The 126553-nt window shown below is 35.4% G+C and overlaps 3 protein-coding genes across 8 annotated transcripts; 1 reads left to right on the top strand and 2 right to left on the bottom strand.

Annotated features, from left to right (window-relative positions):
• Positions 1-23626: 23626 nt before the first annotated feature.
• LOC128988884 (zinc finger protein 98-like) lies at positions 23627-37809 on the bottom strand. Of its 2 annotated transcripts, XM_054410635.1 has the most exons (3): positions 37690-37809; positions 37273-37422; positions 23627-25076 (listed from the first exon to the last, which is right to left on the bottom strand). In XM_054410635.1, exon 3 carries the CDS (start codon positions 24683-24685, stop codon positions 23726-23728), a length of 960 nt encoding a protein of 319 aa, XP_054266610.1. In that variant the 5' UTR covers positions 24686-25076; positions 37273-37422; positions 37690-37809; the 3' UTR covers positions 23627-23725. The 2 variants fall into 2 exon arrangements, with proteins under 2 accessions (XP_054266610.1, XP_054266618.1); XM_054410643.1 differs by lacking the exon at positions 37273-37422.
• Positions 37810-54580: 16771 nt separating this feature from the next.
• On the top strand, positions 54581-87947 carry LOC128988866 (bifunctional 3'-5' exonuclease/ATP-dependent helicase WRN-like). 3 transcript variants are annotated; one of them, XM_054410598.1, is made up of 18 exons: positions 54581-54742; positions 58594-58719; positions 61191-61297; positions 65856-65999; positions 66415-66561; positions 67423-67511; positions 68619-68726; positions 69349-69548; positions 73865-74002; positions 74160-74295; positions 78549-78725; positions 79068-79285; positions 82110-82239; positions 82731-82808; positions 83898-84057; positions 84756-84897; positions 85514-85607; positions 86292-87947. In XM_054410598.1, exons 2-18 carry the CDS (start codon positions 58704-58706, stop codon positions 86785-86787), a joined length of 2580 nt encoding a protein of 859 aa, XP_054266573.1. In that variant the 5' UTR covers positions 54581-54742; positions 58594-58703; the 3' UTR covers positions 86788-87947. The 3 variants fall into 3 exon arrangements, with proteins under 3 accessions (XP_054266573.1, XP_054266564.1, XP_054266583.1); XM_054410589.1 differs by having other exon boundaries at positions 54581-54776; XM_054410608.1 differs by lacking the exon at positions 58594-58719 and having other exon boundaries at positions 54581-54776.
• Positions 87948-89004: 1057 nt separating this feature from the next.
• LOC128988849 (protein transport protein Sec24C) lies at positions 89005-124167 on the bottom strand. 3 transcript variants are annotated; one of them, XM_054410569.1, is made up of 19 exons: positions 124026-124167; positions 116748-116887; positions 112892-112986; positions 110653-110811; positions 108287-108475; positions 107403-107630; positions 106378-106557; positions 105660-105855; positions 105049-105164; positions 103525-103728; positions 103027-103233; positions 101237-101363; positions 100787-100947; positions 100039-100218; positions 99043-99244; positions 98174-98368; positions 96453-96644; positions 89752-89945; positions 89005-89363 (listed from the first exon to the last, which is right to left on the bottom strand). In XM_054410569.1, exons 2-19 carry the CDS (start codon positions 116884-116886, stop codon positions 89223-89225), a joined length of 3105 nt encoding a protein of 1034 aa, XP_054266544.1. In that variant the 5' UTR covers position 116887; positions 124026-124167; the 3' UTR covers positions 89005-89222. The 3 variants fall into 3 exon arrangements, with proteins under 3 accessions (XP_054266544.1, XP_054266552.1, XP_054266535.1); XM_054410577.1 differs by lacking the exon at positions 124026-124167 and adding an exon at positions 123849-123962 and having other exon boundaries at positions 107403-107627; XM_054410560.1 differs by lacking the exon at positions 124026-124167 and adding an exon at positions 123849-123961.
• Between the last annotated feature and the right edge of the window lie 2386 nt (positions 124168-126553).

Genomic DNA, 126553 nt, shown 5'->3' with positions numbered 1-126553 from the left:
CGGAATGCCATGTTAATTTCAATTCCGCTCTCCGTTGTCCGCTCTCCGCTGGCCGACTCCGCGTCTAGGAAAACCCAGCTTTACCCTACATATTATTGCACTTGCGATTAATTAAATCGCAAGTGATCTTAGTCGCAAGTGAAATTAGTGTTAAATCGATTATGTAAGGGAAAACGTTTTTAATCTTAATTGGTTTGCATTTGCTTTCAAAACGTGATCGGAAATGGTTGCGGTATTTGTAAACAACATTCAATGTAAACATATCAGTGACAGCTAGAAGAAATAATCTTGATTTGAACAGCTGTTCGTTATTTCATAGAAGAATATGTGCTAAACATTGGGAGAAAACTTTACAAAAAATCGTACAAAATTGGGTTTTTAAACGTCCGTTATTTTATTTACAAAGTGGTGACGCCATATTTTAATGGCTAAAGACAATTTCGCCAATCCAGTGAATACATTAAAATGATTTGGAACTTGATATGTACTCTCGTTTTTCAGGAGTAGGCCGCGTAAAATGGCTCTTGGGTCGTAACAGACATGAAGACGGACAGAAATTTAGATGAGACTTTCGGTTTCTCTAATGTATAAAACGTAAAAATAACCTAAAAGTTTATGATTCTGAGCAATGTACAGACAAAACTCTAATCCTATACTCTAATACGAGCAATGTTTGCTTGTATGCTTGCTTGCTTGCTTGCTTGCTTGCTTGCAGAAATATCTCGAAAACGGCTCCGACGATTTTCTTCAAATGTTGTAAATAGTTTATTTCTGGCCTAAAAACGAGTTTACTGCAGTTAGAACTGCCAACAAAAATCTAATTACGTAGAAAAATGAAACTGAAAATTACATTTTTTTAACATTAGTCTTATGGGTTGCTAGGTAACCATGTTGGATGAATGAAATAACAAGGATAAAGTAAACAAAAGACTTGAAGTTGCAGCATGTGTTCATAAAAGCCAACTACCCACAATATACTAGCAAATTACAAATACAGTACAAGAGGAAAAACATCACTTGTTAATATTTAGCGAAGATTATACTGAAGATTACTCGATACATTGTAGTAAAGGGCAGCAGTGCGAAGTCTGGGATCTGTTTATGACGATTAGATTAAGGTATCTGCAATCCTAAAATGCTATGGGAAGGAAGGAAAACAGGTCCGCGACGTAGGAAGTGGTGGTGGAAGTAGTCAAGGCGAGTAGTCTGGAGTGTAGGAACTGTTTATGACGATTAGATTAAGGTATCTGCAATCTTAAAATGATATGGGAAGGAAGGAAAACAGGTCCGCGACATAGGAAGTGGTGAAGGAACTGTTTATGACGATTATATAAGGGTATGGGTAATCCTAAAATGCTATGGGAAGGGAGGGAAACATGTCCGCGACGTAGGAAGTGGTGGAGGAAGTAGTCAAGGCGAGCTGTCCAGAGTGAGGAAACTGTTTATGGCGATTAGATAAGGGTAAGGGCAATCCTAAAATGCTATGGGAAGGGTGGGAAACAGGTCCGTGACGTAGGAAGTGGTGAAGGAAGTAGTCAAGGCGAGCTGTCTGGAGCGTGGGAACTGTTTATGATGATTAGATTAAGGTGTTTGCAGTCCTAAAATGCTATGGAAAGGGAGGAAAACAGGTCCGCGACGTAGGAAGTGGTGAAGGAAGTAGTCTAGGCGAGTTGTCCGGAGTGTTGGAACTATTTATGACGATTAGATTAAAGTATCAGCAAACCTAAAATACTATGGGAAGGGAGGAAAACAGGTCCGCGACGTAAGAAGTGATGAAGGAAGTAGTCAAGGTGAGCTGTCCGGAGTGTGGGAACTGTTTATGACGATTAGACTAAGGTATTTGCAATCCTAAAATGCTATGGTAAGGGAGGGAAACAGGTCCGCGACGTAGGAAGTGGCGAAGGAAGTAGTCAAGGCGAGTAGTCCGGAGTGTTGGAACTGTTTATGACGATTAGATTAAGGTATCTGCAATCTTTAAATGCAATGGGAATGGAGGGAAATGGATTTATTTATCTCCAATACTAAGGTGCTTTCAGAGTGAACTAATGATTTTCTCCGAGCAAAGCTCGGTCCCCAGGTACTTTTATTTATATAGATGCACTAAAATACTTTTAAACAAGTTGAAAAATTTTGTTTAACAATAAAAGTAAAAAATGAGTTTCTATGAATAGTAAGAGTAAGTCAAATAAGAACTTTGTACAAAATAAAAGTCATATTGATTCATTAGTTTCGTTAAGGTATTCAATTACACTGTAATATTTCGTTTTATTAGTCAGAAAATCAGCAAGGCTGCTTTTAAAAGATGTATTATGAATTAATGTTTTTAGTGTTGTGGGTGGTTTATTAGACAGATATTTTCCCATTTATTTATGAGTTTTCTTCTGCAAGCTTCAAACGGTGTTTTGGGTACAGTATTGAAGATTATTCTTAAATCAGGTGTTATAAATGTGGTCAACGTTTTCACTATTATAGCCATCAAAATTTGACTGCACCGCTAACAATGTTTTGTAAATTATTAAATTTGGAAAAGTCATAATATTCAACAATATTCTAAAAACTGTTTTGCATGAAGATTTCCATGGTAAAAAGATCATAATATAATTTATTTTTATTTTGAAAATTCTTTCAATTTCAAAGGCAAATCCTCAAAATCCAATTCCATATTGCGCTATTGAGTAAAAATATGCATAATACAGCATGACAGAAGTTTTTTAAATCTATGGAATTCCTTAAGCACAATATTTAAAAACAAGCTGAATTTAATTTTTCTATACAGCCCTAAAAATGTTACATTATCATCAGTTGCTTGAGCTTGATCGATGATTGCAACTGATTGAGGTGTACAAAATCTTAAAAATTTGGTTTTCTCTTAATTCATTTTCAACCCATTGATCTCAAACCACTTCCCCAATTCGGTAAGGCTTTCTTCAATTTTATGTTTTAATTTAACATTGTTTTTTGTTCTAACTACTGTAGTAGTATCATCTGCATATAGAATTAGGTTATTTGAAACAATTTTTTGGAAGATCATTTATATAAATAAAAAATAGAAGTGAACCCAAAATCGAACCTTGAGGCAAACCCTTTTAGATTTTTTGCCATTTTTAAAACGTTTTTATTAGTTCGCTTTCTTGTCCGGTACAAATTTTGCAATCAATTTTATACTAACTTCCCGATGAGCTAGAGACTTGAAACTTGTAACATAGCTCACAAATGGAAGACAATGCAATATTATATCATTTAATTTTCATATTTCCCTTGGGCTACGCCCCATGGGCTTGTTTTTATTAGCTCGCTTTCCTACAAATTTTGATATCAATCTTAAACAAAGTTCCCGATGAGCTAGAGATTTGAAATTTGAAACATGGCTCACAAATGGATAACAATGCAATATTATATCATTTAATTTTCATATTTCACTTGGGCTACGCCCCTCGTGCTTCCAAATTTTCCATGTTTACATTTTGAAAGAATGTAAATATATCAATTAATTTAAGTCAGCTGTAAATACTTAAATTTGACAGTTAGAAGAGCAGAGGTTAAGAGGTACAGGTTATGCTCCCAAGAGATTCTTTCTACAAACAAACCGGTGGGGCACACGGAAGATTTCTAAGGTGCCGTTTGACGTCACTAACTGCTGCGTCTGAAGAAACAATTTTATAATTTTCTATTATTAAATTAAACTGTCATAACCTAACCAAACGTGCTGATAATGGAAAAATCGAATAAAGGTTTACTGATCTAAAAAATAGTTTTGTTCATAAAATAAAATTATAATTGTCTAAAATTCATTTTTATAGTCTTTTAATTATAAAATTAAACTGTCATAACCTAACCAAACCAACCAAACTTGCTGATATGAAAAAATTGTTGATAAAAAGTTAGTGCTCCCGCCGGCGGGATTCGAACCCAGATATCATTCGGATTATCAGCCCGCAACGCTATCCACTGCACCACCGAGGCCGATGGCTGAAACTGTATCGTTGTGGTATTGGTGTTCCCTCAAAGTGACGTCAGCAGTTAGTGACGTCAAACGGCACCTGAGAAATCTTCCGTGTGCCGTTTCGCAAACCGGCATTTCAAAATAAAGATAAACAATCTGATTGCATATATAAAGGTGTTTGTAATGTCAACTAGCTGTGTGCCCGTTCTACGCACGGGGATATTATAGTAGTCATTTGAATGTGACAATAATCACACAATGTTGGGTTTTTGGACATTTGTAATTTTATTTCTTAAGTAGGTAGGCCATGTATTCTATGGAAAAGTACCGGTATCAAGGATCGTCGTCGAAAAGGTTGTTATGAATAAATAGGTAGGCGTACGTACCCAAGAGATGGGCTATGGGCCTATTGGCTGTATGGTCCAGCGATTGCATCACACGGTGAGTAGAAACAGAAAGTGACACATTGGAAAAGCGAGTTTAGCATCATCCGTATACCTCTGTTACAATCACCCACTGCAGTTGTGATTTTTTACTTTACACTTTACACAATCACCATTGAAGCGCCGTCAATGAGTGGAAACCTTGTTTGTAAGCTATTGACGACGATCATTAAGTATCCCAGCCCTATACAATACTGATTCAAGGTCTTCTTTCTGGTTATCAAAACTCAAGAACTATTTTATACACAAAGAATTTCTGGTTCCTGACCTGGATGATGCCTAGTTATTTAATTTTATTTACGGTTACACTATAATATTGCACTTGCGATTAATTAAATCCGTTATGTAAGAAAAACGTTTTTAATTTCACTTGGTTGGGATTTGCTTTCAAAACGTGATCGGAAATGGTTGCGGTATTTGTAAACAACATTTTTAACATATCAGTGACAGCTAGAAAAAATGATCTTGATCCGAACAGCTGTTCGTTATTTAATAGATAAATGATTATGTGTTAAAATTTGATCGAAAATTTGACAAAAATCGCACAAAACGTCATTTTTTAACGTCCGTAATTTTATTTACAAAGAAGTGAGGCCATATTTTAATGGCTAAAGACACTCTTGCCAATCCATTGAATACATTAAAATGACTTGGATCTTGATAGGTACTCTCGTTTTCATGGAGAAGATTGCGTAAAATGCCATCTTGAGTGTTACAGACAGACAGACAGCAGACAGACAGACAGAAATATAGATAAGACTTGTTTCTGCTTCTTTAATGTATGAACCGTAAAATAGCCTAAAAATATATAATTCTGACCAATGTATAGACAAAACTCTAATTTTATTTATATAGATTGCTATTTATTTAGTATAGTATAGTCTATATCTATAAAATCCAATGTATGTTTGTTTGTATGTTTGTCCTTTATGGACTCCAAAACCGCTCGACAGATTGTAATGAAGATTTCAGGCATTATTAAGCATTATTCAAGGATGGTTTGTGTGAAGTTTGGTGCAGATCCGTCAAAAGGGCTCCGCCCCAGTGGCTCTGGAGTTTCCCATGTTAACCTTATGAGTACTCATATTTAAATGGAATTAAAGAATCTTAACAGCTGGTTCAACTAAACTATCTGATTCTGTGATGTTCAATAACATTAAAAAGTTATTAGGTTTACCAACAGGGTGCAGCACTATATTTTTTAAGCTATGAGAATAGCTAATTTGCAACCAAAATGTGAGTCTGAAGGCAAGTGAGCGCAGCGAACGAGCTTCAACCTAAAGATGAGTGAGCGTAGCGAACGAACTTCAACCAGGACGTGATTGAGCCATGCGAACGAGCTCATCTTGAAAATGAACGAACATGTGACATAAAACCACAATAGGACAGGACGACGTCTGTCGGGCCAGCTAGTATTCTATAAAGTTAAAGTAAACAATAAATTAAATAGATTGATATATTTATAGTTAGTTGGTAGGCCATACATTCAATCTAATACATAATTATATGAAAAGAAACTTAAATAAACCTTACATTTCCCACATGCCTCTGTCTTAATCTTATACAGATGCTTGAAATAGATTTAAAATCCACACACATTAAAAACTAAAAAGTAGAAAATATTTTATAAATAAAAATAACTTTTTAAAACAAAACGTTTTTAAACGCACTAAAAAGTAGAAAATAATTTATAAATATGTGGAGAGTATAAATACTTGTAAGATTGAAAACGAAAAACGTGGGGTGCATGCAATTGATAATAATACATTAGTTCAATAGGTGAAGGTAATTGTAAATTATCTATTGCATACTCTCCACATATTTATAAATTATTTTCTACTTTTTAGTGTGTTTAAAAACGTTTTGTTTTAAAAAGTTTTTTTTATTTGTAAATTATTTTTTTGCTCTTAAATTATCCTTATAACTGTTCTCTCATGGCGGTTATTTAGGTAAGACTTAAACCATGATTCTGAATTTACAGAAAAGGGATATAGGTTAACTCTAGTTTTTTAATGAGGATATCATGATTGACACAGTCAAACCCCTTGGATAAGTCACAAAACACACCCATTGTGCTATGTGACCCATCCAAGTCCCATGACATTTCCTCAACCAAGTCTGAGAGTGCTCTCCTCTCAGACCCTCTACCTACACCCTTTATAAACCCAAACTGCTTGTTACAAAAAATATTGTTGGTTTCCAGAAATGAAGATATTTGAAAAGAAGCACAATTTTCAAAAACTTTTGAGAATGTTGGTAAAAGAGAAAACCGGATGATAATTGTCTAGATTTTGTCTCTCCCTACTTTTGGTTCAGCATGTATTTTTAAAAGTTCAAGAAAAATACTATTGAGGAATGATTGGTTTATACCCAGATAGCAACAGTCCTTGATTCAAGGGCAACTTCGTTCTTGAATTTTGCTTAAAAATTTAAGTTGATATTTTTGGGTTGATTCAGGACTGTTCCAAGGACAGCGAATCGTGTTTGGTACTCCAGCTCCTGTTTATTGCCTGATTGTTCCTTGTAGCTTCAACGGTTGTTTACCGACGCCACCGCAACGCAGCGCTAGCGGTAGCGCTCCCCCTAAACTACCCTCGCCTCAAGCTCAACTGCAACTCCGCCATTTGCAATATAGCAGTCTAAACCTAAACTTTAACTTAGTCAATAGTCATCGCTTGAACTCTCCTGCTCCTCAGATCTCTTTTTGTTTTAAGTTTATAGTTATTCTAACTCAGTTAAGTGCTTATTGGACTTTTCAATTCTAAACTAAAGGTAAGTTCTTCAAATACAACTGTATTCATTATAAGAGTTCATTATTTCACTTGCTACAGGAACAAAGTTACCATCTAGGCTACTCCTGTCTCTAGGCTTTGATTTTGTCATGTATGAATTTGATCCTAGGATTATTTTCAATCCAACTAGAAACCGTTCACATGTTACATTGATTGTTTTATAAATTACTCACTTATAATTGTAATAATCACAGGCCTAATTTAGGTGAAAGTAGCCATAGCTAACTTCTTTAACCTCAAATAAAGTTAATCAAGCGCCACTATTTTCAGTGTAACTTAACTTTCGACTTTTATAACTAAACTAAACTTAGACCTATACCTATTTTAATATCCCACATGCGAGACTGTGACCTAGCCTGTGTGTATATTTATTAGACCTACAACTTACAGTGTGTAATTTATGTTAAGGCTAGGCTAGGCTATATTAAGCTATGTTTTGATTCATAAATGTTTTAATTTTTACAAGGTAGCCTGAGTAAGGCTTTTAAATATTGGCCTAGGCCTACCATAAAATGATAAATAAATCCCTATACATATTTGCATTTAAGTAGCCTAAGTTACCGTGGGTAAAAATTGTACTAGGGACCAGTAGTCTAGTCTTAAATGAATGTAAATTAAACACAGGGTTACTTGTTAGGCATCGTATAGGCCTATGTAACTTACATGAATGCCAAGTAAAAAATAGGTTCGGTAACTTAACCTTTAGCCTACTAGGCCTTACTGAAGTTATAGCCTATCTACTCTAGGGGGTTGAGGTAGGCTTCATGCAAAGTCTAGAAGTATCGATGACAATTAGGCTACAACAGCCGAAAACAGCAATATCGGTAGGCTAATAGTAGGGCCTATTGGCAATAGGAAGTCTTGAATCCATTTCAAATATTGTCTGTCATACAATTCGTTATAGGCCCTGTCCGTAATAGATAACTTATGTGTCTTTTTAGTTTAGGCCCACGGTATATGAGAACTTTCATTACATTCATCCGTGACCACGGCGTCATACCGACGATCGCAGGCCTAAGACCTGCCACAGTTAAGCTTAAAGAATTCAAACAAATAAAATAATTTATCCTCTTGGTATAACATGTAAGAACAATGCATAAGTTATAATATTTTAAGTTATTTTTATTTTATGGAAAAAAAACATTAGCCTAAGACCATCTAATTGAAAAGCCCTCTTCTCTTTTAATATACCGACAGTAACCCTTGAGCTCACATGTAAACTATATACATCTCCCTAAGAACTTACTCGGCTTTTAACTTAAGGTTTGTTTCAATTTTGATTGCCCTTTTAACACTTAAAGTGCCGTTGACATGTTTGAACATGAAAATTGCATTTATTTCAATGTTAAGCAATGGCGGGAATTCCCGTCATCAGCGCCCAACGTGTTAACTGTCAATGGGGTTAAGGGTACCCTATAGGCCTAACTTAGACCAATTGTTAATAATAATTTTTATCGTTGTCGAGCATTGCGATTCTTAAATTTTGTATTAACTTAGGTACCTTATTGAATGGTGCTAGGCTATGAAATTAACACAAGAAATAAAGATTAGAGTTGTAAGGTGAACTTATTCCTTAAAGACTTGTGCTACTAAAATAACTCTCTTTAAACTCAGTTGGTGCCTGTCCGTCTCTTTCAATGAAATAATTATGTTATCATGAGAATCTTTGTATGGTTGTTGAAATAGTTATTTAACTTCATGATGTAATTTTAACAATTTAACGTAAAAAATAGGTTTAGAGTAAATGTGGATAACACAAACATTTAACTTCAGCTACAGTTTCCTTATCGGTCCACATCTCACAACCTCTAATAACTTGGGGTTTATCTCTACTGAAAAATTCAAGTTTAAGACACCAGTCATGATAGGGGTGTGGAATTTTTAGCCATTCAGGGGTTTCTATTCCAGAAAAACTAGATCTGTGCGACATATGGTGTTAGTAGTTGCAGACATAACAAGATAAATTTCAGACGCTTAAATTCCCCCCCCCCCCCCCCCAATACCCCGGAATCCCAAATCATTTAGTAATACTTGGATGCCAAATGTTTTATTACATGTATTAGCGTACATTTAAATGTTGTAGCCTCTGATTGAGAACCTCTAAATTTTGCTGTTTGGTTGTTGTTGTAGATTAAACTTATATTTGTCTTAATGTTGCAGTGGCTGCAAGAAAGAACTTTTCTGAGGCTACAGAGGCATCAATAAAGACGTTGATTAGTAATTGGCTACAGCAAGCCAAATTCAGGACGAGCAGGAGGTATATTTCTTATTATTATCTGATTGCAACTTTATTTACATTCTAAGCTATGAATTGTATTGTTAACTAATATGTGTCTTTTACAAGCAATGAATAAATAAGCGGAATAAACCAATTTAAAACTTTTAGGTTAGGGTAAGGTAGTTTACCGTAAAGTGGGATTATTTATTGCCGCTGAGTGTGTTGTGTAACATTACAGTGATGTGGTCAATGAATATTCCTAACTAATATGTGTCTTTCACAAACAATGAAAGTCCCACAAAGCTTGAGTTTGTGTCGCACATGCTTAGTCGGAATAAACCAATTTAAAACTTTTAGGTTAGGGTAAGGTAGTTGACAGTAAAGTCGGATTATTTATTGCCACTGAGTGTGTTGTGTAACATTACAGTGATGTGGTCAATGAATATTCCTAACTAATATGTGTCTTTCACAAACAATGAAAGCCCCACAAAGCTTGAGTTTGTGTCGCACATGCTTAGTCGGAATAAACCAATTTAAAACTTTTAGGTTAGGGTAAGGTAGTTTACCGTAAAGTGGGACTTATTTATTGCCGCTGAGTGTGTTGTGTAACATTACAGTGATGTGGTCAATGAATATTCCTAACTAATATGTGTCTTTCACAAACAATGAAAGCCCCACAAAGCTTGAGTTTGTGTCGCACATGCTTAGTCGGAATAAACCAATTTAAAACTTTTAGGTTAGGGTAGGGTAGTTTACCGTAAAGTGGGACTTATTTATTGCCGCTGAGTGTGTTGTGTAACATTACAGTGATGTGGTCAATGAATATTCCTAACTAATATGTGTCTTTCACAAACAATGAAAGCCCCACAAAGCTTGAGTTTGTGTCGCACATGCTTAGTCGGAATAAACCAATTTAAAACTTTTGGGTTAGGGTAAGGTAGTTTACCGTGAAGTGGGATTATTTATTGCCGCTGAGTGTGTTGTGTAACATTACAGTGATGTGGTCAATGAATAGTGTTCCTAACTAAAGTCCCTCAATGCTTAAGTTAAGAACCTGTCATCTTTAACCAGCCTTATGGTCATAAGATTTAAAACTACCAAAAACCCTAACATTCACATTTTTTCACATAGTAAAAATTTTGATTTTCTCTAATAACATTGAAATGCTTGTTTCAGGAAGAAAGAAGTAGCCCCAGCTCTGGACCACGATTTGGATTAGGTTGGCCGCTGTATATACCTTATTAACTCTATTATTTTTTATTGTTTTATAATAATTTTCTAATAAACATTATATCTATCAAGAACAGTTAATTTTGTTTTAATTCTTACCAGCACACTTCTCTGTAATTTACTTTAGTTCCAAAAGATGAAAGTAAAGTAAAAGTGTAAAAATGGTTATACAATTTTTGTTATGTTCTAATTATTTTAACAGTTTTATGGATTAAATATATTTTTTATTATAGATAAAATTATATTTTATAACATGCTGAGTGCCAATTTTAAGATGCAAAGTCAAAAAATATATCATTGGGCAGAAAATACTTTTTATATAATCAAAAAGAAATGATATATAGCCAGTAAAGTGAAATAATTTTCAGTGTAAAAATGAAATATATCAAATGGTGGTTGATAAAAAAACTTTATTTACCTAATAAAATTACTTAAGAAATATTCCTCTGAATTAATATTTTATATACTGACCATTTTTATAAAAACATTAGAGTATTATACTAGATTATGAAAAAGTTATAAAAAGCAGTAAGTATTGAACTAACAATTCCATATGTTTCAAGCTATTGTGTGGTTTTGGTTATTGAATTTACTCAGTTACATCTCATGAAAATTAGGTGGAAATTTAAACTAATTTTTAAGACATGTAACCAAGTAAATTTTGATTAATTTTTCCAATAAAATTCAAAATTGAAAAAAAAAATCATCCTTGGTTCAGTCAATAATTAACCTTGTTTATGCCTTGGAACTTGAAATTTCCCTTGAAATCTGCTTGGTTTTGAGCTTGGAACAGGCAATAAAATTCAAGGCTGTTTCAACCCAAACCTGTGTTGACTAGGATGCTTGAATCAGGCCTGATTTCGCCTTGATGTCTTGAATATTATTCCTTAATTCAAGGTTGGTGTCTTGAAAATTGAGGGTCAATTCAGCCAACAAACAACCAAATTTTGCTATGTGGGAATGATAGAGAGTGGTTCCGCAATGAATTTAGCAGCAATTTTGACCTAATTTAATGGTATTTCATCCCAGCCTGATGTCTTCTTGTTCTTGAAAGATTTAATAATTTTAAAAACATCTTCACACCAATAAATTGAAAGTCAAATTTTGGGGTCTTTGGTCTGCTTTTCATCTATTGATTTTATTGTCAGTTGTGCCGTCTCATTCCAAGAAGAGGAAAATCAAATTTGGTTTGTTATATTTTTTATTAAAATATTCTGCAATTTCCTTTTCATTTTTAATGGATTTGTCAGCCAACTTGATATTAGGAAAAGTAGGCTGACTCTTTCCCAAACATAATTCACCTTTGATAATAGCCCAAGCAGCCTTACTTTTATGTTATGAGTCTTTTATAAATTTTAGCATTACATGATTTCTTTGATTTATTACATACTTACTTGTCTAAAAAACGTTCTGTACTCTTTAACATAGAATTAAATGAAGTCAATATTATTTGACTCTTTAGCCTGTCTGCTTAGTACAGTACGGTCCACGAGAGTCTGCAGTTGAGGGAGGAGCCTATTTACGACGTGAATTCAAAGGAGCCAATGAGGACAGTGTGGTGTTGCCAAATCTAATAACCAGCTGATTTGAAAATATTGTTTAGTATATTTTAATTAGTGTTGAAAAGTAGTGAATGGGTGATGTTGCAACGTCGCGCTAGTCCAGTATTGTTATTGGCTGCCGCCAACTGCAGACTTTCGTGGGCCCTAGTATTAGTCCAGTGAATAGAGGTATGTTAACTTACAAACGGTCCGGTAAGTCTAAATTTTTTATATGTTGTCTAGGATGGTAAATAGGCGTTTAAAATGAAAAATGCACAATTCTCCCCCCTCCCGCCACCATATTAGAAAATCGAAAGAATCGGTACTTTCTAGAGATTTTCGCCTATGTCTCCGTTTTGGTGCGTTTTAGCGAAAGATATGTAATGTCAATGTTGTATAAAATTAAATTTCTTATAATATAAGTATAACGATTTGGTTCTAAGACTTATGGATACGAAAATATTTAATTTTTTACACTAAAACGTTAAATTTTTCTGTTATCTTGCCAAATCTCTATTAGTCCAAGCAAACTAAAATACCCCCGCCGCAGCAAACCTGCCGTCTAAGCGAATTTCCATTTGGCCGAATTGATTTTCAATTGATCTATTTCAATAACATTATTAGGTTTAACGAGTAACTAGGTTTGCTGCTACAAGGAAACTAATAAAGTAGTGTGTTTTTAGTAAAATATTGATAGCTTACTATAAAATAAATAAATTTGCCAAGTTTGATCAAAATATATCCATAAACAAGCAAACTACAACATTTTACAATATTCTCCATAAGAATAACATGGGAATTTTAAATTTCCCATTTTTTTAGTTTTCTCCGTAACCAATAACCGTACAAAAACACTTTGATATACTGAATTGTTTGTTTTTTTTAAGCTCTTTAAGAAGGTTTAGAGAAAAATTGGGAAATTTTGTGTTTTGAGGGTAAAAAGTGAGAAAAACCAATTTTTACCCCATAAAACCCCCCATAAAACCCTGTTCCCATGGTCCGATCATGCTGGATCGCGAACTCATTCAAGTTTATCCCGCCTTACACCTTCAAACCAAATTTCATCAAAATCGGATAAAAATTACTCAAGTTATCGTGTTCACGGACACATATATATATATATAAATCTATATATATATATACCTATATATATATATACATATATAAAAATTTGAACGAATGGTGTTTTTGGCCTCTGGGGACATTAAAATGAAAAAGTAAATCGGTCCCGGGCCTAAGTCTTACCATGAGACCTACGGTAATAGCTACTTCCCTATAGGGAAATTCGCTAAAACGGACACAGGGAACGTTAAAAAAAATTGCAAGAAAACGTTTTATGGTTTTATTTTGTAGTGTTGGGTCTGCAGAGTGACATACTAAAAGTTGCCAAAAATCGGTCCACAGGAAACCTCCTAAAATCTCGATTAAAAATGACGGCTTTTTCCAACAGTGGACAAATTAGAAAAATATATACCACATGCATATTTTATTCAAAATTCTTTGAGATATTGACTTGGGATGACCACCGATGTTTATCGGGTAGGTAGTACTTCATTTCGATAGGGCTCATTTTTGGCCGCCATCTTGGATCCGCCATATTGGATATAAATAAAAAAAATTAAAAGTAATGATAACGTTGTGACACATCATTATAACTAGATTTTCACGCTGATTTCAATGCCGAAATCCGTTTTTAAATATCTGTTTCTCTTCTCCATACTTCTTATAGACGTTTCGTACTTTGAATATTTTTAAAGATAATTTTTCTTATATCTCCAGTTCTTATCAACGCTTGCAGTTCAGTCTAGCCTTTAAATGTTCTGTGATGCTTTCATTTGACATATTGATCATTCAAATTGAACGAGTTGGCAACGAGATACGATCCCCAATACAATATTAAATTTAACTTTTTTTTTTAAATATTTTGTTGGGTATTAAAAGATTTATATCTCACGTTGTTAATATGTCACAAAGTTCTTTGTGGTCTCAAATTACTCATTTATTGTTTTGATTTAATTTTATTAATCATTTAATAAAATCTGACAAATTTAAAAATGAGAAGAGTGCCTTCATTTAACATAAAATTATTTTTATTTTGAAATTTGTCTTTAGTTAAATACTTATATCCCCAATTATAAATAACTCAAAAAACTCTTTATGGTCTTAAATAATTTGTTAAAATATTGACTTTTATTTTAGCTCAAGATTACTTATTGATTGATATTTATAATTATGTCTTAAACCAAAGACAAATTTCTAAATAAAAATAATTTAATGTTAAATGAAGGCCCACGACTCCCTTTAGATTAGTCAGATTTTATATAGTGATTAATAAAATTAAATCCAAACATTAACTAAAGTAATTCAAAATCAGAAAGAACTTGGTGTCGTATTAACAACTCGAGATATAAATCTTTTTTTATAAAAAGATTTATATCTCGAGTTAAAAGAAATATTGAAATATTGAGTTAAAAAGTTAAATTTAATATTGTTTTGGGGATTGTAGCTTGTCGATAACTCGTTCGATTTGAATGATCAATATGTCAAATGAAAGCGCTTACATCACAGAATATTAGGCTAGACTGAACTGCAAGTGTTGATAATAACTGGAGACTGGAGATATAAGAAAAATGGTTTTTAAAAACATTTAAAGTATATATATAGATATTTAAATATCTTAGTATTCATCTTCGTGTTACTATAAAATTTTAGAGAAAATGCTTCCTCAAACTTACTCTGGAAATTTTGAAAAAAAAATTAACAGGTAATTTAAAAACAGTTGTTATAACAGATACTTCCGACTTGATAGCTTGTATCCTTTTAAAAATATATCAATATTTTTCTTGGAAAAAAATATTTTCTTACATTTTTATTTCAATTTTTTATATAACTTTATATTGATTGATTTCACTTGAAAATATTTATAAATAAGGCCCTTAAATTGCCAGCAGGTTTGTATTTTACTATTTGTAGATATATTGTCGTGTTACAACTCATGTAATTAGCCTTTACGACACTCGTAGAAGTTAGGGCCTGACTTAACGGGAGGCATAAATGAGGCAACGTTGACATCATAGTTTAGTTCAAAATTCCTCCGTGAACAGCGCTGTAGTAGAGAGCACAGTAATTTTTATGTCACTATTAATGTAAACTATGAAATTAAGAAAAATTATAAAATGAATCTTATAATTTTTTAAATTATAAAATTAAACTGTCATAACCTAACCAATCTTGCTGATAATAAAACAAATCTAATGAAGGTTTACTAAACAAAAAAATAGTTCTTTTCATAAAATAAAACCATAGACTAACCAACACAAGTAGACTTCTCATCCCATTGTAAATTTTGAAGCACGTTTTTCGTGTCTAGTTCATGTACGTGACACAAAGGCGCTAGTGTCGATGAAACTTTGTTTCCATTATTTTAGGGTTAATTTCTTGATTTGTGCTTTACTGTTTGGTTATATAACTAGGGGACAAGTTATTGTTTATGATTAGATTGTATTATTTGGTTAAACGAGGTTTTAAATGGCTGTAATAGCGGGAAACAAATTGTAAACAAAACACGACCTCAAACCGTACATGAACTAACAATAAAATTGTCTTCAGCTGTTCCATAAGGATGAGAAATCTACTAAGGGAGTATGTTTTATCTATGATAAAACTATAAATGGCTTAAATTTAATTTTATAAATAAAATATTATAAAATTAAATTTAAGCCTGTCATAACGTCATAACGTAACCAAACCAACCAAACTTGCTGATAATGAAAGAAATGTTAGACAAGAAGTTAATGCTACCAGCGGAATTTGAACCCGACACCTTCAGATTACCACCCAGGAACAGTTCCACTACACCACCGAGGCTGATGACTCAATACCGTATCGTTGCGGTAATGGTGTTCCCTCAAAAGAAGAGATCTACAGCTGACGTCATCGAAGGCTCTTCTACACCTCCCTTGAGTAAATACCTAGAAGTTACCTCCTGTCGTAAGACTCCTTACGCGATCGTTATGTAAACTACATACTACTGTACTAAATTTACATTCCATGATTTTTTTATCTTAGGTGAAGAAGAGCACACCATTCAAACATCTACTTTAGAGTTAGAAGTTTTATTGTAAACAAAAACAATATGGCACCCACTAAAATTAAACTTGGAAAAGTTTTGCTGTGGCCGTGGTTGCTCATAGGTACATTTTTTAAATTACAGAATTCAAAAAGCTGTTTTTATATACTTTGCTATGCACACCGCCGCAACTGGCCGTTTGGTAAGCACATCGAGTTAAATGACAGTTTTTACCTAACCCGCCATGTTAAACTTCCCTATCCCAAGCGTGATGTAAAGTATCAAAAACTCACTCGGTGATGTAAAAAAACCCATTTAAATAACATTGAGTGCTTAACTTAAAAAATATAACTCTATGGAGCCAACGACGTTCAACGCTAGAAATCAGCTGTGCGCTTGAATGTTATTGTTATGCTTTAAAGTATTTTCCTACCTAACCTAGCTTTTGTTAGTAAAAGAACGTTACTGATAGAAGATGAGTGAAATGGATAATGAAAAATATTGTACGTAAACCCATGTATATTGTCGGGTCAGGTAAAATCTTGTACGTTACACGTTACGCAAGAGCGTGTTTACATCACTTAGGTGAATTATGCAACTCGCTTCCGCTCGTTGCACAACATTCACCTGCGTGAAGTAAAAACGCTCTTACTACACTTGTAATGTAAATAGCTATTACACACGTTGCAATGTAGCGGTGGCTTAGATGTACAGCGGCCAACTATAAGTCGCAGGAACGTTCGGCCTCATTATGCATTTTGTTAGGATGACTTCATAAACGGAGGCAGTCGCCGAGCGTTACGTGTTCTATTGAGCTAAATGGGATCATTGTTATCCACAGTGGCAGTAAAAAGTGTCACTTTTTTATGTTCTCTCATAATACATTGAATCAAATGGGTGCATTTTTCATGGTGTCAGTCATACTTTCCATACTCTACATTGTATATTCTCCATACTGGGCTAAGCTAGGCAAATGTATGGATACGTATCATCTTAGTCTCTGCTCTTCCCACTTCTGTCTTGCCTTTGCCTTATTATAATTACTGTCCTCTTGTGTTAGACTTTGGTTGGTGTTGTGCAGCACTTTGAGCTTGAGCACTTGAAATTGTGTATTCATTGGCCAACTGTCAATTAGACTAACTGTATCGAAAGAGGTTTAAATGATTGAGAGGGGGGAGGGAGTGATTTGAGTGGTTGAGGGGTAAGGTTTTATCATTGAAAATGATCTATACAATAACATTTTGTTTGTTTAATGTTTTAAATTTAATTTCTTAATAAATATAGGTTTAACTAATTAACATGTTTTTACATAGCATTTCTGTATTTTATTATTTTAACCTCCATTCATTATTTACATACAGCCAAGAATGATAATTTGGTCTTGAATCCACTCCGCGGAGCTAGTTTCTTGTATTCTGGCCAGTACTGGTGAGTTCTAGGAGTCAATGGTTCTAGCCAGCATTGGCCGGTTCTGGTTCAGGTTCGAACCTGGTCAGTACTGGGCCATAACCTCGGCAGTACTGGCCAGAATTATATTTCCACATGGGACACCCTCTATAATTTGAATGTTATGACAATTTTGCCATTAATGGGGTATCTTTTTGGAGAAGCTTGCAATTTTGAAAATATAAAGCCTAATCGATTGACACGTTCCATTATAAGCAAAATTGTAAAAAAATATATATTTTGCGGAGTTCTTCACTTATGCAATTATTTTTTTTTATTTCCCCAGTGTCAATGCGGGAGACAATAAAAATAAAATACCAAAACTCATACGCCCTTTAAAATACGTACCGGTACCCTGGTTTGTTGGCATAGTATTGATCTAATGTAATAAAAACATTGATCAACTATACATGAGATTGTATTTTGATATATGCTATTAGCACGGACCCAATTTTAATCTATTGTGTTACTTAGTGAATTTAATTTTATGAGGTCCCCCAGTTCAAAAAGCTGCATGAGTATATTTGTCAATCAGTATGGTAAACTGCGAAACTAGGCCAAGGGCACACTAAAAAATAGTAATAAATGTATTTGCCTGTGCCATAGTTCAATCAAGCATAGATAAAACCTACTCCCTTAGTTGCTTAAGTCTATGGTTCAAGGGACTTACATTTTATTAAATGAATGAATGCATTTACACTCTTACCATTGATTGTAAAAATTGTGATGCAAATTTTAGTTTTACCAATTAAATAAATCGATATCATATCACTTAAGTATTGTAATGATATTAGATTTTAAAAATCTAAATTTTGGTCTTAAGCTAATAAAAACCCCCTCTCAACGGGATCTACTACAGTAGCCTACATTAAAATTCATGGCATTGCCATTGCCATGATTCATGAAATATATTGCATCAACAGTTTTCGAGTTTTCTAAATATAGGTTAGTCAACATCGCACTCAGGCATGAATAGAGCGGAGGCTGGTCTATACCCCCCCTCCCACCCTGGTGGGAATTTTTGAAATATACATTTTTGTGCTCGTATTGACACGTACTTTAAGATTTTTGGTGTTTGCCACTTGTGAATTACAGCATGTTCCAGAAAACACGAAAATATCATGATAGTTAGAATACATATACATAAAAAAAATGTTTTTCTTTTCCGATTTCGTTTGGCTCTTCTACCAGACCGATTTTCATGATTGAGGTCTCAAATTAAAGGTATTAACGTACAGATTGCACATCATGCATCGGCATATATTTGTCTACAGTCCCACTTGGCTTATACGTAAACGACATTTTCTCCGCATTGATTTCTTGTAGGAGTTAAATTTGGTTTTTCTTTTCAGAGTTCGTTTGGCGCTTCTACCCACCCGATTTTCATTATTGTGGTCTCAATCTCAAATAGATGGTATGCACGCACAGATTTCACATCAAGCATCAGTATATATTTATCGACAGTCACACTCGGCTTATACGTAAATTAAGTTTGTCCCCCATGTATTTCTAAAGGGAGTTAAATTTGTTTTTTGGTTTCCGAGTTTCTTTCAGGGCCGGACTTACCTATGGGCGAAGGGGGCGAACGCCCGGGGCCCCTGGGCCAAGGGGGGCCCCGACAGGGGCCCCCTTTGTACAGTAGTTTTTATTAATAACTTCGAAAATTGATCAGACACTTACCAAATGGCCTTCTTTTGTAACAGCTTTATTTTTATTTTCGTTATCCTATGTTTAAGGTTATTGTAAGGTGCATTTTAAGGCATTACTAGGAATGAAATTCTTGACCCTAAGGGACTTTTTCTCAGAGTTGCACTTGGCCCCACGCTTATAGTGCGTTCACACAGCCGTGGCACCTGAGGGATTAGGAGGCCCCAAGGGTTTCCATGGGGTGTCCTAATCCGTCAGGTGCCACGGCTGTGTGAACGGAGTATAGGCCTGGTTTACACGAGCATATGTGCTAGGCTGTGACGGACAAGTTTCAGTTTCAATGTCCTACCTCGCCCGAACGTACGGCCGCGGCGAATGAGTTTAAGGGGGTCCCGCGCTTGGGACAAAAATACAATAAATATGAAAACTCTTGTCCCAACGTAGAACGTAACTTGTAAAATTGTGTTGTGTTAAATGGAGATTTACTGGAGTTCAAATACTTTTTAAAATAAAAACATTGCTCCGTTTATGTTTTATTAAATGTTATTCTTTTCTTTTACCTCTAAGTATATACCAATAAGGATTTTAAGGGGTAGAAGTATATTATCTGTTCAATTTAAAGGTTTTGTAAAATAGTAATTAATTAATTTATGCGTCAAAATTTTGATCTCCAATTTAGTTATTGGAGTCAAAATCATATAGCACCAGTAAGATTTTTTAAATCTATATAGACACTTTAAAACAACTAGAGTCGTCTGATGTTAACAAAAAAATTACATTTATTGGGATTGGGCGAGCGTTGACGACTGAAATCAAGCGAATAAGCAGAAGCAGGTGCAACAATAAATGATAATGAGCTGATAAGGGATCCTGTCTAGTCCTGTCTGTCTCACGCACGCGCATACACACACATAAAATGCCTTATCGCCTATCCAAAACAATTTAAATCACTTTATTCACTTTACTCCCATAGTTTGTCCTTTGAGACTATTGGTCACGTCAAGTTGGTTGAAATTGTCTTATTTTTGTGTTATTTTATTGTAATTCTGCAAACTAACAGTACAAAAAAAAGCTGAAGTGAGTAATGTGGTATTCAATGCTATGTTTGAGTTGTATTAATCGATATTGGATCCATTTAAACATCTTTCAGTTATAAATAGTTAGCTTGTGAGTGTTTATTAGACATTGCAAGATTTTGCTCGTCAATAAAAAACTCAAACTTGAAAGTCCTTAATGGTACTTTTCATGCTAGGACTTTAACATATTATAAAATCAAGAATGCCATAGGTACCAAAACCATTATGAAAATAAAATAATCACACCTATATTGTAGTAATATTGAAAAACCATACAAATCGACGGCAATAATCGATAATTGAAATACGTAATAAACAAAAATATATCAATACTTATAATCCAAATATATGATGGTAGCCTACCATGCTACCATACCAAATATGCCGTCACTAGTACTACAAAGCAACACATTTTTATTTTTTGTGTAAAAAATTAAAATATGCTGTATATAAAAATATGTTAAAATAGTTATATTTTAAGAAAAATTTTTTATATAGAACTTATTGCTTATTTGGCCTTAAATTGCTCTATTTGAAGCCTAAATTTAGAAATTTTTCCCGGGGGAGGACCCCCCAATCCCACTGGAGGACCCCCCCCCCCCCGAACTGAAATCCTAGGGCCCCATCGGAAAATTTGCCCGGGGCCCCTGAAGTCCTAAGTCCGGCCCTGGTTTCTTTGGCTCTTCTACACGTCCGATCTTCATGATTGAGGTCTTAAATTGGTAGTATGCACACATATATTTAACACCAAGCATCATTGTATTTTTATCTTTTTTATTACTCGACCAAAAAACATGGATTTAATATATTTTTTAATTCGTATTTCAAATTAAATTGTACGGTATTTTACCATTTATAATTATATAGGCTAACCCTACATATTTTGGTATAAGAACCTTCAGTTAAATACCGGCTTGCATTTAAGATATTAGTTATTCAAATCGGACGGGTTTCAAGCAAACGAAAGGTAAACATCGGACATAAAAAAAAATTACAAGGTTTTTCTATGATTAAATATCAATAGCTCCAGTATTTTTTAGGTTTTTTTTATATGTTTTAGACTCAAAATAATCAGTCAGTTATAGGCTTTAATTTGAGCTATTGATCGTTTGAATCAGTTAAGTTTAAAATACTGTATTACACAATCAAAAATCATAAATTTGATTATTTCTCGGATATGATATTTAACGCTGCAGTGCAGCATGGGTCCTTTTGTATAGATTTTTTAGTTTGTTTTGATTTGATTAGTTGATTCCTGTGCGTAGGACGGGCCCACAGCTAGTTAGAATTTGAAACTGCAAGTATGGTGAGGTGAAGTCATCAGATTGTTCTCAGTGACATGCAAGCAAATGAAATGAAACGAAGTGAGCAAAGTATTTTGCAAGTACTGTACTTGATGCTTTTGAACAATGCATTATTCTGCTTGAAGTTGAAAACCGTGATCAGAATTCCTAGATGGTCTGTTATCAGCTGGAAGAACTGTACCCGAATCGGTGGAAGACAATTTACTCAATGTAGATAATCTAGGGAAAGCTGCATGCAAACAGATTAGTTGAGATAAGACCTTTAAGAAATATTTCTCTGGAGTTTTACTGCTGTCCCAGGAACGTGATATTAACCTTGAGAAGCTGATGACATACCTATTAGATCCAGTACCATGGGCATCAGCCACTGTCGATGGATGCCCAACAAAACAGAAAAGGCCAAACTGCTCCATGCTTTGGAGAACAAGGGTACATACTAGACGAACCTCCCAAGATTGAAGAATGTGTGTACCTATGTAATTGACGGTATGGCTTACTTTTAGGTTCTTACTAATATTCCAGAAACCTCTGGTGAACTAGCACAGATTGCCTTCAGCCGTTTTCCGAAATTCAGCAGGATATACTTTATTACAGATACCTATTTAGATGTATCTATTAAAACATTAAAAGAGAGGAGGGTATTTTGAGAAACGATTTAATGAGAGGTCCAAAGTCCTAGCTAATGGTAAAAATAAGGAACAATGGGTTAACCTGCTAAATAATGAATGGTCTCAGCACAAATATGCATAGATTCAAACAAGCTTCAATACATGTTTCTAGGGTAATGTAAGGTTCTTTTTGGTGATATTTTGAAATTCACCTCCCACCCGCAAACAGGGTTGCTGAGAGTAACTTAAATTTTTTTAAATGGCAACCCATATCAATCAGCACATTATTTTAAAGAGATTTAAAAGATAAAATTATTGTCACAAATCCGATTTTGATACGAGGAAAACAAAGTTTTAGACGTTAATTTTACTGAAACCTTACATTCCAGTAAAATTTACGTCTAAAATTGCTCAATAAAATTTATTTAATTTAAATAAAATCTCTTTCCTAGAGGTACTCGTTAAATCTAATGTTATTTAAATAGATTTAATTTAAAATCAATTCAGGCCAATTTGAAATCCGCATTGCCTGCAGGTTTACTGCAGCGGGGGTATTTTATTAACTTTTTTATTTTCATTTGAAGCCTTTGAATACATACTAAAGAAGTTCATAAAAAAATATTGCACCAGTAATTAACGCAGGCTACCCTTTTGTAATTTAAATAAAACAGTTTTTAAATTTAACAGTTTTTCTTTATTTTCCGGAATACGCTGTAATTTAAAAGAAGTAAACAACTGAATTCTTAATCTGGTAGGTAATACCAACAAAAAAAAGTATAAGTCATAAATTCCCACAGGGGGGGGAGGGTTTCATATTGGTGGCTCATGGTCTACCAATGTATCCTACATGTTTCTAAAGTCAATTATCAATTTACAAAATGTTTCACACCAATTTAACTTGTAAGAACTCTTGATGGTGTATGATTAAGTAAATGTCTATTGTAATCAGTTTCGCAAGTTCAGAATATCCGCATGTTTTGAACTTATAAGGTCGCACTCCAGGATAAATCAAAATTTATATTGCTTGATTGCACGGTTGGTTTTAAAGGATTTTCCATACGTAGTTCCACATAAAGTGCACTTGCAAGGTCATTCTACGGTGTGAAGGCATATATGTCTCTTCATATGGCCACTTGTTGTGAAGGATTTTCCACATTTAGTGCACTTAAATGGTCGCTCTCTAGTATGAACCAAAGTGTGTCTCTTCATCTTGCTATTAGTTGTGAAGGATTTTCCACATTTCATGCACTTAAATGGTCGCTCTCTAATGTGAACCAATGTGTGTCTCTTCATCTTGCTATTGGTTGTGAAGGTTTTTCCACATTTAGTGCACTTAAATGGTCGCTCTCTAGTATGAACCAATGTGTGTCTCTTCATACTGCTATTGGTTGCGAAGGATTTTCCACATTTAGTGCACAATGCGCTCTCCAGTGTGAACCAATGTGTGTCTCTTCATACTGCTTTTGATTGTGAAGGATTTTCCGCAAATAGTGCACTTATGAGGCCGTTCTCCTGAATGAACTAATGCATGTGTCTTCATATAACCACTTGTTGTGAAGGATTTTCCGCATATAGTACACTTATGAGGCCATTCTCCTGAATGAATTAATGCATGTGTCTTCATATGGCCAGTTGTTGTGAAGGATTTTCCACATTTAGTGCACTTAAATGGTCGCTCTCTAGTGTGAAGCAATGTGTGTCTCTTCATACTGCTACTAGCTGTGAAAGATTTTCCACATTTAGTGCACTTATGAGGCCGTTCTCCTGAATGAACTAATGCATGTGTCTTCATATGGCCTTGGCGTATAAAGGATTTTCCGCATATAGTACATTTATGAGGTCGCTCTCCAGTGTGAACCAATGTATGATTCTTCATAGTGCTACTAGCTGTGAAGGATTTTCCACATATAGTGCACTTATGAGGCCGTTCTCCTGAATGAACTAATGCATGTGTCTTCATATGGCCTTGGCGTATAAAGGATTTTCCGCATATAGTACACTTATGAGGTCGCTCTCTAGTGTGAACCAATGTATGACTCTTCATAGTGCTACTAGCTGTGAAGGATTTTCCGCATGTAGTACATTTATGAGGTCGCTCCCTATTGTGAACCAATGTATGAATCTTCATATAGTTATTGGTTGTGAAGGATTTTCCACATATAGTGCACTTATTAGAACGCTTATCAGAATGTAACACTGAATGAGACTTTATTTGATTTAATTGAATAAATGTTTTCTCACACGTCAAACATTTAAAGGGATGCTCACCTGTATGTACATATATATGATTCTTCATTTTCCTTTTTGTAGAAAACATTTTTCTACATATTGGACACTTAAGAGGAAGATTTTCAGTGATTTTAGACATTTTTACTTCTGCACTTTTTGACTATGTGAAGCTTATAAATGAAGCTAGTTATATAAGGACATAAAATCCAGGGACAGCACATAAATTTTGAATGAAAAACTCAATTATGAATCCTATTATATCTTCAACACTCTACTCCGTCACTACAATAGTCCAATATCAGCTGTTAAATATGCAGACAACAATCCAGTGTCCATGTCGGTCCTTCATAACCTGGTCCAGTCTACTTCCAGTCCTGTATATAATTTATCTTTGAAAAATCTCTTCCTCAAAACATTTTATTGATATGAGATATATGATGATATACTTAAGCAATTTTTAGCTTGTATTAAATGAGATGCCCCAAATTGAAGTTTCTTATCCTTATGTCTGGGAAAGTGTATTGCTGCATCTGAAACATCCATATTTTATTATATATTATTCAGTATTCATTAAAGGCTGATCAGTGTGTGTGTGTGGGGGGGGGAGGGAGATTGAAGATGAAAATGTCTTGAAAACAACAAATGAAAAGAACTTCTTCTTTTGTTGGAGTTACTGATCTGTGAAAGAATTTTTCAATTATTCGGCCAACAAAAAAATTATGACTTTGGCACATCAGCGCTTCCAGTGAGACTTCTAAGTACAGTTAGTATCAAGTATAAAGGGAGAAACGTATGATTTTTATTATCTAAATATGAATTCAGAGGATCACTTCATTTGTCTGAGTATGTTAAAAATTACAAAATATTAAGAAAATCAGTTGTACGAGATTTGTTTGAATAAATAATAATATTTGGTTGAATCAACTGTCCAAGTTTTCATGTGTCCTTTTTTAATAAATTATATTAAAATATCAGTTGTCCGAGGTTTGTTTGGATAAATAATACTGTAATATTTGGTTGAATCATTTGTCCGAGTTTTTTTTTTTTTTTTTTTTTTTTTAGCGAATTTCCCATATAGGGAATAAGCTATTACCGTAGTACTCATGGTAAGACCTGGACCCGGGACCGATTTACTTTTTCGTTTTGAGGTCCCTAGAGGCCAAAAACACCATCCGTTCAAATTCATATATATATGTGTTATTAGTAGCCCTAAACATGCAAGAAAATAATATATATATATATATTTATATATGTGTACGTTAGCGCAATAACTCAAGCAAAAATCATCCGATTTTGATGAAATTTGGTACAAACGTGTAAACCTACGTTTATTTGAACGAGTTCGCGAACCAGTATGATCGGACTATGGGAACAGGGGTTTATGGGGGAAAAATTGGTTTTGCCCATTTTTGACCATAAAAACTTAAAATTTAGCAATTTCTTTTCAAACCATTTTGTAGAGCTTAAAAAAACAAATAATTTAGTGTATTGAAGCGTTATTATGCGCCTAATGGTTACGGAGGAAATTCCAAAAATTGGTCGATATAAAATTCCCATGTTATTCTTATGGAGAATAAGTAAACTGTTGTAGTTAGCTCGTTTATGAACATATTTTGATCAAATTTGGAAAATGACTTCATTTCATACTAAACTATTAACATTTTACAAAAAAAAACTTTTTACCCTCCCTGTTGCAGCAAACCTAAGTACTCGTTAAACTAATGTTATTTAAATAGGGAATAAATGTGAAATTTTAAAGGAGACATTTTAGTGTAGATCCAATCAAAGCAAATGGGAATTTGCTTAGTCTGCAGGTTTGCTGCGGCGGGGGTATTTTATATTAAAATATCAGTTATAAACAATTCAGTTGTTTATAACATTAAAATATTGTTGTACTTGAGTTGATAGGATTTTAAATTAAATAGAAGTGGAATTTTACTTTACTTCCATCACTGCACAAGATAGGTGAAGATAAAAGAAAATAACTGTAACAAATAGGTACTTTAAGTTTTAAGTGAAAATATTTTACACAATAACTTAACATTAAAGTAGACTCCCTCTTATCCGGACATCGGTTAAACCGGACTACACTCGGCGGAAATGACATCTCTTTAACCGGACAATTTTTATCAGCACATCGGTTTAACCGGACTAGATCGGTAGGAAGTGGATGGTACTGAAATGACTGTTCTCGTGGGAAAGATTTGAGACCAGTGATCAAATACGTAATAATCATTATTGGTCTAAATACGTAATAATCATTATTGGCTTATACAGTATGCATTTAAACGGTCCATTTTAGTTTTTGGGGACGTCGGTTTAACCAGAAGAACCGTTATCTGGACTGCCCTTGGTCCCGAGGATAAGAAGGAGTCTAAGGTACCGGTACAGCTTTAAACGGATTAAAACCTTACTTATAGAAATTAGAAAATAAAGCTTATGGCCTCAAAGTTATGGCCAACATTTCAGTAAGTTGTATACAGTTTATACTGAGTGTCCTGACGTTGTAGGTCATCAAAATAGACATTCTGAAGTAGTAAAGAAAAAAAACTCTTGTTATAAGTTTGTGGGACTATAAATAATGTAAAAAGTTTTGTGTAAAATCTATATACAGGGTGACAATTCAGTCTTAGGACGACTTTATAACTTTAAAACGAAAAGATATATCACAACCAAATTTGGCTTATCATTGCTGGTAATAGTAAGCTTCTCGTTTGAGTACATGATGATCGGGAGTGAAAATTTAAAAACGTACGTTTTCAGGAAAAGCACTTTGCAAATTCGTTTCCCCTTTTTTCAAAACTTTTATTATTTTTTTTATTTCATTAACATTTGGAAGTTTCATAAAATGTCCATGGTAACACAATATCTTTGGTAGTTTCTTTTTAAAAGAGCATCTTTAGTTGAAAAACACAAAATCCTGTCACGACCATAACGGACGTTTAAATGAATATTAAAAATAGTTAATATTATTTGTATAACTATGTTTTGCTATAAACTAATTTACTTTTATGACCATTATACAATAAAAAGGTCACTGAGCTTTTGGTATATTTGGTCTTTCTAGAAAAAAATAAAAAACTCAAAAAATTGAAAAAAGCCAACAAAATCTTTTCAAATTTGTATAACTCCGAAGAAACTTACCTGAGACCCGAAAAATCGTTATGTTTGTATAGAGGTGTGCTTCTTTTGTGTATAAAACATTGAAATATGACGATATTTTAATTTTTGAAATTTTTATGATCGAAATCATAAGTGTGATGGTCAGGGACAAGCAGTACGGTCGTGAATTGTCTGGAATAATCTAAATCTTTCTAAACAATCCTTCAATTATCCTGTTAGTTATAATAAAAATATGTGTTTCAATTGAACTAAACTGTTCAATTTACAATTATATTAAAGTTATTGTCACGACCAAACACACTATAATCCATAATGCTGGATTGGTCGTGAAAAACCCGCGATGGTCGTGAAACTTTGGTCGTGAAATTACGTGTTATTTGGCTCTGTTCTGGCGGTAGCCCTGCACCTCATGTTCGAGGATACAAAGTGGACTTCTACGTTAATCTAGCAATTGAAATATCTTATAAACAAAAATTAACACCATGTCTACTTCATCGAATGACTACGTACGGTCATGGACACACCAAAATTACAAAAAACACAATCTTTCCTTTATTAATCTTGTAATTCCTCCTTTCAACTCGAAATGACCGGCACTAGAATCCTGACGTACACCCCAAACTAGTCTCTAAAACCAACTGACTCCATCGACGCCAGGCTTGCCACTGTCGTGCTCCAAAGTTCAAAATTTTTCCCAAATGGTCGTGACGCCAAATCGAGGGACAGACTTATTTTGTCATGGTAGTCAGTTTGTAATGACAATAAAATTATAATATGCTCCTTTTTTGTAATTTTAATAACCATTGATGACATAAAAATATGGCTTTATATATTTTGGCATTAATAATTAGTCTAAAAACAGTGTGAAAGTTGGAAAATGTACCCTAGGGACACGTCATGGTCGTGAATTTCGAGACTTTAAAAATACGAAAAAAATACCTAGAACCTATTTAAAACCAAATAAATGTGTGTAACATGTTGCCCCCATCCCAAAAAATATTAAAACACATAATAATAAACTAATAATAAAAAATAATCAATACCGGCGTAAGGCAAGGAGATGGGATGTCACCAATGCTGTTTAACATCGCCTTAGAAGCATTACAAAAAGTTAAATCCTCAGACATAGGCATAAAAATTGGAAAAACATTTAATATACTAGGTGGCGTTCGCAGAGGCATCCACAAAATTGAGCGGAGTCATCGAGGGTTTATGTTATATTGTTTTTGTCATACTGCAGTAAAAACAGTCGTCTATGCGTTGCAGGTCTAAAGTAGCATTTTTACTCTCTAGGGAGTAAAAATAGTTTTTAGCCTCTATGGAGTAAAACATCAGCTGTTGTCAACTCAGTTGTAAATTTGAATTGTAAACGATTGCATGTATCTAAAATATGTATCGATTCGTGCTTCGTAATCATTTTAACCTAAAAAGTCTACAGTCTCTTCCCATAGCATTTTAGTATTGCAGATACATTCATCCATTCCCACACTCAACACTGCTCACCTTTACTACTTCCTTCACCACCCCCTACGTCGTAGACCTGTTCCCTCTCTTCCCATAGCATTTTAGGATTGCAGATACATTAATGTAATTGCCAAAGACAGTTCCCACACTCTGCATTGCTAGCCGTACTAATTGCTTCACCATTTCCTACGTCATAGACCTGTTTCCATCCTTTCTCATTACATTTAAGATTACAGACACATTTATCTAACTGCCCAAACGGTTCCCCTACTCTGCACTGCCAGCCTTTAATACTTCCTTCACCACGTCCTCCGTCGTGGGTGATGTTTCCTTCTCTTCTCATCGCATTTTAGGATTGAAGATACATTAATCTAACTGCCACAGACGATTCTCACACTATGCTCATACTTCACTATTTCCTAAGCCACTTCCTACGTCGTGGACATTTTTCATCACTTGCCATATCATTTTAGTATTTTAGATACGTTAATCTAATTGCCACAAACATTCCCCACACTCCGCACTGCTACCCTTTACTACTTCTTTCTCCATTTCCTATGTCGTGGGCATGCTTCCATCCCTTCTCATGGCATTTCAGCTTTGCAGATACAAATGGTTTCCAGTTCCCACATTCCACACTGCTCGCCTTACTACTTCCTTCACCTCTTCCTACGTCGTGAACCTGTTTCCCTCTCTTCCCATAGCATTTTAGGATTGCAGATACCTTAATCTAATCGTCATAAACAGTTCCCACAGTCCGGACTGCTTGCCTTGACTACTTCCTTCACCACTTCCTACGTCGCAGGCCTGTTTTCCTCCCTTCCCATAGCATTTTAGGATTGCAAAAACCTTAATCTAATCGTCATAAACTGTTCCCACACTCCGGACTGCTTGCATTTACTACTTCCTTCACCACTTCCTACGTCACGGACCTGTTTCCCTCCCTTCCTATAGCATCATAGGATTGCAGATACCTTAATCTAATCGTCATAAACTGTTCCCACACTCCGGACAGCTCACCTTGACTACTTCCTTCACCACTTCCTACATCGCGGACCTGCTTTTCTCCCTTCCCATAGAATTTTTGGATTGCAGATACCTTAATCTAATCGTCATAAACTGTTCCCACACTCCGGACAGCTCACCTTGACTACTTCCTTCACCACTTCCTACATCGCGGACCTGCTTTTCTCCCTTCCCATAGAATTTTTGGATTGCAGATACCTTAATCTAATCGTCACAAACAGTTCCCACAGTCCGGACTGCTTGCCTTTACTACTTCCTTCACCAATTCCTACGTCACGTACCTGTTTCCCTCCCCTGCCATAGCATCATAGGATTGCAAATACCTTAATCTTATGTTCATAAACAGTTCCCACGTCCCGAACAGCTCGCCTTTACTACTTCCTTCACCACTTCCTACGTCACGGACCTGTTTTCATCCCTTCCCATAGCATTTTAGGATTGCAGATACCTTAATCTAATCGTCACAAACAGTTCCCACAGTCTTGACTGCTTGCCTTTACTACTTCCTTCACGACTTCCTACGTCACGGACCTGTTTCCCTACCTTCCCATAATATCATAGGATTGCAAATACCTTAATCTAATGGTCATAAACAGATCCCACGCCCCGGACAGCTCGCCTCTACTACTTCCTTTACCACTTCCTACGTCGTGGACCTGTTTCCTTCCCTTCCAATAGCATTTTAGGATTGCAGATGCCTCAATCTAATCGTCATAAACAGTTCCCACACTCCGGACAGCTCGCCTTGACTACTTCCTTCACTACTTCCTACGTCGTGGACCTGTTTTCGTCCCTTTCCATAGAATTTTAGGAATGCAGATACCTTAATCTAATCGTCATAAACAGTTTCCACACTCCATACTGCTACCTTTACTACTTCCTGCACCACTTCCTACGTCACGGACCCAAGCTAGTGTCGTCATTTGATTATATGTATTATCCATACCGTTTCTGTCCTTATATCTGTGGAATAATGCTATCAGCTATTTCCTTATTTACTGCATTCAAAAGTCAACAGCTGATCATATGTCTTTGTTTATGTGTCAAATACTGCTTCCATAAGGATTACATTGAAACTTTGAGACCCAGTGGGGCGGATTCCTGAGAGACTATTTTAACGCCATATAGATGTTGGCACTCACCGATATGGTCTTTATCACCATGCAAAATTTCAAAACGATTGATTCAGCCGTCTAGGAGGAGTTTGCGTATTACGAAATGCACAAAAGTCGACGTATAAGAGCTTCGCTCGCTTCGCTCGCTCCGCTCAACTAGCTTTTGCAGATGATGTAGCCATAATGGCACACAACAAGGATGATCTCAGAGAATTAATTAGAATATTAGTAGAAGAAACAGGAAAATTTGGCTTAAATATTAATGACAGTAAAACAAAATTCATGAAGTGCGGAAGATGGGATGGTAAAGAAGAAAATGATGAAGATGATGATGATATCTTACAGATCGAGAGCCACTCTTTTCAGAAAGTAAATAGTTTTCAGTATCTAGGAGTCCTATTATCAGACAACAATAATGAAGAATTGGAAGTAATAAACAGGTTAAATTCGGCTAACAGGTCCCTCCATGCATGCAATAGATTGTTAAGCTCAAAATTATTATCCCACAACACCAAATTACGTATTTATAAAACAATAATAAGACCGGTTTTACTGTATGGCTCAGAAACATGGGCAATGAGCAAAAAAATAGAAAAGAAAATTATAACATTTGAAAACAAGGTTCTCAGGAAAATATATGGCCCGACGCTCGAAGATGGAATATGGAGAATGAGACACAACATCGAGATTAGAGAGCGCTATAAAGACCCTGACATCATAGCGGAAGTCAAGGGCAGAAGATTGAGATGGTTTGGTCATATTTCGAGAAGAGAGGAAGACTCCACTACGAGAAATGTACTTGATAGAAACCCCGAAGGCAGGAGACCACGAGGCCGTCCCAAACTTAGATGGAAGGATCAAGTACATAAAGATGTAAGAAGACTGGGAAGGAGTGGAAATGACACCAAAGACAGAGACATCTGGAGGCAGTGTGTGGGCGAGGCCAAGTACCTCTTAGGGTACCAGTGGCCACTCCAGTAAGTAAGTAAGTAATAATAAACTAAAAATCCAGTATCTACAAAGTAAAAGGCCAGGGACATGAAAACGTACGTTTTTAAATTTTCACTCTCGGATGTCACCTTTAGGGGATTTATGAGTATTCATGTTTAAAGGGAATTAAAGAATTTAGTTAGCTGTTTCAACTAAAAAAATTGGTTCTATGATCAATCAATCAATCAATCTTACTAATATTATAAATCTGAAAGTTTGTGTGTTTGTGTGTTGCTCAATCACGCATAAACTACTAGACGGATTGGGCTGAAATTTGGCATGATGATAGCTCACATTCCCGATTAACATTTAGGCATATTCTTATCTAAAAAACACTTTCAGGCTCCGCCCCAGTGGCTCTGTAGTTTCCCATGTTGACCTTATGAGTAATTATATTTAAATGTTATTAAAGAATCTTAACAGCTGGTTCAACTTAACAATTTGACTCTGTGATGTTCAATAGCATTAAAAAGTAAATATGTTTACCAACAGGGTGCAGCACTTTTTTTTTAATTTATGAAAAAAGCTAATTAGAAACCAAATGGTGAGTGAGCGTAGTGAACAAACTTTAACCTGGAGGCGAGTTAGCGTAGCAAACGAGCTAAACCTGAAGGCAAGTGAGCACAGCAAACGAGCTCCAACCTAAAGGTGAGTAAGCGTAGCATTTGTCTGAAGGACTTGATTGAGCAATGAGAACGAGCTCATCTTGAAAATAAATGAGCATTGACATAAAACCACATTAGGACAGGACGACGTGTGTCGGGCCAAAAAGTTGTGGTACATGCACAATGAGAACTTTATTTTTATTTTTATTTTTTTTGGTTTAGGAGCAGTGGTAGAACATCAGGGCTATGGTAGATATGTATGCTACACTAGGATGCCTTATCAATTAAAAGACCAAATTTTCTTAGACCGTGTCCTCTTCCATAACTGTAATAAGCATTTTATACTTATATGCTAACCCTCTATGAAGGACGGGTACTCTGCTATATCAATATTATAAATCTAAAAGTTTGTGAGTATGTGTGTGTTGCTCAATCACGCATCAACTACTGGACGGGTTGAGCTGGAATTTGGCATGATGAAAGCTCACATTCCCGATTAATATTTAGGCATATTCTTACCTCAAAAATCCTTTCGGGATCCGCCCCGGTGGCTCTGTAATTCCTCATGTTAACCCTATGAGTATTCATATTTAAAGGGAATTAAAGAATTTAGTCAGCTGTTTCAACTAAAAAAATTGGTTCTGTGATATGCAAAAGCACTATAATTTTTCTGCATTAATGAAAACAGCTAATTTTAGCCATTGACTATTTGAACCAAGCAGCAACTGTGATATGCAATGAGAACTGCCAAAGTTGGACTCTTTACAGTTATGTTTATGTTTTTAATTTCATGAATAGTTTGTGATATTTTGAAAATGTTTAATAATTTTTTTTCTCTGTTGTTTAGGTGAAGTGGTAGAACATTAAAGTAAAGTTATGGCTATGGTAGATGTGAAATATTAAAGTATAGTGTAAATTTAACAAAGCAAATTTTATCAAAATGTGTCCTCCCCCATTGCAAATGCAAAGCTTGAGTATAACTGCAATAAGCATTTTATACTTATATGCCAACCCCGTACGAAGGACGGGTACTCTGCTAGTAGGAAGTAAGTTGAAAATCTTAAAGGTAAGCATAGGTTATGAAAATTGTAAGCGTAAACATGGGTCGATATGCACATCAAATTAAAGGTATTTATTAGTAGAATACAATGCTACATTACAAATTTGAGCTCAAAAGAACGAATGAGTAAAAAATAGCAGCCATTTTAAGATTCAAAATGGCAGATTCAAGAAATATTTGAATGGTTGCCATTTTTTGGCTCGGTTGTCCATCCAGTTTGCAGCATAGTTTTTAGTTCAACAAGACCTACAATTTATGTACCGTACATATCAATCTATGCTTACCTTTTAAGATTTTCAACTTACTCCTTATGCGCCGTCCCGCATAGGTGACATCCGATCACTGTATGGACTTTTCAAACGCTTCTGGAAGTGGATAAACGCCTCCCATTATCAAGTGAAAAATTACTAATGCTCCATTAATCTAAATTAATTGGCCCTCAAAAGGTGGCTAGTCACAAAAACTTCTTGCTGAAAGGTCTGTGTTTGACTTGCTGGTTCGTTGTTTGCAAGCAACGTTAAACTGTGACATATTTTCAATGTGTCTGGTTTCGTAGTGTCATGCAACGCCAACTCAGGACAACTTAAAAATGTGTCCGTGTTCGTCGTTTGTATGCAATGTTTAACTTGAACTTATTTGAATGTGTCCATGTTCATCAATGTCTATTTTCATCGTTGTCTAATTTAAGCGTTGTCTGTTTTATCGTTGTCCATGTTTAACGTTGTCCAACTTCGTCATCGTTCCGTATAAATAGTATTCTGGCCAAAAACATTATGCAAGCTACGCAAGGACAGTTAATGCATAAAGTGTAAATGAAGAAGTTCTCCCTTGGTTCAATTTCAGTAGCCACATATGGTTTGAGGGGAAGTTTTTTTCTGCTTAATGCATGTTGCAGCTGATTGACATTTAGACAAATCTCAGCGGTTGAGTTATGTTTTAATGGTATGATAACGCGGAGGGATAGATTTCTTCTTCTAAAAGTAAATAAACTTTGTGAATGGAGTTAAATAATGTATATTGACATTATGGCATTCTCCTGTTTTTTTTTTGTGAGTTCACAAACCCACTTACAAGGTTAGTTTTTTTAGTCTGGCGATAGCAAAGATTTCTTTAAAATTTTTAATTTGGGGGCAACTAGAGATCGATCTGATTGGGAACGTCGGCTACTTAGCTCCCTTTGAGACGAACTCCAATTGATTATATGCAGAGTTAAAGATAACCAGACTATAAATGTTAGAAATGTTGTCCTCTCTATTATCTTGCAGCCACAAAACGAGTAAAGGTTGGTAATCTTGGACTTGACTATATCTACTACAAAATGGCAATGGCCATCGCTCTAAATTTCATATTTTAAGAGAGTCTGATTGTTCAAGTATCTACGAAATAATAGTGTTCACTGAAACAATTATATCACCAGAAATATTCACTCCTGAGCTAGGTCTTCAAGATTTTAATGTATTCCGGTGCGGTAGATCTCTAATGACGAGTCTCAAGACGGAGCTCGTAGAATTTCATGTCCCTGCTAGAACCCGCTCTCTTCAGACCTTCTTAACCCTAGGACTACCCTGACCTGATTAATGCTAAAATGCTCGGTGCCTTGGCAATTTTGGCCATTTCGCAGAGGTTTTTTTTAACAGTTCGCAGTGCCTAAAGTACTATTGATAACCTAGTCATATCCATACTTGTTTTGTTCAGAAAAGAAAGGAGATTAAGAATCAAATATAATTTCAGGAATTCCTGTTGGTGGGTTTTTTGCATAATGTGCAAATTTTTGAACTTTTAATTGGTACTTATTTAGGAGCCAGACCCCAGCTTAAACGTTCTAAAATCACTTTAAAAAAACTATTCTACGACATCAAAAATACAACCTTATTAAAGACTAGCATAGTACCCGTCCTTCGTACGGGGTTGGCATATAAGCTTAAATTGCTTATTGCAGTTATACTCAAGCTTTTCATTTGCAATGGGGGAGGACAAAGTTTGATAAAATTTGCTTCTTTAAATTGACGGTATATACTATGGTATTACACATCTACCATAGCCATAATGTTCTACCTCTTCACCTAAACAATAAAGAAAAATAAAGTATCACAAATTTAAAAAAAATCACAAATTATTAATGACATTAAAAACATAAACATAACTATAAACAATCCTACTTTGACAGTTCTCATTGCGTATCACAGTTGTTTGTTGCTGCTTAGTTCAAATTAGCTGTTTACATAAATGCTAAAAAAATATAGTCCTGCACCCTGTTGCTAAATCTTATAACTTTTTAATGCTTTTGTATATCATGGAACCAACTTTTTTAGTTGAAACAGCTGACTAAATTCTTTATTTCCCTTTAAATATGAATACTCATAAGGTTAACATGGAGAACTACAGAGCCACTGGGGCGGAGCCCGAAGGGATTTTTGAGATAAGAATATGCCTATATGTTAATCGAGAATGTGAGCTTTCATCATGCCAAATTTCAGCCCAATCCATCCAGTGGTTTATGCGTGGTTGACCTTCAAATACACAAACAAACAAACACACAAACTTTCACATTTATAATATTAGTGAGATATTTTTGCTTTTATTACTGATTAAATATATAAACAATAATCCCAACTCACAAAGGTAGGGGGCTGGTGAACATTCGGAGTTTTGGGTGGGGAAGATAAAACGTGGTTAACCATGGGGAGAAAAGGGTAATTTGACGGGTAAAAGGGTAATTTATAGGTAATTTCTCAGTAAGAATGGGAAATTAGTCTCTATAAATGGGTACTTTCCTTTGCCGGCGATGACGAGGAGCAGAGCCATCAGAGACAGGAAGACAATCAGAATTGTATTGTACCATATGTCTTATCGGAAATTTAATTTTTTTTGTTTTTAAATACTGTAACTACTTTACTTCTTTACAATTGCTCGATTTCGAGCAACATGTACACTAGTAAAAAAAAAAAACTATAACAAAGTAAAAATACCCCCTCCGCAGCAAACCTGCCGTCCAAGCAAATTTCCATTTGCCTGCAATTAATCTATTTATATAACATTAGGTTTAACGTGTACCTAGGTTTGCTGCTACAAGGAAACTAATAAAGTGTTTTTAAGTAAAATAATTATAGCTTAGTATAAAATCAATAAATTTTCCAAGTTTGATCAAAATATATCCATAAACAAGCAAACCACAACATTTTACAAAATTCCCCATAAGAATAACATGGGAATTTTAAAAGTTTTCTCCGTAACCAATAATCGTACAAAAACACTTAGATATACTGAATTATATATAATTTTAAAACTGAGCTACGTAGGGGGGGACTAAGTTAGACACTTTGATTTCACTCCAATATATTACTTGCTGAATATCCTCCGAAGCTAGATGTGTCTTTTTTACATCATCTGGGACACAGCGGTATTATAGGCTAGTAAGATTATGCCATTGTAAGTTAATTTCCTTGAGATATCACTTCGCCCGCAATCTTATTGCTTCAATATTTCCAGAGAACTAAAAAAAAAGTAAGTTTGGTTAGTTAGGTTAGGTTATGTCAGTTTAATTTTATAATAGAGATATATATTTTAAAATATCGATTATAAGCAATATTTTCAATCTTTATTAGCATAATCCAGTTATGAAACTGTACCCAACGTTAATACTAAATACTGATTGAAATAATCTGTTCAATTAAGATAACAGATGACTTAGCTTAGGCCTAGTTAAGTTAGGAAAGGGCCTAGGAAGGACATAAGTTACACTTAACCTCAGTTTACTTACCAATTACACAGTAAGTAATTGACATTAAATTTACATTTAACCACAACTCAGGGAAGATTTTATAGACACAAATATAGTGAAATCACTGCATTAAAATTAAAATATCAACAAAACAAAACAAATCTGGTTACTGTTCGTATTTTTAAAATCACCCTAACCGGTATTTACTCAGGGGAGGTATAGAAGAGGCTACGATACGATGACAGCTGAGGGCTTCTTATTAGCTGAGGGAACGCTATTACCCACGGCCGAGGCGGCCGTGCTATTACCGTAGTACAAGACGTTCAACAGCCATCGGCCTCGGTGGTCTATTGGTTAGCGTGCCGGGCTGATATACTGTAGGTCCCGGGTTCGAATTCCGCTGGTAGCATTAACTTTTTGTCCAAGATTTTTGTATTATCAGCAAGTTTGGTTGGTTTGGTTTGGTTATTACAGTTTAATTTTATTATTAAGTCATTATAAAATTTTAATTGAGCAATTTCTAGTTTTATTTAATAAACAGAATTATTTTTCCGATTACTAAACTTTTGTTATATTATTTCTTTATCAGCAAGTTTGGTTAGTTCGGTTAGGTTATGATAGTTTAATTTTATAATTAAAAAATAGTAAAATTGAATTTGAGGCATTTATAATTTTATTTTATGAACAGAACTATTTTTGCGATTAGTAAACCTTCATTGCCAAAGTGCTCTCTACTACAGCGCTGTTCACGGAGGAGTTTTGAACTAAATGCCTCATTTGTACCTCCCCTAAGTCAGACCCCTCCTAACCCTCCTAATTCCTAATCTACCATCTGGATTCTGGCTGGACTGGATCTAGCCTATCTTCGTCACTAATCTAATCTTTAGTAATCTTCTTACTCCACTCCACTCCACTCGAGTCCACTCCAGTCCAGGGACCGACGCACAATGTTTATTTCAGCTGCAGATTTTTAATACGGACAAAATGAGTTTAAAAATTGTAAATAAAAAAAAACTTTATTATAGGCCTAAAACCAAAAAAATATCAAATTAATTTTTAATTATAAAATTAAACTGTCATAACCTAACCTAACTAACCAAACTTGCTTATAATGAAAAAATTGAATGAAGTTATACTAATCGAAAAAATTAGTTGCGTTCATAAAATAAAACTATAAATGCCTTAAATTCAATTTTAAAATTTTTTTATTATAAAATTAAACTGTCATAACCTAACCATACTTGCTGAAAATGAAAAATTGAATGAAGGTTTACTAATCGAAAAAATAGTCCTGTTCATAAAATAAAACAAAATAGCTCAAATTCAATTTTATAAGGTTTTAATTATAAAACTAAACTGTCATAACCTAACAACTCTACCCAAACTTGCTGAAGCAAATATCTTAGACAAAAAATTTGTGCCATCGATGGGTTTCGAACGTTTCGAACCTGATGGTACCATCAGAATCTCAGCCCAGCACGCTATCCACTAGTCGTTGTTCCTTTGTCAGCCAATAGAATGCTCTCATTTTCTCCGTATTAAAAAAAACTGCAGCTGAAATAAAAATTGTGCGGGACGCACGGACTCAGCATTTTTATTTGGTTTTGTATTTGTAATTAAACTTGCCAAATTTGTCTCATTGAGCCTCTTGCCAGATGTAGGGTTAATAAGTAAATAACTTTATATTGCAATCACAATCACGTTAGCTTTTTTCACAGTTTATTATGTTGTTATCTATTGCCATAGTTTATTATTGTTATGTATAATAAGTTTATTAATGTTAATTATTTACAATTTTGTCATTTTGATACTTATTACACTGTTTGTTATTGATGTTAATTATTCACACTGATTGTTATTGTAGTTAATTTACACCGTTTCTTGTTATTGTTGTTGATGTTAATTACTCATTGTTATTGTAGTTAGTTAATTATTTACACTGTTTCTTGTTATTGTTATTAATTTTTTCACAATGTTGCATTTGATACTTTATCCATACTGGTTATTATTGTTATCAATTCATTCACAATGTTGTAACTGTTGCAATTTCACTCAAACTGTTCACCACCACCACCAAATTTCTTACGCAGTTATTAATGTTTTCTATTGTATTTGTCTTGTTGTATGCAAGTCTTGTCTAATGTGTTATTTTGTAAAATGGTGATTGCCGTCGTAATGAATAAATGAAATCATAATGTTGACATATTTTTGTTTACAATCAACAAAATAACAGAATGACGCCATCTTGATATTGCCTCTAATTTGACAGGTCCCACCAACCGATCACACGGCCAACCTAACAACACAAAACTCTGAAACAAAACGAGCAAAAACAGTGGTACGTTTTTTTAAACACAGAGTGGTTACTCCAGTTATTATTATAGCTCAGTGTTTAAATCACGAATAAATATGTTGATATTTGACATAGAGTGATGAGAGTCATAGGAGAAGGAGAAGAATACGCACTGCCCTTATTAAGGTCTTCGCCGTCCAAAAAAAGGGCAGAGTGCCTCAACTGCCTACCACCACTCCCCATTCATGCAGAGGAGTCTTCCGGGAGAACAACATTTTAACTTTGCTTTCTAAATTCATCTTCAGAGCAATAAGCAGTAAATCATCTGAAGTATATTCCATCAGGTTGGTCAATGTCAAAGATGTCCACCTAGGCATGGAGTAGATCTTCGTTGTCGTTATCCATGTCATGTCATCGTCTGACCCTCTCTGCAAAGAATGAAAATTTTTCGGGGCCCTATAATAAGCTTCCTGAAGAAGTAAAGCAGTGAAGTTATAGGTTGGGTTCTAAAGGTTTTGGGAAACAGCTGAAAACCTATTTGGTACGTGGAAGGCGAGTTTTATAGTATCGAAAAATTCTTGTCTGCCTAATCTCATTAAACATAGTATTATTTATTATTCTTATATTTATTATTTGTTTGTTTAATTCTTCTTCAGAATAAAATAGACTTAACCAATTATTTTTTGTTTTGCTTTAAAAGCTACTAAACTACTCCATATAGTGTACTGTATTTGACGATTAAGATGTGCATTGTATCATTTGTACCTAATTAATGAATAAAATATGTCTATATGTTTAACGTGTTTGCATAATTTTACATTTTGGAGTTTATTTCCGTTCGATTTAATTACACTGTACAGAGCATTGGTTGTGGGGGCACGTTATTCTCCACCCGTTATTAGCTGGCGATAGCTGTCTTCACGATCGTTTCAAATATGTATGACTCTCATCACTCTATGTCAATTATCCAACATATTTATTCGTGATTTAAAACTGAAATAACTAGAGTAACCACTCTGTGTCTTACATCTATTTTTCTGTAAGTATAACGTAGTCTTCATACTGTGCCATCTAAATGGCCTTTGTAGCTATTTGATTTTTTTGTTTATGTCTTTATTTGTTAATGTACTATAATTTATCTTTGACTTGTGTTTTGCAGCATGTAATCAACTTTATTGACGTATCCAAATCACTGAGCTATATTAATAACTGGAGTAACCACTCTGTGTTTTAAAAACGTACCACTGTTTTTGCTGGTTTTGTTTCAGAGTTTTGTGTTGATAGGTTGGCCGTGCGATTGGTTGGTGGGACTTGTCAAAGGTGCCGTGTTTCCCCCGGACGTGCTTGAGGCGGACAGTGCGTGAGGCGGACAAAACTGGTTCGGGTGGGTAATTGAGTGGACGTCTCCCTGCATCTACCCGGCTCGCGGGGAATATCCCCGTTACCGAATCGTCCGAGGAATTATCGTGTTTTGCCTCCCAGCAGTTCTTTCAACCACACCTAAACTACCTACTCTGATTTTGTAGGTTAATAGCTAAGAGACTATGTTTTATCTATAATTTCTAATAACCCAATTACAGTACCTAACACGTAGGCCTAGTCATATCTGGTTACTCCCCGTGGACGTCCAAATTTTTAATGTTAACATTTTAGAAGCGTTAGACAAATCTTTAAACTCTAAAATGCTGTGGAATCTTCAATTTAAATTTAAGACGTGAATAGGTCTATGTGTTAATTTAGGATTTGTAGATTTATATGTTCAGGATTTGGCGTTACCGTACTCATCTAAAATGTCGACACGTTTAACACGTGCCGCGGTCATTGCCACAGACCGAAGTATACATTTGAATCTTACACATAGACCGGCTGTCACTTGGATAACAGTACACACAGACCACGGGCAAAACCCTGTAAAACAGTGATCATTTACATTGAAATACGCTACAATTGTGTTTGTGAATAATTTATTCTTGGCTGTTTCTTTGTTTGTACTTTTTAGCGAATTTTCCATATAGGGAATAAGCTATTACCGTAGTACTCATGGTAAGACCTGGACGCGGGACAGATTTTTTTTTTCATTTTGAGGTCCCTAGAGGCCAAAAACACCATCCGTTCAAATTCATATATATATATATTTATATATTAAATATATATATATATATATATATATATATATATATATATTATTTTCTTGCATTTTTAGGGCTACTAATATAATAAAATTAAAACATATATAACAAAGTCATGAAAAATAAAATAATTACTAAAAGGGTACTTTGTTATATATGTTTTAATTTTAATATATATATATATGTGTGTGTGTGTGTGTGTGTGTCCGTTAGCACGATAACTCGAGCAAAAATGATCCGATTTTGATGGAATTTGGTACAAACGTGTAAACCTACGTTTATTCGAACGAGTTCGCGATCCAGCATGATCGGACCATGGGAACGGGGGTTTACGGGGGGTTTTATGGGGTAAAAATAGGTTTTTCCCATTTTTGACCCAAAAAAACATAAAATTTAGCAATTTCTTTCCAAACCATTTTGTAGAGCTTAGAAAAACAAATAATTTAGTATATTGAAGCGTTATTATGCGCCTAATGGTTACGGAGAAAATTCCAAAAAATTGTAAATTTAAAATTCCCATGTTATTCTTATGGAGAATAAGTCAATTGTTGTAGTTTGCTTGTTTATGAACATATGTTGATCAAATTTGGAAAATGTTTTTATTTCTTACTAACTATTAACTTTTTACAAAAAAAAAACAGTTTTACCCTCCCTGATGCAGCAAACCTAAGTACTAGTTAAACTAATTCTATTTAAATAGAGAATAAATGTTATATTTTTAAGTAGACATTTCAGTGTAAATCCAATCAGTCAATTGGAAATTCGCTTAGTCTGCAGGTTTGCTGCGGCGGGGGTATTATAACCTTACACCTAAACCTTTTTATACAGAAATTGAGATAGCACGCGTTATGGCTTTCCTATCGTAATACTCGTTCCAGTCGTTCCATACGATGAAACTAACCGAAACATTTACGATTCTAAGCAGTGCACAGACAAAACTCTAATTTTAGCGAATTTCCCATATAGGGACTAAGCAAAATTCACCCTAGGTCTCATGGTAAGACACATGTAACACATGGTAAGACTAGACCCGGAACCGATTTACGTTATCGTTTTGAGGATAACTAGAGCAAAAATGATCCGATTTTGATGACATTTTGGCACAAACGTGTAAACCTACGTTTATTCGAACGAGTTTGCTAACCAGTTTTATGGGGTGAATAAAACTCCAGTCCAGGGACCGACGCACAATGTTTATTTCAGCTGCAGATTTTTAATACGGACAAAATGAGTTTAAAAATTGTAAATAAAAAAAAACTTTATTATAGGCCTAAAACCAAAAAAATATCAAATTAATTTTTAATTATAAAATTAAACTGTCATAACCTAACCTAACTAACCAAACTTGCTTATAATGAAAAAATTGAATGAAGTTATACTAATCGAAAAAATTAGTTGCGTTCATAAAATAAAACTATAAATGCCTTAAATTCAATTTTAAAATTTTTTTATTATAAAATTAAACTGTCATAACCTAACCATACTTGCTGAAAATGAAAAATTGAATGAAGGTTTACTAATCGAAAAAATAGTCCTGTTCATAAAATAAAACAAAATAGCTCAAATTCAATTTTATAAGGTTTTAATTATAAAACTAAACTGTCATAACCTAACAACTCTACCCAAACTTGCTGAAGCAAATATCTTAGACAAAAAATTTGTGCCATCGATGGGTTTCGAACGTTTCGAACCTGATGGTACCATCAGAATCTCAGCCCAGCACGCTATCCACTAGTCGTTGTTCCTTTGGTAATGGTGTTCCCTCAGCCAATAGAATGCTCTCATTTTCTCCGTATTAAAAAAAACTGCAGCTGAAATAAAAATTGTGCGGGACGCACGGACTCAGCATTTTTATTTGGTTTTGTATTTGTAATTAAACTTGCCAAATTTGTCTCATTGAGCCTCTTGCCAGATGTAGGGTTAATAAGTAAATAACTTTATATTGCAATCACAATCACGTTAGCTTTTTTCACAGTTTATTATGTTGTTATCTATTGCCATAGTTTATTATTGTTATGTATAATAAGTTTATTAATGTTAATTATTTACAATTTTGTCATTTTGATACTTATTACACTGTTTGTTATTGATGTTAATTATTCACACTGATTGTTATTGTAGTTAATTTACACCGTTTCTTGTTATTGTTGTTGATGTTAATTACTCATTGTTATTGTAGTTAGTTAATTATTTACACTGTTTCTTGTTATTGTTATTAATTTTTTCACAATGTTGCATTTGATACTTTATCCATACTGGTTATTATTGTTATCAATTCATTCACAATGTTGTAACTGTTGCAATTTCACTCAAACTGTTCACCACCACCACCAAATTTCTTACGCAGTTATTAATGTTTTCTATTGTATTTGTCTTGTTGTATGCAAGTCTTGTCTAATGTGTTATTTTGTAAAATGGTGATTGCCGTCGTAATGAATAAATGAAATCATAATGTTGACATATTTTTGTTTACAATCAACAAAATAACAGAATGACGCCATCTTGATATTGCCTCTAATTTGACAGGTCCCACCAACCGATCACACGGCCAACCTAACAACACAAAACTCTGAAACAAAACGAGCAAAAACAGTGGTACGTTTTTTTAAACACAGAGTGGTTACTCCAGTTATTATTATAGCTCAGTGTTTAAATCACGAATAAATATGTTGATATTTGACATAGAGTGATGAGAGTCATAGGAGAAGGAGAAGAATACGCACTGCCCTTATTAAGGTCTTCGCCGTCCAAAAAAAGGGCAGAGTGCCTCAACTGCCTACCACCACTCCCCATTCATGCAGAGGAGTCTTCCGGGAGAACAACATTTTAACTTTGCTTTCTAAATTCATCTTCAGAGCAATAAGCAGTAAATCATCTGAAGTATATTCCATCAGGTTGGTCAATGTCAAAGATGTCCACCTAGGCATGGAGTAGATCTTCGTTGTCGTTATCCATGTCATGTCATCGTCTGACCCTCTCTGCAAAGAATGAAAATTTTTCGGGGCCCTATAATAAGCTTCCTGAAGAAGTAAAGCAGTGAAGTTATAGGTTGGGTTCTAAAGGTTTTGGGAAACAGCTGAAAACCTATTTGGTACGTGGAAGGCGAGTTTTATAGTATCGAAAAATTCTTGTCTGCCTAATCTCATTAAACATAGTATTATTTATTATTCTTATATTTATTATTTGTTTGTTTAATTCTTCTTCAGAATAAAATAGACTTAACCAATTATTTTTTGTTTTGCTTTAAAAGCTACTAAACTACTCCATATAGTGTACTGTATTTGACGATTAAGATGTGCATTGTATCATTTGTACCTAATTAATGAATAAAATATGTCTATATGTTTAACGTGTTTGCATAATTTTACATTTTGGAGTTTATTTCCGTTCGATTTAATTACACTGTACAGAGCATTGGTTGTGGGGGCACGTTATTCTCCACCCGTTATTAGCTGGCGATAGCTGTCTTCACGATCGTTTCAAATATGTATGACTCTCATCACTCTATGTCAATTATCCAACATATTTATTCGTGATTTAAAACTGAAATAACTAGAGTAACCACTCTGTGTCTTACATCTATTTTTCTGTAAGTATAACGTAGTCTTCATACTGTGCCATCTAAATGGCCTTTGTAGCTATTTGATTTTTTTGTTTATGTCTTTATTTGTTAATGTACTATAATTTATCTTTGACTTGTGTTTTGCAGCATGTAATCAACTTTATTGACGTATCCAAATCACTGAGCTATATTAATAACTGGAGTAACCACTCTGTGTTTTAAAAACGTACCACTGTTTTTGCTGGTTTTGTTTCAGAGTTTTGTGTTGATAGGTTGGCCGTGCGATTGGTTGGTGGGACTTGTCAAAGGTGCCGTGTTTCCCCCGGACGTGCTTGAGGCGGACAGTGCGTGAGGCGGACAAAACTGGTTCGGGTGGGTAATTGAGTGGACGTCTCCCTGCATCTACCCGGCTCGCGGGGAATATCCCCGTTACCGAATCGTCCGAGGAATTATCGTGTTTTGCCTCCCAGCAGTTCTTTCAACCACACCTAAACTACCTACTCTGATTTTGTAGGTTAATAGCTAAGAGACTATGTTTTATCTATAATTTCTAATAACCCAATTACAGTACCTAACACGTAGGCCTAGTCATATCTGGTTACTCCCCGTGGACGTCCAAATTTTTAATGTTAACATTTTAGAAGCGTTAGACAAATCTTTAAACTCTAAAATGCTGTGGAATCTTCAATTTAAATTTAAGACGTGAATAGGTCTATGTGTTAATTTAGGATTTGTAGATTTATATGTTCAGGATTTGGCGTTACCGTACTCATCTAAAATGTCGACACGTTTAACACGTGCCGCGGTCATTGCCACAGACCGAAGTATACATTTGAATCTTACACATAGACCGGCTGTCACTTGGATAACAGTACACACAGACCACGGGCAAAACCCTGTAAAACAGTGATCATTTACATTGAAATACGCTACAATTGTGTTTGTGAATAATTTATTCTTGGCTGTTTCTTTGTTTGTACTTTTTAGCGAATTTTCCATATAGGGAATAAGCTATTACCGTAGTACTCATGGTAAGACCTGGACGCGGGACAGATTTTTTTTTTCATTTTGAGGTCCCTAGAGGCCAAAAACACCATCCGTTCAAATTCATATATATATATATTTATATATTAAATATATATATATATATATATATATATATATATATTATTTTCTTGCATTTTTAGGGCTACTAATATAATAAAATTAAAACATATATAACAAAGTCATGAAAAATAAAATAATTACTAAAAGGGTACTTTGTTATATATGTTTTAATTTTAATATATATATATATGTGTGTGTGTGTGTGTGTGTGTGTGTGTGTGTCCGTTAGCACGATAACTCGAGCAAAAATGATCCGATTTTGATGGAATTTGGTACAAACGTGTAAACCTACGTTTATTCGAACGAGTTCGCGATCCAGCATGATCGGACCATGGGAACGGGGGTTTACGGGGGGTTTTATGGGGTAAAAATAGGTTTTTCCCATTTTTGACCCAAAAAAACATAAAATTTAGCAATTTCTTTCCAAACCATTTTGTAGAGCTTAGAAAAACAAATAATTTAGTATATTGAAGCGTTATTATGCGCCTAATGGTTACGGAGAAAATTCCAAAAAATTGTAAATTTAAAATTCCCATGTTATTCTTATGGAGAATAAGTCAATTGTTGTAGTTTGCTTGTTTATGAACATATGTTGATCAAATTTGGAAAATGTTTTTATTTCTTACTAACTATTAACTTTTTACAAAAAAAAAACAGTTTTACCCTCCCTGATGCAGCAAACCTAAGTACTAGTTAAACTAATTCTATTTAAATAGAGAATAAATGTTATATTTTTAAGTAGACATTTCAGTGTAAATCCAATCAGTCAATTGGAAATTCGCTTAGTCTGCAGGTTTGCTGCGGCGGGGGTATTATAACCTTACACCTAAACCTTTTTATACAGAAATTGAGATAGCACGCGTTATGGCTTTCCTATCGTAATACTCGTTCCAGTCGTTCCATACGATGAAACTAACCGAAACATTTACGATTCTAAGCAGTGCACAGACAAAACTCTAATTTTAGCGAATTTCCCATATAGGGACTAAGCAAAATTCACCCTAGGTCTCATGGTAAGACACATGTAACACATGGTAAGACTAGACCCGGAACCGATTTACGTTATCGTTTTGAGGATAACTAGAGCAAAAATGATCCGATTTTGATGACATTTTGGCACAAACGTGTAAACCTACGTTTATTCGAACGAGTTTGCTAACCAGTTTTATGGGGTGAATATTGATTTTTCCTATTTTTGACCCCAAAACACAATTTTTTTAAATTTCTCTCCAAACCATATTGTAGAGCTTAAAAAATAAATAATTTTGTACTCGTATATTGAAGAGTTGTTGTATGCCCAACGGTTTGGAGATAATTTTAAAAATTGTAAATTTAACATTCCCATGTTATTCTTATGGAGGATAAATAAACTGTTGTAGTTTGGTTGTTTATGGATATATTTTAATCAAATTTGGCAATTTTGTTTATTTCATACTAAGCTATCAACATAGTTATCAACATTTCAATAAAAATCACACCTCAATATCTTTCCCGTAGCAGCAAACCTAAGTACTCACTAAAATTAATGGTATTTAGAAATAGGAAATAAATCTGACAATTTTGTGGGAATATTTTAGTAAAAATCGAACGAACCGGGTAAATGGAAATTCGCTTAGACTGCAGGCTTGCTGCGGCGATGGTATTATTTACATAGATTTTTTGTTCTTGTGTCACTGAATTGTATTCACAGCATTTGTCAGCAACATCAATTTCTGTGTTTTCAAAATATACTGAACTAATAAGTAAACAATTGAAACATAATTAAAAGATTTGAATATAGTCGAGTAAATCCGTAAGACAACCCTAAGAAAATTGCTTTAAATTGTTTAATTGGTTATTTTGACTAAGAATTGTGTGCATTTACTAGGGAAACGGTATAAAGAAATCGGAGTCTCGGAAGTCCAAAATTAAAGATGGCGTACACGATTTTGGCAAATACTTGTACATACCGTACTATTCATTCAAAAATTTGTTTTTTATTTATGAGTATTTTTGCTTGAAACAATCATTGTTGGGGAGAGTGTATCTAATTCATCTGTTGTGTGTCTTTATATTTATGTTTTTAGAATATAGTTACGTTTCTACATTTCAAATATTGTCAAACATCTAGAGTTGTTTACGATCGCATAAACCACTCATTCGTCTAGGGCAAGTCGGCTTCTTAACAAAGCAGTTGAGACCGTCCTTCTGCGTAAAGAACTAATACGGTCACATAAACTCCCTTTCTATTTGTCTTTAGAATTGCTATCTAGGACCGTGGGTTAAGGGTGGTCTGTGGTCAATATGATTAGTAGGGTCTAGCCTAGAGATTGTCGTGTTCGGCCGAGTAACATTGCTTTCTTTCAGCTTCATAATATTCTTAAATTCACATTTAGTTTACAACCAAATCAGTTTCGATATAGAAATTCATTTGTTGTAGTTTCACTATACAGTCCACTGATACAATTTGTTCATATTTACATCAATAAAATCATAGTTCAGTTAAAAGTGTTAGTTTTTATTATTACCAAAATATTGGCGCACCACGCGTGCCGCAGCAATTATTAATAGGTGTGAAAATAAAGAACATAAGCTAAAGTTCAACATACCTATTTTATTTACTTAAATAAATATCACTAGTGGCTTGTAAGGACATAAGTCCCTAAAAAGCTGAATAATTGACAAATTATTTTAATATTTAAACAATCTCATAAATATGTTATCAATGTGTCAGAATAGATATCCCCGTACACCATATCTTTTGTGTAAAAAAACATTTTGGTGTTTTGCCTTTGTTTGCTTTTGTTGATGTTATACGGTGTTGTGAGTCATGAAAATATATTTATTATCAATAAATAATTTGAATCACTCCATAAGTTTAACTCTTATAAAGGTAGCAAACATATAATTCATTCAATTCAATTCATTCATTTATTTAGAAAAAATAAACATTACATATACTTTTTACATTAAATAATCGGAAATCAGGTCCCTGCGAAGCAAAGCTTCAGTGCAGGGACCGAGTCGCAAACATCTTCCACCATGCCCATAAACCATATACTTAAAATGTTCGTAATGACGAGAAACCTTGCGCAAAACTATCCATTATTTCATAAATTGCCCTTTAAGGTCGTAATTCTTTTCTAAAGGAAACTTTCCATTTACCTAATTTTAAAATACCTCAGCTGTACTTATTTGTTTGTATTACTTTATTCTGTTTTGTTTATTTCAGCCCAACCTAACCAATCAATAATGCTATTAAACTTATGAACTCAAACGGGGCGAAGCCCGTGGGTAACAGCTAGTTACTATAAAGAACATTTAACGTTACATCTCGTTTTCTTGTAACTTTATGGAAATTCTGCTATTTTTCCTGAGTCCTTGGGGTCAAGACCTTTAATTTAAGACCTCTCCCACGTTTCTGCGACTTACCAGACGTTCACAATTTTAGGGTAAAAATTTTGTCTTACAGAATTATATATAAGGATATTTATGACGGCAACCTTATCCTAACCTACATTAATTTTGTATTTAAAATAACGGCCTTATAGTCTAGTCAAGTGGGTTTTTAAAAGGGCTTGAAGTGGAAAGTTCATAGGTAATTGTTTTTTTAAGGCTTACTTTATATTTTTGGAGGTTCTGAACACGAACCTGAAGTTGTCCAACAAAATTTCTTTCGGCAAATAGAAGAAAATTAAAAAATGTGTAAAAATCTTTAAATAGTCTAAAGAAACTAAATAAACATTATCACAAATCTGACACATACTTTCTCCCATAAGCTTGTGAACAACCTTTATCATGGGTAAGTTGGTGGGATGAGTAACTATAATAATTTTGTAGAAAAAATCCCAAAAGTTGCAATAACTTTTGAACCGTAATTGTTACAGTAAAGGAAGTTGTATTATTTTGCATTATTAAAAAAATTAATTGGACCTCTTAGTTTGGAAAAATATCTTTCATTCAAGTTAGGCTAACTTATAAGGCTTCCTAGTACCTTTCAGAGAGGTTACTTCGATGTATTCATTCAGCTTAGTGAAAACATAATAGGTCTATCTCAAAATAGATAAGTATACAAATCAGAACTTAACTCTTAGAGAGCCTTTGGATGTTATTAGACTAACGAAAAGGGTCTATGCAGATAACATTATTTCTGGTTTTATACAGTATACAGTACATTGCCAAATATACTGGCAAATAAGAGTTTGAATTATATACGCAATCCTCTAAATTATAATATTGCGTACTGGATTAGTGATAAATCACGATCAGCAGTATTGAAGTAAACAAAAATCAGCTGTAAAATGGCTGCTAATGCTATTCTTATGGAGAACACATTACTTTAATTTACTTTACTTTTGTGTAGAAACAGTTTGTGGTTTGTTTTTGTTTGCTTTTGATGATGTTATTTTCAATAGATTATTTGAATCACTCCATAAGTAAATCACTCTGCTAAAGGCAGCAAACATATACTTGTTTGTGAATAAATACGGTACTGTCATACTAAAGGTAGATTTAGTTTCGTGATTAACTTGCATAAAAAAGGATTCCCTGATTTGAATGTTAGACATTGCCTTCGTGAAATATAAAAAGGCAAATAAAGGCAAAGAAGGTGTGTTGAGGTATGCTTAGTTCTTGGCCAAACAGCTAAATCAAAATAATAGTTTATACTCCTTTTGTAAAAGGTTTAACAAAATTAGTGTGAAGTAAAGGTATCCCATTGGCCAAACCTAACCTGATCAACATAAACAACTACAATAATTAGCCTAGTGTAAGATTATTAGGTGGTATTCCTCGTAAAGGTGCGATTGACTTGACACCACCAAATAAAGTTTGACACCACCATAAAATAAGTCTAATCATCAGCTGATTCCTAACTCATTTGCGATTGGACTGGTTCCATTACCCAGTTATCGAAACCAATTACGAAAATACTTTTCATCAGCATTTACATGCATATTTTTGGTTTGTTTAAAAAACGTAAAGAAACAGAAACTACATCTAGGTTTTACTGTTATATGTGGATGCTCCATTTACTACTATACCATACTTGCTAGCCTATATTATTTTAACCTTTTTTGCTTGGAACGTAAAGACAGTACCTGTTTCAAATCTCCTCCAAACAATATCGTTTTCCGCCCATTGGAACTTGTCATAGTACTCACTTAGTTAAGAAATTTATTTCCTGATCAAACCTATTTCATCTTTATTCCCAGGTTATTTTGTAAGAGTAGCCGTTGAGGTTATTTTACTTCATACCAAATATTGATTATATACAATAAATAAAAATTATAGGCCCTATTATATACAATTATATACAAAAATTGATATACAATAAATCTAAAAATTTAAAATGTTAGTTAATTTACAAAGAAGGTGTAGAATAAATCTAGAACATGTGTTTTGAAATATAAACAAAGCAGAAGTTTTCCATCTTGAATCGTTAATTATTTAGTCAACGTGGTTATTTCATGTTAAACGTTAAAAATACACAAATTTGAAAAGTTTCACAGTAAAATAATTTACTTCAACATTCTATAACCCTAAAAAGTCTTAATTAATATAGGTACCCTTAACCCTGGTTTTATATAGTATACAGTATGTTGCAGAATTGACTAGCAAATGGAGTAATCCAAATGTAATTTTGCATACTGGCTTAAAGATAAATCACGATCAAAAAAGTTTTGGAATTTCACTACCGGTATTTTTCCCGCCGTTACGGGATCGAGACCTTTAATTTGAGCCCTCTCCGGTCGTTCTACAACTTCCCAGTTGCCCACAATTTTGACGCAAAGAATCTGCTTACGTCATTAATATATAGTTGTGTCATAATTTAAAAAAATCCGGTACAGCAGTAAAGCAGTATAAAAAATTCAGGCTAAGAATCATGAAACAGTCTTGTTCCCCATCCGTGGGGCAGGACTAAAATTGAAGTTTAAATTTTGATTTTAAAATAGCCACCTAAGTAATCATTCTCTTATTGTTATGGAATATGCTCAGGTTCATTGTTAATAAGTATGTGCAATATTTGATATAATACTAAAATTTGAAGGCTTTACTTTCAATGTCCTTTATTTTATTGTTATATTTAAAAGTTATTGCTAAAAGTAATATTTGCAATTGTAATTTATAACATTATAGATTCCGTGCTTGCAATAATTATACAGGTAGTAATAACGTTTAGTTTTTGAAATCCGAATAGAATTAATAATAAATAAAAAAAAAAACAGTATTTTCTACCACTTGTAGCTACGGGCCACCAGTTCTGGTTACGATAGTAATAATTCCCTGTGTTGGGAGGGAAACGCCACCGAGCGTTCTTACTCGATATAATGGGGGCGAAAATCGACGAATTACCCACCCAGCCGTGGCGCGGGGATTTCTGAAGCGTCCGTCCGGGTGAAACACCATTTTGAGGGTGTCCGCGTCAAACACGTCCGGGCTAAACACGGAGCCTTGTCAAATTAGAGGCAAGATCAAGATGGGGTCATCCTGTTGTTTTGTTGATAGTAAACAAAAATATGTCAACATTTTGATTGCAATATAAATTTATTTACCTATATATATATATAAATATATAAAATATATAAAATATATAAAAGGCAAAGCCCTCACTGACTGACGTGGACTGACTGACACTCACTCACTCACTCATCACTAATTATCCCACATCCCATTTACCTAGGAGGCTGAAATTCGGTACACCGATTCTTTGGGCATTAAATAGGAAAACTAAGTAGTTTTTATTCTGATCGGGCTTTCAGGCTCCGCCCCAGTGGCTCTGGAGTTTCCCATGTTAACCTTGTTATGATTTTTCATACTTAAAAGGAATTTCTTAACAGCTGTTTCAATTAAACAAGTTGGTTCTGTTCTATGCACTGAGCTAAAATTATAACTGGAGGTAGCACTGCCATGGCAGAAGTCTGTCAAAAGCGTGTCGCTGATTTTGTTAGGTTGGTATAGCAGCGAGTTTTCTTATCATAGCAATAGCATGGCTTCTATAACTAGGTTGGTATAGCAGTGAGTTTTTTTATCCAATAACATGGCTTCTTTATAACTCACACCTCACGCAAACATGGCGGCTGGCGACACGCATCTTTGACATTCAGTGCTACCTCCAGTTAGAATTATAGCTCAATGGTTCTATGTTTTATCTATGGTTCTATGATGTTCAATAGCATTAAAGTTACAAGGATTACCAATTGGGTGCAGCACTATTATTTTTTTAAATTTATGACTACAGCCAATTAATTTGCAACCAAAAGGTGAGTGAGCGTAGCGAACGAACTTCAACCTGGAAGCGAGTTAGCGTAGCGAACGAGCTAACCTGAAGGCAAGTGAGCGGAACGAACGAGCTCCAACCTAAAGGTGAGTGAGCGTAGCGAACGAACTTCAACCAGGACGTGATTGAGCCATGCGAACGAGCTCACTTGTGAAGTTAAACGGGGCAAAGCCCGCGGGTACAGCTAGTTACAAATAAATTTAGTGTGGCCTTGACCATCGATATAGAGATCGATGGCCTTGAGCCGGGTTTTCCTAGGCGCGTAGTCGGCCAGCGGAGAGAGGAACGCGGAGAGCGGACTCATCTTGTCTTAGGTAATTTAATGTTACTGTTTTCCTAGCAGCGGAGCGGAATGCCATGTTAATTTCAATTTCGCTCTCCGTTGTCCGCTCTCCGCTGGCCGACTCCGCGTCTAGGAAAACCCAGCTTTGACTAGACCCTAGCCACAAAAAAAAAAATAATAAGGCTGAGTCCAATTTAGTTTAGTGAGTCCGTCAGTCCCTGGACTGGAGTGGAGTGAGTGGACTCGAGTGGAGTGGAGTCGGAAGATGAAGTGATTAGTGATGTAGGATGTAGGTAGATTTAGTTAGAAAAGAAAACAGAAAAGCAAGACAATAGTTATAGTGAGATTTTCAATTTCAAAAAATACGAACGAACAGTCTAATATTAAAGAGATTTGGTTAGTTTTATTGATGCAGTGATTTCACTATATTTGTGTCTATGAAATCTTCCCTGAGTTAAATGTGAATTCAAAGTCAATTACTTACTGTGTGGTTGGTAAGTAAACTGATGTTTAGTGTATCAACTTATTATGTTATGTCCTTCCTAGGCCCTTTCAAGTAACTAGGCCTAAGCTAAGTTACGGTAGGCTAACTGTTATCTTTAATTGAACAGATTATTTCAATCATTATTTAGAATTAACGTTGGGTAGGCCTACAGTTTCATGACTGGGTTATGCTAATATCGATTGAAAATATTGTTTAATAATCGACAAGTTATTTTAAAATATCGCAGAGGATACGCGTCCGGTAACCAGACGTGGATTAGGCGTCCGGCAGTTACTGTCATAACCTAACCTAACCAAACAAACTTGCTGATAATGAAAAAAATCAAATGAAGGTTCAATTCTCTTCAGGCTGCACTTTACTTGACGTCCTACACTCATTCGAATGAAAATATCGATTAATCGATTGCTTCATTCGATATATCGTTTGGTTAGTTAGGTAAGGTTAACCTAACCTAACTAACCAAACGATATATCGAATGAAACAATCGAATGAAAATATCGAATCGAAAAAAACAATCGAATGAGTGTAGGACGTCAAGTAAAGTGCAGCCTCTCTTCATAACATAAAATTATAAATGCCAAAAATTCTAACAAAAGATGTACAGTTAGGCCTAAGAAGAAATTACATTCAAAGCAAAATCTGTGACAAAAAGTTAAAGTAACCGATGGGTATCGAACCAGGGACCTCTTGGATATCAGCCGAGCACTCTATCCACTATACCACAAACAACGCTGGCCGAATATCGTATCGTTGTGGTAATGGCGTTCCGGGACCCCACAACCCGGTGACGTCACTACCGGACGCCTAATCCACGTCTGGTTACCGGACGCGTATCCTCTGTGTTAAAATATAGCCTATCTATTATAAAATGAAAGTGACATACTTTAAAAACCCTCCGAGTGTCCCTTGTTTTGGCCTTAATGTCTGCCTATTTTTTGCTCATTTGCAAGGATTTATTAAAACGGATCTGAGAAGCCTGAAAACAATGTTAATTATAGGCCTACTGTTCAATTTACCATTTTGTTTGGAAAATCATGGGCTTCAATATTATAGCCTACATAAAACATAAGGAACATTAGTTTCAAACAAATTTTTTAGGTAAAAAAAAAAAATATTTTGAAAAATTTTCAAAAAAAGTTTGCGCTTAATGAAATTGTATAAATTAGGCCTATAGGCCTATAAATAATTGAAAATAGACACTTTGTTCTAAATTTTATGAGGATTACAAATATATAATAATATAAGGAAGTAGATTTGCAAATAAATAAGTTATGGGCAAAAAACATGATTTCAGTACATAGCGTTTAGCTAAGAATGCGTAGCCTAACCATAGCTAGGAATCTGGCTGATAATTTACATAAATATCACTACCTAATTCTTCAGGATCATCAACCAGCCCTTCAAAATCACTTAAATCTTCTTATAATGCACCACGTATATCACTACTTTTGATTTTTAACACTAAAACAATGATAAACGTAATAAAATACATCAGTCATAGGTGCGAGGTTAACCAAGCTGTTTACAAATACGCACGTCAGCTGTCTGCTACAATATTTTCGGAACTAAAATGAGAAGCTCCTAAAGACAGACCTCCGGAGAAAGCTCTGAATCTGTCAAATAAAACGATACCTAACTCGATCCAGTTCAATCCGATTTTGTCAGTCATAGAGCCTTCGCCGTAAACAGTGTTTGTGAGTCGATGCATCGACAAATAACACTCGGAGGGTTAACCTAACCTAATCAAACTTGCTGATAATGAAAATATCGCATGAAGGTTTACTAACCGAATCGATAGTTTCAATCTACATTAGCATAGCCCAGTTCAGAAACTGTAGGCTAAGTATTCTTAATGCTCCTGAATTTTCCTTAGGTTCCTAACTAGGCTACACTATGAAGTGAGTTCTCTGGAAATATTAAAGCAATAAGATTGCCGGCAAAGTGATAGCCTATCTCAAGAAAATTAACTTAACTTACTAGGCCTATATGGCATAATCTTACTTTAATACCACTGTGTCCCAGATGACCAGATTATTTGGATGGATAGGCTGTGTCATTTGCAGCAAGTTAAGTTAAGTTTAAAGTGCACCATATTTAAAAGCGATTAACTTACACGATTCCTGTTGTGAGCAATGGGATTCATTAGAAATAAACAATGCCGTATGGCTAATTTGAGCCTAAGAAGTACAAGTTGCTCTACTGTTACCCTTTTCGATGCTAAAATTTTTTTGTAACTTTCCAAAAAATGCAAGAGGCCACATTAGGCCTAAGTTAACTTAAGTTATTTTTGTTACCGTTAACCCTTTCAATGCTAAAGTTTTTTTGTAAGCATCTCAAAAATGCAAGAGTTACTTAAACTTAAGTTATATTGTCTGAAAAGTACTAAGCTTGCCTCGGGGGCCAAGTTGAGTGTGCTGAAAAAAATCTGTAAAAATTAAATTTTTCATCTGAAATAGCGCTAAGGAACGATATATTGGGCCTCGATCGTATGAGGAATTGAAAGAAACCATTGCTATTTCGAAACAACAATCGAGTCAACCGATATGCCCACTTAAACTCACACGATCGAAAGTCATTCCAGGACAATAACTTATATCGTCGCTTAGCACTTATTGGATGAAAAACGAACAACGATGTAGGCCTACCGGTATTGTTCCATAACTTAGCACTTTTTGGGGAAAAGACACACAACGATATATCGTCGCATAGCACTGAGAGGGTTAAAGGCTTGCAGCAAACAGTAAAAATTTGCTTACACCCTGGAGAACTTTGGTCACATGATGTAGAGGGGTACAATTCCACAGAGAACCTATGGTAGGCCTATACTAACTTATTGGATGAAATATTAGGTAAGTTTGAGAAATATCTATTGGGTATCGTTTTTATGCGACTAAATATCAATTCTATATTGAATATAATGAACTACCGTTATCCATAGTGTCTTTCTAAGAATCAACTCCAAAACAAACATTTTGAATTTTATATTTTTAGAGTTGATGGGTGATTGATTTTTTTTACCTCTTGTAGGGTCTTTAACTTACCTTACAGTAACATTGTTCTGCGGTGGTAATGAGTAGATTAGCTTAGCTTAGTTCAGTTTGGTTTGGATTATTTTATGATTTAACTTACCATAATAGCATAAATTATACAGTAGCCTGAAATAAATTATACAGTAGCCTGAAATAAATTAAGTATAAACTAACATATACCTAATAAAATAAATGTAACATGATGAACATTTAAAAACTGATGTTGTGTAATTTGTTAAAGAGATGAATGTACAAAACGTCAATTTGTATTCGTGTTCTCTTTTTCATGAGTTTAACTTTAAAAAGGTCAAACTTAGTTTTTGACTATCTTAACTAAACTGAACTAAACTAACCTACCCATAAGATACAGTGCAATGTAAAAGAGTGGCTGGTGGCTCTCTTGGCTCTTGGATACCCTAGACCCATTAATAATAATGACAAAATGAATATTGTCATGAAATTAAGTTTAGTTCAATTGTATTTAGGCTTATCTATATCAAATGAACATCTCATTCGATAATATAGGACTTACTGCTAGGTTCTCTGCGGGACTGTACCCAAGTACCGCTTATCGTTCTATGGTCATTGATTTGATGGCTTCAATCAGCTGACTTAGCCCGAACTTTCCAGGTTAGGCCTAGTCTTTTCAAGCCTAGGCATCATGGAATCTCCTGATACTGGTTGACCTATTCCTGGTAGGCTATCTACTTTTATGTATTTTATGAACCCTAATCTGAATATTTGACAATCTAATTAAACTAATGCCGGTTTTTTCAGATCAAGAAAATATGCAAACTTCAGTTAGATAATGTAAACATTTGCAAAAAGAGGTCATCATGAAGTAAGACTATTAAACTCATGTACCCTACCAAAACAAATAATTGACAATGGATATTAATGAAGGTAGGCTCAGTAATTTATTACCTAGTGTTGTTTTCTGTGAGCCGTAGTTAAGATAATGAAAATTTTTCAAGCTTCCAATAAAGTGCCTTGAATAGTTCTGCCTTGAAAACAACTTGAATTTCAAAGGAAAAGTAGGCCTGCTCTAGACCTTTTATGTATGAACAGTTAAGCCAATCGGGCACCTCTAGTAATCCATCATTAATTTCACTTTTAAAAGAAATATGCGTTATGTAATGGAAGGAGGAAGTGTTTGGCAATGTTGTGTGAGTAGGCTGGGAGTGTTGTTAAACAATAACTTGTTGTTCTGACCTACAGAAGGCTGTTGCTTTAAGTAGGCCAGTGTTCTTGATCAATCAGGCCCTTGGCCTTGGGTCCAGGTTAGAAAATGTTAAGGGTTTTCAAAATTGGGGTTCAGAGTCTTTTCCAAATTGGGGTTTCAGTTTCTAACTAAATGATTTATACAGTTCCAGTCTACTTACTCTACCTTTTCGTTTGTTGTTTGTCTTTGTGTTGTTTTGAGTAATTAATAAAATTGGGGTTTTGTAAGCAAGTGTTGAGTTTCATTCCTGAGCTATGTCGCCCAAAGTAACAGTGGGTATTTCAAGGAGAGAAATACCTATTGTTACAGTTAGGCCTACATAATCTTTTAACAGTTAAATAAGCCAGGCATATTTTGTTTTATTCATTTGGCAGGTTATTTTGAAGGAAAACACCAATAAAAGTTTTCCCATTTGACCCCAAAACAAAAAAATTTGCAAAGATTGGAAAAAAAGTTGTATAAGTTATTGAAGCGTTTTTGTATGGCTAAATGGTTTTGTAGAAAATTACAAAAAGTAAAGGCCTACTGTAAATTAAACATTCCCATTTTATTCTTAAACTGTTGTAAATACTGTAGATTGTTTTATGGAAATATTAATGAAATTTGGCTAATTATTTTTCCTACAGTTACCTAACAATATTCTCTCACTGATTTGAGAAAGCAAAGTGGCCAATTTGCTCATCAGTGAGACATTGTTAACATTGTCTCACTCTAATTACTTTGTCTCACTCACTCCAGATTTGCAACGTGAAGGCACGAAATAGTGAGCGTGTAACATGCAGACAAGGTCGTATGCGCGCGAAACACGTTGGCAGCACCTCTAGTAATCCATCATTAAAATTTCACTTTTAAAAGAAATATGCGTTATGTAATGGAAGGAGGAAGTGTTTGGCAATGTTGTGTGAGTAGGCTGGGAGTGTTGTTAAACAATAACTTGTTGTTCTGACCTACAGAAGGCTGTTGCTTTAAGTAGGCCAGTGTTCTTGATCAAGGGTCAGTTTTGTGTGTAGTCAGTGTAGTGTAGTGTGTGAGGAGCTGGAGATTGCCCAATTTTTGCTGCATCATTTTGGACAATTATCCTCCAAAATTGTCAATTATATATGTTAACATTGTCTCACTGATGAGCGAATTGGCCAATTTGCTTTCTCAAATCAGTGAGAGAACATGTACATTGTTAGGTAACTGTAGGAAAAATATAATGTGTAACTCGAGTGCAATGTGCAATTGCCTCACTCGAGAAACCATTCCTCACTCGCCTACGGCTCGTGAGTAAGTATTTCTCTCGAGTGAGTCAATTGCTCCCTTTGCTCACTAGTTGCACAAATAACTATTATTCAATTCTTAGCTATCAACATTTCAACAAAAACACAATAAACCTTATTAACTTACCTTCCCTGTATCAGGAATCCTAAGTAGGTATTAAGTACGGTACCCATTAAAATTGAATGTTATTTAAATAGGAAATGAATCTGATAATTTTCAAGGGAATAGTTTAATTGACATTTTGTCAGGTAGGCCTGAATGAAAATTTGCTTAGTATGCAGGTTTGCTGTGGTAGGGCTATTATTTTTTACTATTATTTGAAGTTAGTCAGTTAACTAGTATGATTTAAAAAAGTCTGTTATATTTTAATCTTATCAGATCCATCACAATAATGCAAGGCCTAATACAATACATGTCATCTAAAGTTATGATATTTGTTAAACAGTCCTATCTTAATGTGTTCATTTTACAACTGTGTTTTACAAAGTTGTGTAGTTCTAAAAAGTGTAAGTTGCAGTGTATCTTGAAATCAGAACTAAGTAACTGTAGTTTCTATTTTAGTTTTTCCAGCCAAGATTATTAGGCTATTTAAAATAGGAAACAACAATGTCAGTAGACCCTATTAATTAAGTTGTGATATTTATGCTGTTAAAAGAAACTGGAGATAATATAAAAGCTTACCCGTACCTACAATTAATTTTTGTAGGCCTAAGTACAATAGTTAACCTGATCTGGAGTAAATGATTGCAGCTTACTCCATGAGTAGTTGTTCTGGCTAATAATTTATCACCAGCTATTATAATGTTGTGTCACTCTAGCCACATGCCAGAATCCACCAATGCTTTAAAACTATGTTTTAAAATGTTTACAGTCATTAAAATGTTTACAGTCAAAATACCTCCACCCAAGCCTGAACACCTGGAAGCACTGAAGAAATACTTTGGCCATTCTGAATTTCGACCTACCCAATGGGAAATTATTCATTCCATACTCGAGGTAAACGTCGTAACTAATTGATTATTAGTAGCTTTTGTATTAGTAGTTTTCTTTCATATTGATATTTCAGTCGTAATTAAAAAGAAATTATATAATTAGGTAATTTGTTAAACTTTAGCGTAGAAGCTTACTTTCTTTAACAATTCAATTCAATTCAAATATCTTTATTCATTTTTATGTACATTGTACAATAAATAGTGTCAAAATAATTACAATAAAAATAGTGTCAAAATAGTTCAACAGGATAAAAAACAGCAAAACATGAGGAATGGTTATAAAAACAACAAATACATTTTACAAATCTAGTAAGATAATTTATCATAGCGACTGAGGGAGGTGAAAAAATCGTCAAATGAATAAATTGCTAAATTTATTAAAAACTCTTTCAATATTTTTTTAAATTTGTTTGGATTTGTTTCTTTTTTAATATTTTTTGGAATAAATTTAAAAAATCTATTACCTGCATAGGATGGTTTCTTTTCAAAAAATTTAGTCCTATGTGGTTGTACATTTTCGTTCTTATTTCTTAAATTATAAGAATGGGATTTTTCTTTTGGTTCCGAATATTCTTCTTGTTTTTTTGCAATTATTATTGATTCATATATATACTGCCCGTAAACAGTAAAGATTTTTAGGTCCTTAAAATGCTCTTTAGCTGACTCATCATGCAGCAGCTTAAGCATGATTCTAACCGCTCTTTTTTGCTCCTTTAAAATGCTATCTAGATTACATATTTTTGTTGAGCCGTAGAGTGCTATGCCAAACGTGATATGTGAATGCACATGTGCAAAATATATATTTTTTAAAGTTTTTAAGTCACAGTAAAAAGACATACTTGATAAAGCATGAATTCCGGAATTAATTTTACTTAAAATTTTGTGGACATGTTTATCCCAATTCAAGTGCTGATCTAGTGTTAAACCCAAAAAATTTGTACTAATTTCTTCATCAATATGTTGTAAGTTATAGCTTATTGTTATTGGCTCCTTCTGTCTATTTTGTTTTGTCTTAAAATTTATAAATTTAGTTTTTTGTAAATTCATCATCAAGTTGTGGCTATTAAGAAAATTTCCAATACTTTCCAATTCTACATAAGCGAACATTTCTGTTTGCTCTATTGAGTTGGATGATATCACCAAATTCGAGTCATCAGCATACAGACATAGTGTTGAATTTTTATTATATGTTAAAGAATCTTTCATTCCACATAGATAGCACAAAAAAAGCAGGGGCCCTAATATTGAGCCTTGTGGCACTCCGAAAACTATTGGCTTATAAGTTGAGCATGATTTAATAATTCTATTGTAATTTGTCAAGTGAGTTATTTCTACGTATTGAGATCTTTCAGTGAGATATGACGTAAACCAATTAAGAGTTCGTTTTGCTACTCCTAGTCTTTGAAGTTTTTCAAGTAGAGTAGAATGCCTAACACTGTCGAATGCCATAGATAGGTCCATAAAAATACCAGTTGTACATTTTCCCTTGTCAACATTTGTTAACATAAACCTAATTTTTTCTATACTATTGCAACTCTAATGAAAGGTTTATGAATATCCTATACTAAAGTTTCCTACATTGTCACTCCACTAATATCAGAATCAGAATCATATAGCATTGCTATGTCACTACTCTAATATACCAATACTAGTACTGTATGTCAGTATAATGCCAATTTTTTAAAACGTCAGTGTTCCTGCCTAGAATGTTTTTAAGACAATCTTTTGTGTTATAATTAGGAAATTGTCCAAGGTCCTTCTTTTAGCGAATTTCCCATATAGGGAATAAGCTATTACCGTACTACTCATGGTATGACCTGGACCCGGGACCGATTTAATTGTTCGTTTTGAGGTCCCTAGAGGCTAAAAACACCATCCGTTCAAATTCATATTGTGTAGGTTAGTGCGATAACTCAAGCAAAAATGATCCGATTTTGATGAAATTTAGTACAAATGTGTAAACCTACGTTTATTCAAACGAGTTTGCAAACCAGCATAATCGGGCCATGGGAACGGGGGTTTATGAAGAGTTTTATGGGGTAAAAATGGGTTTTTCCAATTTTTCACCCTAAAAACACAAATTTTTGCAATTTCTTTTAAAACTGTTTTGTAGAGCTTAAAAAAAGGAATAATTTAGTATATTGAAGCGCTCTTGTATGCCTAACTGTCACAGAGAAAATTCAAAAATAATGTTAATTTAAATTTCCCATGTTATTCTTATGGTGAACGGTTGTAGTTTACTTGTTTATGGATATATATTGATAAAATTTGGCAAATTTATTTATTTCATCCTATACTATTTGACGTATGGTCAAAAAACACTTTTTACCTTCCCCGTAGCAGCAAACCTAAGCACTCATTAAATCTAATGTTATTTAAATTGGGAATAAATATGTCTTATTTATGGAAATATTTTAGTAAAAATGTATGAGACAAGTTGAAATTCGCTTAGTAGAACAACAATATCTACTGAACCACTTGATGATTATTTAGTCAGAACAAGTTTTTTTTCAAAATTTGCAGCACATTTTTGACTAGCTTATTTATTTTTAACATTATTGTTTTCACCATCGCAAGATATGCTGTCAATATATTGTTACATCGAACGGGAGACGATGATGATGTCCTTGTGTCAGAAGGGTGATATCAAGATATTGTCGCAAACACGAGAGACAATGGTGATGTATTCACAACTGCAGGGGAATTTCGAGATATTACTAATCATGGGACTTGATGATGATGTACTTCTTACCACAAGGGTATATCATGATAGTGCTTCGATCACGGGACTAGATGATGATATCTTTTGGACTCCCGGGGAATTCCAAGATATTACTGCAATCATGGGACTCGATGATGATATGTTTGGTACAGCATGGTAATATTAATATAGTGCTGCGATCACTGGACTCGATAACGATTTTTTGGGACTGTGGGGTAATATCAAGATATGACTGTTGATTATGGGAAGCGATGATGATGATGTTTTGCGTGGCTGTGATCATGGGAAGCTATGATGATGTTTTTGTGAAGTGAATCTCATTATATTGCCGTGCTCACGAGAAGAGTTGATAATGTCTATCTGTCGGCGGGGAATGTAAAGATGAAAAGATGTTTAATCGTCCCCTTAGTTTATTATTTGGAAAACAAATTTTCTTAATCAACATCTTGTATTGACAGTTACCTATATATGGTATTTGTTTGATAATTAGATTTAGATTTTGGTATTGGAAAATTGGAAGGGAGCAGGTTGCTTAGCTAGGCACTATGAAATGGGGAGAATTTGCACTCCTCACCTTGGGGGGATGGGCACCTCTTATCATTCTTATTTAAACAAATCTAAACATTAAAATGATCCTATAGCAAAAAATATACTCATAAGATCTATTTTAGGATTCAAAAGCGGCCCACACACTAGGGCGCTTGTGCGCGCACATGTGACTCGCGAACAGCTCGACGCGGATGCCCCTCAATGTGTGGGTAAATGTGCCCATGCTCGCGACGCGCATGCGAGGTGCCTGGTGCCTGCCGCCGGACCTTCGAGCATCTTCACAAGTGCGCGAGCTTGTTATGATGCGCGCCAGTCTGTGGGAAACCGAGGCACATGTTCGTGAACTAGCAGTACAAACCATAGCTGCATATACTGTAAATCGGTAACTACAAGGTCTGCGCCTGCGTGGCACAGTGTACACTAACTACTGCCCAACGTGTTGCATTTTATTTGTCGTTGTTGTTTGGTTATTATTGACTTCTTTGTTGTGCGGTTAAGATGTCCTGGCATAAGAAAGATTTGGTCTGACTTTATTGAGCTTTATAGATCACAAACGTGTTCTTGGGACGTGGAAAGTGCAAACTTTTCAAACAAATAAATGAGAAAAGAAATTATGGAGCTATTGATAACGAAATGCAAGGGGGTGTTTGCTGACAGTGACGATAAGTTTGTGAAGACTGAAATTAACTCTTTGAGATATTAATATCGATGTGAACCAAATATACTAATTAAATCTAAGTCTATAACCCTCATACTCTAAATACGACCCTTATACCCTTATATTAAATAATACAACCCTCATATTCTATAATAACTTATTTCCCGAAAACCCAAAACCATAATACATACAACTAATAACTACCCAATTAATTAGTAGTGTATAATCAAATCTGTTTTTTAAGCCAAATTTTATTCTTTAGTGACTTAGCTTGCAACTCTAAAAAAATGTCCATGTTAAAAAAATGAAAAATGAAAAAATAGTAAAAATTTACATGGTGACGATACAAAGGAGTTTATTCGAATGATTTCAATATAACTGTTGAATTTGCTGTAATAGCCCACTATTTGCATGGTCAAAGACGGTGGCGCGCGCGCATGTGTCTTTAGTGTGTGGTTGCCAATTGAATCGCACATGTGCCTAGAGCCGCTCACAGTCACCTCACCACGAGCCACGCAAGGCACATGCGCGCTAGTGTGTGGGCCGCTAAAGCCTTTACAGCTGGATTTATTTATGTTATTTATTTACTTACGAGTTTATTAAATGCATCTCACATAAACTTTATTTTCCTAGGAAAGACGAGACTGCTGTGCTATAATGGCTACAGGTTATGGCAAGTCCTTGTGCTACCAGTATCCTGCAGTGTTTTCAGGTGGCATTGCCCTTGTTATATCTCCGCTTATATCACTCATGCAAGATCAAGTGCTCAATCTTGAGGTAGGCCTACGCTATCATTGACTATTGGATACAGAAGGCTATATGAAAAAGGTTTTAGATATATATATATATTATATGTTTTAGCGTTCTGAATAATTTGTGAAGAGTTTTATGACATGACGCTTAGTTTTAGTTGGTTTCTCAACATTTTAATGTGTTGTATAAATAAGGTGAATGCTTCCATATACACTCTGCTCCACACTTACTGCTTTAATGTTGCTGATTCATTTTACATAAAATATAATTTTCTGCTCAATTGACATTAATTATAATATCATCACATTAGTAATAGGCAATAGACCAATCAATAAAAGAAATTTGCTTACAAAACAGATTTTAGAATGTATATAGTCTGCTTGCTGGGGAGTATGGGTGTTTAATATCACACGTTTTCAATGAGTGTTACTGTGTGCAGGTGGCTGGTATCCCAGCTGTGATGATGGGTGCTGCGCAGACAGCCAAGGTCTCAGCCATAGAGAATCTGCTTGCTGGGGAGTACAGGGTGGTTTATGTCACACCTGAATGGTGTCTTAATGATCACGGAGCCTCCATCCTCCAAAAGGTAGGTGTATTAAATTGAATCGAAGAACATTTTCTTCTCTTCCACAAGAAAAAAACTCTAAATTATTCAAAACTTGTTAAAAAAAGATTTATAAAAAAAAATATTTCAGGATGTAGGCCTATAAAGTTTGCAATAGGTGGACTTTCAGAATAGTGAATCTCTACTGTGTTTTAAATGCTAACTTACCTTTTATGCACGATAAAGATAAAAGACATAAATATCTGACAACAATGGTATTCACTATATAGCATTTGTGCACATCTAAAATGAAAACATAGGCCTACCCATCTAAAATAATTTTTTGTGGGGATAGCAGGCTTACCTAAATGGGAAAGAATCCAAACTGGTACAGGATACACAAAACTTTTCACTACACAAATCACAAAACATTTGAATATTTCACTGTCACTGACAGCATTTTCAACTAAGGAAGAGAGAGTTTTCTTTTCTCTCTCTTCTAATAAGGATCATTTGATAAGAATTATGATAAGGACTAATAAGGATTACTCTAATAAGAAAAAAAAACTCTCTTCGTTATTTGAAAATGCTGTCAATGATGGTGTAATATTCTAGTGTTTTGTGTATATAGTGTTAAGTTTTTTGTATCCCGTGCCAGTTTGGACTCTTTCCCATTCAGTTAAGCCTGCTATCCTCACAAAAATCCCTAAAACCTAGGCTCTTGTGCTCCATGTTACATCCTTATCCTTAACCTCATTTAAAACAATGCAGGTTAGGTTTAACTCAAACATATATTTTGCTAAGAAAAATCCAGACACCAAGTGAATTTTATATGTAAAATTGATGTTAGGCTACTGTTATGTTTGTATGTTACTCTTGGCTTTATCATTTGTTGTGTGTTAGTTGCTGAAGGCCCATAACTTGACTCTGGTTGCCATAGACGAGGCTCACTGTGTTAGTCAGTGGGGTTTTGACTTCCGTCCCAAGTACAGGTAGGTACATATTAATTGAAACTAAAAACATCGCACAGTTTAATAACAATAACAATGCAACAATGTGATGTTTCCAAATGGTATTTTTGATTAAGGGTTAAATTTTAGTATTTGTGTAAACCTTTTTGTAAGATTGGTGTACAAACAATACATTATTTTTATATTTATATTTTCCTTTTTATCCTGTGGTTGAGCAAAAATCGCACGGCCAATTTCTTAGGTTGACAGTACCATTTCAAAAACAAAACTGATCTACCAACACCAACTCCAGCAGAACAGTTTTCCCCCAAATCAGTGTGATTTGATATTCAACTGTTGGCCGATCCCTTGTGTCTCCCTGGCCTAAGATTACTTAAGGGCTTGAGTGGAGGGCGAGGCTTCACAAATACTGCTCTCTGATTGGCTGCTGCTAAAAGACTGTGTATACTATTTATGCCAGTAGGAAGTACAGTCCACATTCTGGAAAATCAGGGATAGTCATGGAAAAAAATTCTGGTCATTGAAAGTCCTGGAAATAGGCAAAAAGTCATGGAAATACCCTATGACGGATGGGTTTGAGGGGACTTTCAATGCTCTAGTCGGCTGTAACCCCGACTATTTGCATTTTTCAGAGTTTTTCACAAACGTATGACAATTCAATTTATACAGTTGTATTAGGCCTAGCTAATGAGTATTGAGTTTGTTAGTTCGTTGTTGTACTTATTGTACTCCATTGTTATCTGTTCATACATATTTCAGTATTTTCAGTAAAATATCTTGTCTAGGCAGTATTATTCGTGACTGTATGTTATATTATAATTTTTTAGTAAAGTCCGTGAGTCATGGAAATCAATGGTTAATGGTCATGGATAGTCATGGAAAGTCATAAGTTAATGACAAATTTTCTGTGGACACCCTGAAGTAGAGTCTACCCAGAGTAGTTTTGGTATCGGCAATCAACTTTGTTTTTCTTTTCGTTAAACTTTCCAAAATCTATGAGTTTCTTCATCCATATCATTATGGGATTTTAAAAATTAATTATGTTACTTCTACAGGAATATTACCTACGTTTTATAGTAATGTAACATTATTTTTCTCCAATAGTTTACATGTTTATTTATTTTGTAGAAATTTGGGTAAGCTGAAGGAAATTTTGCCTGATATTCCATTTTTGGCAGTAACGGCCACTGCCACACCTCAGGTCCGCATGGATATAGTCTCCTCTCTGCGGCTCAGGTTTGTACTATTGTTACTGTTAAAGGAAACTTAAATAAATTATAGAGGTATGTAAGCTGCATTAAATTGTACAATTAGTAAGATAAAGATACCCTACTTATAGTAAAACATTGTAGCCCAACCACAAAAGAAACAAGAATAACTATTCGAATTCATTTCCTATTACTGGAATGTTAGTTATTAATAAATAATATAATATTACCTTCTACTGTTCCAAATTAGTGTAGTCTACGACGCGTTTCGTCAACACAGTGACATCATCAGGTTATCCGCTATCGCTTCGCCTTGAATTTAAAAGAAAACAGTCATTACACGTATCACAAACACATATTTACGGACCGATCGGTATTGTCGTCGCCCAGAATTAATCATGTGCGTACGCAAGTTGTGGCCACCGCGACGAAAATACCGATCGGTCCATAAATGTAGTAAATATGTGTTTGTGATACGTGTAATGACTGTTTTATTTTAATATTAAAGACGAAGCGATAGCGGATAACCTGATGATGTCACTGTGTTGACGTAGACTACACCAATTTGGAACGGTAGAAGGTAACATTATATTATTTAACAATAGGTAACTAACTAATCTTGGTGGTTATGTGCAATGCTTGTCTTTCAGAAATCACAGGATGGTGGTGACAAGTTTTGATAGGCCCAATCTTTACTTCTCTGTCAAACTGAAAGCCAATGACAAAGACATTGTGAGCGACTTGGAGAGACTCATGGTGAGGGATGGACTCATCAAGAAGTTCCCTGGTCCGACCATCATTTACTGCCCTACAAAGAAAACCACTGAGAAAGTCGCTGAAGCGCTCAGTAGTGAGTACAATTTTCTTTAATACCAAATCAACCAAAATTATAAGATTTTACAATAAATTTAATCTGACATAATAAAAAATTTGTTTGCTACAAAAAAGTTTTTATAGAATTAAAAGTTTGCTATTAATCCTATCCTATACTCTAATACGAGCTATGTCTGTTTGTTTATCTGTCTGTATATAACAAAACCCAGCAGAAGGATTTTGACTAAATTTTGGGATTAGGAATTTATAGCTCTAAAACCGTGATTGGTGATAGCCACTACCTCAGGAAGATTTGTATTTCTCTACACAACTCATTTAAACATTTAACTGGCCTTATGGGTTGCCAAGTATAGGGATGGACGGGATTGAATTTTTAGTTCGGGACGGGACGGGACGGGATTTTTATTTCCTTTCCGATTTTCGGGACGGGACGGGACGGGATTTTTTTCTGTGCATAAAAAGAAAGTCTTGAGTATTGCAGTTACCAAAAAAGGCATACGAAATCAATCTTTACCGTTTGTGGCACTGATCTATAAATACCCCCGCCGCAGCAAACCTGCCGACTAAGCGAATTTCCATTTGTCTGAATTGATTTTCAGTTAAATATATTTTAATAACATTAGGTTTAACGAGTACCTAGGTTTGCTGCTACAAGGAAACTAATAAAGTGTGTTTTTGAGTAAAATATTGATAGCTTAGTACAAAATAAATAAATTTGCCAAGTTTGATCAAAATATACCCATAAACAAGCAAACTACAACATTTGACAATATTCTCCATAAGAATAACATGGGAATTTTAGATTACAATTTTTTTTAATTTTCTCCGTTACTAATAATCGAACAAAAATACTTTTATATACTAAATTATTTGTTTTTTTAAGCTCTTTGAAAAGGTCTAAAGAGAAATCGGGAAATTTTGTGTTTTGAGGGTCAAAAGTGAGAAAAACCAATTTTTACCCCATAAAACCCCCTGTAAAGCCCCGTTCCCATGGTCCGATCGTGCTGGTTCGCGAACTCATTCAAGTTTATCCCGCTTTACACCTCTAAACCAAATTTCATCAAAATCGGACAAAAATTACTCTAGTTATCGCGTTCACGGACGTATATATATATATATATATATATATATATATATATGTCTATATATATATATATGTCTATATATATATACATATATAAAAATTTGAACGAATGGTGTTTTTGGCCTCTGGGGACATCAAAATGAAAAAGTAAATCGGTCCCGGGCCTAGGTCTTACCGTGCCACCTACGGTAATAGCTACTTCCCTATAGGGAAATTCGCTAAAACCAAAAAATGGGTAAGAATTTTTCAGGTACCTATAGAAACTTGTGACTCGCGGTCGAAAGGACTCGCGGTCACGGTGCGATCGTCAAAATGACGGCAGTAACGGGGTGATCGTCGGTATGACTCGCGGTCACGGTATGACTCGCGGTCACGGCATGATCGTCGGTATGACTCACGGTCACGGTATGACTCGCGGTCACGGCATGATCGTCGGTATGACTCACGGTCACGGCGCTATCGTCGGTATGACTCCGCGGTCACGGGGTAATCGTCGGTATGACTCCGCGGTCACGGGGTAATCGTCGGTATGACTCCGCGGTCACGGGGTAATCGTCGGTATGACTCCGCGGTCATGGCGTGATCGTCGGTATGACTCTGTGGTCATGGCGTGATCGTCGGTATGACTCGGCGGTCACGGCGTGATCGTCGGTATGACTCCGTGGTCACGGCGTGATCGTCGGTATGACTCCGCGGTCACGGCGTGATCGTCGGTATGGCTCCGCGGTCACGGCGCGATCGTCGGTATGACTCCGCGGTCACGGCGCGATCGTCGGTATGACTCCGCAGTCACGGCGTGATCGTCGGTATGACTCCGCGGTCACGGCGTGATTGTCGGTATGACTCCGCGGTCACGGCGTGATCGTCGGTACGACTCCGCGGTCATGGCGTGATCGTCGGTATGACTCCGTGGTCACGGCATGATCGTCGGTATGACTCCGTGGTCACGGCGCAATCGTCGAAACGACTTCGTCTCCTGCGTTCGCGGACCTATCGCTCGCAATAGCGGCGTCATCGGCACTCGCGAAGCGGCAAAATTGCCGGCGATCGGACCAAATCCCGTCCCGATAAATTCCCGAATCAAATGTAATCCCGTCCCGATAATCGGGAATATTTTTTTCCCGAAAAATTCCCGAAATTTCGGGACCCGTCCATCCCTAGGAAGTAACTATGTTGGTTGGAAAAAGTAAACAAGATATTCGTTACATGTGTTTATAACAAGCCATCCACAGTCAACTAGCAAATTATAATATACAGTACAAAGAAAAAAACATCAGTTGTAACTATTTAGCAAAGATAATCATTGACTATTGGATACAGAAGAAGACATCCCATCTATATGGATCAGCTGTTGCCAATTTTTTACTAAAAGCTAATGTAGTTGTGTGAGCCAGTCACAGATTGCTCTAGTGTCTAAAACTCTATTTTGTACCTTATTTTTTGTTAATGAGATAGTTGCTGGGTCATAACAGTTGCTATAGCTCATAATAAGTCATTCCATCAGTTTGACTTGATAAAAACCATTGTGTAATTGGCAGAAATCAGTAATTTATATCAGCGCAATCTGTAGGTGGCTCACATCAACTAAGACAAGTTTGATCAAAAACCTGGCGGCAACTTTAACATGGGGATGAAACTGGGGAACTGAAAATTACTCGATTGGGAAAAAAGTTCCGATCAAATACTGATTATTTTAATTAGCCCTCTCTCACCTAAGATTTTAGATACTATTTAATACATTTATTTTCTTTATTTTTATTTTGTTTTCTTACACTTATATTCCAAGTAAACTAATTACATCTGGGACTGGGGGTTTGATTGGCATAAAACTATTACTGTATGCTAAACCCCAATGAAAAAACGGACAGAATCTCAATAATTTCTTTGGAAGTAGTAGCGAAAGCACGAAAAATCATTGTCACATTTGAAAATAATATTATTTCGGTTATATCATATTTGTTTTATCTGCTGTCATTGTGAGCGTAAAAGTCGAACAATGGATTCAATGAATAGTGGGGAAAAAGATTCTGTGCAAGTAGCACTTAAACTTAAGCAAGGTGATAAATGTATCTTATTTTTGTTTAATTGCATACTTTTACATTACAAGGTGTTTATTATTTCAGCGATCAAATGTCTAGATAGTTTGTAATAAAAACGTTTATCGGGAATTATAAAATGTCTGTTTACAATATTGTTTCAAGGATTAAACCCAATTAACCACAACCAAGCAAGGCTCGGTCCCCTGGTACTTTTAAAAATTATTTTCAAAGGAAGCTAACTTTACAGTCGGTATTTTAGGAATGTTGTATTGAAATGACAAAGAGTTTTGTTTTATTTTGTTCTAACCTTACCTACGCTTGCTATACAGTTATACAGTACATGTATGAACCTGTTTATAAATTTAGTTCAGAATACCAAACGAGGTAAAGATAAGGTCCTGATTTTATTTATTCACGAGTATTAGTAAAAAACTTAAAACCACGATCCTTCTTAGGGCCAAACAAGCATAATTCTGATTTAACTACTAAGTAGTGTTATTTAAGTTAAGTAATTTCAAATAATATGACGTACAGAAGAACTCCAATTATCCGGATAATTTGGGACATACCACATTCCGATGGTCAAAAGTTCAGATAATTGGATTTTTTATGAAATTTGTGGTATTTTATCAAAAATACTCAAATTGAAAGATTTACGCTTTCACCTCAATTTTGGAGTAGAGTGATAACTTATTTGTTGATGATTTTCCACGATAGCGTTAGTTAGACAATAATTATGTCTACAAGACCGCAGGAAACATGTCAGATTTTGTCACCATCTTAATAATAATATGATAATGATGTCCCCATAAACGAGAGAGACAATGATGATGTCTTTACAACCGCAGGAGATGTTTAGGATTTTGCAGCGATTTCTGATTTTTTTAATATCGATTCTTTGCTCCTTTGCCCCTATTATAACTGTTTGTTATGGTTTTTAAAATTCTATCCATTATAAGTAGTCCGGTAGCGAATTCGGATTATTTGGAGTTGTTTAGATAGCTGGAATTCTGCTATATTTAAGTTTTTCTATAGTACTAATATGGGTTTTGTAAGGATAAGAAAAGAAGTGTCATATATTGTAAAACGTATTCTGTAATTTCAAAAAACTAAATAAATCATTCTTGTAGTGTATATTTTGTGATCTTAACTAGACTGAATAGATTGTTTGGTCTATTCAATACTTGTTTAATAAGTTTTTCTTTATAGATGCTGGGATCAAATGTGCAGTTTACCATGCTGACTTGGGACAGAAACTTAGAAGGGAGGTTCACCAGCAGTTTGTCAAAGATATAGTTCCTGTTATTGTGGCTACAGTGGCTTTTGGAATGGGCATCGATAAACCAGGCGAGTACGCATTTCTTAATTACTGAGATAATCTTTACACAACTTAATTCTAATTACTTCAACATAGTTGATCTGAAATCATCATCGTCATCAATTGTGATTTAGAAGCTCAAGTTTACATTTATAACTGATGTGAAATATTTATTACGCGTTGCAGATGTTCGGACCATCATACACTACGGAGCCCCCAAGGAGCTGGAGGCCTACTACCAGGAGGTAGGCCGAGCTGGCAGAGACGGATTGCCTGCCACCTGCCACGTCTTCTACTCTCCCACTGACTACGCCACTAACAAGTAAGTTCTATTCCTAAACGACATGGTATATTAGGTGAGGTCAATACTTCAGTATGATAATATTTTTGTTGGGCATCACTCACCTTATTGAAGTCACGAGAACGTAGTCCTTGTCATGTCACAATCATACACAGTTCATTGCACATAAAAATATACAAAAATAAAAATAAAAATAAATCCAAATTTAAAATATCAGACAAAAGTTCTCAAACACCGACGTTTTGCCGCACCAAAATCAACGTGCGGCGTTTTCAAGGTTATTCCTCTTCTCACGGAATCGTTGTGAGCGCCTAACCACGACTGACGACCCCGGTGGTGGAGGAGGGGGAGGGGGGACTCTGTTATCAAGAACAGCTGATGGCATTATCTTCTTTTGTTTAGATTTTTCTATGCATCCTTTAATTTCTTTCTCTATTAGTGTATTGTAAACCGGGCTGATATCAATGGATGCGTTGGCTAATGAATCTTGATCTGAAGTAATAAACAAAGCCTCAATAATATTCCTTTTCTTCCAATTAGGCTCCTTGTATAATATACAGCTTTCCTCCCACTTTATACAATGCCCGGTGTCATGAACGTGTTCAGATATTTTTGAACCATAGGTTACACGTGTATACGTGTTATACGGGTTCATGAACACATGAAAAAAGTTGATACAAAAAATCACAAAAAATCTACATGGATTTGGGACGAACCTCTAAGTAACGAAGATTTTACACCAATCATTCATGATTTTACTGGACGTCCTGCCCTAAACCAAAATTTAGGCATAAGAGCTGGAGACAGCAGGTACAAGGTTTTCTCGTCTTTTTTTGACGATGAAGTAGTATCACTTATAACGAATGAGACTAACGCCTACGCAATCGAAAAAGGTGCTATCAATCAATCAATCAATCAATCAATCAAATATTCTTTATTCACAAAGTTTAGACAATATGTCTTGAATAGCGTCATTAAACTAACATAAACAAAAAATTATAAACTAAATAATTAAAATCATTCACAAAGGATTTATATAGTAAAACTAAAAATGAGTGCTATAACTTTAAAAAATCACAAAATCCTGATTACGGAGGTTACGTTAGAGTAAAACTAGGTAGTAACTGGAATTCAAATGGTCGTTTCGAGATTACAATTTAAAAATTCTTTGATGGAATAAAATGGGTTTCTTATCAACAAGTCTTTTAGTAGGCTTTTGAATCGGTTTGTATTATTTTCTTTTTTAAGTGAAATCGGTAATTTTTGAAGAAATTTTAAGCCTGCATATGAAGGTTTTTTGGTATAGAATTCTAAATTATGTCTAGGAAGGTTAATTTGAAAGCGTGTGTTATATTTACTTGCAGTGGATAATAAATGAAATTGTTTTGCATAAATTATTGTCTCATATATATACAAACTGTAAACTGTTAATACACCCAATTCAGGAAAGATATTTTTAACTGAATCTGTTCTTTTTAATTTCATGATCACTCTAATAGCTTTTTCTTGTTTTATAAGTATTTTATCCAAATTTGCCTTAGTTGTTGCTCCGTAAATGGCGATTCCATAGGATATGTGGGAATGAATTAGAGAATAATAGATTATCCTAAGAGTTTCCAAGTTGCAATCCTTGGACATCAGCCGCAAGGCATGAATGCCAGATGATAATTTATTTACTACATAGTTTATGTGATTATCCCAAGATAGATTTTCATCAATAACCAGTCCCAGAAACTTTGTTTGGTTTACCTGATCAATTTTGTCTGTTTTTATAAAAATATTAGGTTCAAATGCTGTTATTGATTGTTTAGTTGAAAAGGATATTAGATTTGATTTTGTTGTGCTGATAAGAAGATTTCTTTCATCCAAAAACTTTTTTATAGAGAGAAGACTCCTGTTTGAGGATTTTTCAATAGTTAAATTGGATTTTCCTGAAAACAAAACATTAGAGTCATCAGCAGGTATAGGTTTCCTCCCTCAAATGAAGTCAGAGTGTACATAGCACTATGTATTCTTATGGGACTTGTCGACAAGCCGACCATTCAAAGTTACTGGAGTCGATCACCAGTGATCCATACACCTATTTTCGGAAATGTAATGCCCCGTGATCGGTTCTTAGCCATAAGTAAATACTTGCATTTTTGTAACAACGACAATATCGACCGGACTGATCGTCTTCACAAAATAAGGCCCCTGTTTGATCTAGTGGAAAGTAAATTCCGCCGTAATTACATTCCTAACCAAGAAATTTCTATTGACGAGTCTCTTGTCAAGTGTCGCGGTAGACTGTTGTATATACAGTACAACCCAAAAAAACGAGCCCGGTTTGGGATCAAGTTCTATAAACTATGCGACTCAACAAATGCATATATTTGCAGTTTTGATATTTATGTTGGTAAGGACAAAATTGGAGACCTCCCGGCCAGCCAGAAAGTCGTACTACAAATGTGTGAACGATGTGACGTCCTACATAAAGGATACAACCTTTATATCGACAATTGGTATACATCACCGATACTAATCCACAAGCTCTTCAATCTTGGTACAAACACGTGTAGCACAGTTCAATGTGACCGTGCGAAAATGCCTATAGACTTGAGAAAATGTAAATTGGAAGTCGGCGAATCAAGTGCCAGATCATTCCAAAACATTTTGGTTATAAGGTGGCTTGACAGGAAGGACGTGTACATGATTACTACTATGCACAAATTGGACTACTGCGAAACTAATAAAAGGTGCTGGAAAACCGGAAATAGCAAAATAAAACCTCTAGCTATTCAGGCTTATAACAACAGTATGGGTGGGGTTGACCGCGGGGATCAAATATTGAGCCAAAATAACATATTGAGGAGGTATGCAAAATCATACAAGAAGATCGCTTTTTACATAATTGATATGTGTGTGCTGAATTCATTCATAGTGCACAAACTCCTCAACGGTAACCAGGCAAATCGATCATTTGCCACTTTCCGGCAAGCATTAGTCGAAGAAATTATAAATGAGTGTGCAGTTGCGTTGCCTGAAAGACATACGCCTCCAAACCCACCCCCTCAGCGCCTACAAGGAAGACACTTTCCTCAAAAGCTCCAACCATCTGAGAAAAAAGGTTCAAAGACTGCCAAACGATGCAAAGTGTGCTATATTCATGGTAACAGACGTGAAACCACTTATGAATGTGACACTTGTCATGTACCTTTGTGTATTGATCACTTCAAAGCTTATCATCCCTTCGAAACTACTAGTTTGAACAATGTTTCTTCGTGTTTTACCCTGAGATGTGGACATTTATAATTTCAAAGCATTCCACACATTTTGAAAATGATAGTTTGAACAGTTTGTATTCATTGTTTCATAATAATTGACCTACCCTAAAATGTAAAAATAAAACACATGATTTTAGTTTACTCTTTTATTTTCCTGAAATGAATGGAACTGAACTAAAATTTATTGGTATTTACAACAAAATTTCAATCAAACCATGCAATAAGTGTTATTTAGTAAGTGAGGGCTATAGTATGGTAACGTGAGGCATGGGTGACGCGACGCTGCAACCATGACAGCGCCGTGCCGTGCCGCACTCTGTGCCATACTGACGCCATCTCGCTTACAGCATTAGTCTCTATGTACTTCCAATTACCTTTTATACTGTGTGTATATTTTTTAACAATTCTGTGGGTATTTTTATTGAAAATTATGCAATGATTTATGTATCTAAACTTTGACAAACAAAAAGTTGATCTTCACAAAAATTGTGTATATATATATATATATATATATATATATATACATTTTGTTATTGTATACATCAATGAGGGCTACTTTAAATGTTACTAAGCAAATCAAAATACCACAGTACCCTAAAAAAAAAAAAAAAAAAATATGTATATATATACATATATGTAAATATATAAAAAATATTTAAATTTGTTCAGCAAAATATTACATTCCTTGAATGATTTGATAATTACGAAATACAGGCAGGTATGCACTTATTTTTTGAGAAGTATAAAAAATAGTATAATATTATCCTAAATACATATAAATATACATAAAAAATACAAAAATATGTACAAATATACATTTTATTATTATTTTCAGCTATAACATACTATAAAACATCATAAAAAAATAGTTTAATATTTTTTAATTTTTTTACTGTTTCAGTGATACTGGTATTTTTGGTAAATAAATACCAATGGGTTAACTTATGTAATTCTCGTACCTTAATAACTCGTAACTATGTAATAAACCTTTCTGGTTTTTGTTATAAAAAGGTACTTCTTATCATCTTTATATGGAGCATTTCGAGAACACCGTGAAAAGATGTTTCGTCTACTGCAACAGTATTTGGAGACAGACCAATGCCGTCGTCGCACACTGATAGAGTTCTTTGACAAGAAACAAGCCAATAACCTGCCTCAAAACAAGCGTTGTTGTGACAACTGCTCTTCGTAAGTATTGTTGTAAGGTTGCCAGTAAGCCTTTTTTAATACATTATTTTCCTCGGTAAACTCATGTTTCCTAACAGAAACTGTTGAATTTTGTAAGTGTCCGGACTATAACATACTAACTTTTAATCAAAACCAAGTCAAGGAATGTTTATTTTCATAATATATACCTCATAAAAACTCCCAGACCTAATGCATGTTTTTAATTGAATTTCTTACCATGTTTCTTTATGTCTTGAAAATGTCAACATGACAGAAAATTCAATTGACTGATTATTCTCAAATGATTATGACTATTCTCTAATTATAATAGTCTATATTTAATTCTTACCTATTTTTTTACAGGAATAAGATTTTAAAACCAAACAAACCAGAGCTGGACTTGAGAGAAGATGCAGTCAAACTACTGGGGGTAATCCGAGTGTTAGACGGTAGATTCGGGTTTGGTATCCCAATCAAGTTTTTGATGGGCAAAAAGCAAGACCGAATACCAAACAGTTACACACGTCATCCACTTTACGGCAGTGGGAAGGACGACAAAGAAGAATGGTGGAAAGCAATAGGTGGGAGTCTTTAAAGTTAGAGTGCTTGAATGGTTACTGGTTCTATAGACATAATTCACCAGATATTTACATTCACTTTGGTTAGAAGAAAAAAATAGTAGTATTTTTTATGTATGTTATATATTTATATATATTTTTATTATTACAGAAAAATATTTGTTGGTTTATTTTTTTACATTTGCTCAATACTCATGTAGTATCATCTTAATCCAGTAAGTAGCCAGTGGCGAAGCATTTTGTGATCTATGGATTTGCCAATGTAAAGAAAAATGTAAACTGTTGGAGAATCAGAATATAATTAAATAGGGGTGTGCGAAATGGTAAACAAATTTCTATTCGAAGCAACGATTTGATTCAAAAGATTTTCACTTCGAATTGATGCAACTCATTCCAAAGCAATACGGCATTTTTCTACTCATACTTGTCAATGGAGTCAAATAAAAAAATATAAAACAATTTTAACCATTTACAAGCAAAGTATTAATTTAATAAGAACGCCTTCGCAAAGGAAACGCAATAACAACACGCTCCTGTATTGCGGGTATTACATTGACTTTCTACAGGCATTTTTCGTATATCGATCCTGACTCCCTCATGAATCGAATCGTTTTTTTATCACCACTGAATCGAATCACAATTTGATGCATTGAATCAGATTGAATCAGAATTTTAATGCATTTTCAATGCATTGCTCGACATTGATTCTGTTGTAAATTTGAATCCTTTTGGCTGTATTTATAACATTCATTTTTATAAAATACGTCAGTAAATTTTGCATTAAGTCAGGCATTTTTACTATTTATATATTTTGAGGGATACCAGTCACCCTATTGTTTGGGGTGAGTCGGCCACCAGCATGACAGGGGTTACAAAGCTGCTGTTGCCTTCCTCTCCATAAAGCTTACCTGTAAATCCCTGCACTAGGGATAAGCTCGCATTTTTATTACAGTCTTATCGAATACAGTCATACCTTGTTTATGGGTAATCGTAAACCATGAAATCTTGAGCTTCTTATATTCTAGCCATATACAGGGTGGTAAAAAAGTCCCTGGACAGTTAAATATTTAAAAAAATAATGCAGATAGAGCTACAATACTTGGTACAAAGTTACAGGGCATTAAACTCTATTTTAAGAAATATTCAGTGATCCAATAACTCGTTAGGGGGATGGCCCACAAGGAGTCGGAAGAAATTCTTAAATGAAAGCATAGGTCAATATGCACATCAAATTAAAGGTCTGTTTTAGTAGAATACAAAGCCGCAAACCGCACTTCAAAAGGTTGATCCTGCGCAAAATGACAGTTGTTCAAAGATTCATTTAATTTACATTGTTATTATACGCTTACTCAGGGGGCACAGCCCTAGGAATCGGAAGAAAATTGTTAACGTAAGCATAGGTCGATATGCACATCAAATTAAAGGTCTTTACTAGTAGATTACGATGCCGTAAATTCAAGCTCAAAAGAATGCCTGAGTAAAAAATGGCAGTCGTTCAAAGATTCAAAATGGCGGATTCAAAAAATCTGCCATTTTGCGCTGTATCAACCTTTTGAAGTGTGGTTTGCGGCATTGTATTCTACTAAAAAATACCTTTAATTTGATGTGCATATTGACCTATGCTTTCATTTAAGATTTTCTTCCGACTCCTTGTGGGCCGTCCCCCTGAAGAGTTATTGGATCACTGAATATGTGTTAAAATAGAGTTTTATGCCCTGTAACTTTGTACCAAGTATTGTAGCTCTATCTGTGTTATTTTTTAAAATATTTAACTGTCTGGGGACTTTTTTACCACCCTGTATATATGAAAGGTTACCGAAAAATGGGGCAAGCCTTTCAGTCTGGTTGTTAATTGGATTAAAGTGAGATTGACTTGCTCAATTTTAAGGGCAACGAGCATGTGCTTGAGAAGATCTAGAAACAAATGGAGATCTGCTCAAGAATTTGGAGATGAAGCAGGTATTCAACATATTAGGGATGGTCAAGTCTCGAAATTTCGGGAAATTTTCGGGAAATTTTAAATCTCGTTACACGAGACGAGATTTCTTTTTGGCCGAGATTTTTATCGAAACGAGAATTAAAAAAAAAAAAAAAAAAAAAAAAATTAAAAACGCCTGCAGAAAGTCAATGCAATACCCGCAATACAGGAGCGTGTTGTAGTTGCGTTTCCTTTGCGAAGGCATTCTTATTTAATTAATTCTATAAATGTAAATATTACTTTAATTATTTTAATAATATTACTTTAATTAAATTTGAGAAGTTTAAGTGTAAGCAGTGTGAGGAATGTTTTATTACTATAAAAAGTCAAAACAAGTAACTATTTTATAAAAATTAATATTGCTTTTATTTTATGATTTATTTTATTTTAGGATAAGTTGAACTCTATCCTAACTGATATCACTATGTTTCCTAATCGTAGGCATTTTTAATAAGTTAGGCGTGATTAATAAAAAAATGTTATGCTGATGTTTTTTAATAAAAGATTGTAAATATTCTTGCCTATTATCATTATTTTTGTATTTAAACAGTCATCTAACAATGTTACAAAATCAGGTAAAAATTTTGAACGTGCATTTCCCGTTGTGTATGAGAAGGGAAATCCCGTCTCGATCTCGTCTCGAAATTTTATGAGAAATAAAAAATCTCGTCTCGTCTCGTCTCGAACTAAAAATTCAATCTCGTCCATCCCTAACATATATATTAAAAGAATTCAATTTTTTTGTAAAATTTGTATATCTAGATTTGTTTATCTTGTAATTTATTATTAATTGGAATAAAATATTGTTATTTAAAAAAAATAAATAAAAAGTTAAATCATGTGTTTCAGGTAGACTGCTTGTCAAAGAGGGCTTGCTACAAGAATCTGCTGTTTTTTCTAACACTGGTAATAAAGGTAAATGGAGATTCCCTATTTCCACCATTGGAATCACTGACTTGGGTGAAAAATATTTGCGAGTGTGAGTATTGAAATGGACATTGAAGCAAATTAGTTGACTAAAAGTAACATAGTGGTGTATCCATACAACGTTTGAAGACTTATAGTAGTTTAATGTACGAGGGTCATTTTATAAAATAAAACTGTTTTGTAATTGAGTAGAAGAAACTTTATTTAATGACAAAAATTTTATCAAAAACTAAAATATGAACATTTTTCACTTTACAATTTTGTTTGCCAACAGTGTTTTAAGGATTTGTTGAGATGTGACACCAGATTTTGGATCCCCTAATCAAATAACTCTGCCACCTGTTACCAGAGGATCATAAGATTAGTTTGTAACTAATTTTTAATATTTTCATAACTGTCCTCACTCAATTATATTCTGAATAATGTCACTTAATTTACCTTGTTTCATGCTCTTTAAACATTTTCTTTACAATATTATTATTGTTATTGAATTTTAATTACATCCAAACTCTTGGTCACCAACATTGTTATTGTGCTGTTTAGAGATGGCAAAGATGAATTAATCAAGCTGCATCCAACACCTGAGATCGTGAACATGGGTGGACGGAAGCTAAGATTGGCGTAAGTACAGTACTCTCACTTTGTCATATTAAGTACAAGTATTAGGGAGCAGAAAGATGTTAGGCACTGCTACATGGGTTAAATTTTACACTCAACTCCCGTAATTGGATGAAAAGTTCCAGGAAAAATTTAAGCGAAATCAAATGCAGAGGGACGGCCTTAATTAGCAACACAAGTCGATGTTTTTAACCCTTCCCGGACGGGCGAAATCGTGACATAGAACGGGAAAAAATTACAGGAAAAAATAAAAATTAATATTCTTTATTTGTGTTTTGTTTTACAAGTATACATAAAATAAACACAATGGAACACTTCACACAAGAACACTGAAGAGAAGGTTGTCATATCCGCTTCCCGACCGGACCATCGAAAACCTTAAGCAGATATATCCGCCACCCGTCCTTTATCACCAAAGACTTAGGCGGATATAACCGTCACCCGTCCGGGAAGGGTTAAAACTGCAGGGTCTTTTTCTTGGAAGGAAGGGCAGTAGGATGTAAACAAACCATAAATCACTGTCTTCAACCAGGCCCTGGTGCTCAAGGGAAAACGTGTCTTTTTTTTAGTAAAATGTTAATAGTATAAGATGAAATAAATAAAATTGCCAAATTTGATCAAAATATATCCATAAACAAGCAAACTATAACAGTTTTCTATTTCTCCATAAGAATAACATGACAATTTTAAAGTGTACATTTTTATAGAATTTTTTCTGTAGCCTTTGATTGTACAACAATGCTTCTAATGTACAAAATTGTTTATCTTTTTGTTTTTAATCTCTACACGATGGCTGTGCTGTAATGACAATTGTGTATTTGCATGTTTTAAGGTTACAAATTTGAAAAAAATCTATTTTTAAAAACTGAACTTTAACGAATAATGTTTTTGGCCTCTAGGAACATCAAAATGAAAAAGTAAATTGGTCTTGGTCTAGGTCTTTCCGTGCCACCTATGATGATAGCTTCTTCCCCATAAGGAAATTTGCTAAAACTTCTAAAAAATCTAAGGTTATAGTCCCGGCCGGCGATAGACTATGACCCTCTAACCAACATTGTGTGTGATCAGTGAGATTAAGTTGAATGATTGCAGGGCTGCCAAAGCTGCCAAGGAGCGTCTGTCGGTGGTTCGGCAGAGATCTCCTGTAAGGTCCTCCCCAGCTGTTGGTGGAGACCTAACATCAGTGTCTGAGCTTACACAGACCAATAGTAGCCCAGACCTCACAGTGTCACAAGATGAAATCAATCTACAGGTTTGTGTCTTAAGGTCAACCTTGTGTTACCAAGTATCTGTAATAATATATTTAACACGAGAGGACCTGCGAGCAAACTATGCGGTTGGATAGGGCCCAAAACTTGTTTGCATGCTAAAATAAATCCAGATCAATGCCTATTTACCTTTTCAAGATTATGTTTGTTTACAAAAATAGTTATTAGGTGAGTAGAATTAGTAATTTACAAAAAAATGTTGATTTTAGATCTACACTACACAGACTGATTTAAACGCCGCAATCAGGTCACAGTTGTCAAAAATATTCTCTTTAAAATACATGTTCATAAACTGTCTAGTCCTTTGTTTACAATCTGACTGTAGTTAAACATTAAACAGAAGGAACACCTGTTACATTACAGTTCAAATTTTAATCATTATAAGAAATATTGTCAGGCCAGCATTGATGGATCTTTTAAAATGGACTCTGGAAATAAATTAAACGTGAGGGGAGCAAAGCCCTAAAGAAAATTACCTTTTTAATTACAATTGGCAGGTGCGCTAGATCATAAAATGAGCTTTAAAGTTTAAAATGACACCTGAGACGTAAAAATCGGTTAAGTAGGACGTCTGGAAAAAATATGTTAAAAAGAGAATATAGATTTTTAAGTTGTGCAAACTAGTATTTATTTCTAAAGTAGAAATTAGCCTATACGTTAATAATAAAAATATTTTTTCTAGAATAAAATATATAATGAGCTGTTGAGGCTGCGAACTAGTCTGGCATCAGAGATGGATGTCATGCCTTACATGGTCGCCAACAACAAAACTCTACTGGAGTTGGCAACACAGCGACCCGAGGATAAGGAACAGTTGGAGAAAAGTAAGATTTGAGTTTAGTAGCTTGGTACAGAATTAAAAAAAAAAATGGATGAACACAAAACTTATCTTATGATTACCTTTTGTTATATGTCATCCGCGGACTTAAAACAAACTACAACCAGATTAGCACCAGGCACAGCCTAAGTAGCTTAACATTATATTCTACCTCATTTTACAAGTAAAAATTGTGATATTTCGGGTATTTGTTATTCAATCTCTTTGAACTTTGTGTTGGTTTATAAAAACTGTAAATGCTCAATAAAAGTATTCTTGATTTTTTCCCATTAAATTTGCCATATTTTATTTTAGTTAAAAATGGTAGCCATTTTAAAATTTTCAATTGGACCATGTTAATTATTTTTTCTAACTTGGGTCTCTCTTACCTTAACATACATAACATACATAAAAGATCGTTTGGACCTCAGAAACCCTTAGTTTTTACAAGACAGCGTTGCATTGACCAAGTAAGGGTGTATTTGGCCTTTTTTACATCCCACATAATTATGGAAATTAAAGGGGTTGTATTTTATCAGGATAATTCTAAAACCGATACCATCTTTTTTTTTACTTTGAAATTTTTTAATACCCATTCTTAATATTTCAATTTTATGTTACAGTTGAAGGCTTCACAAAAATCAAGATAGAAAAGTTTGGTGATGCTTTTATTGACAAAATGAAAGAACTTCTATCACTGCATAAAGAAAACAAACTGTAAGTGATAGTTAATTTTGTTGTCTTATTATGGTTGTGGAACCAGGCCAGTGAACCCATTAGGTATATCTAAGTAAAATGTGTATACAGATGAAATATAAACATAAATGTGTAAATTCCATATACAAAAGAAAGATATTGATAAAGAGAATAAATAAGCAAATCTTTGTAGAAATTGAAACAATAAATTACAAACATTTACTAACTTATAACACACATTATACTTACATAACATGTGAACATAACTTTTATTCAATGAGTAGAAAATTAATTCAGTAGCACACAAATTATATTTACCTCAAGTTGATTAATTATTGATTGAAATTCTACAGTGTAATCAAAGACATAACATCATGCATGAAAAATTCTGAAAAAAATTCTGCAATATTCAAATGAACTAAGCGGCTACAAGCTGTGATACACAATGAAAACTGTTAAGTTATGTTTATTTTTTTAATTTTATAAATAATTTGTGGCATTGAGTGGTTAAGCATTCCCTTAATTTGTTTTGTTGTTTGTTTGGAATGGATTGGAGCTTTCCACACTAACACTTTATTTCTTTGAGCATAATCTTTGCCATACAAAAAACACCCATTGTAAGGTTACATTATTAGTCCTTGAGACTTATTTTTTTAATGTGCATTTGTTACATATTAGTTTTTGTTGAAATTTTTGCTTTTGCAGCATTCCGCCAGAAGTAAAAGATGAGACTGAAGTAACACACAACGGGGAAAATGAGGAAGTTGATTTACATGAAAATAAGCAAAAAGACAAAGAAGATGAAAGTGCAAAACAAGATGATCTTTGGGGAGATGAGTACGACGACGACTGCTTAGCAAACATTGATCTCGGTGAAGCAGGCCCAGCTCATGTCAACCTAGAAGGTCAGGCCGTCTCTGTTTATAACTCCAACTCCAATCAAGACCTTTGGGGGGAGGATGAGTGGGACGTGGGTGAACTGGAACAAAGCCTCAGTAAAATTGAATCTGAAAGAAAAAGTTCGCCTTGGTCATCCCAGAAAGCCAAGTCAAACAAAAAGAAAACAATAGTGTATGAGAGTGATAGTGACGATAGTTCTAGTAGTGCAACAACCGGACTCAAGCGGAAAGTCAGTCCTCAGACAGCACAGGCTGAGAAAAGTAAAGTGCGGAAAAAAAGATTAAAACAATTACTAACCTGAAATGTTCTTGTTAAGGGACACTGATGTTACTTTTGTTGTTAAGGTCTGTAAATACTAGTGATGGTCGAGCTAGAACCGGCGCCTGATTGGATCCAAAAAAATCTGGATCTTGTGCTGGATCCGGTTTTGATGGATCCAATTGTTTTTACTAACACAAGCCTTCTGTATCCATGTACAAGACTATCTGTGTCCGTCTACAAGAAGACTTTCTGTGTCTGTGTACAAGAAAACTATCTGTGTCTATGTACAAGAAGACTCCTCTAAATCTAAAATAAGGCAACTTTAAATCAGCAGCAAGTTTTATTACATCCAAACTACTTAATGGTTTTTCTGGAAGTCTTTCAATTATTTCCTATGAATACATTTTTTTACTTTTACTACCAGATCCAAGGTCTCAAATAGAGCCGATTACCACTTTTATTTTTCATCTTGCAGGCACATTTAGGATTTTTTTCTTTTTCCCAACAGGGTTTTTCTTTGTTATTTGTTTTTAATTTTTGAAGTCTGTCCTTTTCCCCCACCAAATTTTGCTTTAGTTTTCATTATGATAGTAACTGCCCAGGCGGCAGCTCTCACCAATACTAGAGTCTGAAGCTTTTACCCTTTCCCAAGCTAATAAGCTGTCAGCCACTGATCTAATTTTACTATCCTTCGATCTTGAGTATTCTATATCGTGGTTTTTGCATGCAGCATCCAATTTATTTATGCCTGGATTACCCCTTGCTTATCTCTTACTTAAATTCGTTCCAGGTCCACAGTACTGATAGCTGGGTATGTGAAGTTCTACAGGTAAAATACCCTGTGTCTATGTAAGAAGATTAGTTGTGTCCATACAGGGTGAATAAAAAGTAAAGACTCCCCCATCTAATATTTTTCTAAGTTAGAACATATTTAGGACACAGATAGTCTTCTTGTAGACAGACATAGGGTATTTTACCTGTAGAACTTCACACACCCGGCTATCAGTACTGTGGACATGGAACAAATTTAAGGAAGACATTAGCAAGAGGTGGTCCAGGCATAAATAAATTGGATCCTGCATGCAAAAACCACGATATAGCATACTCAAGATCGAACTATAGTAAAATATACACAGATACCCTTTTGGTGGTCGTGCAAACTTATCACAAAGTTTCATTTTATGATTTTGAAAATATTTAGTGTCCATTTGTGCAACTAGTGAGAAAAGTGAGCAATTGACTCACTCGAGAGAAATCCTTACTCACGAGCCGTAGGCGAGTGAGGAATGGTTTCTCGAGTGAGGCAATTGTACTTTGAACTCGAGTTGCACATTATACTTTTCCTACAGTTACCATAAAACAAATAAATTGGTGAAGAAACATAACCTATTTTTACACAGAAGTGAACTTTTAATATAACATTTAATGTGAAGTGACAAATACAACAGTACAATAGCTGACCAGCTGATTTACAGCCAGTGCTGCCAACGTATTTCGCGAGCATACGACGTTGCCTGCATGTTACGCGCTCACTATTTCGTGCCTTCACGTTGCAAATCTGGAGTGAGACAAAGTAATAAGAGTGAGACAATGTTAACATTGTCTCACTGATGAGCGAATTGGCCACTTAGCTTTTCACCTCACTGGGATTTTATCAGTTGGAAGACCATGCGATAAGCAATAATAGCATTTTGCAGGTTGAGGCCGAAAATCACTATGTCTTTCAGGGGATCGATCACCAGCGCTATAGGTTCACATAATAGTTCACATAATTTAGGCGGTTTACGGGGAAGTTCCCCCACTACTTTTTTGCTTAATATATATGTTGCAGCTGATAAACAATTTGACAATTCAGCTGTTGAGCTTTGTTGTAAAGGTAGGATCAAAAAGAGGGGATAGATTTCTTCCCATAAAACCACCTAATTTTATGAATATAGTATAGTTAAGTCATTCATTGTTAAAGCATAACCAGCATTAATAAGTTTCAATCACTGTTTAGTAATAACTCAACACATAACCTCAAAATTCAATACAAACAAAATATCTTCTTATTTGGTAACTCTTAACTTGGCTCGCTACTAGTTTTTTTCTTGTAAAGTTGTACTTCATTCAAGTTTATTTTACAGTGTGGCAAATGATAGCATTTGAACCCCTAGCTAACAGGGTGTGTAAGCTCAAAAACATCTCTCATACCAATTCTATTTTACAAGTGTACCGTACATTGTTCAAAAAAGGTATGAAAATAATAACACACTAGTAGCAAATATTTCATATATTTATTCCAATATTCCAGCAGTACATACAATATAACAACTAATACAATAATCATCAACAAAATATCGGAACTAATATATTACAAGTGTTCGCAACTTCTGTAAGATAAACATTCGTTTCATACTGACTGCACCTGACATCACATAACATGGTGAATGTTTTGTGTATAAGAATTACAGTAATCATAAAATTTCACTTCTGTTAACTCAGAATTGAGCGGATTTCCTTGTGCATGTGGCATAGAAAGTCCACATATGAGGCTGTTCCATCCATGCCTCTATCCTCGACCAGGAAATGTTTCATTACCATTTCCATCTTGTCCCTCTGTCTCACCAAAGTGAGCTGAAACATTTGAATAAAATTAAGAATAATATTCTTAAAACATGTACATTAAATAAAACACATACAATACATTAGGTTTATAAATGTAAACTAAAAACGTGAACTGAAATCTATAAATATGCAATTTTAGATCAATTATTTCAAATTAACCTGTTATACCCAATCTTTAGCAAATCAACTGCAAAACAAATGTTCAGGGGCAATATAAGTATAATTTATTAATTTATAACCTATCCTTAACAACTGGTTGTGCACTGTGCAGTTAACATCTTACAAGGTTATTTCTTATTGTTCCCATTTAGTATTTTACACATAATGGTCTAGGTTATTGACTTTGAATTAGACATGAAGGTCAGTATATCGAGGGTGTACTGTAGCATTGACTCACCCTCATAAAGCGATGCCTCTCGCAGCGTACGATGGCTATGAGCTCCTGTATCCTCTGTGACAGTGGGTTATCCAGCTCAGGCAGTTTGGTGTCATCAGTGTTGACTTGCGCTACAGTCGGGACTCCAAACACAGCTTGTACCCAGTCTGGGGCCAGCGTTAGGCCCAGCCACAGGAACATGTGGATACCATTGTCTACAGCCACAGAAACAGAGCAATCATACAGTACATGATTGCTATTTCAGTAATTTCATAACAAGAGTAGAAAGTGAGACATTACATATTTGGGACCATATGTTTAAAGGGTGAGATTTATCGAGCACCATGTTCACTCGTGTTTTGAACATTACTTTTCGCTACACTACGAAAAATAATTATTTCCCTAATTAAAACAGACATTTGATATTTCTTCATTAAAGTTAGTAACGTTGCAAAACTCATAGCATTTTTTAGGTTAAGCGTTCAATTTATAGTTAACATTTACATCACACATTGTCATTCCAGTAAATGATGCTGGAGTTTCTGTCACCGTGTCAGGGTCGCACTGGAGTCTTTTGTATTATAATAAAGCAGCTAATACTTTTTATTACATCGATTCTATAAATCAACAGAATGTAGATCCAGCCAGGTTGATATTTACTAAACTATCACAAAGTTTGAGCCTAAACAATCCTATGTTTAAAGTGTTAGACTCTCCCCAGCAAAAGAACTCTTATGACTGTGGAATTTATATGCTCCTGATGGTAGATTGGATTATTACTTCTGTTCTTCTGGATAACAACTTTAAAGAAGACACAATGCCCAACATAGTCACTAAGGATGTAATACACAAAAGATCAGTACTGTCATACTTATGGCTAAGCTCTGATACAAATGATCCAGATTCAGCGCTCATAAAGGAACTAATGTTCAAGAACTACAATGAAGATAGTAGATGTAATGGACACCTATATGGCAAAAAAGAGGAAAGAATTAAAGAGAAAATAAATCTGAACTCCTGGCAAGCTGTTTCCAGAAAACAAAGATGTTGCAAGCCAAAACGAAAAACAAGAGATAGTTCTATCACTTTATCCAATAGATATGGAATTCTCGAAGGCAAATCAGAAACAGATATAGCTAAAACAAACCACCCGGATAAAGGCTTGAATAAACTAACAGGAAAAAATTCAAATAATACAAAGGAGACTGTTCTTAAGCAACAAATTCCACATCGACAAAAGAAGATCCATCAAAAATGTTCCAAAAAAAATATATTTAAAGTTACAGCGTCTGAGAAACCTACCATTGAGCAAAAGAAAACTATTCCAGTGGATCCAGCAAACTTAAAAGATAAAAATAAAAGTAAACTTACAAACAAACAGTCAACCAAAAAGCCCACGCTGTATGTAACAGGTGACAGCCACGCTAGAGACTTTGTATAGCTCCACTGTTTCCACAACATAACGTCACATCAACTTATTATCCTGGAGCATCTTTTGATTATGTATTAACCCAATTAGAGAGACTCATAAACAAGTTTGATAAAAATGACCGAATAATACTTATAGGCGGAACTAATAAAACAGACTCTCAACATCAACATAATCTAATATATAAAATTCTCGTGTCACAGTGTTTGTCTGCAAACTCCTCCGGAACGACTTCACCGATCGTTATGAAATTTGGTGTGTAAATTCTGTAGGTATGCGAATCGGACGTAAACTATTTCCCGTTTCGAAATTCTTAAAAGGGCTCCGCCCCAGTGGCTCTGGAGTTTCCCATGTTAACCTTATGAGAAATGGAATTAATGAATCTTAACAGCTGTTTCAATTAAACAAGTTGGTTCTGTTCTATGATGTTCAATAGCATTAAAGTTACAAGGATTACCAACAGGGTGCAGCACTATTATTTCTTTTACATTTATGACAACAGCTAATTTGCAACCAAAAGGTGAGTGAGCGTAGCGAACGAACTTCAACCTGGAGGCGAGTGAGCGTAGCGAACGAGCTAACCTGAAGGCAAGTGAGCGCAGCGAACGAGCTCCAACCTAAAGGTGAGTGAGCGTAGCGAACAAGCTCCAACCCAAAGGTGAGTGACCGTAGCGTACGAACTTCAACCAGGACGTGATTGAGCGATGCGAACGAGATCATCTTGAAAATTAAACGTAACGGTACTTTCTTTCCATCGGTCTGTCTTAGGGGAAACCTATAACTTAGGCGATACGAAGTTCGCCGGGTCAGCTAGTATTCTTATAAAACTATATAAGATGATAAAAGCATTCAAGGCTGAGATTGTATTGACTGAACTGCCATATTTATATCATCAACCGTACGATGGCAGAAAGTTCTTTGAAATAGAAAAATGCAACTCAGAACTATTAGCGCTATCAATACACAGTAATGCTAAATTTCTCATTTTCAACCACCTACTAAATGAGAAGTATCATTATACAAAAAATGGACTACATCTAAACCTGAAAGGGAAAACTACAGTCTGCAACTCCATATTCTCTTGGCTAAGTAAAGGTACAAGAACAGAAAATGAAAGTCAAGCTACAATTCAAAACTTAGTTAAAACTATATATACTTCACCTACGCAAGATGCCTCAAAGACCAAATGCAATCCACACAACATCCACGTTATTGAAGCAGACATGGCAGCTATGATAAACAAATACTGCAAGGATACATCAACGGCTTTTGCACACTGCATATCAGCTGACACTGATGATGTAAAAAATATGTCAAAGGGTGTTGCACTGGTATTTAAGAGCCACTTTGGAAAGCCATCACCATCAGACAGAATACACTCGTGCTTGGCTTACCAAAGAAGACAAGGGGAATCTGGGGTATATAGTCTAATCACAAAGAGCCAGTTTTTCAGAAAACCATCACAAGCTACCTATGATCGAGCATTTCATGCACTGACCCAGGATTTCAAGAAGAGGGGTCTCAAGCACCTCATATGTTCCCCTATGGGTTGCATAAGAGACCAAATAAAATTGGAGCATTTTGCTGAAAATATAATTAAATTCCAAGAATCAACTGGTGCCTGCATTGACATAGTACTACTACAAGAGGAGAATCCAACGAGAAATCTCTGGAGAGGCCAGCCCTACAGTCAATTTTTACAAAAATTAAAACTTTTAACTACAAAGCACACGTCAGGAAACTCTATGATGCTACTTCCAACCAACATCAGATGGATGACGACTCATTAGACAAACCACAGCACGAGACTTCCCAGCCGACCCTCCACAACATCATGTGTGTGTCAAGTGAAGTGCAGGCTGTTATGCCCAGTCCAAGTGCAAGTCCCTCCCCACACCTTTCTCCTGGCCCACATTCCTATGTGGAAGCAGTGATACAGGGCAGTGCTAATGTCAGTGTAGTCAGTAATGTTAGTCAAGTTTACAATGGAGGTTCTGGTGATGGTGTTGCTTCATCAAATATTCCTTTTTTAGAAATTTGCCCAGAAAAAAAAAACAGAAACTGCAGATATAGCAAACAATTTGATTAACCAGCAAACACTATTAACAAAAGTAACATTGCCTCAAAAATACAACTGTTATAAGAAATTAGATGCAATTCTACATTGGAACCTCCAAGGAGTAAATAAAAAAGTTGAAGAACTAGAATTGTTTATTTTAAATTTAAAAGATTGTAATGTTAAAATTATATGTATGAATGAGCACTGTGTAAAAAAAGATAGTAGCTACTTGCTTAACAGAATGTTAAACTTTAGCTTGGCAGATGGTTATTTTAGGGAAAAATCGGAGGGAGGTTCTTGTATATTAGTCCATGACTCTTTGACTTATGTTGTAAGAAATGATTTAAAGATATTTAATGATGAATATGTATTTGAAGGATCATTTATTCAGATTAATTCACTAGCATTAATAATAGTATCAATTTATAGAATACCTGGCAATAAAGTTACAAAGGAATTTCTAAGGAAGCTTAATAACTTGTTTAAACTACTATCAAAAGAAAAGAAATGTTTTAAAATTTTAATTGCTTCAGATATCAATATAAATTTATTGGTTAGGGATACAAATTCAGACCGATTTCAGAATATTGCTAGTAGATATGGTTATAATATACATTGTTTTGAAGCTACCAGAACAACAGTTAATACTACTTCCTGTATTGACAACTTTATATCAAGTCAGAATTATAATGGCTCTCTACTGTATAATATTAAGCACTGTCTTTCAGATCACAATGCTTTGGTTTTATCATTACCTGAGACTAAACAGTGTACTCCTAGCATTCCTAGAAGATTTTTTACTGATAGTGGTTGTGAGCAATTTTTATTTCTACTTAATAATAGGCTGCAAAACTTTTTTATTTTTGATTCATGTAATAGTAGCTATAACTGGTTCTTAAATGTATTTATTACTACCATGTATGAATGTTTTCCACTTAAAATATCAAGAAAAACCAAGAAAAACTCAAAATCAACTTGGGTTTCTAATGAAATAAAATTATTAGCTGACAAGAAAAAAGAATTGTATCAATTAGCTAAGCAAACAAATAATGTATAATGTAAATTAGACTATAAAAATTGTAAAAAAGATCTTAGAAATGCGATTCATAAAAGTAAACAGGTAGCTAATAATAAATTTATTCTAGACTCAAATAATAAAATGAAAGCTACCTGGACCATAGTCAGAGAGGAAATAGGACAAACTAGAGAAATGCCTACAGAAGAAATTCAATTAGAGATGGACGGCAATCTGATTAAAGATCCACAAAGCGTAGCTACCTGTTTTAATCATCATTATGTCAACACAGTTAATTATCTCAAAATCCCTAAAGTTCCGGTGACAGACACTAATGTAGCTTGTAATACATCTCTTAAAACATTAACTGAATTCAAACCCACAGACACATTAGAAATCATTAAAATAATACGAGGTCTAAACAATTCCCTTGCTGTTGGATGGGATGAAATCCCAATCAAACTCATTAAATTGTCAGAACACATCATAGCTCCAGTTTTAAGCAAAATAGTTAATCAAAGTTTTTTAAATGAAGAATTTCCCGATAAGCTCAAATTTTCAGAAGTGAAACCTATTTTCAAAAAGGGATCAAAAACAAATATACAAAATTATAGGCCTATTTCTCTACTTAGTAATCTTTCTAAAATATCTGAAAAATTGATTCACCATCGCATAACTGATTTTTTAGAAAATAATAATTTACTGTCGCCATCTCAATTTGGCTTTAGAAGAAATCATTCAACAACCTTGGCACTCACTAAATTTATCAACTCAGTTTCGGAGGCTCTGGATGGATCACAGAGTGTTGCGGGGGTTTTCTGTGATCTGTCCAGGGCTTTTGATTGTGTTGACCATCAACTTTTAATCTACAAACTAAAAAACATTGGTATAAGAGAAAAGGTCTTAGGTCTCCTCTCAAACTACTTACTAAATAGAAAACAGCGCACAGTAGTTTACAAACAAAATAAACGGTTTCCGTCTAGATGGGATAGGGTCCATTATGGTGTACCTCAAGGTTCTATTCTGGGACCATTGCTATTTCTGATTTTCATTAATGACCTTGATTCAAATATAAGTGGTAGTTTATTTTTGTATGCTGATGATACTAATGTCATGGTAAAAAAACAATGATTTTCAGCAATTAGAAAAATCAATTAAAACAACTGTGGATGAACTAAAAAAATGGTTTTTCAAAAATGGTCTTTTAATGAATGATTCTAAAACCCACTTAATGCACTTTAAAATTAGAAATGGTGAGAAAAACAAGTTGGAGAATTTATCTTGTGGAGAGCTAAAATCAGTCAATACCCACAAGGTTCTAGGAATACACTTTGATTATAAACTAAAATGGGAAAATCATATTCAATATCTGTCCAAAAAGTTGAATTCGTTTAGGTTTGCACTCAGTGTAATTAGTAATACAACATCAATGGATGTATGTAAAATGGTATACCACGCCTACATCGAATCAATAATTAGGTATGGAATAGTACTTTAGGGATATCAGCCCAAAACTAAAATCCTTTTTAATGCTCAAAAATCAATAGTGAGGACTATGGCTCGAGTTAAAAGAAGAAAAAGCTGCAGATCTTTATTTAAAGATATTGGTATCTTAACACTTACAAATCTTTACATAGTTGAAATTGTTAAACTAATGTTTAATGACATTAAAATTTTTGATGACTGTAAATTCAACCATACCTATCCAACACGACATCAGAACAAATTGAAATTTCCTCGGCATAGGCTTTCATTTTATGAAAACTCTCCAAAATACATGGCAGTAAAAGTTTATAATAAATTGTACAGCATTTTACAAAAAAAAAATTCCAAAAACTTAGCCCTTACATCTGTACATAAACTTCTCTTACAAAAACCATACTACACTGTAGAAGAGTTTTTTAAGGATACTTTTTAAACTGATACGCTGAATGATAAGGTCTTTTCTAGTTATATGAGATATTTTACTTATGTTAACTTTATTATTTTTAGTTTAGTTTTAGTTTTAGCTTATATTCTGACGACACTCCAATCTTTTGTACCTTGTGCATTATAAGATGTGATGAGTAAATAAAGAATTTGAATTTGAATATGAAAGAATATGTAGGTCAGCAATATCAATCTGGCCAACCCAATTTCTTTCAATTAGACTACATAAATCAGTCCAGTTTTTTTTCTCTAATCATGGTAACAACTTGATAGATGGTTATGTCACTTACCTAATAAATAAGCACCATCATCTCTGAGTTTCTCTGCTGAACATCGGATGGGCAATGGAATGTCAGAAGACTCGGTGTCAATGTCGTGAAGAGGGATGAGTCTTGGATAGAAGTAAGCTACCGAGTTGGGAATGTCCATGATGTTGACAGCGTACATGGCAAACGACCTGTCATCTATGGTCATATCCGAGCCTGTGAAAATAAATTACTTAACACCTTGAAATCTTAAAATGTGTCTACTTTTATCATAATATTTCTAATATAATCTGATGAATTGTTCTGAAAAGGGCTGTCTGCAATGAGGAAAAAACGTTAAGCACTTAGCTTCTGTCAGTGACACTGTTGTAACCCTAAGATCTAGTTTGTAGTGTTAATGACTGTGGAAACTTAAGTTCAAGTTCTCATAGCTTGCTCAAGTGTGCAAGAAGAATTTCAACGTAAAAACTTAGTAACTTGGACAACCAAAGGTTAAAAGAGAGAGGATGGAAGTAGGTATGTGTCTAACTCATCTACTACACATTCTACAAATTTTAAAGCAATGAAGTCAAAAATATTGCTAGGGTAATACACTTTTTCCACATTCAATTTCCATAATACGTCTTGATATTGACTTAGGCTAGAATAAATTCAAATTCCTTTTATAATCCAGCAAAAAAAATACAATGGCTACGAATACAGTAATAAGAAAGTGGGGTTTTGAGTTTTTTTAAACTGAGATATAATGGGAATAATGATGCCCTTTAAAGGGGAATAGAAATGTCTTTTTTTTATTGCTAACAAACTCTTTCAAGATACTTAAAAAAGGCAAGTTATTAATTGTATGTAAATAGGATAGAAAATGCAATTGCTATTTTCTCAACACATTAATAATTTAAGGGTTTTTATATAAAAGTTTATAAATAGGATAGAAAATGCATTTGCTTTTTTCTCAACACGTTAATAATTTAAGGTTTTTTTTATATAAAAGTTTATAAATAGGATAGAAAATGCAATTTCTATTTTCTCAACACATTAATAATTTAAGGGTTTTTTTATATAAAAGTTTATAAATAGGATAGAAAATGCAATTGCTATTTTCCCAACACATTAATAATTTAAGAGTTTGTTTATGTAAAAGTTTGACTGTAGCTCATATAGGTAATTAAGAGTCTGTAATCTAAAAAACGTCAAAGAGAATTACTATAAGTTAAAGCTGAAACCGAAGAAATGTTATTTTACTATTTAAACATTTAGTGCATTAGTGAAATCAACATTTACCAATATTACTATTTATGAAATAACACTAGCAACAAGTTTCTATTGGAATGACAGATATTTATGAACTCACAGGGTTATAAAGGGCAATCAATACGATGTAGATTCTCATCAATATAAATTAATAATGTGTTCAGTGAGTAGGTTACTAGGTGTACCAAACAAACCATTACAAAAATTAGGATTGTACAATAAAGGGAAACAATTTGCTAAATATGTAATTCTTACGTTCATTTAAAAGCAGAAGACCTCCTTCACAAAATAAAGTACCTGATTAAGAATACAAGACTGTATTTTTATCATCCAAGATCAAACGCTTCAAATGTATAATTTACAAAAAATACATAACTATATGAATAATTATTGCAAGCAAACCATACAGATTAGATTTACAATTTCTGTGTTGATTCTCCTCATTCCCTTTTATTTTACTAGGAGTATAATTTTGGGTTATATTGTTTTCTCACCTCCAGAGACAGCATCACTCTTGAGTAGACAGCTGACGTAGAGTGGCAGCAGCTTCATACACTCTGGCAGTATCAGCTGTCCTGCTGAGCTGGGCGACGCACAGTTCTTGCGGTAACACGCCAGCATCATGGCACATCTTTGGACCAGTGAGTCCTTAACCTGCTTAGGTGGGTTCTCCCTCAGTCTGAACAGTGCTGCCAACAGAAACAACATGAAACTGTGATGGTAACACACCAGCATCATGACACATCTTTGGACCAGTGAGTCCTTAACCTGCTTAGGTGGGTTCTCCCTCAGTCTGAACAGTGCTGCCAACAGAAACAACATGAAACTGTGATGGTAACACACCAGCATCATGACACATCTTTGGACCAGTGAGTCCTTAACCTGCTTAGGTGGGTTCTCCCTCAGTCTGAACAGTGCTGCCAACAGAAACAACATGAAACTGTTGTTAACACACCAGCATCATGGACCAGTCCTTAACCCCTTCTGTGTGTCTTTAACCTTGGGTGGGTTCTCCCTAATTGAACTGTTAACTGGGTCCCTGCTGCAACCTTCTGAAAATACTATACCTTCCATAGTACAGCGCTGAAGCTTATTCCCAGGCAACTTTTGTGAATAAAAATATTGAATACCTGTTGTAACGTCAAAGATACGTTTTTCAGTCCAGTTTTTAAGATCATTGGCAAAACATCAGTTATTTAACCATTTGAATTGAAAAAACGTGATTCAGAGGCTTTCATTCGTAAAATTTGAACAGAGATTATTCATAAAACAATTTAAACCCAAAAATATACTAGCAAAATGCTTAATTATTAATTTAAAAATCTATTACTGTTTAATTTTAGGTAGACCATGTAGAATATACCTTGTTTAGCAAAGAAGTTCATTATGGTGTCCAGCTCACAGGCCCGGTAAAGGTCTGCCATTTGACTACATGTCTTGAGTGAGAGATTGAGAATGCGGATTCTCCTCTGGCCGCTGCAAGAAGTGTGTAGCAGGGCGACTTGTACAAACACGCCTTCCTCCTCCGTCAGCTTATCATCATGCTTCACCTCTAGTGCCACAGCCTGCAACATCAAAAACAGCTCAAAACCAACACAATTGTTATTATTTAATTATTTTTTTGTTTTATTTTTTCAAAAAAATAGGTTGGCGGCCTCTTTTTGCCTTGCATTTGCCTGTCCACATAGAATATGGGCTCGTGGAAGGAATGTATCTAGCAAAGCTAGGGGTGAACTGTACTGATAAAACTGTTTGCAGCAGTGAACAGTTAGTAATTACACCAGTTAGTGATTAGTTTATTAATTACACTAAACAACATTAATTTACTATTTTTCTTTTAAAGAAAATGTGGGGATTTTTTTTACATAAACCTAGATCTGACACACTGATTGTGATACACAGTCAAGTATGTGAAGAGGCAGCTTCCAAATTAGGGAAAATGAAAAAACCCTTTATAAAATGTGTTATATTGCAATTAGCTTTATATTTCAACAACATAGAGTTGAATGACGAGTATTTATGAGAAAACAAATATCATGGTTGTAAACAATTGCTTAAGTACTTCTCATATAACAAAGAACAAAATGAAACTTTACTCTTAGGTAAGTGTGGTTATTTAAATGCGCAAACATATAAATTAGGAACACAACAGAAAAATAAAAATATTTAGTTAAATAGTTTTATTTTTAGTTATATAAATCAATTGTCTTATGTTTATAATTTTAGCAGTTTGTAAGAAAAATAAATTATTTTCTACGGAACCGATTTGTAAAGTGCCTCCGCTTGTACTATGGGCCTAATAAGGTCTTTAAGGAAACAACCATTTATAATCTGGGACTTGGAATGACAGGTGTCTTACCTTATCACAATCGATAGAAGCCAGCTCCATATCCGTGGTGTTGGACATGAAGAAGTGACCAAAGAAGTCAGTGGGGCGAACTCCTGTGGAGGTTCTGACTCTCATGATGGCATCAAACACGATCGGCCTTCCTATGTCATACTTGACATCCGCTATCAGGCGGTCACCATCGATATTGGCCTGGAGTGAAAACCAGCTGGTTAAATTAGAGGCTATGTAAAGTGATGGTGTATAGTTCGGCCGCTTAGAAAGCGACCTCCATTGGTTTAGCATTAGCGCGCAGGTCGTTTTCTAAGCGGCCGAACTATAGTAAAAGCTGTACTCTATATAACACGGTGTTTGTAGCATATTCTAAGAATGTTTGATTGATTTTGCTTGACCAGCAAAGAGAGTGTTTGTTATATAGAAACAATTCTAGAGAAAGATTACATTTAAATTTAAAATTAATATACTGGGGGAAATAAACTATTATGTTGGGCTTGTCAAGTAGACATAACAGCTTGGTCAAATGGGATAGTGTGAACTAAGTTCAATAAAAATTACCAGGGCTACTTAAATTACAAAGGATACCAAGCCCTTAGTATGCATATGAATAAAAAGGTTAGAGAATACTATTAATTTTTAACTCACTAAAATGCAAACAAACTGAAAATTATTTTATATTAGAGATTTGGAATGTATAGGCTAACCAAATTATTTTTTAGCTTAAACATGATGCCGGAGTTAACTTAACAGGTTGTTATTTTACCTGAAAGTACGTGTACTTGAATATCTCTCCCCCAGTGAGGCGACAGACTTGGCCGATGGTAGCGAGGTCAATGTACGAGTTGTTCATGACAAACAGATCAACACTACATCCAACACCTACACACTCTTGTGCCAAGTTGTTGTAGAAGTTGGTCTGAGGATCTGCATACAACATTAAATCACTACTTGTATTTAAACGGATTGCTTAAAGAAAATTTTCCATAAATAACTCTAAGATAAAAGTTTGCAAACAAAAACTACAAGAAAATGTAATGTTAAGATAATTTACTTTTCTTAATATCTTGTAGAAACTCGAGACCAAGAAGTTGGAGGGAATTAACATAATGACCTACACAGAATTACACAGTTCTGGATATTCTTATAATTCATTAATAACCAATGCAGTTAAAAAACCGTTATAAGAGTTTCCTCGTTCACCAATGCTACTTACTTAATACAGTTTTTTCTTTCTCTGTGGCAAGCAGTTTACGATCGTCCCTGTTTTTCAGTTTGCCAGGAGCTTCAGCAGTAGGGAGCGAAGTATGGAACACCACCAGTTTTCCAGCACATTCAGCCGCCTTAAACACATCATTGTATTTATCATGTTAATGATTAATGACAGTTTTTATGGTATGAGATTATCATTTGTCAAAAACATTCAACTTAAATAGTACTAAACTTCACACAGTTTATGAAATAAAATTATTTAATAATGAATTGTTTTGGGGCTAACAATAAAGTTCTGTCAAACTAAACTACTTTGTGTAAAATATAAAGCAACTTTGAACTAACCAAGGTAGAAAAAGAGAAAACCCACTTATCACTTAACGGCAAGAATCTGTTTTAGGCTACAGATAGATGTACAGAAAAATGCTACACTAAATTATTCCAACATTTAGGTTGTTGAAAATCCTATATCAAGGATGAAATAGGATAAACAAAATTTTCAAAGATTCTTTAACCCATTGGCGCCGACTTACGAGCGTTACTCGTACGGCCGCTGCAGGCCCGGCAGCCGACTTACGAGAGCCGCTCGTGTCACCGCTAGGCAGCGCCATTTTTTATTTAGTTATTATTATATTTCGCCCTTTTTGTTTCTTCTTACTATTATAATGTTTATAAATATATTGCTTCTTGATTTGTGTATTTACTCATTTATTTTAGCGAATAACAAACAATTTTGTGTTGCAATGGAAACCACATATCACCAAAAATCAGCTGCGGTAAGGTAAACAAACATTTTTTTAAAAATGTTATTACTTATAAAAGTACACAACTTTTGAGTTTTCTACGTAGGGAATCAATTGACCTTTATAATAGTAGTGTTATTTGGTGTCTGGATTAATCTTGGAATTTGTATATCAAGTTTACTTTCAAAATATTGTTTTTAAATTTTAACATTTTTATTTTTATAATCTTTATATATACATATTTTTTTTAGTTTAGAACTTTGACCATCCAATTACCACTTTTCTGTAGACAATTTTACTGTGAACAAAATGGTGAAAGAATTATTAATTTATTACCTAAGGTTTTCTTTCTATAGCAGTTAGAGTAAAAGTCTACAAATTCGGTAAAATTAATTGCCGCCAGAGGGTGCTGCAGGTAGCGCATTAATTCCTTCCCCAATGGGTTAATATAAGAGATTTTGAACTTTTACTGTTGGGGTTTTCGAGGCCTACATGATATATAACTTTAGACAGCTAGATTTATAACAATAAAGACGCCAGCCCTTTTGTTGTTTTCTAATAATTAACTTACTAAATCTTTGAGCCCCAGGGGTTGAATTAAGGGTATTTTATGACATTTTTCCTTTGTATGGATAAATTTTTACACATTTTCTTGCATAGAAATTAAAATTTTATAAAAAGTTTGGTTAAAACACATGCAGTATCGCAAAAGTATAAAATTAGTTAAATTCTTGATTTGAGATTCAACTTAAAAAAGAATCCACCCATCATGTCGGCTTTCACCCGAGGTGTCCATTGCTTACTTAAGGTGGACCTCTCTCACTGACAGGTGAATTACACACCAGATCTAATGATTCAAACCTTCAATCTTAGGTGCTGCTTCTGGCCAGGAAAACAACACCTTAAACCAGTTGAGCATTGATTGGACCAAACAGTCTACCACACTGACATAAACCCAAAGCCCAAGCATAGTTGTTCTAAGAAAGACCCCATGATTGCAGCTCTCGTCATGTACAGCGTTCAGCCTTTTTATCGAGTTATGTAGTAGTACCTTGAGAGCTTCCATGCCAGCCTGTACGACGGGGCCGAGGATGGTGTCAGTTTCCCTGGTCTCGGCAAACATGTCTGGTATCTGCTGCATCAGACTGTCTATGACAGCCTCACTCTCCTCTGGGTCCACTAGGAACCCGTCCAACAGCGGCATGAACATCTCATTGGTGTCTCCTACCACCAGCATCTGGGGCTGAGCCAGACATCCCTGCACAACACACATCACGAGACATTGTCAATTTCTGATAGGGATGGACAGGACAAGACAGGTTCCCTTCCTGATTAAAGGACGGCAAGTACAGGATTTTCTTTATGTGCAACAAGGGAATCTTAGGTTGTATTAAAAATCTTTTCTTGTGAACTTTAATGATGAACAAAATTCTGTATTCATTCCACTTCTTGAATTTTAACTAATAAAGAATAACTAAAAGTAATCACTGAATTCCAAAAACCACTCAAGACAAAATGTGAATTTCATATATTTCATTAATGGCTTTACCTTAACATTGTAAAAGTGAACAGAGTTGTTGTATGTGACGAAACCAACTCTCATCCTGGATTTTTCTTGACCAGGCTCTCTGGGTAGGTTCCGTAAAATGTCCTTCATTTGAGAACATAACAGGTGTACCAAGCCGGACTTCATGTTGTTGTATGAAACATCAATCATGAAAATGACAGCTGGGGGTTTGGGGAACTGGTCATTCTGTAAACAAAGAAATTATAACTGAACCAATTTAAACAGAAATTAATGTCCTCTCAATTATCAGTTTTTGATTCTTTTTTTAAAAACCGGTAAAACTGCGACTGACATAGGAAACCAACCCATCCTTAAGTAATTTTTCTTAACCATCAACATGGAAGTATACTCATGTAAGTACCTGCACAATATCAACATTTATGAATTTACTAGCATTGGACCTGTCCTACTCACAGGGTTGTGTTGTCAGTTAAAACCATATTCATTTCAGAACAGCCAACAGTTTACAAATAAAGTTTAAATTTTTCAAGAAAGGACATTGATATCAAATAATGTACATAACCAACAAATCTGATGGTTTTATTGTACAGTAAATAAAATGCCTTGTAAACAAATTTTACATGGTCATCCTTTCTAGCCATTTTATGCCTGATGATTTAAGAATATTAAGTATTCTTATAATTTAAGAAATAAGAACGAAAATGTACAACCACATAGGACAAAATTTTTTGAAAAGAAACCATCCTATGCAGGTAATAGATTTTCTAAATTTATTCCAAAAGATATTAAAAAAGAAACAGATCCAAACAAATTTTAAAAAATATTGAAAGAGTATTTAATAAATTTAGCAATTTATTCTTTTGACGATTTTTTTCACCTCCCTCAGTTGCTATGATAAATTATCTTACTAGATTTGTAAAATGTATTTGTTGTTTTTATAACCATTCCTCATGTTTTGCTGTTTTTTATCCTGTTGAACTATTTTGACACTATTTTTATTGTAATTATTTTGACACTATTTATTGTACAATGTACACAAAAACGAATAAAAATATTTGAATTGAATTGAATTGAATAAAATAAACGCCACTGTTTCTGTCTGTGAGGCAAAGCCCTCAAGTAAAATTGAGTGCTACTTTCCACAATTTAAAAAAAAATAGCTACCACCTTGGCATTGCACAATACACTGTTTGAAATTTCCATTAAAAGAGCTTACATTTTTCCATTGAACACTGACAAATAAGGGCACATTATGAGGTTCAGATATATAGTCACACAAACATGCAGACAAACAGATAGAATTAGGACTTCATCCGGCTATTATAAGGTATAAAACGCAACCAACCAAAATATTAGGCTATCCAAAGCAATGTACAGAAATATAATATCTCTAATCCAATAAAACTTTTTGGTCTTTGAAATATTTGGTCAGTTTAGGTAATTTAATTGAGAGTGAGACTATACTGTACTTGTAAATTATCTATATGATCATAATGATCATAAAAATGCTTAACAGTTTCTGTAACACTTGTGTTATATATTTACCCTGCAATACTCCTTGGTAGCAACAAACTCGTAGGAGCCCAAAACCAGTTCTGGCCGTTCGTATCTGTCGATGCGCTGGCCTGTGTGGTCCAAGTGCTGGAAGTACGCCTCAGGAACTGCATCATATAACAATCATGTAAAACCTTGTAATCATTTCACTATAGGCCTACTAAACAGTATTAAATTTAGTTGTTCAAATAATGTTTAATGCTTTATTTCTAGTAGGTAAAGCAACTGCCAAAGTAACAATCATACAATGGTAATTTAGTTTAAAATATTAAATACAACAATATTTCAAATCAAATTCCATGTTGAGGGCTTAAGTAAGAGGGCCTATTGAATAGCTAACACATTTTTGCTTTAGAAACTCATTTATACAATAGGGAGTCAAATTTATAAAAAATTGGTTTAGTTTCTTTAAAATTTTAATTTGTTCTATTTTTTTAGTTATGCAGGCTGATTTCTTATGAATAAATTGCTGATATACTAAGGCTTCATTTCCCCATAATTCCTACTCTGTGGTAACCCCAGAATCGAGGTTAGAAGAAAATCAAAATTTTTTCTACGCCAACTACACATTGTCTCGAAGGATATGTTGATGTACAACTAACCGTCAGTAGTTGCTTTGCAGAAGAGACACTGGAAGCGTCTGCCTCCATCTATGAACTGCATGAAGGGGCACATGTAGGCCTTGCAGCGGATACATCGCACAGGCCCCAGGTCTCCCATGTCTACGATGGGAGGAGGAGGCTCCTCGTCTAGCTGACGGGCCAGAGGACTTATCACCAGACCAAATGGCACGGCCGTCTGTAATAACAAGTAGTGAGTGACACTACCAAAATCCCTAACTGCTTCATAGGTACCCCCTCCCCACCTAATCAAAAGATCTGACATTCATATCACCAATAACCTAACTTACAATCTATCATCATTCTCATTTCTCTAAACACAAAGTATCACTTTCACAATTCAATTGAAATGAAATCAATTTCACAATTCGTGGCTTTAAAAAAGCTCATTTTTTCAATTAAGTTACCACACAAATAATTATAATTTTTTATGCAACACAGTAGTGCAATTTACAATTTATGCAATACTGCTATCATGTTAAACTTTGCATAATGTTTGGGTATACATCATAGCGCAAAGCAAGGGTGAGTAGGCTTCAATCTGTCAGTCAGGTTGAATATTGAATGCCAGTGCAACTACTTGAACACCAATTTGAATAGAAAACTCATACTTAATAATTTCCTTGTCAGCAAAATCAAGTCTTCCTGTAATGAATTATTGCGTGGTAAAATCTTTGTACTTTGCTTTTGCCTGTCTGACCTGCTTCATCATGTCGACGTTGACAGGCACACTGTACATGGTGGATCTGACGAAGCGAGGGCTGCAGTTACCCTGGTCTTGTACCACAAACTGTGTGGTCACTAGAGGTGGTACTTGTCCTCTCTGGTTGGTGTAGAACACTCCCCCCTTGCTCTTCTGGTCCTCCATCATCACTTGAAGCTAAACACAAAAACGCAGTTCAATAAATTGTAATGCACGTTTTTACATTTTTGCATCTTTTCACAAAAGGGATAAAAGCAATAGACAACAGTTTTTATTACAAGACCTAAAATGAGTCACAGACCTTGTTAGGGTTTCTGGAACAACAAAGACAAGAGATTTGAATAGTATTGACTAGGCCTGAAGAAATTATACTTTTACACGCCAATAGGTGACCAAGATAATCAAAGTGTAAAATAACAATGTTGATGAATAAATCTGAATTATTTTGGTAATACTTTAATATTTTTCATTAAAATGGCGAACGTACAAAGTAGGTATTTTAAGCCAAGTACGAATGGAGATGAGTGGAGCAATCTTGTAGTCATGCTAGTGACAAAGGCCGACATATTCCTTAGACACAGCTGTTAATTAATAGCCCATACAGCTAATGGCAACTAAGGACCTACAGTTTATATTGGAATCCGAACCATATTTTTGCCCTGGTATTAACAAATTGGTCTAATAATCAGGATAGTACTGCGGATAGTCGTAGTACTCACTAGTGCAGACGTTAATCCACACCAGGAAGTATTGCATCCACAGTGCATGCCTATAAATATCCACAATCAGTGACCTCCTAGTAGCTGGATTACAGGACGATGCCAATGGAATTTTGAGGATAATCCTTAATTTATTACTGAATGTTAATGTTAGCAGATCTAAGCACTCATCTATCACATTGTTTATTATTAAAAGTTAAGCAAAGCATAACTTTCCATGTCCTAACTAAATTTTAATAAAACAATTTGAAATAACCACAATTTTCAGGTTCCCTATGTTAATGACACAGTTTGAGTACTAACAGGGCTAGGCATCTGGTCAGGATCAAGACGACGCTGAGGCGCCTGCTGGCCAGGATAGGTGGGGCCAGGGTAGGCACCTGGGGCAGGCGGGTGGCTGGCTGTTTGGTAGCCAGGATAGCCGGGCTGTGGCTGTGGTTGTGCCTGCGGCTGAGGTGGATAACCACCTGGTTGTGGACCTCCGTAGCTGTTCACTGCAGGGTAGCCACCGCTGTTACTGTACATCTCCTGCTAACAACCATTTCAATTCACTTACAAATGTTTTTCTTGATATCAAGCTCTAAAAATGTATTATGCATATTGGAAATTAATTAACTTTGATTTCTTTCACTTGCTTGCAATAAGAATTTGCAGCTACCTCAACCTTGATTCTTGGGAAGAGGTTACTAATATAAGAAAAAAATAATACAACTACAATTATAACTACATATTTATTAAGTGGTAGAAAAATAACTTGTGATTCCGTGACACTTTGACGTGAATGAACACTATTTGATTAAGTTTCGTAACAGATCTTTTTAAGTCACACAATGACGAAATAGAAATAACTTAATTGAATACTACTCCTACATTACTTCCAATATCACTAAATCCCAAAATAGGCTATGAATATTACTTCTCATATCGCACAATGATAGAATAGAGGTTAATTAAATAAAGGTTAGCCTACTTATACATTACTTGCTATATCACACAATGACAAGATAGATGTTAATTAATTGTGAATTACTTTCCATAAAAGAATTGATTACTTAGTTGAAAATTACTCCTACATTACTTTCTATATCACACAGTGACAAAATAAAGGTTACTTAAGTGAGAATTTTTTTATGGGTAGCGTTATTAGATTTATGTGACAAGTTATCAAAGGGTTTTAGCCTACTCACCGAAGGTTGTGTTGGCGAGGGGTACTTCCCTTGCTGAGGCGGAGGCATGGGACCTCGCCCAGGTCCTGGCACTTGTGGAGCTCCATTCATGTACCCAGGACTGATCAAGTCTGGGGGAGAAGTTCCATTGACGGCCGGCGGAAAACTACTAGTAGGAGCAGCAGTCTTAACTGGTGGGGCGGGGAAATTCTAGAGAAAATCATGTTGTTAGAACAAAGAAAAACATCATTGTAGTCAGCTACCAAATCACTCTTAATTAAAGATGTGTCAAAAACAAAAATTTATCAATTCTCGATACAGGCACTTGAAAAATCTGTTCTCTATACCCATACCATTGATGGCATGATATATCTAAAAGCACAATGGCTAGTAGATTAGACTGAGAGCAAAACTGTCTGGGAGGAATCATATGAGACTTATTGTCAAAAATGTGTATGTTAACGCAAGCAACCAACATCCCCAACCTTTTTATCATTGTTTTTAGGGGCGGCAACTTTATGCAGAAGATTGTTGAATTTCGTCTACTGAATCTCGCCTTTGAATTTTTTCTATCCACGGTCGGTAATAGTCACAGCGTCGGCTCTGGACAATCGATTCTCCATACCGATATCAATGTACCCCATGGTATCAAGAATCGACATATCCCTATTTTTAATAATAATGATGCTTTAACAGTTTCTTAAAGCAGTTCAATAGCAACAACTGAACAAATAAAGAAAATAATAATTCTTAAACCAAAACTTAGACTGTGGTGTTGAGTGAAGCCCCTTGGGTTTAGTCTAGAGATTTAGTTGTAAAATTAACCAATAATAATTTTAAAATATTTTATAGGCAAAGCTTATTTTAAATATGTTAACTGATGCGACTAGAGAAATTCATAAACTGATTCAGCGAATATGGAACGAAGAAGAAATGCCCATAGAATGGAGTGAATCTGTAATAATCCCGATCCACAAAAAAGGAGACAAAGAAACTTGTAGCAATTTTAGAGGAATATCCCTACTTAACTCAACTTACAAAATATTGTCTAAGATTTTATTGAACAGAATAAAACCGTATGCAGAAGAATTCATTGAAGACCATCAAGCTGGTTTCATCAGTGGACGCTCAACAACGGATCAAATTTTTGTGATTAGAGAGATAATATCAAAGTAATGGGAATATAATAAAGAGTGTTATATCCTGTTCATTGATTTTGTAAAAGCTTATGATACCATAAAAAGACCCAAACTCTGGGAAACAATGCAGAAAATTGGAATTCCCGACAAACTGATAAATTTGACAAAGATGTGTGTTGAAGGTTCCAAAAGTAAAGTTAAGATAGAAAATGAATACTCAGAAACCTTCCAAACCCATTCAGGGGTTAGACAAGGGGATGGACTTTCACCAATTCTTTTCAATATTGCAATAGAAGAAACCTTAAAAAGCACCAAACATATCGAAGCTAGAATAAACCTCGGATCTATAGTAAACACACTTGCTTTTGCGGATGATGTTGCATTAGTTGCAGAATCAAAAGAGGGCCTAGGTAAGCTTACTGAGATTATTATAAGGGAAGCAAATAAGATTGGACTTAAAATAAGTGAAGAGAAGTCAAAATATCTGAAAGTCGGAAGAACCCAAACAGGAGCTGAACCTTTTAGGGTCAATAACCATAATTTTGAAAGAGTAAACGAATTTAAATACCTCGGAGTCTCAGTTAACTGGAATAATGAAAGAGAAACAGAAATAGAAAAGAGACTGATTGCAGCAACCAAATGTTTCTGGGGCGTATCAAAAATATTTAGTTCAAAAATACTATCCAAAAACACAAAATTAAGAATCTATAAAACTTTAATTCAACCAGTGCTTTTATATGGTTCGGAAACCTGGACATTAACTAAAAATCATGAAAGCAAACTTATAATTTTTGAGAACAAAATTTTGAGGAAGATTTTCGGACCTATAAATGAAGAAGGTATGTGGCGAATAAGAAAAAACCGAGAGCTCCAAGAACTGTACAAAGAACCGGACATTGTAGCCATAGTGAAGAGTAGACGACTGAGATGGGCAGGCCATGTAGAAAGAAGGGAAGAAGAAAGTATGCTTAAGAAGATCGCCAATGGACAACCACGAGGCACTCGCCCGCTAGGAAGACCGAAGTTGAGATGGAGAGACCAAGTCCAGAAGGCAGCAGTGGAGGCAACTTGTTGGCGAGGCCAAAAAACCTTCTTAGGTTTGAGTGGCCAAGGAGGTAAGGTAAGGTAACTGATGTGGCACTTCTGACAAACCCCAGAACAGTCTTAACAGCAAGTTAACAGGCAGTCTTAGTAGCAAGTTATGAAATAGATGAAAAGTTATGTTTTTAAAATGTAATAAAATCTTACATTTTGTGGTGGAGGTGATGTGGGACCATTGATGGACATGCCAGCCATCTGAGAGTGTAGCTGGGGGGGCAGTGGTTGACCAGTGGGGGGAGGGGGGCCAGGGGGCATACCCCCACCTCTCAGAGGACCCCCGTGACCTCCAGGCCCAGGATGCGGGAACTGGAACAAGGTTAATATGTTATATAGATATTCGTACTAAAGAAAACTGAGAATAGAAGCAAATAAATCCATCACTTGTATTACTTTGAGGGGATGGCAAACAAAATTAAGCTTGTAACACTAATACAACAAATTTTAATTTTAATTTCATAGATTGAAGTAGGCCTACAGTAAGAAAAAAGCTATAAATATTTACATTAGTAGTAAAGCAAACTAGGCTATGATAGGCCTACCTTATTCTTTAAAATTAGATTTTTTTTAATGTTATTTTGCAAACTGAAGAGGTTTTATAAAAATGGAAAGAATTTTAAACTAGACTAGAAATTTTATTTTGATGCCGAGTGATCACTTAATAAATTATAAACTAATATAATATGGTAGCCTAACTAAAAACTTAACTAGGCTAACTTAACTTTAAAAAACACAACACTTAGGTAACACTTTCTCTTGTTTTTAGGACTTCTTCACTAATCAAAGTTTAGTTGGGCTGGGCATGTTTTGAGGAGGGATGAAAAATAATCTAAAACAAGTTTTAAAGAGGAAACCTGAACGATGACAACTGAGGGAATCCCCAGACACAGTAAAATGGAGGAGCCAAGTTATAACTAGTTCGGAGAGAATACGAGCAACTGAGGGAGACGCAGGATATTAAGAAGTGGAGGGACTTTTTTTGGTGCGACCAAATATCTATCTAGGAGTAGAAGTATAGTAGAACTTTAATAATTACGGTATCTGAATCTATTTGGACCAGAACACATGAGAATAATCAAACATTCGGATGATTTTTAACCGAATTTGGGGCGTTTTACAGAAAATAGGCCAAGTCAATCTGAGATTTTACTGTTGCGATTGCAGAGATCATCTGCAGTTTTCGAGTTGAAAAATTCCAATTTTCGTTGGTGTTTCAGGAGAAAACATTGATTTCAAGACCACAGAAAATATGTGAGATTTTACTGTAATCACAGAAAAGATTATATTGTGACTGTGGAAGGCAATGATAATGTCTACAACAAGACCGCGGAAGAAGTTTTTGCTGCGATTGCGGAGAGTTTCCATGACCGGGGGAGACATAATGATCATGAATGGCTACACGCACGTGGGATATATGTTACATTTTTCCATGGTTAAGGAGGACGATGATCATGTTTCTGTGACTGCAGGAGACAATGTTGATTTATGGAAGACCTCAGAAGGTATGCAAGATTTTGTTACAGTCGTGAAAAATGATGAGTTTTTTATTTTGCCGAGATCAAGGTTTCTGCCTTTTAACAAAGATTCTTGCTGTGGTTTTATGTTGTTCTTCAATTCTTTCTGTAAGCGATTCAGATAGTTGGAGTTTGGATATTCACAGAGGATACGCGTCCGGTAACCAGACGTGGATTAGGCGTCCGGTAGTGACGTCACCGGGTTGTGGGGTCCCGGAACGCCATTACCACAACGATACGATGAATGGTCAGCGTTGTTCGTGGTGTAGTGGATAGAGTGCTCTGCTGATATCCTAGAGGTCCCTGGTTCGAAACCCATCGGTTTCTTTAACTTTTTGTCACAGATTTTGCTTTGAATGTAATTTCTTCTTAACTGTACATCTTTTGTTAGAATTTTTGGCATTTAAAATTTTATGTTATGAAGAGAATTGAACCTTCATTTGATTTTTTTCACTATCAGCAAGTTTGGTTGGTTAGGTTACGTTATGACAGTAACTGCCGGACGCCTAATCCACGTCCGGTTACCGGACGCGTATCCTCTGCGTTGGATATTTGCAATTCTACTGTAAGTAGGACTTGTTGAGAGGTTAGATGAGAAAGAATTGAACCCTATAAATGAGTCCTATCCTAAAACCAAATATTATTGTGTGTTGCATAAAGTTTCTTGTGTATCATAGGATCTTGAAATCGTTTTCTCAAAGCAGGACTATTTCATTACGATAATCCCAACCTTGTTTTTTAATAAATAAATAAATAACATTTCTTTAATAGGGATACCCAGGAATGTTTCCTTTTAAATTTGTGAAATTAATTAAAACATTTAACCATCTAACGTTACATCATACTTTGCTACACGAATTACTGTATTTACTCACCCCATCACCAGAGGAAGGCTGAGGTCCTGAGGGTGGAGGCATCTGCTGAGTCATCGGAGGTCTCTGCATCGGCGGCATCCGCGGAGGGTACCCACCTTGGAACAAAACCAACAATATAACACATCTGTCTCACACCTCACACATAGGCCTAACCCTTAACATCAATCTCAAGTATATTTTATAAAAACAATCAGGAAGAAGGAATGGGTACACAGCTAACTTAGTAAAGAAATGAGTTCCCTGTGGTTGACAGTATACACAAATTTCACAACACAATTAATGATTCACTCCTTCAAGGGGCTTCTTCAGAAGAAGGTAGTAGGATGACAGTTACAAAACTGGCACTGTTTAAAATGTTTAAGATAGTCTTGCCAACACATCACTTACTAATCACTAAAAACTAAGGCTAGTCTGTAGGCCTATACATATATAAACATATACAATAGTCTAATTTACAAAATGTAGATTATGTTTGTTAAGTCATGGGTTAGGGGTAAGGTAGGGTTTATCTGACATTTAGAATTTGTGGTTTTCTTGAGTTTGTGACAAATTGGTAGGCTAAGGCCTCGGGTATGATACGAGCGGCAAGCGGTGTGAGCAGCACTGCTCTGACATTGGGCCTCATTTAGTTGCCTGTAAATTTGTTGAGGGTGGACCTGGAGACGTCCTGCACGTCTTCCACAATTTGCAATCTTAAACTAAACAGACACTTACATCAGGGTAAATTCGATGCGCGTTAGAAAAGTACTACTTGTATTGTAGCCACCACCACTTACGTTTCGCTCATGATGCCGCACGCCGCTTACATCGTAACTGAGTTTGGTTATAATTCCTATCTTCTTAGCATAGAGCTATTACATTGATTCTCTGGTAACGATTCCAGAGGTTTGGTAATCAAACAGTTGTCAAATTCCAGGCTTTGGGACGGGGCATGTTGGGATTCATGGGGGATCGGCCTTTTTTCTTATAAAGCTTAGCCATGTATTAACTTAGACGACCAAGACTGAATCAACTGAACCAAGACTTGTCATCTTGTAGTAGAATCTGAAGCTCTTTTCTGTCTTGTTTATGTTGGTGACAATAAGGGATAGTGAACAAAAATGTTATTCTCTATTTTTAAGGTTAGTTTTATGATTTATGCTTTAATTTTTTATTACAAAACAAAAGCAAGAGCTATTGTTTAAAATTAGACAATTTCATTTGGATAAACTGGCATTGAAATACCTGAGATAATAAGAAAAAAAATTGAAAACAAGACCACACCTCTAGCACCTTCACTGCAGATGACAAGTAATCTCGTCACTGCTAGTGCTTTCCAGTGGTGCGCGACAAGTATACTCGTCAAAAAACTATTGTTCCAATGCGAGGTTAGCCACTGCCTTGATACGTTGTTTCCCTTGCCGCTTATTGTGCCAGTGTTGTACTTCAATCTGGTATAGTTTATTATCTGATCCGACTAGCCTATTTTATTTGTGGTAGGGACGGTAACAAGTTTATTGTAGTGTGGGGTTTAGGCTTGAATCTAATAACATGCAAAAGAATAACGTTAATGAATGTACTGTAGCATTGTGGAAGGAACCTAACCTCAAAATTGTGCTTAACCGCTTTTTTGTGGTATTTTTTTATGGAGTATCCAGGTAATTCACCCCTTCTTTTTCCATTCGCAGCAGTATTGCTTAGTGGTGCTTCTGTTGGGCTCTTGTTAAACTAAGTCCACGACGTCTTGTAATACGACTGAGACACAGTTTATGCCTCTTATTTGGATGAAACTAAATTTGAACGTTTCCGCGCACTCGTCCACGGAGCCAGGGCCGGCTCCAGGGGTGGGCGGACCGGGTGGTCGCCCAGGGCGGTGGGGCCGGGGCGGTGGGGCCGGGGCAGTGGGGCCGGGGCAGCGGAGCCGGGGTGGCCGCGGCGGAGCCGGGGTGGCCGCGGCGGAGCCGTGGCGGGAAAGCCGGGGTGGTGGAACTGGGGCGGCAGAGCCAGGGCAACAAACAAATTTTAGGGAACAGTAAATTTTTAATACGAATAAAATAACAAATTCATCAAGTAAATGTGAAGAGTACAATTATCTATATTACATTTTACGCAAAGAACAAGCCTAAGAAGATAAACGGGAATTCAAACATCGATTTAAAATTATAATTTAAGGCCAAATATAAAAACAAACCACTCGGCTTTTGTATCGAACAACCGTCGCCACCACGTTACGACGTTACCCAGGACGAGTGACAGCGTCAAAGCAACATTGCAGCAGTTGGGATTGACCTCGACTTATTCCTCTCTCTCTCTCTCTCTCTCTCTCTCTCTCTCTGCCCCCTCCCACGACGTTGTGTTTACTTTATTATTGATTATTTTGGTAGCATGGGCTTCCCTTCCCTCTGAGAGAGAGGAGTTGCAAAAATGAGATATTTTGCAACTTTTAATCTAAACAATGTCGTAATTTGCTTCAAAAATTAATAACATTGCCGTTTTGGGGGAAATCCAAGATGGCCGAAAGTCCTGCCGACTCTTAGGTCAGATTTTAAACAAACACCAAAAAAAAATTGATTTTTGCAACTGTAAACATAAACCAGCTTATGAAATGAAAATAATTTCAAAATGTACAATTTATACTTAGAAACCTTAGTACATAATAAGGTCAGAGTTCAGGGAGACACCATAATTCGGCGATCGCTCAAGGAAGGGGTGGAGCCCAGGAGTAAACAATTAGGCGGGACAGTGGCGTAGATACGGGGGGGGGGGGGGATCAGGGGGATATATCCCCCCTTCAACCTATAATGGGTAAAAAAATTGTAATAACATTTAAAAACAATGTTTAACGTATTATGCAATGAAATAGTGAACCTTTTTAATTTTACTTCTATTGTATTAAGCTTGTTTTTCGAAAGTATACTTTCAATATCAATAAATCGTAAATAAACTGCAATGCCAGTGAAAGTAGTATGGTTTTTGCGCGCGAAACAGAGTACAGAAGTACAGACACAATTCACGGAAGGTCAACAGCCTTAGCCTATCCGCCCCTGCCCCTACCACCACCACTTCACCTTTTACACCTACCTGAAATTAATCGTTTTAACGTGAGCAATAAAATAGTGAATCAAATGCCATGCCTACCACCCATCGACACCCTCCTCCTCTACCCTGTCACCCACACTACGCACTACGTGTGAGCTGTCGTCTGGTGTTAATTATTGTGCCAGTGTGTTTTTATGATTTTCGTATTCTGTGGTGTCTCATAAGAGTTATTTTATGTCGAAACAAAGTAAACTGATCGGGTTTTTCGCCCCGAAAAGAAAAATTTGATGGCGCTAGCTGATGTGGCAATGGGACAACGAAGTTAAGTGATTTTAGTACTCACCTTCGAAATAAAATTTTTTAATTAGGCCAAGTCCCGTTAACATATTAATCAAAATATTCAGTGTTAAAGGATAGAGAAACATAACGTTAAATGTTATCATATAACGAAAAGCCTAGCCTAAGTACTTAATTGCATAAAATTTTATTAAGCATTAAAACCAGATTTAACTTCCTAAACGCTTAAAAATAGTGTTTAGAGAAGTTATTTTTCTCTAATTTTCTGGGGAAGGACCCCTGGAACCCCCCTTCCTTGCTGGGGGATATACCATGCCCCCCAGATCCCCTGGGGGCGGCGCTCGCCGATCTCGCCCAGGGCGGCAAAGTCCCTAGGGCCGTGCCTGCACGCAGCGCATTAGATGTTTTCGCCACCGTCAGCGGTTGGCTATCGAGCAGCCTCATTGAACATGCTACAGAACTGTCATTAGAATTGTCTTTTTTTATTTATAAGGATGACAAACCTACTAAGGGAGTATCTATGTTTAATCTATGGTCTCACCTGGTTGAGCCGGACCATTCTGAGGAGGCTGAGGTCTATACTGGGGTGGGCCCTGTGCAGGACCAGGGTAGCCACCATAACCTGGCTGAGGGTTCAACTGTTGAGGGTGTGGGGGTTGTGACATATACTGAGGATTCATACTGCAACAAACAGACAAACGTTACTACTGTGGCTGTTTACCTATGGATACACATTTTGTTCATTTTTTGGTAGGATTTAAGCATTCAATGTGATTCATAAGCCTAGATCAGTTTAATTTTTGAAGGGAAGCTACCTAAAAGTTTTAATCATAACACACTGCCAAAAACAAAATTGCTATGTTATTGGCCCGCTAACAATTAATTCTAAATTTAAGTAAAAAGAACTGATATTTAATGTGATTCAAGGATAAAAATTATGGATGTGTCAATTCTCAATGCCACCTATTCTTGGACATTATTATCTGTATCAACAGTAAACAGGAATATTTGAATATATAATTCAATAAAAAAATTTGACAGTCAAAATGTTGCACACCAAACTCCATTTGTGCATGAAAAATAAAACTGTCTAAACATTATTTCCAGCATGAGAATATGCAAAGATATATTGCACAGTAGACAATCCAATTGCAGACGTCCGGCTAGTGTTTGGCCGACACAAAATTATGGTACTGGTTCTGGAATTGTGTATATCATTGCAATACGGTACCTCATAAGCAGTTAAGAAAACCAAACATTGTCTTTCTAGTACAAAAATATCGAGCTGATAAAGCATACATTTTTTGTCGTGTTATCAATCATTCAGCCAACTAAAAAGAAGATTCTACTTAAAACTTTTTACTATTTTGTATACGAGTGTAGTCCTAATATTTAACCCATTTGCATTGGATGACGTACCAGTACGTCAAGTCAGTAATGTACAGTATCACAGCTGACGTACTGGTACGTCATCCATGAAATTTGAAAATTCGGTTTTTTAAAAAAATGAACCATTTATATTTACAATATATACATATAATATTTAAATTTTGTTTATCAAAATATTATGTTCCTTCAATGATTTCATATTTACGTAATACAGGCAGCTAATTAACTATTTTTATGAAAAGTATGAAAAATAGTGAAAACGTGTCCTAAATACATATACAAATATAAAATATATATATACATTATATGTTTTATATTATTTTCAACTATAAAATACTATAATAAAAAATAAAAAATAGCCAAATATTTTTCAGGCAAATTGCAAGGTTAATTGGCTTTTATAGCTACCCGAACATCAAATTTTCATTGCCACAAGCGGAAGGGGCAATATGATGAAATGTAGACCTTTGACAATCCTGTGATTGGGCGATTGGTAACCACGAATGTTTTGTGCAAATCCTATGTGAGTGGTCTAAACTGTCTGGTTTCGAGTACATGTAGTTCTCCGCCCTTCTCTGTATGAGTCTACTCAAAAAACGAGTGGACTTGAACGTAATTTGGATTTGACTCATGTGAGTCCGGCGCTGACTGAGAGAGACTCATTGCCTCATGTCGATGTGTTGCTAGCCTAGTATTTAGCGTCTTGGACTTCGGTGCAGGAGGGACGGGTTCGATTCCCCGCACACCCACAACCAGTGTTGGCAGATTGACCAGTGTAAATTATCGTTCAACCAGTCCAGGGTTTGGACCACTTTCCCTAAAAGCGTTTAGGTACTTCCTAATCTAATTCCTCCAGTAAAATGCTACCGTCATAGAAAAGGAGTTAAAGAAAAAACAAGTCACAAAAAAACAGACTCGCATTCTCGTTGTACTCAACTTCCCTACACTCATTATCACGTTGTACTCAACTTCCCTACACTCATTATCTCGTTATACTCAACTTCCCTACACTCATTAGACTCAATGACGACATTTGAGACATTTAGACAATTAATTATTTCAAATGCTTTTAATTGTAGCCTAGTGATCTTTCTTTTTGTATTAGGCTATGAGCATAAACAACACTCGAATGTTAGGCCTATAATAAAAATTTTCTTTTGATATTTGTTTGTAATATCTTTATTTAACTCAAGACTGTATTGCATAATGGAAAAAAATATGGCATAATAAACTTTACTATGAGCTATTTTTTAGAATTAATTGTAACTTATTTCTTAAAACATACATCTGGAAACAAGTTGTATGTAGGCTAATTTTTTGCTACCATTTCAATATGAGGTTTCTATGTCATATTTTTATCGATATTTAAGCCTAAAAATGTTGTCTATTCGACAAAAGCTAAGATATCATTTTTATAGGGGGGGGGGGCGGCTACGGTAATTAAACTAATACCGTTTGCTTATTTTGTAGTGTAGCCTAATAATAATACATAATCGTACTCCGCAATCGCTGCAAAAGCGTACATTTTTCATTTGCGATAGTATAAGCTCGCGGCATGACTCAGCCAACTGTCTTTAAAAGACTCTGAATTTTGGTAAAAATCTGATCCTAATGAGGTCCGGTCCCAATTGATTCGGATAGTTGGAGTTCTACTGTATTACCGAAAACATAAAGCTTTCAACTTTGGAGTATTATTGCAAAGTACCGGTATTCCTTATCTCTTACTACATGTATAAAACAGTTTGATTTTGACCTGAAAAAAGCGTTATAACCTCTAATACAGCAGTCCATAGGTTGACAGGTATCATTAATAATGCACATCACATACTGTTAATTGAAGGAGGAAGTGTTTGGCAATTTTGTTTGAGTAGGCTGGTGCTGTTAAACAATAACTTGTTGTTCTGACCTACAGAAGGCTGTTGCTTTAAGTAGGCCAGTGCACTATTACCTTATTACCTCCTATTCGTCTTTGACCAGCCAGTGCTGGATAGACAGCGTCAAAACAATAAAAATAAAACTTTCTTCAATAAAACATATATTTACAGCTTAAACTTTAGATGGTGGTGGGCGGTCAAGAGTTGATGCTACCTCAAAATTCAAATTGTCAACTGAGTAGAACGGGTTTTGCAGGAGGAGCTCCTTGATCCTTTCCTTGAATAATTTAGGCTCTAGCTCTCTCAGGTGGAGTGGCAGGACATTGAACATATTTACAGCAACTGCAGGGAAGCTATCTCTTGTCAGGGACAGTCTATATCGCTGGGTATTCAGCTTCTGTTGCTCCTCTAACGTTATAGGTGTGGAGCTGGCCTCGGAGTTCAAAATTGTTCAGGTTGGTTTTAATGTGAACAACACAGGTGGGAGACAACATGTCGTGGGAGACAATGTCAGAGGCTTTCGACAGGTCGCAAAGGACCACAGCCATTGACTGTCTATTTTCAAAGGAGTCCAATACCTCACTGATCAAGGAGATGAGGGCTGTTGTTGTTGATCTCAAATTCCGAAACCCGTGTTGGTAGGCTGTAAAATAGTTATTTCCTTAAAAATGGTCGACAATCTGTCTCTGACGAATCTTCTCTACAATCTTCCCTACAGTCGGGATTATTGAGATTGGTCGATGGCTTGAGGTAAGGTTGGCGTCCCCTTTTTTGAAAATAGTCCTTGAGATTTTAAGGCAGTCTGGGAAAACACCCACCCGCAGACACCTGTTTATCACCTTCGACAGAGGCAGCGACTCTTGATTTCTCCAATCCGGTTACCAGCTGCTTGTAATGAAGTGTTTCAGAAGACCTGAGGTAAACACCAGGAAAGGTACTCGGTGACATGAGGGAAAAGCACTGAGGGAAAGTGCTGAGGAAAAAGGGCCCAGTGCTTTCGCCGGGGGCCGGTACTGGGTACTTCCCCCCACCCTCCAAGCACTTTCTGGCCCTATATAAGGAGCATCCTTGGGAGACTTCGTGAGTTGGGCCTCCGGGCTCACCCCCGCCGGTAGGCGCCACCGGTGGATCCCTTCCCCCGCACTAGAGGCGTGTTGAGCTCGGTGCATCCCGTCCCCCAGCACTAGAGGCGTGTTGAGCTCGGTGCATCCCGTTCCCCCGCACTAGAGGCGTGTTGAGCTCGGTGCATCCCGTTCCCCAGCACTAGAGGCGTGTTGAGCTCGGTGCATCCCGTTCCCCAGCACTAGAAGCGTGTTGAGCTCGGTGCATCCCGTTCCCCAGCACTAGAGGCGTGTTGAGCTCGGTGCTTCCCGTTCCCCAGCACTAGAGGCGTGTTGAGCTCGGTGCTTCCCGTCCCCGCACTAGAGGCGTGTTGAGCTCGGTGATTCCCGTTCCCCGCACTAGAGACGTGTTGAGCTCGGTGTATCCCGTCCCCCAGCACTAGAGGCGTGTTGAGCTCGGTGCTTCCCGTTCCCCCGCACTAGAGGCGTGTTGAGCTCGGTGCATCCCGTTCCCCAGCACTAGAGGCGTGTTGAGCTCGGTGCATCCCGTTCCCCAGCACTAGAGGCGTGTTGAGCTCGGTGCTTCCCGTTCCCCAGCACTAGAGGCGTGTTGAGCTCGGTGCTTCCCGTTCCCCCACACTAGAGAAGTGTTGAGCTCGGTGATTCCCGTTCCCCGCACTAGAGGCGTGTTGAGCTCGGTGTATCCCGTCCCCCAGCACTAGAGGCGTGTTGAGCTCGGTGCTTTCCGTTCCCCGCACTAGAGGCGTGTTGAGCTCGGTGCATCCCGTCCCCCAGCACTAGAGGCGTGTTGAGCTCGGTGCTTCCCGTTCCCCGCACTAGAGGCGTGTTGAGCTCGGTGTATCCCGTCCCCCAGCACTAGAGGCGTGTTGAGCTCGGTGCTTCCCGTTCCCCGCACTAGAGGCGTGTTGAGCTCGGTGCATCCCGTCCCCCAGCACTAGAGGCGTGTTGAGCTCGGTGCTTCCCGTTCCCCGCCCTAGAGGCGTGTTGAGCCCGGTACATTCCGTTCCTGTACTAGAGGCGTGTTGAGCCCGGTACATTCCGTTCCGGCACTAGAGGCGTGTTGAGCCCGGTGCAGCTGGTTGGCGTGTTGAGCCCCAGCATCCGTTTTATTTCAGTTTAAGTCCCCGGTGGCCAATGGAGCTGCCTCCCGGGACCATGAATCAGTCTGGAGGGGGATTAAGAGGCCCACCTTTACTATGTAAGATCGTGTGGAGCTGCTGCGTTTGGGCTCTGGTTGGTGAGTCGCCCAGCACTTCCCGAGACGGAGCCAGTTAGAGGACTGCAGGAGCTGGGAGAAGAGGACTGCAGGAGCCGAGAGGAGAGGACTGCAGGAGCCGAAAGAAGAGAACTGCATGAGCCGAGGAGAGGACTACAGGAGCCAAGGAGAGGACTGCAGGAGCCGAGAGAAAAGGTCTGCCGGAGCCGAGAGGAGAAGTCTGTAGAGCCGTGCTGTTAGGACTCCTGAGAGCCGTGGAGCAAGTGGGAGAAGCCACAGGTTGGGCTTCACGAACAGAAGAGATTTGTATATATTGTATATAGTTTTTGTGTAAATAGTCCTGAAATAATAAATGTGTTGTAATCCATGCAAGTGTTCAGTCAATCTGAGTCCTAAAATCCCCGAAAAGGTCTGAATGCTATACAATGGTAAAAACCTGAGAAATTACGTTACATGCTTTTCTGCCTATGTCTTTAACTGAGTTGACAAAGAACTGGTTATAGTCATCTGGACTAGAGACTTTGTTGACTACTTCATTTTTCTTTCTCGAGTCATTTATCACTGACCATGCAGCCTTACATTGGTTTAGGGAACTCTGGATGTGTACTATGGTTGCTCTTTTTTTGCGTCGTTTACCTGGCATTTGTAATCACGCTTCGTTTTTAGATACAGAGAGTAAAGTTTGTCCCTTGCATTAGGAGATTGTTCGGCCTTATATTTATCAAAGATCCATTTTATATAAGCCCTGACCCTGCCTAGCTCGGGTGTATACCAGCCCTTGGCACTGCATGCGAATACCCTTGAGGCGAATAGGGGTGCACACTTGATCAAGGGTTAGTTTAGTGTGGAGTGGTAGGTGTGGTTCACCGGAGGACAGGACAGGGTCCTGCTGGGGGAGCTGGAGCCCAAGGCCTTGGGTCCAGGTAAGGCAATGTTAAGGGTTTTCCAAATTGGGGTTTCAGTTTCCAACTAAATGATTTATACAGTTCCAGTCTACTCTACCTTTTTGATTGTTGGTTTATTTTTGTGTTCTTTGTGTTGTTTTAAGTAATTAATGAAGTTGGGTTTTGTAACCGAGTGCTGAGTTTAATTCCTGAGCTATGTCACCCAAAGTAACAGTGAGTGCCTCAAGTAAAGGACCGACCGTTAGGCCTACAAGGTTAAATTGTTTCAACAGCACCAGCCTACTCACACAACATTGCCCAACGCGTCCTCCTTCCATTACAGTACCATAGCCTAAATTAGGACTGATAATATATTTATTGTTTATCTTATGGTTACCTAATGTAAAAAGTGTTAGGCCTACTACCAGATGATTTTCAAATTGCCGAATCAGAGTTGTTGAGGTACCGTACCTAGTCACTTCAAGTTGATGACGTATGATTGAGAACAATCATGCTTATGCCTACTTCAACCACGGTTCATTTCACTTGTAAATTAAATGTCATCCATCCTACCTTGTTTATTCAAACATCGTACATTTGGATGGTGATATCATCTATGGTGAACAATAATGGCATTTGGATTGTTTGTTTTACATAAACTTACTGTTAAGTCACCAATAAACAGCTGTTCGCTCCCACATAAACAGTACATTCCTTGCTGCCAGAACTTGGACAAACCGCTTAATGAACCTCAAATTGGTTTTTATCTTTTCTTAATTTTTCGAACACTTTAAGGTTACTTAGAATTATTTCTGACAAAACATTTTCAGACTCAGCGCTACAAAAGTTTGTGGACACAAGAAAATAACATTTCCAATCTGTGAAAGTAACTTATAGGCCCAAGTTAACTTGGGCTAGCCTATTCACCAAACTCAATATTGTTTACTTACTAGAGCGATTATTATGAGTTATGAAACCCCTTAAGTAAGTTATAGCTTATTTAATGTAGCCAGATAACACAGCATAATTCATATTCTAGGCTTAACTGGCATAAATATGCCTAGGGCTGGGCATAAATAAACTAGGGCTAACTGTAGGCTAGGTAACAGATTAAGAACTGGTGTTGTCGCCTTTCAAGTTTGATCAAAATACTATTCCAACAAGTAAGCCTAATTTTAATCAAAGAAAAGTAGTTACCCATATGCATAAGAAAAGAATCGAGGGAAGTGTACATAAAAATTAAAAGGACTGGATTAGTAGTATCAATTTGGGAAGCAAGTATTGATGTCACATCAAACTAAAACAAATTATGCCCAATAACAACAATATTAAGCAATATAAACTAATAAACAGTAAGCACTTCACAACACTCACTTTTTGGCGACTCTAATATCTCTTAATAAATTGTAATATTGGCATATCTACTTAAAATATTTAATAAATATCATCGGACTCAATCACAACACGTAATTTTGACATAAACAGCTGCTCTTCTGCCACGTAAGGTCGTTCTGCACATGCGCACTGAAAGCCACGTCAAAACTGCCACTTTAACAGATAATTAGATTTAGTTGAATAATACACCCTATCAGTACTATAACAAAATCTAAGTCGATGAATCCTAATTGGCTTAGTCCACTATATATTACCACTCAATAATGATTGAAAAGTTAGATTTAGGATAAAATATATTTAATATACTGGGGAGGATATGAAGCTTACATACTTTTAATCTCTTAATTACCTTAATTACCTCCTCCTTGACCGAGACCAGCAGAGCCGGATAGGTTGCGTCAAATTTCTATTTACACTATATACATAAAAACTTCCATATATACATATACTATATACATTAAAAATAGTCTTGTAGGCTGTAGTATGGTTTCTCCCTCAACAAGTTCTTCAGAGCTGTACGAAAGGCCGTTCCCCCTTGGTTTTTGATTGACGTAGGCAGGTGGTTGTAAATCTTCAGGGCAAGCGTTGGGAAAGAGTTTTTGGTTTTAGACAGCCGACAGAAAGGCATGTCCAGGTCGGAGCGATGTCCTGTACCATGGCTATGAACAGTATTTCTTGTAGGGAATTTATGTAGGTTTGCCTTCACATGGTCGGCTGATAAAAAAATGTAATGACTGGTAATTAATAGTTAAAATACCGGTGCTGACAAACAGAGGTTTGCAATGGTCATTTCTGTTACTAGAATTTAAAATACGTACTGTTTTTTTCTTTTTTCTGCAATTTGAGAAGTTCATGACATGATATGGTGCATGGCCCCGGAGAAGGAGACCATAGCTTAAAATACTATGGAACAGAGCGTGGTACACTATACCTTATTATTACCTTTTTTACCTTATGACCAAAGCTGAGTTGTTGACCAGCATAGCTGGATAAACTGCGTCAATTTTTTAAAATATAAATATTAATTATTTTACTTAAAAATAAAACTTTTATCTTTCAAGAAAATAAATTTGAAAGTTTCAAAAATAAAAACTTGGCGGGTGACTACGGAGGTGATTGTGAATTTTTGTCGATCGTTGGCCAACGGTATGTTTTGGCACTCAGTCTTACGGTTGGCCAACCAACCAATTTTTGCGGAAGGGCCAACCATCCCATATTGGGCCTAAACATAAAAACACAAAATAATAAAGATTTTGTATGAAAAACATAATTATGACTTGAGTAAATTAATTAAATAGTTCATAAAAACTTATTTTGAAAAAAAGCGGGATAAATTATTTTGGAAGAACGGGTCTCGAACCCGGTACCTTCGCCTTGTGAGCCTCACGCCTAACCTCTGAGCTAACTGTGCTTGTTTATTATGGGTGTTTTCAAGTGGTAGAAGAGTAGCCAACAGGTGCAATGGTCACAATACTTAAAATATTTTTGATGATACAGTAATATATGATTCTGTTTTAGGCCTCAAGTAGTTGAATTGTTTTTCTGGTAGTTGGAGAGGATACTCTAGTATTTGAATATAGATTATTTAATTTTTACCATTAGATTAGTAGGCTACTGTTATAATTGATTGTTATATAATTAATTAATCTTTCCCCTATAACAATTAAAAATTTGCTTAAATAAGTTAAAGAATATTGTTTAAAAAAAATGGAATTATAATAATCATTATATGTTAAGCAGGTGTTCGGTGTTCCCCACTGTATCTAGTATCATATCATCTGACTACTAATTATAGACCCAAATTTTTACAATATTTGTCTTATGCCTATATTCTGCTGACATAACAAAATATGTACTTTTAAATAAATCAGTTCTTTAAAATTCGTTTTAGAATGTTTTATACTTAAACCCAACGAAGGCCCAACGAATACCAGCTTCCGTTGGGCCAACGTTGGCAAATCGTTAAAATTTCTGCCAACTACTATATTAATTAATTTCCCAACCGTGCCGACCATTTCCCAACGTTGGGCCAACGATGTGTGCTACTTGGGGTTAGTACTTCTCACGCCATTGTAGATTTTAGGTTTTATCCAGGTGAAACTGAAACTGTCAAAAAAACTTCCAAGTCATCTGTTAGTTAGTATAGACATTCAGACCAGTGACGTAAGACGTAATAGTGTGTGTGTTTATGATCGACAACGTTTCCATTCTTATACTGGTAGAAAAAGATTGTGAGTTTGAAAGAAATAATTATTGCTGCCAAAGACTAATTATTAGTGTCGTTGTCGTAGGCTAATTAAGACCAACAGTCTGTCGGTGGCTCGCATTAACTACAACGATTTCAATTTGAATCCTGGTGACAACTTCATGGGGGATAGAATTTATAGTTGTATCGGGTCACCATCAATCAATAGTCCAAGCTACTGCTCAAAATTAACATACAGGCAACAAAATGGGTAATATAACCACTAGTACAGTAGTTCAAGCTCTTGAATTACATTAATTGC

The sequence above is a fragment of the Macrosteles quadrilineatus genome, unplaced genomic scaffold, assembly GCF_028750875.1.
Source record: "Macrosteles quadrilineatus isolate MER2022 unplaced genomic scaffold, UCM_ALF_1.0 Scaffold_1__1_contigs__length_201487025, whole genome shotgun sequence".
Classification (NCBI taxonomy): domain Eukaryota; kingdom Metazoa; phylum Arthropoda; class Insecta; order Hemiptera; family Cicadellidae; genus Macrosteles; species Macrosteles quadrilineatus.
This window is presented reverse-complemented; position numbering and strand designations above follow the sequence as displayed.

Coding starts and splice junctions, on each gene's coding strand:
- LOC128988884 (XM_054410635.1), bottom strand. CDS start 24,685: ATGTCTAAAATCACTGAAAATCTTCCTCTTAAGTGTCCAATATGTAGA.
- LOC128988866 (XM_054410598.1), top strand. Junction 61,298..65,855: donor TTATTCATTCCATACTCGAG/GTAAACGTCGTA, acceptor TTATTTTCCTAG/GAAAGACGAGACTGCTGTGC. Junction 68,727..69,348: donor GTCTCCTCTCTGCGGCTCAG/GTTTGTACTATT, acceptor CTTGTCTTTCAG/AAATCACAGGATGGTGGTGA.
- LOC128988849 (XM_054410569.1), bottom strand. CDS start 116,886: ATGAATCCTCAGTATATGTCACAACCCCCACACCCTCAACAGTTGAAC. Junction 100,219..100,786: donor TCAAGTACACGTACTTTCAG/GTAAAATAACAA, acceptor TTTTCACTCCAG/GCCAATATCGATGGTGACCG. Junction 89,364..89,751: donor AGAGGCATCGCTTTATGAGG/GTGAGTCAATGC, acceptor CAAATGTTTCAG/CTCACTTTGGTGAGACAGAG.